General features: G+C 38.2%; 1 long non-coding RNA gene across 1 annotated transcript; it reads left to right on the top strand.

Moving 5' to 3' along the window:
- The first annotated feature begins 10,042 nt into the window (after positions 1-10,042).
- LOC132519491 (uncharacterized) lies at positions 10,043-126,902 on the top strand. Its single transcript, XR_009540174.1, has 3 exons — positions 10,043-10,157; positions 39,534-39,697; positions 126,669-126,902. It is a non-coding gene; the product is annotated as an uncharacterized LOC132519491 (long non-coding RNA).
- The last annotated feature ends 2,323 nt before the right edge of the window (positions 126,903-129,225 follow it).

The following is a 129,225-nucleotide window of genomic DNA, read 5'->3' as shown; positions in this document are numbered from 1 at the left end:
GTTCTGTAGTTCAAAGCTCTTCCTATTTGGCCCCCAACCATCTTTCCAGTCCTGGATCCCATGTTCTCCTTACATAGATCATCCACTCCAGTCAGATTGCTGTTCATAGCCTCCTAATCACAGCCTCTGCTCTCCTACTTTGCCCTTATCAGCTTGCATGGTTGGCCTTTGGCTGGCATCTGGGAACTTGGGTTTTGAGAAGGTTCTCATCATGGCTACAACTGATAAAAGCAGCTCACTGGATTTGGCTTGTGCTGAACCCCTGCTTTCCTTCTGGGAGTCTGGAATTTGGGTATGTGCTAGGCAGAGAATGCCTGCGTGACCAGCCCCCAAGGAAAACTTCGGGCAGTGAGTCTCTGATGAGCTTCCCTGGCACACAACTTTTCACATGTGTTGTTACAACTTACCGCTGGGATAATTGAGTGCATCCTGTGGGACTCCACTGGGAGTGGGCTCTTGGAAGCTTGTGCCTGGTTTTTTCCAGACTTCTCTGCATACAGCTTTTCCTGTGCTGACTTTGCTTTGTACCTTTTCACCGTAATACATCTTAGCTGTGAGTATGAGTATATGCTGAGACCTGTGAGTTCTAGAGAAAGATGGAACCAGGGGGTGGTCTTGGGAACCCCTGCAATAACATGACTAGTGGTTTCCATTGTCCCTTTGGTTCTCAGCCAATCCTTCATGAAACGAGAGTGATAGGAGTCTTGTTGCCCAAAGATGTACAATGAGGCTTAATAGCTTTGGAAGGAAAGTAACGGGCAGGACATACGTCCATGGCCTGTGGTGGATTGTATTAGGTTAATTTAGCTAAGCTGAAACTGTGTTTTCCAGAATTCCCTTTCCGGTATGGTTCTGGGTTAGCATAGGTCATGAGAGAGATTTTGCACAGGATTCAGAAGGCAGAAGTGGAACAGCAGTCAGCTTGCTTTTTATTCTCTAAAGCTTAGTGAGGCGCTGTTACAGATCGTGAGTGCTGTCGTTTATCCACTGGCTCGTCTGGTTGGCATGGGACAGCAGCTGGGCTTGTATCAACTGCAGCTCCTGCCTCATCCTCCTTCAGGCGCCCCCTACCCCCAACTCCTGGGCTTAGGTGTGTGTTTAGCTTTAAGGTGAAGGGCACTGGGTCTCTTGCAGGACACACCCATCATCAAAGTTGGAGACTTGGAGGTGGTGAGAGACAGAGGCAGGTTCCAGCCCATCCATATGGGTTCAAGCTCAGCCTCCCAGGAGCGAGGGAGGCAATCCACCATGGGCTAGGAGTGTCCACTGACGTTCTTGTTGGGAGAGCCAAGAGAGCAAGTCTCCTCCTACTTGGACATTTCTCAGGGCTGTGTTTACAGCAAGCCCACCTTGAGGGTGAGATAATATCTTACTTACAGATAAGAACACGTTTGCTTACTGCTTACTACACTTACTTATTTTGGTGAATTTTCCAAACTCAGAGTGTCTCAGCTGGGATGCAAATTCACTATATGTGCAGCATTCATGTGGGACCCTCTGCATTGCCCCCATGGGACTTGGGGGACAAGGGGACCCCAGACAAACCTCATGGTCATGCTGCTTGTTGTACTGTGAGTAAATAGTAAAAGGCTAACTTAGGAGCTTGTTAGTAGGTTAAACTCCTAGACTCTGACAGCAGGTTCTGGTTTGTCCTTGCTTCTTCCATTGTGTTTCCATCTTCCCTTCCTAACTGTCGGCTCTGTGGACTACAGGCACCAGACACAGAAACACAGACTCACATAGATTATTTAATCAGATCCCACAATTGTGTAGGGATAAATCCCCCAAATAAATACCTATTACATATATTCCTCAGTGGATCTGCTTCTCTGATCAAAACCTGATTATGACAGTCCTCACAATCAGGCTAATCAGTTTCCTGAAGTTTCATATTGTTTCAGGTTCTGTGTAAATATAATATTTAATATAAATATCAATATTTAATTAAATATTATTTAATGGCAGCAGAATATTTCACATTGGGTATGTTAGACATAATTTATAGACCTGAATTTTGGGCACAAAAAATATTTGGGCAGTCTAATTATTCTAAAAAGAAGAGGGATTTGTGAAATTGAATTAGATTTTTGAAAATAACCTTTATCTTTCTGCATTATTAATTTTGTGTAAGTATTGGAATGCTCTGTTGTGTACTATTCTGGTATTTGTTTTTCATTTGTTTAGATCTGTACCACCTGCAATGTAACCTTGGGAGAGAAAAAGACACTAAATTACAATATTCCAGGCTTTGGGACTAAGTTCTTGTTTGATAGGGGGAAAGGTTGCTAAAGGAGAGGGTAATGAAACCCAGGTCAGTTAAGGCCCTCTATAAACTCCATGAACATTTTCATGTACTTACTTGCTATAAGAGTTAATTTTAAGGTATAGTCAACACAAAAACCAACCTGACTCTTGGATGTAAGGCAGTATGAAAATGTGTTTTGTGACAAACAATATCTGCATTTTTTTCCAGTTAAAAAGTTCAAATGACTCTGTTCATTAAATATGATCTTTAAAGAGGGAGAAATCATTATTTGCATTTCCTGGCAATGAAAATGACTGTTATTTTGCTCTGTGCAGTTCTGCTTCTGCGGAGGGGAAACCAAAGATCTTTCGTAGAATAATTCTTCTGGCAGTGTCCCAAGTATAAAATAGCTTAACTATCCTAACATTGCTGGTACATGATAACACCTATTTTTATTTTAAGTGGACAGCAGATATGAGAAGAGATTCTTGCTTAATGTAGTAGGAAGAATGTGACCCAAGAATGATCTTTTCAACTGAGAATGGAACAGACGTGAAACACTAGACTGCAGGTTTTTTTAAGGAACTGATTACAACTATCTGATTTACTGCTATATCCTTAGAGCCCAGCACAGTGTCTGGCACAAAGGAGGTGCTTACAGATTATTTGTTGAATAAATGAATGAAGAGGAACTCAGAGAGAGATTCATCAAGCTTTACCCCTAGAGGGCAGAACCCTCCTGAGTACAGATAATCCAACTAAATTCCTGAATTTGGAATTTAATTCCAGAAAGGACTTATCAGTCTTACTATATATGATTTCCTGATATTAGTGTTTGTTATTTTGACTTATTCTTGGCCAGTATATATTCTATGAGTTTTTTGAGCAAGGATGTTTGTGAAATATTTTTAATATCTGTGCATATCTGTGAATGTCATTTTGTTGTCTTCTGCATGAAAAGCAACTTGGTTGGTTGTAAAATTTGTTCTTGTTCAAAAGCTATAGATGTTTCTTTTTTTCATTTAGCACTGTAGAAGAAATTTTTTAAAATGAGACCAATCTGTGTTACTTTTCCTTCTCCCTTTACCTCCATCAGACCGGAAGTTTATAAGATTTTTTTTTTCTTTCTTGTTTTAATTTAAAAATTTTACCAGGCTGTGTCTAATGATGAATTTCTTTTAGTTGGCTTTCCCTGGAATGAGGTGAACTGTTTTAATCTGAGACCCCAAGACTCTTTTTAAAATTTAGAGGATTGCTTAATTATAGGTTTGATTTTTTCCAATTGTTTTAGTTGCTTCCTGAGAGAAAAATATAATTCTTCGGTTAGATCTCTCTTCTCTCCTTTCCTTGGTTTTCATTTCTTTATCATTTTTCTCTATGCTTTGAGACCATGTCTCAAATTTGTCCTTTCCCTCATGGTCTCAAGTTTTTATAATGTGAATTCTGATCTTTTCTTCTCCCGAAGTTAATTATAAGTGTTATTGAATATTTACTTTCTCTGCAACCCTCTTATCTGGTTTCTTTCCTGTCTTGCCATTTTATTTCAGGATCTTATTTCTTTATGCCAGCTGTACCTTTTCCATGGAGGTCCTGAAATCTGACTTCTTATAGAAGATGCCAAAATGTTCATCACTTTATAAAAAAAAAAAAGGGTATTATTTTCAGAATACTGCTAAGTCTTATTCCTATTGACATAGGCAGTTGCCTCAAGAAGAAATTAATAAAACAAATGGCAGCTTCACAAAAATTATTCCTTGCTGGCATTAATCCTGCTACCACTAAAACGTGCTGAATAAATATTGGTGAAATATAGTTTTATAGGGGTGCCATGTTATTAGTCTCTCTAGAAGATGCGTATGTTTTATAATAGCCTGATCCTAAAATTATGTGTGGCAGGAAGCAGAACAGGACATCACGGTACTTATGTAATTATTTATATCTATAGGTTGTTGAGGTTACATTCTGGAACTTGAGAAGAGGTTTATCGTTTGGAAAAGCTTGAGGAGTCCCTGTGAGCGAGACAGGCCCCAATCATTTACTGGAGATAGAGGGCTGAGCCTTCTCTGATAGTCAGTCTTGGGCAGAATAGAGAAGCTCCGGATATACAGAAGGCATTGGCAGAGTGGAGGTAGGCGTAGGAACTGGGCAACTTACAGGGGACTGGATGCCTGTTCTAGTTAATTGAGGTGGGTCGAAGACTAGGGGGGAAAGAATGAATACATAAGTGATTTTTGATAAAGGTGGGTCCAGGTGAATGTCAATCTCCTGAAAATTCTGAGTAAGGCTTTTGAGGTCTTTATTATTTCTTTCAACAAAAATACTGTGCCCTTACTCTGTGCAGAGCCATCAGTGGTCCCCAATTGTCTAAGATGTGGTCCCCACAGCCATCAAGTGGTTTACAGTTGAGTTGCCTTTACTATCAAGTCTTTTACTGTGAGTCAGTTAATGGCGTGTAACTGAGAACCCTGCAGGAAAAGGGCAGGCTGGGAAGCTCCTTGTCCCAGGCAAGCATTTTTAGAATTTATGCTAAATGTTTATGCTAGCATTTTTAGAATTCCATGGAATAATGGCACATTATAATACTAATAACATTTCATTTGTCTTCTGCTTTTAAAAACCTTTTAAGGGTAGCATATTTTGAAAAATAAGAAAGGGAAGCAAAGAAAAAAGTCCTTCAAAATAATAACAACCAGAACAAACCACTCTTAACATTTTAGTGTACAACACTCTCCTTCTGAAATAGCCATTTACCATATTTTCCAATGTGAATAGTTTTACGAAATATGGTATATATTTAACTTGTCTCTTTTTTCCCTAAATATGTGAGTCCTTAATTTTGAAGTCAATGCAACTAAATTATAAGTAAGGATGGGACTAGAATTAAAAATACAAACTATTACAGTCCACAGATGACATGAAAACACTATCATTTGTTGGTTCACCGGTTCAGAGAAGAGTTAAAAATATTGTTACATGATTAAACATGTTCATAGTAGAGATATGAGAAAATATGGATATGACAGAAGATATAAAAGTCATTAGTAATCTCAGTGGTAACTGCAATTAATATTTTGTGTTGTGTTCAAAGAGAATGTCTTTCTTGAATTTTTTATGAGTGCAGAAGCATTTTTTTACCAAAATGGGAATCGTAGTTTTACCAAAATGTTTCATAACTATTTTTTTTTCACTTTTCAAGTTCCTTGCAGTCAATACATATACTTTGACTATGTTTTCTTCAACAACTGCATGGTAATTCCATCATATGACTATATCATAATTTAACTATATAGGACAATTAAATTTTTTCCAATATTTCATTAAGAATGCTGAAAGACATATTCTCTACATACATTTGCCTCTCATTTTTATTTCCTTGATAATAAAATAGGCTTTTAAGGTGATGGAATATATCTGTCAGAATACAGAAAAAATATGATTGATGATTTTATGTCAAGATGTTATCACTCACTGTGTACTGAAGATTGAAAGCTATTTATCAAGTGGTGTAAGAAAAAATGACAGAATAATCATCTATACACAAGGCTGATACATAACTTGGGAAGTGAGACAATGTGGAAGGACTTCTCCCAGACAACTATATAATCTGTTCTTACATAACATCAGTTAACTGACTCTCCGACCTTGGTTTTGAGTCTGGTTACTCCTTAGTTGTTAGAGTTTGTTTGGTCAAAGGTTATATAGGGTTTGCAATATTTAGACCAGCTACCAGATTTCAACATATAAGTCATATAAGCAAGAAAGAAAAGGAAGCACAGTAACTGAATAGAGGGCTGTACTGACTGAACTAAGTGTATGATATAAATCTTGTTCAGGATGGGAAGAAATAGCTACAGTTGGGGATAAATATCTGATGAACATAATAGAACATTATGTTTTTGAGGCAGTAAGTTAAGACTATAAAAACAGTAGTGAACAGTATTACATCTTAGAATTTTACCAGTAAATGATGCAGAAATGAGCTGACTCAAGGACCCAGAACCTGGATCCAGACCTCCAATGCTGGAGGTGGGCTACAGTGTGCAGCTGTGCAGTACACGGACTCTGATATAGGAGCTGGGACTAAGTTCACCCCAGGAGGATGAGAATGTTTACAAAGCATTTGGTAAGAGACAAACAGGTAGTACAACAGAGAGACTGTATTATTTTTTCCCCAAATTTTATTGAGATATAATTGACATACAGCACTGTATAAGTTTAAGGTGTATAGCATAATGATTTGACTTAGGTATATTGTGAAATGACTACCACGATAAGTTTAGTTAACATCCACTATCTCATATAGATACAAAAAAAGAGAAAAAGAAAAAAATGTTTTTTTCCTTGTGATGAGAACTCTTAGGATTTACTTTCTTAATAGCTTTCATATATACTGTACAGCAGGGTTAGCTGTGGCCATGTTGTTGTACATTACATCCCTAGTAGTCATTTTCCTTTAACTAAAAGTTTGTACCTATTGGCCACGTTCATCCAATTTTTCCTTCCCCACCTCCACCTCTGCTCTGGTAACTACAAATCTGTTTTTCTTCTATGAGTTTTCTTATTTTTTTTAAGATTCCACATATAAGTGAGATCATACAGTGAGATCATCATACAGTGAGATCATACAGATCTCATCATACAGTGAGATCATACATGGTCTTTCCTTGTCTGACTTATTTCACTTAGCATTATGCACACAGAGTCCATCCATGCTGTTGCGAATGGTAGGATTTCCTTCTTTTTTATTGCTGAATAATATCATATATACCACAATTTCTATATCCACCCATCCATTGATGGAAACTTAGGTTGTTTCCATGTCTTGGCTATTGTAAATAATGTTGCTATGTACATGGTTGTGCAGATGTCTTTTTGAGTTAGTGCTATTGTTTCCTTTAAAGATATTCCCAGAAGTAGAATTGCTGGATCATATAGTAGCTCTATTTTTAATTTTTTGAGGAACTTCCATACTGGAAGTTTTGCATAGTGGCTATACCAATTTACATTCCTACCAACACTGCACAAGTGTTCCCTTTTTTCCACATCCTTGCCAGCATTCATTATCGCTTGTCTTTTTGATGATAGCCATTCTAACAGGCATGCAGTGATACCTTACTGTGGTTTTGATTTGCATTTCCTTAATGATTAGTGATGTTGAGCACATTTCCATGTACCTGTTGGCCTTTTGTGTATCTTCTTTAGAAAAATGTCTATTCAGGTCCTTTGCCCAATTTTAACTGGATGATGATGATGATTATTTTGTGCTGTTGAGTTGTATGAGTTCTCTATATATTTTGGTTATTAACCCCTTTTCAGATATATGGTTTGCAAATATTTCTTCCCATTCTGCAGGTTGTCTTTTCATTTTGTTGATTGTTTCCTTATGCAGGAGACTTTCAGTTTGGTGTAGTCCCACTTGTTCATTTTCGATTTTGTGGCTTGTGCTTTAGGTGTTGTGTCCAAAAAGATCATTGCCAAGACCCATGTCAAGGATCTTTTTTTCTGTTTTCTTCTAGGAACTTTATGTGATGAAAATGACATTTATATCTATGGTCTTGCTCCTAAAAATCTGTAACTCCAGTCATGAGAAAAAACATCAGATAGATTGCAGTGGATGGGTATCCTATAAAATACCTGACCAACACTCCTCACATTTGTCAAGAAAGTTTGAGAAACTATCACAGTCAAGAGGACCCTGGGGAGACAAGGCAACTAAAGGTGCTGTAGTATCCTGGTGGAAAGTTAGTAGGTAAATACTAAGGAGATCTGAATAAACAATTGACACCGTTTAATAATATATCGAGGGGCTTCCCTGGTGGCACAGTGGTTGAGAGTCCGCCTGCCGATGCAGGGGACACGGGTTCGTGTCCCGGCCCGGGAAGATCCCACATGCCGCGGAGTGGCTGGGCCCGTGAGCCATGGCCGCTGGGCCTGTGCGTCCAAAGCCTGTGCTCTGCAACGGGAGAGGCCACAACAGTGAGAGGCCCGCATACCGCAAAAAAAAAAAAAAAAAAAATATATATATATATCGATATTGGTTCATTAATTGTGCCATGTACCAAACCAATAGAAGATATTAATTAAAGGGGAAACTGCGTGCAGGATATATGAGAACACTATACTATCTTAGCAGTTTTTTGGTAATTCTAGAATTATTCTAAGATAAAGAGTTATTAAATATAATAAACAGATTTAAAAAATTTTTTAAGTACCAGAGTCAGGAATGGAAGAAGAGCAAGTTTGGTTGAGATGAAACTAGTAATAGGCAGAGGACTGGAGATAGAGCAGATGTTGTACTAGCACATGACCTGGTTAGGAGGCCTATCTGGCTGGTGGTTGTAATTGTCAAAAACAGTGGCCATTTGAATGCAATAGCATCAGTGACAAAGTAGATTTTCTGATGCCATTTACGAAATTACTATATTTATATTTTATTAAGCTCTTATCTAGAGGAGGACAGTGGTCCATTTTAACAACTTATTCCTTGAGGGGACTGGCTCTGCATTCTTTTAGAAGCTTTAAACACTTAAAAGTTATCACTTTAGGAGTAGATAAATGTATGAGAAAAAGTTTCAATCAAAAAGAATTCACCTGTGTTCACACACACATGCAAAATATATACCTATTTAGTCTACAATAGTGCTTACTTCTCCTTCTACCAAAAACCCCACAAAATATCCCAGACTGAATAATGGGTTAAAGAATTATGTATAAAAGATGGAAGATGTAGTAGATGCATGGATTCTTGCCAAATACAGTCGACCCTTGAACAGCACCGGCTGGGGCGCCGACCCTCTGCAAAATCGAAAATCTGCAGATACTTTATAATTGGCTCCACAGGAGCCTTGTGGGCAGCTTCAACCAACCAGATCATGAAGTACTGTAGTATTTACTCTTAAAAAAATCTGCATGGAAGTGGACCTGCACAGTTTAAACTTGCGTTGTTCAAGGGCCAACTGTAATGTAGTTATGCCTTTGCAGCAGCTTGGTTTCCATAAGTGCATTATAGACCAGAGTCCTGGATCTTATGGTGTCTCCTCCCCTCCCCTCCCCTCCCCTCCCATCTTCTCTTCCCTCTTCCCCTTCCCCCCTCTCCCCTCCCCTCTCCTCTCCCCTTTCCTCCCTCCATCTCTCTTTCTTTCCTTTCTCTTTTTTTTTTGTCATGGTGCTATGACCATATATAGAAACCTTTAGACACCCAATCAGAACAAGAAAAGTGGACATGCATAGAGTCTCTAATTCATCCTTGCAGTGATGAGAAAGGCCCCGAGCCTCCACCCTCCTAGCTTATCTCATGTAGTCTCATTACATAAATACTCTCCAGGTGCTGGTTGTATCTCTCGCTCTGACCTTCCCACTGAGATTGAAAGCATAGATCCACCTGCCTACTCGTCATTCCCACTAGACCACTTCCCTCCAACCTACCCCTCTCTCTTACCCAATCCAGTAAACAACATTCCTACCCCATCTGTATCCATTTGCAACAGATCAGCCAGGGTAAGCTTTTAAAACACAATCCCATCATGCCACTTCACTATTTAAAAACCTCCCAGTGGCTTCCCCTACCATTAAAATAAAATACAGTCAGTTCAACTGTAATGCTTTTTTGAAGAAGTGACTGCTATGTGTAAGGAACAATTTTAAGCGTAATGCAAGTTTTGCATTTGCTTATGTGTGAAAAATACCAGGTAAATGCAGGAACTGCCCCTGGTGAATGAGGCACACGTGCCCGCACCTCACACACCCAGCAGCTACCGCGGTTCACTGAGGGTTGTGAGCCACACCTGTGCACAGCAGGTGTTACAGCTCTTCCTGGGTTTCAGATAACCCTCCTTCCGCCACTCCAGAAGAACTCGGAGCTGCAACCCTTCAGACTCCCGCTTCCACCAGCAAACTTCAGGTCTTTTTAAAGGTAAAGTGCCGTGGTTTTTGTAGTATCTATGTACTTAATTGTTAAAAAATATGCTGCTATGTTAGGTTTCTATCATTTTTTAAAGTGTCGCAAAGTTTTTGAGTCTTTTACCTTTAGCCCTTTGTTTTCCCATGAGCCCTGTGTTTTCACTGTAGGATTTTGCATAGCTCTGTGGTTTTCAGAAATGTGTATGTTGTAGTATAGCAGAACTTACTGTACAAATTCCTTACTTATAAAGACCTGCGTGTTGGCCTCAACTTGTCTCTCCAAGCTCGTCTCGTACCACCCTTCCTTTGGCTCATACCGCCTCAGGCTCTCCTCCAGACTTGTTCTTTCTGCCTGGGAAGTTATCCTACCAGCTTGTCATGGCTGGTTTCATTGTTTTCTTCAGGTTTTAACTTCAGTTTCACATTTTTAGAGTAGCCTTTGTCAACCACTTTTTCTGATGTGTCACCCCCCAAATCTCCATCTCTGTCGTATCACCTTGTTTATTCCTTTTGTTGAATTTGTCACAATCTGAAGTTATATGAAATATAAGATTATTTCCTTTTTCTGTTTACTAAATTGTAAGATCCTTAGGGTTACTTCTTTATATCTGTCAGCTTTAACAAGTTCTGGTACACTTAATTTTTTTTTTTTTAAACCCCACATTTGTTTATTTATTTATTTTTGGCTGTGCTGCGTCTTCGTTTCTGTGCGAGGGCTTTCTCTAGTTGCGGCGAGTGGGGGCCACTCTTCATCGCGGTGCGCGGGCCTCTCACTATCGCGGCCTCTCTTGTTGCGGAGCACAAGCTCCAGACGCGCAGGCTCAGTAGTTGTGGCTCACGGGCCTAGTTGCTCCACGGCATGTGGGATCTTCCCAGACCAGGGCTCGAACCCGTGTCCCCTGCATTAGCAGGCAGATTCTCAACCACTGCGTCACCAGGGAAGCCCCACTTAATATTTTTTGAATGAATGGACGGAAACAAATATTTCGTCATCTTTTTGCTCTACCATAAATGCTTTCACGAAAAACCCTTATTTTTCTGAAGTATAAGATCATGTCAGAAAATTTTTCATGTACTGAAAATCTTTCTCCAAAGGGAACTGTAGCATTTTACTAGAGTGAATAAACACTGGGAAAAAGGAAATACCCAGACTTTTGAAGGATTACTGCAAGGCTCTGAATTGATGCTAAATCCAGGGGAACCAAAATGCCACTGTTGTCCACTAGTCAAAGTAGCGTGTATGGTGGTCAAGTGATACATAGGGAGTTTTTGGCCTAAATTTGAATCACTGTGGGCTCAATAGATCTGCAGATTCCTGTTGTTATTTCCTAAGTTACTGACTGCTTAATTTGAATAGACATACTTGTCAGAAGGATCATCACACAGCTTTCCTGACTTATGAAGTAGAGACATTAGATACGAACGACCACGTGGATGCCCCTAGAACTTCCCCTTCCTGCCAGGATGGTAAACAAAAGCAATACTGCATCTCTGGAGAAATTGCAGGGATTGTTGCCACCATCAAAGACTTGGAAGATGCAGGTATAATGATATGAGTTGCATCTCTATTTAATTTGCTTGTTTGGACTCTGTAGAAGTAGAATGGATCTTGGAGAATGACCGTGGAATAGTGTACATTTAATCAGGTGTTGAGTTTAATTGCAGCTGCTGCTCAAGATGTGGCACCTTTACTGAAGCAGATAGTAAAGCAAATCACAACCTGGCATCTGGTGTGCAGCTATTGACCTGGAAAATGCTTTTTCCCCCTCCATATTAATTTGCAAGAACCACAAAGGTAGTTTGTTTTGCATGGTAGGACCTATAATAAACTTTCGTGGTCCTTCCTCAGCACTACATTAATTTTCTTGTTTTCTGTCATAATATCTTCCACAGAGAATACCTTGACATTTTAAACAACATCACATTTCCCCACTGATGGTAGAAGTGATGTATTGATGATGATATGCTTATTGTCTCTGATGAACAGGAAATAGCAAGTTATTTAGATGCCTTAGTAAGACATATGAGAAACAAAGAATGGGTTATAAACCCATGAAAATTTAGAGACCCGCCAAACCAACTCAGCGAAATTTCTGAGGTACCACGACAAGGGTGAAAGACAAGTTGCTGCACCTTGCACTACCAAATAACAAAAAGAGGCACAATGCTAGGTGGGCCTTTTTGGATTTTGGAGGCAACGTGTATCATATCTGAGTGTTTGATACCTCCTACTGAGTAACTGTAGGCTGCCACTTTTGAATGAGAACAGCAAGAGAAGGCTGTGTAGCAAGTCCAAGTTGCAATGAAAGCTTCTTTTTCACTTAGGGTTTATGATCTGATGGTACTGAAAAGCCTGTGGAATCTAGTGATGCACTATGAGGGCTTTGACAAGCACTAATAGGAGAATTATAGGGCAGATAATCTAGAGCTTTTGAGCAAACCCATGCTCTCTTTTACAGATAGCTATTCTTTTGAGAAATAGCTCCAGATTTGCTACTAGGCCTCGGGAGAGACTGAATGTTTAACCATTAGACATTAAGTGACTAGATGACCTAAGATTTCTGTCATAAATCAGGTGTTCTCTGAGCCACTGAGCCCTAAATTTAGGTATGAGCAATAGCAACCAATTATCAAATGGAAAATGACAAATAAGAAATTCAGCTGAGCTTGTGCTAAACAACACAACAAGGGAGTTGCATGAGCAGGTACCTCAGGCTCCTTCAGCACTAACTGCTGGTGTATTGTCTTTTTCTTTCTTCCATACCTATGGGTTCATGGAGAATTCCTTATGAACTTATGACTGAGAAGGAACAAACCTTGGGTAGGCCTGGTTTACAGATGGTTTGGTGGTCTTGGTTCCCAAGGGGGACACCACAGTGGTTCTGTTGAACTAAGTGTTGAGACTGCCACTTGAGTCCTCATGTCATTGAACTAACAGGTCAAGAAGGAGGTTATTCTACTGCTTGATTCTAATTTCCAGTGGGGAACTGGATTCCTGCTATACAATCATGGCAATGAGGATGTCTTAGTCTTTTTGGTAACAAAATACCATATACTGTTTAGTTTAAAAAGAACAGAAATTTATTTCTCACAGTTCTAGACGCTGAAAGTCTGAGATCAGACAAGGATGGTCTCAGACATGGTCAGGTGAGGGCCCTCTTCAGGGCTTCAGACTTCTTGTTGTATGTAGTCTCACATGGTAGAAGGACAAAAGATCTCTCTGGGGTCTCTTTTATAAAGGCACTAATCCCATTTGTGAGGGCTCCATCCTCATGACCTAATCACCTTTCAAAGGCCCCACTTCCCAATACCGTTACCATGGGCATTAGGTTTTCAACGTATGAATTTTGGAGGGACATGAACATTCAAACTACATCAGAGGAATATGTTTGGAACCCAGGAAATTTTTTGGAGATTTCTTGGTACTTCCTGTTCAAGAGCAAAAGTTAATAGGAAACTACAGACACTAAAAAAAGATAGGACAACTAGAGATTTAGAGCCTTCAGAAATAAAGTTTTGGTCTGCATGTAGGGTAGAGAATCCTGACCACCTGAGGCCCTGCCTGAGGACAAAGAAAACATGAATGGGATGAAGAAGAAAGGGGTTATAAATATCAGCAAAGGCTGAAATGAGGTCTGCAGCAGCTATTTATATATCTTCTTTCTTGTCGGTGTATGTGTGTACATACACATATACATTTTCCTTTTCTTTAGAAACTTATGCAAGTTTTGTTGGAGGTAAACTTTACAACATCATCTTTAGATAACAGAACATTTACATATGGCTGTGACTGAATTTGAGGTGTCATTAACATAGCTCAAAGAGGGATACAATGATAGTTGGGACTTCGCATCTCCACATTTTGGGGAGAGTGAGAATGCCTTCACTTGTCTAAAGGATAGTTCCATTATGTTAGGTGCAAATACGGAGTTCTTTTTGTTGCTGTATGAAAGTTCAAATACATGTAGAATAAGTGTGAATGGATGCTGAGTACCAAAGGGGTAGATTGCATCAGTTATGCAGCTTGTGAGATTGAGCCTGAAATTGTGTCTCAGGTCCAAATCCACCCTTTATACTCTGCTTTGTGATGTTAGGGCTGGATTCTGCAAGTAAGATTTTCTTGTCAGTTAGCTTACTGTTAGACTCTGACAAAGGGGGCATCAGCGAGAACTACAAATCTGGAGGAGAAAGAAGAAAGGAGGTTCTTCCCATTCTTCCGGTCAGCTTGGTTTCTCATCAGTATCACTCTCTGACAGTGGCACTTAATTCGCATAGAAGCAATTGAATTCAGTTTGCAGATTTTCTAACCTTTGCAGAATTAAGTTTCATTGTGTCACTCTGGGACACCAGCAGCTGTCATTAAGCATCCCCTCTGAGAAGTCTGAATCCCTGCCCCATGGGGTCCCTCCTCCAAACTCAGAGACACCTGCTACAGCTGAGGAACATCTTTTCTTCAGAGATCTGAATATCAGCTCCATGGGGCTCCTTGTTCAAAGTTCTAATTTTAATAGTTCCAACGTCTTCCCTTTGTTGTCCTAACCCTAGAGGTGGTAGCTGCTTCCTATGGTTGTTACTTTCATGACACTTTATTGTTCTTTAATTTTTTTTGAATTCTTAGTTTTTCAGTTTTTCATTCTTTTACTTAGTTTAATTCTCTTTTTTTAGACATCTTTATTGGAGTGTAACTGCTTTACAATGTTGTGTTAGTTTCTGCTGTATAACAAAGTGAATCAGCTATACATATACATATAACCCCATATCTCCTCCCTCTTGCGTCTCCCTCCCACCCTCCCTATCCCACCCCTCTAGGTGGTCACAAAGCACCAAGCTGATCTCCTCGTGCAATGCAGCTGCTCCCCACTAGCTATCTGTTTTACATTTGGTAGTGTATATGTCAATGCTACTCTCTCACTTCGTCCCAGCTTACCCTTCCCCCTCCCTGTGTCCTCAAGTCCATTCTCTACATCTGTGTCTTTATTCCTGTCCTGCCCCTAGGTTCTTCAGAACCTTTTTTTTTTTTTGATTCCATATATATGTGTTAGCATACGGTATTTGTTTTTCTCTTTCTGACTTACTTCACTCTATATGACAGACTCTAGGTCCATCCACCTCACTACAAATAACTCAGTAGAAAGCCCAGAGTTTAATTCTTTATACTAAATTCTCTCTGCTAAAATAATTTATGTGATTTTTGTCTCCTAACAAGGATCCATCAGTATATAAAAACCAATACTGTATTCACTGATTTTAACACTGAGTAGAATTCTTAAAAAATTCAGAAACCTTAATTGAACAGTTCTTGTGAATTTACATTACTCATAAACCATTTGTTATTCTTTGTACATGCATCTTCCCATTGTTGTCCCTTTGGAGATTACATGCTATTCATTATCACCTGGTTTCCAAGCAAAAGAGAATTTTAATTGATATCGTTGTTCTAAGCTCTTTCTTTTAAATCTTTTAGATTTTCCAAGGGTAATCATTCAAAATGAACTGAATTAGAGTTGGGCATATGCTGACTTAGGTCAAGCAAGAAACACACTAATCTAATGTATTGCTGAACTTCGTTTTTGATCTTTTAGAACAAATAGAATAACACCACATAAAAGTTGCTTCTGAGAAATCAGGCTAATAGAATAATGTTGTTTGAAACCCAAGAACAAAGTGTTCCTATATTTACTTCATCTTGATCAGCATTATTAAAGCAAGAGACCCAAAGCATGCACGATGTTAAGTACACAGACCAAGCCAACATGATGGCGGGTAGGGGAGCCTTTCAGTCACTGATGGGCTGAGGATTTAGACATTCTCTTCTTGTGTTTATGAGTAGGAGCATTTAGAGATGTCATCTGCAAGGGTCTAGGAAAGGCAGGAGCTGACACTCTTCAAGGAATTAACTAACAGACAAGGTCAGAAGCCCCAAAGCTGTGCTATTTGAGGAAATTTCTTTGCTAGCCTCCAAATTGCTCTAATTGTCTTATCAGCTAGTGTGTCTCTATTTTATAGCTCCTATATGTCAGGCCTTCTAGATGCTATGGCTGCTGGAGCACAAAGACAAGACATGAATGCTACTTCCATGAAAATTGCACTAAAATGTACCTAAATACGTGGGTAGCAATTAACGTCAAATTTGGTCTGTCAGTTTCTGACTCATCTTTAAAATTATAACTGAAAATTGAATGCGTGATAGGTAGATGATTTATTAATTTGTGCTTCTAGCCTGCATTCCTCCTTACCTTTTCCTGCCATCTCTCCAGAAGAGTTTAGTCTGTACCATCCAGACCCTGGACTTGTGAAGCAGAATCATGAAAATTGGGGGGAAAAGGATTGGAGTATCTGAAAGGACCAAGGAAGGTAGCAGAGATTTTTAAAGAGACACAGGGGCAGAGATTAGAGAATGTGGTGGAGTTTGGCTATGAGAGGTTGTGGAGCATTTGTGGAATGAGAAAGACTTGGGGAGGGGAGGGAATGGGCATTTGAGAAGTGTTATTGTGAGTTATCAATTCAACCTCACTCTACATTCTTAGAGAGATGCATGTAAAGATGTGAATTCCTTTTAATACGCTTTTGGTTTCTGAACTGTGCTTCTCTGAATGTGATTTCATGCAAGAACTGGACTATATGGGTACTGACTTATTTCTGGGCTTCATATAAGTTACAGTTAACTCAACTTGTCCTCCTACAGTATCACGTTAAATCAGGCAACACCAGCATATGCAATTTCTATTATTTAGGGAACATTATTCAGTTGTGGTTTAGGTTTCAGTTGTGGCTCAGTGTCTCTTTCTCTTCCTGCTTCCAGTTCACAGTAATACAGATAGGTTCTCTGAGAACATTTGGTCAAGTTAGGACAAGGGTTTTGTATACACAGTAAGCAGGGATTTTTAGGCTTTTTGAAATCTACAAACCAATATTAAGTGGCTTGTAAACCACTGTTCAGGAGAGTCCATGGACTCGGTCCTAGAACTTCACATGGTAGCAAGGCTCTTTTGCCAACCTCTGATATTCCCAATGATTTTGTCATTTTCTGGCAAATGGTCTCTTTAAAATGATCCCCTGTGTTAATGAATATCCAGATTCTGCCTTGTCCTCAGTTTAAATTATCTGGCACTTTTATGGCTGTAGCTGCTATTACTGCTGCTGCTGATTCTATTACCTAATCTGGTTGACTAACTCTTTTTTTTTAAACATCTTTATTGGAGTATAATTGCTTTACAATGTTGTGTTAGTTTCTGCTGTATAGCAAAGTGAATCAGCTATATGTATGCATATATCCCCATATCCCCTCCCTCTTGCGTCTGCCTCCCACCCTCCCTATCCCACCCCTCTAGGTGGTCACAAAGCACCGAGCTGATCTCCCTGTGCTATGCGGCTGCTTCCCACTAGCTATCTATTTTACATTTGGTAGTATATGTAAGTCTATGCCATTCTCTCACTTGTCCCAGCTTATCCTTCCCCCTCCCCGTGTCCTCAAGTCATTCTCTATGTCTGCATCTTTAGTCCTGTCCTTCCCCTAAGTGTGTGTGTATTTTTTGTTCATGTCCACAGATTTTTAACCTAATAGTCTCAGTGTTTTTCTAAATTATTTGGATGATATCAGGAGTAACCATTGTTTGTTGTAAATTTTCCCAGTTCAAAAGCCTTTTACATAATTTTTATGCAGTTTTAAAATTTCATGTCAAATTTTCTTCCTTTTTCTTTTAATTTTTAAATTGCTTTTAAACTTAGAAAGTCTTTTCTAGACATGCATGAGATACTAGTTTGTATTTCCATTGAGCTGTGTTATGGATTTTTTTTAACATATTTCATTCTATCTACCTTTTAATGTGGTGAATGATTTGGATTGAGATGCCAAATGAACTTTTTCCCAAATAGTTAACCAATGGCCCCAGCAATATTTATTGACTAATCCTGCCCTCCCAACTAAACTGAGATACTCTTTTTATCATGTATTAAATTCTTGCATAGACCTGGGTCTGTTCCTGAGTCTCCATTCAGTTCCGCTGGTCTCTTTTTGTTGTCAGCATCACACTTTGTAATTTTCTTTTTCAAAAAAGCTGAAAACCATTTTAAACTATTTGTTGTAACAGAGGAATTTTAGAATAAGTTTTCCAAGTTCCAAAGAAAACCTATCGGTGTTTTTGTTGAAATGCTTAAACCTATACATGAATCCAGCCTTCTTCAAGATTCCAAGTTAATTTTTATTTCATCAGTTCATGTTATGATCAGAATTATTGATTCATAAATAAAACAGTAATATAAATTTTCGGATCACTTGGTGCGTCCCCGTTGTTTGGAAAGAACTCTAAAATGGAGTGTTTCAAGTTCCCTAGAATTTCAGTTATTAATTGATCATTAATGACAAAGTCTGTCTCTGGGTCTATATTAGACAGAACGTAGAAACTGGTTGAATGTAAGTCAGTGGATGAATGAATGAGATTGCAGATGGGCCATGAAAAACAAAAGATCTGGCTTACCAGAGGCCTTCAGTGCCATCTGGGCAGAGTGACTGTTACTTGTAAATCCCTGATACTATCTACCCGTGGTTCCCCATGTATGATACAGAGATTGGAAACTAAATATTTATTGAACTATGCTAGGCATTTTGCTAGGTGCTTTTCATCTGTTATCTAGAAGAATATAAGGTAGAAGAAAGTAAGAGACTTTCAAGAAGTCATGGAGTTTATAAGAGGTAGAGCCAGACACAGATTCGCCTCTCTCGGTCTCTAGAGTCTTTGCAATCTGTTTCTGTTGCTATAGCCTATGCATGGGCAGGTCAAATGAATCAGTTCTTAAAGAAGGTTATTTCATCTCTTCTAATTTTAATGTGTCAAAAACAGCACAGGAAGTAACATCTTAGAAATAGAGTCCCAGGGCTTCCCTGGTGGCGCAGTGGTTGAGAGTCCGCCTGCCGATGCAGGGGACACGGGTTCGTGCCCCGGTCTGGGAAGATCCCACGTGCCGCGGAGCGGCTGGGCCCGTGAGCCATGGCCGCTGAGCCTGCGCGTCCGGAGCCTGTGCTCCGCAACGGGAGAGGCCACAACAGTGAGAGGCCCGCGTACTGAAAAACAAAAAAACAAAAACAACAACAACAAAAAGAAATAGAGTCCCACTGATGATTATTTATTCTTGGAAAAGGCCCAGAGATTAATCGTCTGTCCCTATTACATGGAAGTAGACCCACAAAGACGCGGGTCACGAGTCTACCGGAGGTGTGCTTGGGGACCAGAGGACTTAGCATAGATTAAAGTCCAGTCCGTATCAATTGTGATTGCATAGACATGTCTCATGAAGCCTTGACCTGGCATCTAGTCTTAACAAGAGCAGACCTTCTTTTATCTACTTTCCACGCTGCCACTCTCCACCCAGGCAAGATAGTCTACTTATGGCATATGCGAGTTTATGAACTGTGGTTTACTCTCCCTAAAAAAAAAAATGCATTAATGTTGCTGTAATCATTCTTTAGATGCATGTATTAGAGATTCCTTCCCCAGAGCCCCAAACACTTTGCAAATACGATCTCATGAACCTACATGCCAGCCCACCGTGGTAGGTCAACCGTCTTGGCAGCATTCGGGAATTGAACTATCCAAAGAGAAAGTGGTCTTTTCAGAGCTGCCTGTCATCTGGGGATGGGATCAAAATTAGCAAGGAATCTTAGAATTGTACAGGGCTCTAGGTATCACCTGGTCCAAAATTCTTGTTAAATAAAGAAACTGAGGCTCAGAGGGACCATATCACTAAAAGCCAGGATTCTCAATCATGGCTGTTTGTTATCATCACCTGGGAAGTTTTAAAAATAGGTACCCTTGTCCAGGTTCCCATCCAGACCAGTTTAATCAGTGTCTTTGGGACCTTCCTGCATGAATGGTTTTAAAAGCTTTGTAGATGATTCTAATGAGTAGCCAGAGTTGAGATTTAGGTGGACAAAAGCAAACCCAGGGCCAAAAAAATGCAAAACCAAAACCAAAAAACCAAAAAAAAACAACACCAGGCACAAAAGCAAACCCAGTCTAGGGATCTGTCCATGGGGTCCCTTTTTCACTACGTCATACAGTTTGGCTTATGGCAAAAGTTCCTGAGGTTTTAACAATCCAGGCTAGCATCTTTGAAATGGGAAATATCTGTAGTAATTTCATCGCCTTTCACTTCATTTCATCAGCAGAGACACATTGCAAAGCTGTGGCAACATGATGCTGAAGTAACTGTGTTATTCCACCAAGCCAGTCAGTCAGTCAGTTCACTGGACAAAATCAGTCAGATCAGTTGGTTGGCTGACTCAGCCATTTCAGGTAGAAGGGTCCGGCTAGTTGTCTAAGTGTAGACATTACTTTTCTAGACCTTGCCTAGGTGTGATGATATTATATTCATGTATTATATTATTTTCTATCATAAACTCTGTTCTGGGGGGCACTGGAGAGGCTCAGCATTAGCCTTGTAAAGGAATAAATGAAATCCTATCCTCTGGCATTATAGGGATTAGAGATTCAAGAGTTCCTCACTGTGCCCATAGTAAGTGCTTGATAAATGGTAACAATTTTTATGCTCACATTGCCTTGGGATATTGTAGCGACCTAGACCTAGTTCCAGATAGGCAGACGTGCACGTGAGCTTGCACGCGCACACACACACACGCACACACACGGTGCACCAGTATGGAGCATGTTTTTAGATTTAGCTATTTGCAAACTGGGCTAAAGTTGAAGGTGGGAGGAAGAAACAACAATCTATTCACACTTTCACCTCCAGGAAAAAAGCAGCCCTACAGAAAGTAGCACCGAAGGGGGAACTGGAAACGCAAACAACCTAAAGCTATGTCTGAATCAGTGCAGTTCCTCTTACTTTTTAGCCTTGTGTGAGGTACAGCTCTTGTGGGTCCCTCAGCTCCAGCTCCTTAGCTCGCTGGCTCCTGAAGCCGAAGTCCCTTGACCTCGGAACCTGGGATCACTGTTGTCCCTCAGCTCTGTAGTCCTGCATGTCCTTTTCAGTTTTATTATTTTTGACAATAAGCCAGTCTCATTGAGGTCCTGCCCAGTCCTTCCGTGACCTGAGTCTCACTATGTTGCCTGTGAACCATCTCCTCTCTCTTATTCAGAAACTGAGCCTTGGTCTACTTCTCTCCCTTTTCCTTTCTTATGAGTCCCCGAGTCCCCGTACAACCTCAGTTCTCCCCAGCCTCTGCATCACACAAGCAACAAAAATACTCCCAGTTCCTAAGGCAGGCTGCTGGGGATCTGTCTAGACCTCTCTGGTTTCAGCAGCTAGACCTCTTCCTTCCTTCCCTGATGAAGTCTGTAACGTTCACTTGTCCACTGGCACATCCCCTCACTGCCTCCCACACACTCTAGCCCTTCTTGTCTCGAAACCTGTCATGACAGGTGCTGTGGCACATGGCCAGGTCATGAGCCATGTCCCTGAGGCACTCAGCAGGTTATCACTAGCCTCCTTAATCTAAACAGCTGTTTCACTGTCAGATGGTTGGAAGAACTGGGACGACTGAATTCGCGGTCCTTGAAGACAGGTCACAGCCTAAAGACCAGGCAGAGGCTCTGGAGCACGTCTCTTATTGACTGTAATCACTGCCCGCTTTCCAGAAACTCTCTTACCTTCATAGAAGTCCTTAATGTCTGCAGCAAATGATGATGTGTTTCCATTCCTACAACTATGTTTACATGCCATGCCTAACCAATACTTTCATATACCAACACTTTCAATAAAGGCATGGACTTTAGTCTCAGTTTAGTGAGATTAATGTTTACAGAAGAGTACCAAAGAGGATCCTTGGTGACTTTGATCCCATTCTTTGGTATAGGGCGAGTTGGTTATGTAGTCCCAGACACCTTTGCACCATCATTTCCTGCCTCTTCTTCAGAGAACTGAAGATGTTCCCCCTTATGGAATTCACCCTACTCTCTCACAGCTCCATATCTTTACACTTGTTGCTTCTTTTCTCTTGAATGTCCTTTTCGCATTCTCTTCCTGGTTAATTTTTACTCAGCCTTCAAACCTCAACCCTAATGTCAACTCCTTCCCCATGTCTGAGTGCCTTTTGTATACATCCCACGGATCATATTTCTTTGAGCTCTTCAAGCAGAGCTTTGAGATCCCACGGATCATATTTCTTTGAGCTCTTCAAGGAGAAGCCTGAGCATCATTTAGTTTCACATACATGATGTGCACAGTATGAGTGAAATAGGTGTTTTGGCACAAATGAATAAATTTATGTGCAAAGTAACAAACACAGGGCCTTGGATGGCCATCTGTTACTTCTGGATCAGTTGTTAAGTGGCTTGAGGAATGGAGCCCTGATTAATTCATCTTTGTATCCTTCACCCAGCACCTAGAACTGTGTCTAGTACATAGTAGGTCCATAATATATATTTTCTAGATGAACAAACCATTACCAGATGGCTCTCTGTTGTGCCAATATGCCTTACCTAAAAATGATACTTGCTTGGGTTAGATTGAGCCTGACATGAAACATGCAGGAAACTGGACTCCAGGAAACTTTTTTTTGTTGAGTGAGTTTTGATCCCTTTTTGAAGGCTCCCAGGGAAATCCTAGGGACATTTGTCTCTGCAAACTCAAGAAGCAGAGGGAGGAAAGGAAGACTTTACATTTCCATTTATTTTTCACCTGGATTTTGGCCTCCCACCACCTAGACTCTGAGCTCCTCCAGTCTGGGGACTGTGCGTTATTTCCCTTGAACTCTAATTTCCTAGCCCAGGGCCTAGTACACAGTCAGTGTTTTGTAATTATTTATTGAATGACCATGCAGTGATCTCTGCATTACTCAGCAAGCCCTCTAGCACCATCTCTCCTAACATACTTTTTGGTTCAACATCAGTCGTTATGGATGCCATTTCCTCTCTAGGTGAAGTTATTTGTTCAGCTGCAACTTGCTTGCCTTTGGACTGTCCTCGAAAAAGAATCTCTGATGGTTGTGCTGATGTTTAGTTAAATGGAATGAGGTGTTTCCATTTTCATAATGTTGGGAACTGCCGCTTGCGTTGGCTCATGGGTAATGGTGAGGACCAGGGAGCAGCCCTTGTCCTTTTAGGGCTCTATAGAAGTTTCAGATAATGCAAGGGAAAGAAATAAAAGATTGGATGGAAGAAGGGGAAAAACTACGTTAGGCAAAGAAAACGAATATGAAAAAACTTCTCCAAAGGACACATTCATCACTAAAAAGAGGAACATCAATCATTCTCAGTTTCATTTTTATATTTATTTATTGTTTTGCGGTACGCGGGCCTCTCACTGTTGGGGCCTCTCGCGTTGCGGCGCACAGGCTCCGCATGCGCGGGCCCAGCGGCCATGGTTCATGGGCCCAGCCGCTCCGCGGCATGTGGTATCTTCCCGGACCAGGGCACGAACCCGTGTCCCCTGCATCGGCAGGCGGACTCTCAACCACTGTGCCACCAGGGAAGCCCCTCTCAGTTTCATTTTTATTGTGTGTGTGGAAATGCACACACAATAGCACAAGTGGAAATGACAACATAAATAACTTTTAAAAGCCACTTTATCCAGGAACAGTGAATAAGGAAGATATTTAGTTCCAACCTTGCATATAGGGTAAAAAAGAAATCTATCAAATCTAAAATGTTCCTGGGTGGATGAAATTCCTCTGAACGTTTCCTGTACTTCCTAATATAAAGGGAATGGAAGATAAGGAGTAGTCAGAACCCATAGGGACGTGGTGATGTGGAAACCAGAGTAGGGGCCAGTGGTGGTTCATGGCTGCCATTCATACTAAACTGTTTTTCCTGCTGCAGGATTCATTTTTAGTCTCATCTGCTTTCTCTCTGGGTCTTAGCCTCGTGGCCTGCACAAATTCGTTTGCTTTGCTTCTTCTTTTACACGTTTTCCCATATCACATGGACTCATACCCGTGTAACTCTTCTTTGTTAATGCAAGGCTGTGTGAAAGGGTGTGGACAAATGGAACTTTTGTAAATCTAACCATCTTTCAGATGTACTCAGGAGCTTTCTATTTAACAGGAGTCAGGCTTGAGTCTTGCACAAAATGGTAAAGACTTTAGCAATCCCACTCACATACTAGTTTGTCTTCACTGAAAGGTTCTTTTTTTTAATCATGAATTTTCTTAAGGCTCTGCCTGACTTTCCTGAAGCAATGAATAGGTGTCTGCAGTTTGTAGGACCTTGGTGTACTCTGCAGAAAGATCTCTGATCTCCCCACTCCCCTCACTTACAACCCTTGCTTGTATCCCACACCTTTTACCTAACAGCACAGGTGGACCCAGGTATTCTGCAGTACTTGGAGGGAGGTAAGGCAGGTCGGGCTCATGCACAGCCATTCAAGAAATTTGTGGCAAGAATCTAGACCCTGCTTTCCTGATTTCTAAGCAAGTGCTTGTCTCTCTCTTTGCTACACCATCTCCCTATAGTAGGATTCACCCTACAATGTGATACTTCTTTTTTTTTTTTTTTTTTTTTTGCGGTACGCGGGCCTCTCACCACCGTGGCCTCTCCCGCTGCAGAGCACAGGCTCTGGATGCGCAGGCCCAGCGGCCATGGCTCACGGGCCCAGTCGCTCGGCGGCATGTGGGATTCTCCCAGACCGGGGCATGAACCCGTGTCCCCTGCATCGGCAGGCGGACTCTCAACCACTGCGCCACCAGGGAAGCCCAACGTGATACTTCTTGTCAATGATTTAGAGCATATTCACCTTGATCCCTCCTTTCTCCATCAGAAGCACATTCAAAACTGCTTTTGGTTGAAGATGCTGCCTTCTTGGACTCTTCAAGGATCCTCTACTTGAACTACACTTTATAAACTAAAGCAGAAGAGAACACTGGATCTGTTGCTAAACAATTGGGAGAATGGTTTAGGAGGCAGTATAATGTGGTGGGAAGGCGGGCTTGGGTTCTTGGGTTCAATCACGGTCTAATTAATTATTAGCAGTGCGAACTTAGACCAGGTTCTAAACCTCTCTGAACCTCAGTTGCCTCATCTGTAAGATGGATATATTAATACAACCTCAGAAAGTTGTGAATATTAGAGAAAATGTATATACAGCACGGTAGGTGCTGAATAAATAGAAACCATCATTATCCTTAGTGTTTACTAGAACTAAAGTTGCGTTGACCTCATCTTTGTTTTGTCCTTACCTCCCCACTTCGTCTACCCTTCTGTTTCCTGTTACACGGCTCTTCTGGTTTTCTGTTTTCTGTCTCCTCACTCCCTAATTTCTTCCCCCCTCTCTTGCTCTCTCTTACCTCTAACGTTATGCTTATTCCCTTTCTCTCTTCCATCTAAGGGTCATCAAATTTCAAATCTAAAACAGCTCTTGGATATTCTTGCATCCAGCTCCTGTGTGTCAGATGAGAAAACTGAAGCCCAAGGAAATTGACATTTATACAAGGCCACCAGGTAGTGGAATCCTGGAGAACTTGGGTGCATGCTTAGCCTACCTGCTCCTTTATGACTCTGTCTCTGGGGGTGAACACGTGAGGGGTGACCATCCCCAAGGAGCCTAGTGGGGACAGGGATGTTACAGTGCTAAGTCTCCCTAGAGGACAGTGTTCTTCTTCTTTCCTTTCCTACCCGTCAGGAGCATTTTATATTTCAAAGTTCTTTGATAAAACAGCTATAAACCAGTTCATCTCCCAGGGTAGCAAAACTCAGATGAGATTTCTCCTGAAACTTCCTTGTTGTTGAACTGGGAGTATTTAAAAACTTTTTTAGTCATTAAAAAAATCTACAGTTTCTCATCAGGGATAGTACATCATGAATGAAAAGTAGTGGGCCTTTGATCTAATTTTGTGCATGTCTGTTTTCTCAATAATAAATGGGCTTTTGTTATGAGACAAGTTGACACTGAGTTTGCTTTTCATTGGTCTGTGGTGAATTGGGAGCAGCTGAGGCTGTGTTCTCTTTTCTTAGTCCTATAGCAAGACTGTGACTTGACACCTAATTGGACATTGTTGCTTAGGCCCTTTCAATATTCCAGGCATTGAAGAGAGAGAAAATTGTTTCCATCCAGGAGAATAACATCCAAACTAAATGTCAGGTGACAGTGTAGCATAGTGGTGCCTCATATGATCCATTACAAAGGAGAGGTGAACTATTGATTATGATGCTGAAAAGAGAAAAGCACATCCCCGAGAAAAAAGGAAAAAATGGGGAGCCTAGAATGTAGCAGCTACCTTTAAGTCAGTGCCCTTGAGGAATGATAGATGTCTTGCACTGGCTCAGATTTCTTTGAATCAGCCTGGAAATGGAGCCCAATGCCTCTACCATCAAAGGCAGCAGGAGTGATGATGTTAAAGCTGTTTTGAGTAATGTTAATGTTGAGGAGAATGGCTTACACAACAGGGCATCCGTCTAGAATGTGGTCATAGGACATTGTGCAAAAGGGTCTGAGAGTAAGGACTCGGGGATCAGAACTGGCATGAACACATCAAGAAGGCTTATTATTTTTTTACATCTTTATTGGAGTATAAGTGCTTTACAGTGGTGTGTTAATTTCTGCTTTATAACAAAGTGAATCAGTTATACATATACATATGTTCCCATATCTCTTCCCTCTTGTGTCTCCCTCCCTCCCTGCCTCCCTATCCCACCCCTCCAGGCAGTCACAAAGTACCGAGCTGATCTCCCTGTGCTATGCGGCTGCTTCCCACTAGCTATCTATTTTATGTTTGGTAGTGTACATATGTCCATGCCACTCTCTCACTTCGTCCCAGCTTACCCTTTCCCCTCCCCATATCCTCAAATCCATTCTCTAGTAGGTCTGTGGCTTTATTCCTGTCTTACCCCTAGGTTCTTCATGACCATTTTTTTCCCTTAGATTCCATATATATGTGTTAGCATATGGTATTTGTCTTTCTCTTTCTGACTTACTTCACTCTGTATGACAGACTCTAGGTCCATCCACCTCACTACAAATAACTCCATTTCTTTTTATGGCTGAGTAATATTCCATTGTATATATGTGCCACATATTCTTTATTCATTCATCTGATGATGGACACTGAGGTTGCTTCCATCTCCTGGCTATTGTAAATAGAGCTGCAATGAACATTTTGGTACATGACTCTTTTTGAATTTTGGTTTTCTCAGGGTATATGCCCAGTAGTGGGATTGCTGGGTCGTATGGTAGTTCTATTTGTAGTTTTTTAAGGAACCTCCACACTGTTCTCCATAGTGGCTGCACCAATTCACATTCCCACCAGCAGTGCAAGAGTGTTCCCTTTTCTCCACACCCTCTCCAGCATTTATTGTTCCTAGATTTTTTGATGATGGCCATTCTGACTGGTGTGAGATGATGTCTCATTGTAGTTTTGACTTGCATTTCTCACAAAGCTACAGTCATCAAGACGGTATGGTACTGGCACAAAAACAGAAACATAGATCAGTGGAACAGGATAGAAAGCCCAGAGAGAAACCCACGCACCTATGGGCACCTTATCTTTGATAAAGGAGGCAGGAATGTACAGTGGAGGAAGGACAACTTTTCAATAAGTGGCGCTGGGAAAACTGGACAGGTACATGTAAAAGTATGAGATTAGATCACTCCCTAACACCATACACAAAAATAAGCTCAAAATGGATTAAAGACCTAAATGTAAGGCCAGAAACTATCAAACTCTTAGAGGAAAACATAGGAAGAACACTCTACTACATAAATCACAGCAAGATCCTTTTTGACCCACCTCCTAGAGAAATGGAAATAAAAACAAAAATAAACAAATGGGACCTAATGAAACTTCAAAGCTTTTGCACTGCAAAGGAAACCATAAACAAGACCAAAAGACAACCCTCAGAATGGGAGAAAGTATTTGCAAATGAAGCAACTGACAAAGGATTAATCTCCAAAATTTACAAGCAGCTCATGCAGCTCAATAACAAAAAAACAAACAACCCAATACAAAAGTGGGCAGAAGACATAAATAGACATTTCTCCAAAGGAGAAGGCTTATTTGTTTGTGTTCTCAAACAGGCGAGGTGAGCGGCAAAGGCACATGGAAGGCTACTCTGGGGAGCGATAATTGTGTTTGGAGACTTTCACTCCGGTGCAGGTCACTGGTTCAGTTCAAACCCAAACTGCAGGAATCATTACGACTTGATGGGTGATGGGAAATCAGGTCCTGGCTTTCAGTTCGCTTCCTAAAAGTAGTCCCTGTAATTGGTCTCCTTTCCTAGAAGACTGCCGAAGGCTGCGAAGGGCGACAGACACAGTACTGTTCTGAGGCCAGGAGGGGGTTCTGCTGGGATGGGGAGGGGAGTACATGCTGGGCGGGCACAGAGAGGAAAGGCAGTGCAGTGGAGGCAGGAAAATGCTTTACTCCTCTGGTCCCTGAAAATGCAAGTGTTGCTGGGATCCTGAGGCCAGGCTGTAGGCAGACCAGCTTGGGGACATTGGACAGAGAGTTGGACTGAGTCCCATGAAGAAACTATGTCTGACCCACAGGCCTCTTTGTCTCTCTCTAGTTCACCTCTAGCACAATTCCAGAGAATCCTAATCTAATTTCAGGGCACGAGAGTATAACTTGTGAGCTAGCTTCCGAATCCCTTGTTTAAACCTCCAGCCTTTCAGGTTTTAGGCTGTTGCAAAGCCTAGGCTCTTGCAAAGCAAAAGTTTTTGTTCTTAGATTTCAACTGCTTTTCTTGGTTTTTCTACTACTGTCACCCCTTTCCTGATGCAGTGAATGGGGAAAGGTGGGTATCAATAGGTAAGAGGAAATATATGGAATAAAAAGCCCATCAGTTATTATCTCAAACTGTCATCCTGCTGCACTTCATTATGTGTTTCTTTCACGAATAACCCTATTCCTGGGCTTTTGAAGCCCGCACCCAGGTCAATCGGTGGACCCGCCTATGGGTCCGTCGGCTTCTTGTCAAGGAGAAATTCGCCCTGTGGGCCATTCACAAATCCAAAAAGCCCTGCAAAGGTCTATTTTGTAGAGTGAAATAGGGGACAGAGGAAAGAGCCCATGAGAAACCTGGCTGGGTCTAATATTCTATGGCTTACAACCTTTTGGTCACAGGATAGGAGATGAGGGAAAAAACTCAATACAGCTCATCACCCATCATAATAAGTAGGCAGTGTCATTTTTGTATAGATGAGAAAGTTTATTTGTTTGCTTTGCATATTGTAATGATTTCATGTCACTTTGCAGACGATCTGTTTCTAAAAAGTGTGCCTAGCGTGTCAAGTGCGTGATCTTGGGCACATTCTCTCTCCTCCCTGGAGATGGGAGCCCGGCCCATGGGAGAGTGGGGAGGCTGGTGTGCTCTAGCTATTGGTAAGCTTGGAAGAAGCCTAGAGAGTGGTTTCCACCTGTCTCTGCAACACAGGATTTGTGCAAAAGCTTCCATGCTGGGGTATATTTCTTTGGCCCTGCCAAGGCAGAAGGTGGGATGGAAAACAAGGGTCGTGTTCTCCAGAACAAGTTGCCACATTTGTGCTCAGTCCCAGAAGGAGGTGGATGTGTTTTAAGTATTTGTGTGTATGTTTGTCCTTCATTACACCTTGGACTCCCTGGGGGTAGTATCAGAATCATCTCTGTTTCCTTCATCCCTGGTGGCTGCCAGACACATAGTAGATACACAGAAACTGCTCTTGTTTTAAGAGTGAGTAAAGGGGGAAAACAGAGCGTGGGGTAGTTCTATCTTTTCTGAACGTGATGCTTGGCTGCCTTGACGTATTTTTAGTCAGTTCCTACCTGGCCTGCTCTTCAAACTACACTTAAGCATCTAGAAAGTCATCAAAAAACATTTTGCTGAGTACACAAGAAACAGATTTTAAAAATTAGAACTTAGGTTTCCATGTGATGATAATGGAAAGGATGTTGGATGTATTTGGAGAATCTCTCGCCATCATCACCTTCCTTCTTCCTTGTGGCATCTGTTCCCACTGCAGTCCTTGGGTTGTGCTAACGTGAACCATTCACTTCAGCCGAGGGTGGTGCTCAGATCTCCCCTGGGTGTCCAAGGATTATCTTTCCACACCTGGCTCCCTCCTGCATGCTCCTGACCCCACGTGAGCCTGTCATGTTGCAGTTGGGCCCAATCAATAGACTTTTAAAATAAGCTTTGCCCTTTGAAAACCATTCCTAAGCACTTTGCATTCCTTTCCTGTTTGAAAAGTTCAGTTTTGTTCTATGCTTAGTTCTAAAAATACCCAAGTGTGTGGGAGGCCCAAGCCATGCAGTTCAAAGCTGTTCTAGTGGGTGAGGGTCTTGAGGGCTTGACAATGAACTCATTGAGGTGAACCCATCCCCTTCACAGCTTCAGGAAATGAGTTGTGTGAAGGACAAAGTAGGAAGGTGAGCATTCCGTCACCTGGCAATCTCAACTCAGTGGAAGACAGGAGGCGCCGAACAACATCCTGAACATTGTTGAGATGCCTGAGTTGAAAAGGGCTGTCACGTGGCTTGAAGTTGTTTTTCAAGATTGATGCAGTGTTTAGACAGTATTGACTGCAAGTCAACTGATAATCTTCAGTCTGTGTTTCTGAGTGTGCATGTGGAAATCAGGAGTCGATACCCATTGTCTTCAGGGCTGGGATTCTTGATCCACAATTGATGCTGGTTATTAGTTTCTCAGCATTCCCAAGATCAAGGAGTCTTATCCAAAAGCCCCATAAATGAAAGACCGTTTCTGGGTGTGAGTGAAGTGCTATACTTGTCCCCTTTACTTAGAGTTGTGTCAGAGTGGGTAGCAGAGGCCTGATCTCTGTTTTGACTCCACGCCCTTGGAGAATAAAGGCACGGTGAGATACATGCTGTTCAAACACTAAGCTTTTTACGCTCTCTTTATCTGATTCTTCTGTCTAATTAAAGTTACCTCTACACTTGATTGGTTTTTAAAGCCCAATATTTGGCAATTAAACCTTCTTTGTTCTAACAACCGGGTGGTACTTCCCTGAGTGATTTAGCACGTAATGGATTATCTGCTAAACCAAGAACTGGCTTCCTTGGAGAGCTTCTCTTGCAGAATTTAATGTTTGGGTGGCCGCTAGGAACACCCACTGAAGAATCTGTAGACAGAATTGTGTGGATTCACTCAGGAGTCCATGGAGCAGGTGTGGGGGGATCCTTGACTTGGATTAGGAATCGGGAGACCTGATTTAATCCCCAATGAGACCACTTTTCTAGGGCTCCCTCAAGGTCTTCGAAGGTGTGCTTTATCCATGTCTACGAGTCATACCCAGAGAAGCAGGGCGGGTGTTGGTAGGGAAGCTGGCCTGCCCCCACCATCATAGAGGGAACTTAGCCCTGCCAGCCCGGCCCTGAGCTAAGCCTCCCTGGTGTGCAGAGTGCTTGATGGGAGGATGCTGGCAGATCATCTCCACTTGGTCCTTCCTGAGAGCCCACCGCCAGTCAGACCACCACAAGGCTTTCCTTTATTCCAAGTCCTCTCAGACAGGAAGACCTGCGATAGGACATGCAGGGAGTGGAGGGGTGCCAACGTCGTAATCATAACCTCTCCCTTCACCTCACAAGAGTGGACTCTATTTCCTAGTCACATTTGTTAGGTTTTTGAAGGACAGAGTTTGAGTGTCATCTTTGCCAGGGAAACAGAGAGGAGGCTGTTAAGGAGCTGGCAGCCGTTATAAAGAGAAAGGATCAGCGTGTTTATCTCTTCCTCCCGGCCTTGCTCCTGCTGCCCTCCCAGCAGACACACACACACACACGTGTGCTCATACCCCAGTGGAAACACCTGCACATGCACACATGCAGGCACACGTGCACATACATACAACCTTGCGTCTTCAAAGCCAGTGAATCTGAGCTGTCCGGAAAGGCACACGTGCTGTCATTCTGGCCTGTTCTCACTCTGGTGGGAGCAGGTCTTCTCCAAGTCTAGCATTTGTGCCGAAGTTTATTCAGTGATCGTGGCCCTTCCTGGGAAGCCCGTCCAACCACAAAAGGCGTTCTTTATTTGTTTGGGAGTGATTTCAGTCTTTTATCCTCACATATGAGTCCACAGTGATGCTTAAGGGAGGCTAAATTACTGCCACCAAGCTGATCTGATTCACTGGACACCAAGGACTATGGGGCACATCTTAATGTATTTGTATTTCCTGTACTGTGAATGCAAATGATTTAGGGTTTTTTCCTAGACTTTTTATCCTTTGCTGAGGACTCCCCTGGGGAGGATAACTGGAACTATTGAAGACCCAGTGTAGTCATTCTGGCATGTTTGTAAGCTTCCTCTGTGACACCTCTGTGTACTGGAGCCCTTCTGTACCTGAGTTCACTGTTTCCACCAGGTGGAAGACCGGGCTGGTGTGCGGCAATGGCATGGAAAGCAAGGGGCCTGTAGGAATGACCCCTGAGATTCTGTTGTTCTGGGAACTTCTGGCTGGGTTGGTTCTGGGTGAGCTCACAAGCTCAGGGCAGTCAGAACTGGAAGGATGTCTAGTCCCTCCCTACTCAAAGTGTGGCCTGAGGACCAGAGAAACGAACATGATCCAGGAGCTTGGTAGCCTGCAGTATCGCAGCCCCCAGCCTAGGCATGTCGAATCAGAATCTGCATTTTCACAGGAGCCCCCAGTGATCTGTAGGCATGTGAAAGAGAACGGCCAGTCAGCTCCCTCATCTTATGGGCTATTCTAATAACTGTCCCTCTGAGATATATTGTACTGAGAAAATGTCTACATGGGGAATGGAAAGGAAGCAAGGCAGCAGAAATTTACAGCATGGAACTCTGACTCTGGGGTCTCTGGGTGGCAGAAGGACCAAGGAACCCAGACGTAGGCAAAGAGATAGACAGTGGCATGAGAGGGCGCAAAGGGAAGGTCTGAGTGGACACAGACTTCCTTGACAGCCCTTTCTCCTCTCCTCTTCTCCTTCCCCATAAAGTCACTGCCACTAACCTCATGGGTGCCCACTTCTAGGCTGGGTGATGATTTTAAGAGACCTTGGTCTCTAAGAGTTTTATGGTGTGTTCATTTATCCACTCCTGCCAGAGAACTAAAAGTAAAATAACAGTAAGCTGTAAAACAGGTATAAAAAGTCTAATGAGCGGCTTCCCTGGTGGCACAGTGGTTAAGAATCCGCCCGCCAAGGCAGGGGACATGGGTTCAAGCCCTGGTCCGGGAAGATCCCACGTGCTGCGGAGCAGCTAAGCCCGTGCCCCACAACTACTGAAGCCCGCGAGCCTAGAGCCCGTGCTCCACAACAAAAGAGAAGCCACCACAATGAGAAGCCCGAGCACCACAACGAAGAGTAGCCCCCGCTCGCCGCAACTAGAGAAAGCCCATGCGCAGCAATGAAGACCCAACACAGCCAAAAATAAATTAAAAAAAAAGTCTAATGAAATTCTTGTTCTCCCACCGATGAATACTTTGATCTGTGCTTTAAAATAGCAAATGCAAGTTGCATGTGTGAGCCCCAGCTTTGCTGGTGCCCTAGGCACATCAATGGGGAGTCAGACCCTGCCCAGTGCACCCTCGTCCTGCCCTTGTAGTGGTTTGAGGAGACTCATTCCTGACACTTGATGAGGAAAGGTCCCAGCTCTGTGGCTCCCTCCCAGTGACAGAGCCACTTACCAGTAGATTGGGGACCAGAACATGGTTTCTGGGTTCCACCTGTTGAGGCGTTTCTACTCAGGTCACCAGTAATCCTAGGTCCACCTCAGCACAGCTGGTGCCCTGAAGAAATAATGAAAATAATGTTAGCTTCCAAGGCTTGGCACAAACTGGGATCTGATTTGAGTTTATCCACATCATGGTGTCTGGGAGTTCTCTAGTCTTTGAAAATCATGTGACTTTCAAAATGATCTAGAATTTGTGAAACACCCTATGAGGCCAACGCTTTTCTTGCTGTAACCTTTATGGTTCTCCTTCAAGGCAACACTTTCTCACTAAAACTTTGAATTACAGCAATTGCTCATTCTCATATTCATTGGATTGTTACTATATTCCAGCCAGGAGGCTAAGCAGCTCTACTTAATTAATTTAATCCTACAATAGCCTATGGGTCAGTACTATTATTATCCCCATTTTACAGATTTAGTAACTGTCTCAAGGTCACTCAGTAAGTGGGGAAGCAGAGATTTGAACACAAAGAAATCTATCTAGATGAGCCTAAGCTATTAATCACTGTGTTATCATCCATTAAAGGTGTATGCAGCCCTTCTCTCTGTTTTTTTTTTTTTTTTTTTACCTCTGCTTTGGCTTTTTTGCAAGGGAGGGAGACTACTCATATCCTGCATGGTGGAACTGGTTTCCAACTATGAGCAAGAGGTTTGGGATATAACATTTCAGTCCTCCACCTCATTCTTCCATGTGGTATTCCGCTACTTGGGAGAGGTTTCCTTCTCTCCTAGTGGCGTGACTATCTCCAGTTTCTTTGGTTAGCAAAATACCAAGACTATATCACCTTACTAGGTCAAGTGTTTTGGTAACAGAAATAGTCAGCTTCAGTGAAACATTTCCCCGACCTCCAAGTTAGAGAATGGTTTTGCTCAGATTTCAGCAAGACCTGAGGGTTAGAAAGGATTTTAAAAGCCCTGTTGTCCAAATTCCTATCTAATTTATGACTCCCCTTTATAATCTTCCACAAAGCATCATGTTGTGTTTTGGTTTGTCTTTTAATCAGTCAAAGGTGGCCTTGTGCTTATTGACACTTCCAATGATTAAAATAAAAAATCTTTTCTTTTGCCTTGTTCTGAATCTTCAACCTGGCTTTCTTTTCTTGTCTCCATCTTGTTTCTTCTTCAAACCTAGTTGTCTGCTTGATGTGAACATCCAAGTTAATTACATCTGGAAATAAATCCCTTCTTTCAGTTATAGAATGATTAACTGTGTAAATTTAAATTAACCCAGCACCAAGTCAGAATTTTGAAATCATCTTTTTGGCAACTCTTTGGTGAAGCTCGTTTCATCTACTGATTTTTCTTGGGGATACAATTAATACCGTCCATTTTCAACGAGAGGCCATATACACACAATGGAAGTCATTTAATTGTTGTCTCTGGTTTTTATATTTCTCTTCTGGCCTGAAGAGCTGTACCTTTTGTATTTTATTGGAAGAAATTTATCAGACACGTGGCATTCTATTTTTATCTCTTAGGCTCACCTCAGAGTCCAAATGTCAGCATTTTTGGAAAAAACACTGGGCTAGAAGCCAAAACAACCAAGTGAATCCTAGGTTGGACTCTTCCCTTAGTCAAGGCATTAACCTTTGGGAATCCTGGTTTTATCCTCAGGAAAATCGGCGTTCTGCCAGCTCTGCCCTTGTCATAGGAATGTTGAGAGGCTTGAAATAGGGAACGTATGTAAGAGCACTCAGTAAACTGTAAAACAGGATGGAAGATATAAGGCCAAAGCCCTGGGTTCACAGAATGGTTATGAAGTAGATAAGTATGGAGATGGGGAGCCAGAGAGCATAAGAACCCCAAACTCTCAACTTGACAGTTGATTTTTATCTATCTGGAGTGTGTGTCTGCAGATGTCAGGGAGGGGTTGAGATTAAGTTGCCTCAGAGCTGAGCATTCCTTTCAGTGAGAAATGTGTCTGTCAGGGCATTTCAAAGCAACACAGAGAGAGTGAGTTGACAGTCACTTGTACCAACTTAATGAACACTAATTAAGCACCCTGTTTGTAAACAGCACTGAAGATAGTATAAGGTGAACCTTACCTGGCCATTTCAGGAGGTGTCATTAACCAGAGGTGTGTTGCTCCGACCACCACTGTGCATGGCTCTCAATGGCTCTGAGCATCGTCAGGCACCTGATTTACATCTTTCAGACATTTTCATCAACAGGATTAGCTCTCAGTTGGATATTATCCCATCAAATTGTATTTTTCCCAAGATTTTTAAAACTCCAGTGCCGTCCTAGTTCTAAGACCTTCTCTTTAAAGAAGTCTTCACATTAAAGAAGTCTTCACAGATCCTCTTCCTTCCCCTGTTCCTTTTGAGATTCTAAATTAATTTCTTTCTCCTTTAAATTCTTATTTTTTATGATGCTTTTTGAAAATAATATAATTTTATGGGAAATCCATGAAACAAAATTCAGCCCAAAATGCACGTAGTGAATGCTTAATGCAATAAATAATTCAGCTGTCATTTCCACCATCCATCCCAACGGATAAATGTTTTACTTGTATTTCTTTGAAAAATAATGAGTTTCAGTTATCAATAATTCTTAATTTTATACCAAAGAAACCCATCATTATGTAGTGAGTTTTGCCTTCTATGGGCATCAATGGCAATGCCTTTTGAGGGAATCTACCAAGGTAGTAACCAGTGAACTCAGAGCTAAACCCTGCCAAAGGGCAGAGGCTTCCCCTCCCAAGTCATAAAGAACAAAGGGGACTGGAGGAGATGTCGGTGGCAGGGGGAAGCTTTGGAGCCGTAGAGGAGAGCGCAGCAGCAGGGGTACAGAGGGCAAATCGGAGATTCCCGCACAGAGGATCGGTGCCAACCAGCACTCACCAGCCCAAGAGGCTTGTCTGCTCATCCGCTGGGGTGGGCGGGGGCTGGGAGCTGAGGCTCGGGCTTCCGTAGGATCCCAGGAAGAGGACTGGGGTTGGCTGCGTGAACACAGCCTGAAGGGAACACAGCCTGAAGGGGTTAGTGCACCACGGCTAGCTGGGAGGGAGTCCGGGAAAAAGTCTGGAGCTGCCGAAGAGGCATGAGACCATTGTTTTGGGGTGCGTGAGGAGAGGGGATTCTCTCAACCACTGTGCCACCAGGGAAGCCCCACATGACTCTTTTTGAATTATGGTTTTCTCAGGGTATATGCCCAATAGTGGGATTGCTGGGTTGTATGGTAGTCCTATTTGTAGTTTTTTAAGGAACTTCCATACTGTTCTCCATATTGACTGTATCAATTTACTTTCCTACCAAAAGTGCAAGAGTGTTCCCTTTTCTCCACAACCTCTCCAGCATTTATTGTTTCTAGATTTTTTGATGATGGCCATTCTGACTGGTGTGAGATGCTATCTCATTGTAGTTTTGATTTGCAGTTTTGATTCTCTAATGATTAATGATGTTGAGCATTCTTTCATGTGTTTGTTGGCAATCTGTACATCTTCTTTGGAGAAATGTCTGTTTATGTCTTCTGCCCATTTTTGGATTGGGTTGTTTGTTTTTTTGTTATTGAGCACAGCATGAGCTGCTTGTAAATTTTGGATGATAATCCTTTGTCAGTTGCTTCATTTGCAAATATTTTCTCCCATTCTGAGGGTTGTCTTTTGGTCTTAGTTATGATTTCCTTTGCTGTGCAAAAGCTTTTAAGTTTCGTTAGGTCCCATTTGTTTATTTTTGTTTTTATTTCCATTTCTCTAGGAGGTGGGTCAAAAAGGATCTTGCTGTGATTTATTTCATAGAGTGATCTGCCTATGTTTTCCTCTAAGAGTTTGATAGTTTCTGGCCTTACATTTAGGTCTTTAATCCATTTTGAGTTTATTTTTGTGTATGGTGTTAGGGAGTGATCTAATCTCATACTTTTACATGTACCTGTCCAGTTTTCCCAGCACCACTTATTGAAGAGGCTGTCCTTTTTCCATTGTACATTACTGCCACCTTTATCAAAGATAAGGTGTCCATATGTGCGTGGGTTTATCTCTGGGCTTTCTATCCTGTTCCATTGATCTATATTTCTGTTTTTGTGCCAGTACCATACTGTCTTGACTACTGTAGCTTTGTAGTATAGTCTGAAGTCAAGGAGCCTGATTCCTCCAGCTCCAGTTTTCGTTCTCAAGATTGCTTTGGCTATTCAAGGTCTTTTGTGTTTCCATACAAATTGTGAAATTTTTTGTTCTAGTTCTGTGAAAAATGCCATTGGTAGTTTGATAGGGATTGCATTGAATCTGTAGATTGCTTTGGGTAGTAGAGTCATTTTCACAATGTTGATTTTTCCAATCCAAGAACATGGTATATCTCTCCATCTATTTGTATCATCTTTAATTTCTTTCATCAGTGTCTTATAATTTTCTGCATACAGGTCTTTTGTCTCCTTAGGTAGGTTTATTCCTAGATATTTTATTCTTTTTGTTACAATGGTAAATGGGAGTGTTTTCTTAATTTCATTTTCAGATTTTTCATCATTAGTGTATAAGAATGCCAGAGATTTCTGTGCATTAATTTTGTATCCTGCTACTTTACCAAATTCATTGATTAGCTCTAGTAGTTTTCTGGTAGTGTCTTTAGGATTCTCTATGTATAGTATCACGTCATCTGCAAACAGTGGTAGCTTTACTTCTTCTTTTCTGATTTGGATTACATTTATTTATTTTTCTTCTGTGATTGCTGTGGCTAGAACTTGCAAAACTATGTTGAATAAGAGTGGTGAGAGTGGGCAACCTTGTCTTGTTCCTGATCTTAGTGGAAATGCTTTCAGTTTTTCACCATTGAGGATAATGTTGCCTGTGGGTTTGTCATATATGGCCTTTATTATGTTGTGATAAGTTCCCTCTATGCTTACTTTCTGCAGGGTTTTTATCATAAATGGGTGTTGAATTTTGTTAAAAGCTTCCTCTGCATCTATTGAGATGATCATATGGTTTTTCTTCTTCAGTTTGTTAATATGGTGTATCACATTGATTGATTTGCGTATATTGAAGAATCCTTGCATTCCTGGAATAAACCCCACTTGATCATGGTGTATGATCCTTTTAATGTGCTGTTGGATTCTGTTTGCTAGTATTTTGTTGAGGATTTTTGCATCTATGTTCATCAGTGATATTGGCCTGTATTTGTCTTTCTTTATGACATCTTTGTCTGGTTTTGGTATCAAGGTGATGGTGGCCTCGTAGAATGAGTTTGGGAGTGTTCCTCCCTCTGCTATATTTTGGAAGAGTTTCAGAAGGATAGGTGTTATCTCTTCTCTAAATGTTGGATAGAATTCTCCTGTGAAGCCATCTGGTCCTGGGCTTTTGTTTTGCTGGAAGATTTTTAATCAGTTTCAATTTCAGGTCTTGTGATTGGTCTGTTCATATTTTCTAATTCTTCCTGGTTTAGTCTCAGCATGTTGTGCATTTCTAAGAATTTGTCCATTTCTTCCAGGTTGTCCATTTTATTGGCATAGAGTTGCTTGTAGTAATCTCTCATGATCTTTTGTATGTCTGCAGTGTCAGTTGTTACTTCTCCTTTTTCATTTCTAATTCTATTGATTTGAGTCTTCTCCCTTTTTTTCTTGATGAGTCTGGCTAATGGTTTATCAATTTTGTTTCTCTCCTCAAAGAACCAGCTTTAGTTTTATTGATCTTTGCTATCGTTTCTTTCATTTCTTTTTCATTTATTTCTGATCTGATCTTTATGATTTCTTTCCTTCTGCTAACTTTGGGGTTTTTTGTTCTTCTTTCTCTAATTGCTTTAGGTGCAAGTTTGGTTGTTTATTTGAGATCTTTTCTGCTTTTTTTTTTTGCGGTACGCGGGTCTCTCACTTTGTGGCCTCTCCCATTGCAGAGCACAAGCTCCGGACGCGCAGGCTCAGCAGCCATGGCTCACAGACCCAGCCGCTCCGTGGCATGTGGGATCCTCCCGGACCGAGGCACGAACCCGTGTCCCCTGCATCGGCAGGCGGACTCTCAACCACCGCGCCACCAGGGAAGCCCATCCTGCTTCTTAAGGTAAGATTGTATTGCTATAAGCTTCCCTCTTAGATTTACTTTTGCTGCATCCCATAGGTTTTGGTTCATCGTGTGTCCATTGTCATTTGTTTCTAGGTATTTTTTGATTTCCTCTTTGATTTCTTCAGTGATCACTTCGTTATTAAGTAGTGCATTGTTTAGCCTCTATCTGTTTGTATTTTTTACAGATCTTTTCCTGTAATTGATATCTAGTCTCATAGCATTGTGGTTGGAAAACATACTTGATACAATTTCAGTTTTCTTAAATTTACCAAGGCTAGGTTTGTGACCCAAGATATGATCTATGCTGGAGAATGTTCCATGAGCACTTGAGAAAAATGTGTATTCTGTTGTTGTTGGGTGGAATGTCCTATAAATATCAGTTAAGTCCATCTTGTTTAATGTATCATTTAACGCTTATGTTTCCTTATTTATTTTCATTTTGGATGATCTGTCCATTGGTGAAAGTGGGGTGTTAAAGTCCCCTACTATGATTGTGTTACTGTTGATTTCCCCTTTTATGGCTGTTAGTATTTGCCTTATGTATTGAGGTGCTCCTATGTTGGGTGCATAAATATTTACAATTGTTATATCTTCTTGGATCGACCCCTTGATCATTATGTAGTGTCCTTCTTTGTCTCTTGTAATAGTCTTTATTTTAAAGTCTATTTTGTCTGATATGAGAATTACTACTCCAGTTTTCTTCTGATTTCCATTTGCATGGAAAGACTTTCTGTCTGTATGTGTCTCTAGGTCTGAAGTGGGTCTCTTGTAGACAGCATATATATGGGTCTTGTTTTTGTATCCATTCAGCCAGTCTCTGTCTTTTGGTGGGAGCATTTAGTCCATTTTCATTTAAGGTAATTATTGATATGTATGTTCCTATTCCCATTTTGTTAATTGTTTTGGGTTTGTTATTTTAGGTCTTTTCCTTCTCTTGTGTTTCTTGCCTAGAGAAGTTCCTTTAGCATTTGTTGTAAAGCTGGTTTGGTGGTGCTGAACTCTCTCAGCTTTGCTTGTCTGTAAAGGTTTTAATTTCTCCATCAAATCTGAATGAGATCCTTGCTGGGTAGAGTAATCTTGGTTGTAGGTTTTTCTCCTTCATTACTTTAAATATGTCCTGCCAGTCCCTTCTGGCTTGCAGAGTTTCTGCTGAAAGATCAGCTGTTAACCTTATGGGGATTCCCTTGTGTGTTATTTGTTGTTTTTCCCTTGCTGCTTTTAATATGTTTTCTTTGTATTTAATTTTTAATAGTTTGATTAATATGTGTCTTTGCATGTTTCTCTTTGGATGTATTCTGTATGGGACTCTCTGTGCTTCCTGGACTTGATTAACTATTTCTTTTCCCATATTAGGGAAGTTTTCAACTATAATCTCTTAAAATATTTTCTCAGTCCCTTTCTTTTCCTCTTCTTCTTCTGGGACCCCTATAATTAGAATGTTGGTGTGGTTAATGTTGTCCCAGAGGTCTCTGAGACTGTCCTCAGTTCTTTTCATTCTTTTTTCTTTATTCTGCTCTGCAGTAGTTATTTCCACTATTTTATCTTCCAGGTCACTTATCCGTTCTTCTGCCTCAGTTATTCTGCTATTGATCCCTTCTAGAGTATTTTTAATTTCATTTATTATGTTGTTCATCATTGCTTGTTTCCTCTTTAGTTCTTCTAGGTCCTTGTTAAATGTTTCTTGCATTTTCTCTATTCTATTTCCAAGATTTTGGATCATCTTTACTCTCATTATTCTGAATTCTCTTTCAGGTAGACTGCCTATTTCCTCTTCATTTGTTAGGTCTGGTGGATTTTTACCTTGCTCCTTCATCTGCTGTGTGTTTTTCTGTCTTTTCATTTTGCTTATCTTACTGTGTTTGGGGTCTCCTTTTCACAGCCTGCAGGTTCGTGGTTCCTGTTGTTTTAGGTGTCTGTCCCCAGTGGCTAAGGTTTGTTCAGTGGGATGTCTAGGTTTCCTGGTGTAGGGGACTAGTGCCTGCGTTCTGGTGGATGAGGCTGGATCTTGTCTTTCTGGTGGGCAGGTCCACGTCTAGTGGTGTGTTTTGGGGTGTCTGTGACCTTATTATGATTTTAGGCAGCCTCTCTGCTAATGGGTGGGGTTGTGTTCCTGTCTTGCTAGTTGTTTGGCATAGGGTGTCCAGCACTGTAGCTTGCTGGTCGTTGAGTGAAGCTGGGTGTTGGTGTTGAGATGGAGATCTCTGGGAGATTTTCACCGTTTGATATTACGTGGAGCTGGGAGGTCTCTTGTGGACCACTGTCCTGAACTTGGCTCTCCCACCTCTGTGGCACAGCCCTGACACCTGGCTGGAGCACCAAAAGCCTGTCCTCCACATGGCTCAGAATAAAAGGGAGACAAAATAGAAAGAAAGAAAGAGGATAAAATAAAATAAAGTAAGATAAAATAAAATAAATTTATTAAAATAAAAAAATAAATATTAAGAAATAATGTTTTAAAGTAAAAGAAAAAAACGGACAGTCAGAATCCTAGGACAAATGGTGAAAGTAAAGCTATACAGACAGAATCTCACACAGAAGCATACACATAAACATTCACAAAAGGAGGAAAAGGGGATAAAATATTAAATCTTGCTCTCAAAGTCCACCTCCTCAATTTGGGATGATTCCTTGTCTATTCAGGTATTCCACAGATGCAGAGTACATCAAGTTGATTGTGGAGCTTTAATCCGCTGCTCCTGATGCTGTTGGGAGAGATTTCCCTTTCTCTTCTTTGTTCGCACAGCTCCCGGGTTTCAGCTTTGGATTTGGCCCCGCCTCTGCATGTAGGTCGCCTGAGGGCGTCTGTTCTTCGCTCAGACTGGACAGGAGCAGCTGATTCCGGGGCTCTGGCTCTCCCAGGCCGGGGGGAGGGAGGGGTACGAATGCGGGGTGAGCCTGCTATGGCAGAGGCCCGCGTGACGTTGCACCAGCCTGAGGCGCGCCGTGCGTTCTCCTGGGGAAGTTGTCCCTGGATCCCGGGACCCTGGCAGTGGCGGGCTGCACAGTCTCCCCGGAAGGGAGGTGTGGATAGTGACCTGTGCTCGCACACAGGCTTCTTGGTGGCGGCAGCAGCAGCCTTAGCATCTCATGCCTGTTTCTGGGGTCCGCGCTGATAGCCGCGACTCGCGCCCATGTCTGGAGCTCCTTTAAGCAGCACTCTTAATCCTCTCTCCTCGCGCACCAGTAAACAAAGAGGGAAGAAAAAATCTCTTGCCCCTTCGGTAGCTCCAGACCTTTTCCTGGACTCCCTTCCGGCTAGCTGTGGTGCACTAGCCTCGTCCAGGCTGTGTTCACGCAGCCAACCCCAGTCCTCTCCCTGGGATCCGACCTCCGAAGTCTGAGCCTTAGCTCCCAGCCCCGCCCCCCCGGCGGGTGAGCAGACAGGCCTCTCAGACTGGTGAGTGCTGGTCAGCACTTGTCCTCTGTGTGGGAATCTCTCCGCTTTGCCCTCTGCACCCCTGTGGCTGCGCTGTCAGCGTGGCTCCAAAGCTTCCCCTCCGCCACCCGCAGCCTCCGCCTGCGGAGGGCCTTCCTAGTGTCTGGAAACATTTCCTCCTTCACAGCTCCCTCCCACTGGTGCAGGTCCCATCCCTATTCTTTTGTCTCTGTTTATTCTTTTTTCTTTTTCCCTACCCAGGTACGTGGGGAGTTTCTTGCCTTTTGGGAGGTCTGAGGTCTTCTGCCAGCGTTCAGTAGGAGTTTTTCCACATGTAGATATATTTCTGGTGTATCTGTGGGAAGGAAGGTGATCTCCACGTCTTACTCTTCCACTATCTTCTCCACCAAGATTTCTTTCTTTTTTATGGCTCAGTAATATTCCATTGTTATATAGTTTATTTATATATATATATAATATATCCAACGTCTTCTTTATCTTCATTTATCTATCGGTGCTTGTCTTACTTCTGTATCTTGGCTATTGTAAATAATTCTGCAATGAATATAGGCGTGCATGTACCTTTTGGAATTAGTGTCTTTGTTTTCTTTGGAAAAATACCCAGAAATGCAATTACTGTATCATATGGTAGTTCTATTTTTTTTTTCTTTTTGAGGAACCTCCCTACTGTTTTCCGTAGCGGCTGCACCAATTTTACATTCCCATCAACTGTACATGAGGGTTCCCTTTTCTCCACATCCTTACCAATACTCGTTATTTGTTATCTTTTTGATATTAGCCATTCTGACAGGTGTGAGGTGATACCTCATTGTTGTGTTTGCATTTGCTATTTGCATTTTCCTCTTCGGTTAAATGTCTGTTCAGGTCTTCTGCCCATTTGAACTTGGGTTGTTTGTCTTTTTGATGTTGAGTGTATGAGTTCTTTATATATTTTGTATATCAACCTCTTATTAGATATGTCATTTGCAGATATTGATATTTTCTCCCATTCAGTACGTGGATTTTTTGCTTTATTGATAGTTTCCTTTGCTGTACGAAAGCTTTATTGTTTGATGTACCCATTTATTTATTTTTGCTTTTGTTTCCCTTGCCTGAGGAGACATATCAAAAAAGACATATTGCTAAGGTCAAGATCAAAGAATATACTGCCTATGTTTTCCTCTGGGTGTTTTGTGGTTTTGGGTCTTCCATTTAAATCTTTAATCCATTTTAAATTTATATTTGTGCATGGTGTGAAAAAGGAGTCCACTTTCATTCTTTTGCATGTAACTGTCCAATTTTCCCAACACCGTTTATTGAAGAGAATTTTTTGCCATGTATATTCTTGCTTCCATTGTCGTAAATTAATTGACCATATACACATGGGTTTATTTATGGGCTCTCTGTTCTGTTCCATTGATCTGTGTGTCTGTTTTTGTGCCAGTACTATACTCTTTTGATTATTGTGGCTTTGTAGTGTAGTTTGAAATCAGGGAGCATGAAACCTTCAGCTTTGTTCTTTCTCAAGCTTGTTTTGGCTATTTGCTGTCTTTTGTGTTCCATATACATTTTAGAATTATTTGTTCTAATTCTGTGAAAAATGTCATTGTTGTTTTGATATAACTTGTATTGAATCTGTAGATTGTCTTGGGTAGTATGGTCATTTTAACAATATTAATTATTCCAATACATGAGCCCAGTGTATATCTCCATTTGTTTGTCATCTTCAGTTTCTTTCATTAGTATCTTATAGTTTTTTTAGTTTTTTGAATACAAATCTTTTACTTCCTTGGTTAGAGTTATTCCTAGATATTTTATTCTTCTTGATGCAATTTGTAAATAGGACTGTTTTCTTAATTTTTCTTTATAATAGTTCATTGTTAGTATACAGAAATCTGTTGCATTTTTTTTTTTTTGAGCCTCTTACTGTGTGGCCTCTCCCATTGTGGAGCACAGGCTCCAGACGTGCAGGCTCAGCAGCCATGGCTCATGGACCTAGCCGCTCCACGGCATGTGGGATCTTCCCAGACCGGGGCATGAACCCGTGTCCCCTGCATCGGCAGGCGGACTCTCAACCACTGCACCACCAGGGAAGCCCTGTTGCATTTTTATACACTAATTTTGTGTTCCGCAAACTTACTGAGTTCAGTGATCAGTTCTAATCATTTTTTGGTGTTGTCTTTAGGATTTTCTATCTATAGTATCATGTCATTTGTAAAATGTGACAGTTTACCTTCTTTCCAGTTTGGATTCCTTTTATTTTTATTGTCTGATTGTTGTGCCTAGGACTTCCAATATTATGTTGAATTAAAGTGTCAAGAGTGGGCATCCTTGTCTTATTCCTGATTTTAGAGGAAATGCTTTCATTGTTGGTTACAGTGTTAACTGTGGGCTTGCCATATATAGCCTTTGTTATGTTGAGGTACGTTCCCTCTGTATCCACTTTATTGAGAGGTTATTTTTTTAATCATAAATGGATGTTGAATTTTGTTAAAAGCATTTTCTGTATCGGGATGATCATGCAATTTTTATTCTTCACTTTGTTAATGTGGCATATCACATTGATTTGTAGATATTGATTTGCATCCCTGGAATAAATCCCACTTGATTATGGTGTATGATCCTTTTATTGTATTGTTGGATTCAGCTTGCCAATATTTTGTTGAGGATTTTTGCATCTATATGTTCATCTGTGATATTGGCCTGTAATTTTCTTTTTTTGTGATTATCTATCTTGTTTTGGTATCAGGGTGATGCTTGCCTCATAGAATGAGTTTGGAAGCATTCCTTTCACTGCAATTTCTTGGAATTATTTGAGAAAGATAGGTATTAACTCTTCTCTAAATGTTTGGTAGAGTCACTTGTGAATCTACCTGGTCCAGGAATTTTGGTTTTTGGGAATTTTAAAAATTACTGCTTCAATTTCATTACTGGTAATTGGTCTGTTCATATTTTCTATGTCTTCCTGATTCATTCTTAGGATATTATATATTTTTAGGAATTTGTCCATTTTATTGGTGCATAATTGTCCATAGTATTTTCTTATGACCCTTTTTACACCTGTGGTTTTGGTTGTAACTTCTCATTTTTCATTTGTGATTTTATTTGGGCTCTCCTTTTATAGATGAGTATAGTTAAAGGTTTACGAATTTTGTTTATCTTTTTAAAGAACCAGCTTTAGTTTCATTGATATTTTCTGTTGTTTTTTAGTTTTTTTGCATTTATTTCTGCTCTGAACTTTATGATTTCTTTCCTTTTACTAATGATGAGTCTGGCTAAGGTTTATCAATTTTGTTTATCTTTTTAAAGAACTAGCTCTTAGTTTCATTGAGCTCTTGTTTTTTCTAGTCTCTGTTTCATTATTTCTGCTCTGATCTTTATGATTTCTTTCCTTATACTAATTTTGGATTTTGTTCTTTTTCTAGGTTTTTTTTTTTTAGGTGTATGGGTAGGTTGTTTATTTGATTTTTTTGTTGTTGTTTTCTCCCAAGATAGGCTTTTATCACCATAAAATTCCTTCTTAGACCTGTTTTTGCTGCATTCCATAGATTTTATATTGTTGTGTTTTTCTATTTTCATTTGTCTCCAGGTATTTTTTAATTTCTTCTTTGATTCCTTCAGTTATCTATTGGTTGTTTAGTGGCATATTGTTTAGCCACATGTTTGTGTTTTTTGCAGTATTTTCTTGTAGTCTCATAACATTGTGGTTGGAAAAGATGCTTGGTATTATTTCAGTTTTCTTAAATTTGCTGAAACTTGTTGTGTGGCCTAGCATCTGATCTATCCTGGAGAATGTTCTATGTGCACTTGAAAAAAATGTGTATTTTGCTGCTTCTGGGATGAAATATTCCAGGTATATCTGTTAAATCCATCAAATGTAAGTGTTGTTTAAGACCAGTGTTTTCTTATTGATTTTCTGTCTGGATGATCTGTCCATTCATGTAAGTGGGATGTTAAAGACCCTTATTATTATTGTTATTGTCAGTTTCTCCATTTATATGTTTTAATATTTGCTTTATGTATGTAGGTGCTCCTGTGTTGGGTGCATATATATTTATAATTGTCATATCTTCTTCTTGGATTGATCCCTTGATCATTATGTAATGAAATTCTTTGTCTCTCATAACAGTCTTTTTTTTTTAATCAATGCTACCTATTCTTTTTTTTAAAGATAAATTTATTTATTTTATTTATTCTTGGCTGTGTTGGGTCTTCATTGCTACAGGCAGGCTTTCTCTAGTTGCGACAAGTGGGGGCTACTCTTTGTTGCAGTGCACAGGCTTCTTATTCCGGTGGTTTCTCTTGTTGTGGAGCAGCGGCTCTACTTCAGTAGTTGCAGCACATGGGCTCGGTAGTTGTGGCTCGTGGGCTCTAGAGTGTAGGCTCAGTATTTGTGGCACGTGGATCTAGTTGCTCCACGGCATGTGAGATCTTCCTGGACAAGGGCTTGAACCCACGTCCCCGGTACTTGCAGGGGACACCAAACCACTGCGCCACCAGGGAAGTCCCAAGTCTTTGTTTTAAAGTCTATTTTGTCTCATATAAATATTGCTACCCTAGCTCTTTTTTCATTTCCATTTGCATGGAATACCTTTATCCATGCCCTCATTTTTAGTCTGTGTGTGTCTTTAGATCTGAAGTGAGACTCTTGTTAGTGAGCTTATACATGGATCTTTTTTTTAATCCATTCAGCCACTTTTTGTCTTTTTTTTTCAGGTGACTTTGGGTCATTTATTTTTTATTTAAAATAACAATTTTTTTCACACTTATTTTATTTTTATTGGAATAAAATTGCTTTACAGTGTTGTGTTAATTTCTGCTGTACAATGAAGTGAATCAGCTATATGTATACCTATATCCCTCCCTCTTGGACCTCCCTCCCACCCCACCAATCCCACACATCTAGGTCATCACAGAGCACCAAGCTGAGCTCCCTGTGCTATACAGCAGGTTCCTACTAGCTACCTATTTTACACATGGTAGTGTATTTATGTCAAACCTAATCTCCCAATTTGTTCCACCCTCCTGTGTCCACATGTCCTTTATCTATGTCTACATCTCTATTCCTGCCCTACAAATAGGTTCATCTGTACCATTTTTTCTAGATTCCTCATATATGCGTTAATATATGGTATTTGTTTTCTCTTTCTGACTTACTTCACTCTGTATGACAGACCCTAGGTCCATCTGCATCTTTATGAATGATCCAATTTCGTTCCTTTTCATGGCTGAGTAATATTCCATTGTATATATGTACCACATCTTCTTTCTCCATTCATCTATCATTGGACACTTAGGCTGTTTCCATGTCCTGGCTATTGTAAATAGGGCTGCCATTAACATTGGGGTAAATGTGTTCTTTTGATTTATGGTTTTTTCAGGGTAAATGCCCAGTAACGGATTGCTGGGTCATATGCTAGTTCTATTTTTAGTTTTTTAAGGAACTTCCATACTGTTCTCCATAGTGGCAATTTACAATCCCACCAACAGTGCAAAAGGGTTCCCTTTTCTCCACACCCTCTCCAGCATTTATTGTTTGTATATTGTTTGATGATGGCCATTGTGATCAATGTGAGGTGATACCTCACTGCAGTTTTGATTTGCATTTCTCTAATAATTAGTGACGTTGTGCACCTTTTCATGTGCCTCTTGGCCATCTGTATGTCTTCTTTGGGGAAATGTATGTTTAGGTTTTCTGCCCATTTTTTAATTGGGTTGTTTGTTTTTTTGATATTGAGCTGCATGAGCTGCTTTTATATTTTGGAGATTAATCCTTTGTCCATTTCTTCATCTGCAAATATTTTCTCCCATTCTGATGGTTGTCTTTTTGTCTTGTTTATGGTTTCCTTTGCTGTGCAGAAACTTTTAAGTTTTATTAGGTCCCATTTGTTTATTTTTGTTTTTATTTTCATTACTCTAAAACGTGGCTCAAAAAAGACCTTGTTGTGGTTTATGTCAAAGAGTGTTTTTCTTGTATTTTTCTCTAAGAGTTTTATAGTATCTGGTCTTACATTTAGGTCTTTAATCCATTTTGAGCTTATTTTTGTGTATGGTATTAGGCAGTGTTGTAATTTCATTCGTTTACATGTAGCTGCCCAGTTTTCCCAGCACCACTTATTGAAGAAGCTGTCTTTTTTCCATTGTATACTCTTGCCTCCTTTATCAAAGATAAGGTGACCATAGGTGCATAGGTTTATCTCTGGGCTTTCTATCCTGTACCATTGATCTATATTTCTGTTTTTATGCCAGTACCATACTGTCTTGATTACTGTAGCTTTTTAGTATAGTTTGAAGTCAGGGAGCCTGATTGCTCCAGGTCCATTTTTCTTTCTCAAGATTGCTTTGGGTATTTGGGGTCTTTTGTGTTTCGGTATAAATTGTGAAATTTTTTGTTCTAGTTCCATGAAGAATGCCATTGGTGGTTTGATAGGAATTGCATTGAATCTGTAGATTGCTTTGGGTAGTAGAGTCATTTTCACAATATTGACCTTCCAATGCAAGAACATGGTATATTTCTCCATCTGTTTATGTCATCTTTGATTTCTTTATCAGTGTTTTATAGTTTTCTGAGTACAAGTCTTTTGCCTCCTTAGGCAGGTTTATTCCTAGGTATTTTATTCTTTATGTTGCAGTGGTAAATGGGAGTGTTTCCTTAATTTCCTTTTTCCAATTTTTTGTTGTTAGTGTATAGGAATGCCAGAGATTTCTGTGCATTAATTCTGTATCCTGCAACCTTACCAAATTCATTGATTAGTTCTCGTATTAGTTTTCTGGTGGCATGTTTAGGAATTTCTAGGTATAGTATCATGTCATCTGCACACAGTGACAGTTTTACTTCTTCTTTTCCAATTTGTATTCCTTTCCTTTCTTTTTCTTCTCTGATTGCCATGGCTAGGACTTCCAAAACTATGTTGAATAAGGGTGGTGAGAGTGGACATCCTTGTCTTGTTCCTGATCTTAGTGGAAATGCTTTCAGTTTTTCACCATTGAGTATGATGTTTGCTGTGGGGTTTGTCATATATGACATTTATTATGTTGAGGTAGGTTCCCTCTATGCCCATTTTCTGGAGAGTTTTTATCATAAATGGGTGCTGAATTTTTTCAGAAGCTTTTTCTGCATCTACTGAGATGATCATATGGTTTTTATTCTTCAGCTTGTTAATATGGTGTAGCATATTGATTGATTTGCATATAATGCATAATTCTTGCATTCCTGGGTTAAATGTCCCTTGATCATGGTGTATGATCCTTTTAATGTGTTGTTGGATTCTGTTTGCTAGTATTTTGTTCAGGATTTTTGCATCTATGTTCATCAGTGATATTGGTCTGTAATTTTCTTTTTTTGGCATATATTTGTCTGGTTTTGGTATTCAGGGTGATGGCCACTTTGTAAAACCTATTTGGGAGTGTTCCTCCCTCTGCAGTTTTTTGGAGGAGTTTGAGGAGGATGGGTGTTAACTCTCCTCTATATGTTTGATAGAATTCACCTGTGAAGCCATCTGGTCCTTGACTTTTGTTTGTTGGAAGATTTTTAATCACAGTTTCAGTTTTGTTACTTGTGATATGTCTGTTTATATTTCCTAATTCTTCCTATTTCAGTCTGGGAAAATTTTACCTTTCCAAGAATTTGTGCATTTCTTCATAGTTGTCCATTTTATTGGCATATAGTTGTTTGTAGTAGTCTCTTATAATCCTTTGTATTTCTGTGGTTTCATTTTGATTTCACCTTTTTCATTTCTAATTTTATTAATTTGTGTCCTCTCCCTTTTTTTCATGATGAGTCTGGCTAAAGGTTTATCAGTTTTGTTTATCATCTCAAAGAACCAGGTTTTAGTTTTATTGATCTTTGCTATTGTTTTCTTTGTTTCTATTTCATTTATTTCTGCTCTGATATGTATGATTACTTTCCTTCTACTGACTTTGGGTTTCCTTTGTTTTTCTTTCTCTAGTTGCTTTAGGTGTAAGGTTAAATTGTTAATTTGAGATTTTTCTTGTTTCTTGAGGTGACATTTAATTGCTATAAAGTTTCCTCTTAGAACTGCTTCTGCTGTGTCCCATAGGTTTTAGGTCATTGTGTTTTCATTGTCATTTGTTTCTATGTATTTTTTTTATTTCTTCTTTGATTTTTTCAGTGATCCCTTGGTTATTTAGTAGCACACTGTTTAACCTCATGTATTTGTGTTTTTTACAGGTTTTTTTTTTCCTGTAATTGATTTCCAACCTCATAACATTGTGGTCAGAAAAGATGCTTGACATGATTTCAATTTTCTTAAATTTTCTGAGTCTTGATTTGTGACACAAGATGTGATCTATCCTGGGGAATGTTCCATGTGCACTTGAGAAGAAAGTGTATTCTGCCACTTTTGGGTGGAATGTTGTATAAATATCAATTAAATCTGTCTGGTCTATTTTGGCATTTAAAGCTTGTGTTTCCTTATTTTCTGTTTGAATGATCTGTTCATTAGTGTAAGTGGGGTGTTAAATTCCCCTACTATTATTGTGTTACTATTAATTTCCCCTTTAATGGTTGTTAGCATTTGCCTTATGTATTGAGGTGCTCTTATGTTGGGTGCATAAATATTTATAATTGTTATATCTTCTTCTTGGATTGATCCCTTGATCATTATGTAGTGTCCTTTGTTATCTCTTGTAACAGTCTTTATTTTAAAGTCTATTGTATTTGATATGAGTATTGCTATTCCAGCTTTCTTTTGATTTCCACTTGCATGGAATATCTTTTTCCATTCCTTCACTTTCAGTCTGTATGTGTCCCTAGGTCTGAAGTGGATCTCTTGTAGACAATGTAAATATGGGTCTTGTTTTTGTATCCATTCAGCCAGTTTATGTCTTTTGGTTGGAACATTTATTACATTTACATTCAAGGTTATTATTGATATGCATGTTCCTATTCCTATTTTCTTAATTGTTTTGGGTCTGTTTTTGCAGGTCTTTTTCTTCTCTTGTGTTTCCCCCCTAGAGAAGTTCCTCTGGCATTTGCTGTAAAGCTGGTTTGGTGGTGCTGAATTCTCTTAGCTTTTGCTTGTCTGAAAAGCTTTTGCTTTCTCCATCAAATCTGAATGAGATCCTTGCTGGGTAGAGTAATCTTTGTTGTAGGTTTTTCTTTTTCATCACTTTAAGTATATACTGCCACTCCCTTCTGGCCTGCGGAGTTTCTGCTGAAAAATCAGCTGATAACCTTATGGTGATTCCTTTGTATGTTGGTTTTTGCTTTTTCCTTGCTGCTTTTAATATTTTTTCTTTGTATTTAATTTTTGTTAGTATGATTAATATGTGTCTTGGTGTGTTTCTCCTAGGGTTTATCTTGTATGGGACTCTCTGTGCTTCATGGACTTGGGTCACTATTTCCTTTCCCATGTTAGGGTAGTTTTTGTCTATAATCTCTTCAAATATTTTCTCAGACCCTTTCTTTTTCTCTTCTTCTGGGACCTCTATAATTGGAATGTTGGTGAGTTTAGTGTTGTCCCAGTTGTCTCTGGGATTGTCTTCAATTCTTTTCATTCTTTTTTCATTATTCTTCTCCTCCGCAGTTATTTCCACCATTCTGTCTTCTAGTTCACTTATTCGTTCTTCTGCCTAATTTATTCTGTTATTGAGTGTATTTTTCATTCCAGTTATTGTGTTGTTCATCTCTTTTTGTTTGTTCTTTAGTTCTTCTAGATCTTTGTTAAACATTTCTTGTATTTTCTCAATCCTTGCCTCCATTCTATCTGAGATTCTGGATCATCTTTTATTACTCCGAATTTTTTGGGGGGTAGATTGCCTATTTCCTCTTCATTTATTTGGTTTTGTGGGGTTTTACCTTGCTACTTCATCTTTCACATAATTTTTTGTCATCTCATTTTCTTTTTTGATGGGTGGGATTATGTTCCTGTCTTACTGGTTGTTTAGCCTGAAGTTTCCAACACTGGAATTTTGTAGGCTGTTGGGTAGAGATGGGTCTTGGTGCTGAGATGGGGACCTCCATGAGACCTCACTCTGATGAATATTCCCTGGGGTCTGAGGTTCTCTGTTAGTCCAGTGGTTTGAGCTTGGGGATCCCACCGCAGGAGCTTTGGCCTGACCTCCAGCTCATGAACCAAGATCCTGCAAGCCACGTGGGACAGAAAAACAAAAAAGAGAGAGAACAATAACAAAGTAAAAAATAAAATTAGACTAGGAAACTAACAGACATGTTAGAAAGAATATAAAAATAAAATTATAGATGAATCAACAATCAGAAGGTAAAACAGTGTGACAATAGTAAAAAAAGAGGGAAAAGAAAAAAAAGGTGGGGGGAGGCCTTGGTTATGGCATGTGAGACCTAAGCAAGGGTGAGATTTGGGTGGTGGGTGGGGCCTAAGCTTAGAACCCACAGGGCTGGAAAAGGCCATCAGGACTGTGGGGGGTGAGGCTTAGGCTCAAGAAACAGAAGGAGGCCAGGCATGCCCCCCACCCCTGGTCTCAGAGGGTGGGGGACCTCACCTGGGAGCCCAGCAGGCTTCCTGGGCTTGAGTGGGTGCGGCAAATGCCCTCCGCTCCTCTCCCTCTCTTCCCTGTTGTCTCCTCCTTCTTGCCTCTCTTGATCTCCCTGGCCTCCCTCCTATGCCCTCAAGAACCCATGTGGCCTGAAGAGGGCTTTGGAGGGCAGGGGACCAGCCTGGGAACTCAGCAGACTCCCCAGGCCCAAGTGTGTGGGGCAGTTGCCCTCCACTCTTCTCCCACACTTTCCAGAGGGCCCCTCCTGCCTGCCTGCCTCTCCTGATCTCTCTGACCTCCCTCCTATACCCGCAGGACCAATGTGGCCAGGGTGGCCTTGGAGGGCAGGGGACTGGCCTGGGAGTCCAGCAGGCTTCCTGGGCTCGAGTGGGCAGCACAGATGCCCTCTACTCCTCTCCTGCTCCTCCCAGAGGACCCCTTCCACCTGCCTCTCCTGATTTTCCCAGCCTCCCTCCTATGTCCCCAAGGATCCACGTGGCCTGGAGGGGACTTTGGAGGGCAGGGGACCAGCCTGGGAGCTCAGCAGGCTCCCTGTACTCGAGTGGGCGGGGAAAATGCCCTCTTCTCTTCTCTGGCTCCTCCTAGTGTGCCCGTCCCACCTGCCTTTCCTGATCTCCCCGGCCTCAGGGACACCAATCCTGTCTGGCCTCCAGTTCTCCTCCTCCCTCAGTCCTCCCACATCCTACCGGTTCATTTGGGGCTTCATCCCATCTCCTTGGGCATCAGGGCCCCCCACCAGCAGCCAGCAGGCACCCTAGTTGTGGGGAGATGCTAACTCAGCGTCTTCCCACACTGCCATCTTCTGTGTGCTCCTATTCTTTTTAATTTTTATATTCAAATTTCAGCTGGCTCTGTGTTCAGGAGAGAGGAGGGTTGTGTGGAGAGAAAACCAGGGGTAAAGCATAATCTTACATGGCTTTCTCCCAAAGCTTAAATCCCACTATGGAAGAAGAATCTCAGGTGCAGACAAAATCTCTTGGCTGAGAACAAAAAACGAAGGCTTTCCCAGAGTTTAGAAAATATTCCCTTCCAGCTGGGAGGAGGAAGATGAAGGCAATGGTGGGACCTGTAGGTCTGGAGGGGCCAGGATATGTGCCCTGCTCCCCTGGCAGAGCCCTGGAGGGGAAAACCCTGGGCAGAATGGCCAGATTTTGAGTCCAGGGACTGTTGGTATGAAAGGAGTTTTGGCATAAAAAATTGAGATCTGGAACCACCCTTCTTAGACTGCAAAAGAACTCTCTGCAGCTGGTATGGAGGTTCCTCTCATAAGCTAGGACCATGGAGGATTTAAAGCCTCATTGGCAGGACCGGGCTAACTACAGGTCAGACTGTGCTGTCTCCAAGAAAGAACGAATGCTTTTCTTGGCAGGTGTATTATGCTAGGGCTGCTGTAGTAGAGGATCACTAGCTGGGTGGTTTAAGTAACAGAACTTTGTCTTATAGTTCTGGAGGATAAGGGACTGAGATCAAAGTATTCCCAAGGTTGGTTCTTTCTGAGGGTGGGGAAGAAATCTGTTCTGTGCCTCTCAGCTTTTGGTATTTAGCTGGCAATCTTTGGCATTCCTTGCCTTCTGGATACATCTCCCTGGTCTCTGCCTCCACCTTCATGTGGCATTCTCCCTGTATGTGTGTCCTTGTGTCTAAATATCCCCCCCTTTTTTTAAATGAAGACACCAGTCAAATTGGATTAGGGGCACCCTCGTGACCTCATGCTAACTTGGTTACTTCTGTGAAGACACTGTCTCTAAATATAGTCCAAATAATTCTACAAATAATTCAACCTATAACAGCAGGTGAACTTGCTAGTGAGGAAACCAGTTGAAGTTCTCTTTGCTAGTTGAAGAACCATTTCACTTTCAGCTAAGGATGTAGGTCATCAATGAAAAGCGGAGAACATGCATTGCATCTTACTACCGGACAGAATAATGTCTTCAAGGTTCAGGGAGGAACTGAGGTAAAGGATTGGAACAGAAAATTTTCTTCCTGTGGTAAGGTGAGGGTTTCCCTGGATAGAGAGAGGGGATTGGTCAAAGGATTTGAAAAACTAGGCTATGTGGAAAGAAGAAGAAGTTAAAGATAGAAGGGGGAAGAGACAGGGGTTGGAAAGAGAGGAAATAGCCACCTGAGACACCCCCTCTGAGTCTTTGTATGCTATAAAAGAAATGCTAAGTTAGATAAAAGTATAACTTCTCTTCATCCTAACTTTGTGTGATTTTGCTTTTCTGAGATTCACGGGTCCTTTGGTAAAGTGCTTTGTGTGCCTCCTTCATAGTCCTTGGTGTCCTGCTCTGGGGGAGACTAAAAGCAGGACGTGTCCAGGGACTTCTTTCATCATCTTGCAGGGACTCCACAGGATGTAGCCTTCCTCCTTCCCTGTTCCTCCCTGGAATCACCAGGGCTTGTTGGCATAGTAGAGAAAACCACAGGCCACCAGTGCAAAGCAGAGACCATAAGTCTGAGCTCCTTCAGGAGATCACAGACCACCTTTCAAGACAGAAAAGGGGGTGTCCTGTCCAGTGTGATAAGTCTTAAAAAAAAACTATCCACAGGTGAATCTTCAAACATTCTGTCGATTCTACTGAGGAACAAAGAATATCCTTTCACCAAAGAGAGACAACTTCTGACCTTGATTTTTTTACTTCAAATGAAATTTGAACCTTTTGAAATTTGTCACTCTTTCTCTAGGGAAAGGAAATGAGGTGAGGAAGTTCTTAAAACATTTATGACAAAAAAATTCTCGACATTAAAAATCTTTCATGAAACAATATTTGATGACTTAAATGTAAGTGAATTGCAAGCTTTTAGTTTGAAAAATTTTAATTTCAAAAACTAAATAGAAAAGGAAATTTGGAATGTCGGAGAAGGTAATACAGTTAGAGGAGATGGAAAATGATTTAGATATACTTTCCGTTTGTATATCTTGTAATTTTCCACATGTTTTCAATATATTTTCCAAGACTCACTATTTGCTTTATTCCTTTTTTCTTCAATTTAAAATAAAAACCTTGTGCTTGGTATGTGTAATGTATGCATGTATATATGCGTTTATATGCATTTTTAAGCTAGAGCTCATCAACAACTTTAAAAATAGTAATTTACTTTCTGCATTTGGCCACAGTATGGACATGTGTTTACAATCAACACCTTTATTTTCAAGATTGAGACAGTTACAATGTGCAAAACCCATAGAAACACAATATGATATTAAAAATAAAGCCTGAAAAGGAAATTTTAAACATGTTCTATCCCCTTCTCTGGCCTGTAGGTCGATTGCTCAGGAGAGGAGACTTTCTTGAGAGCAGCAACATGTTTACTCATTTTTGCATCCCTGGACCTTAGCACAGTGCTTGGAATGAGTAGCCCCTCAGAATATAATTGCTGAATGAATCAAACTTGGTAGCTTCTCCCAAGCTGAGTATCAGAGATAGTTTGTGTTTAGCTGTTCTTCTTTCTGATCAGAGCTTGAGTTGGGACACCTAGCTCCATTAATACTGTATTCATAATTTGGAATGAGGAATGAAGAAATGTCTCCACTTTTTTTTCTTTGTAAATATTTTTTTCTTTTGTACAGAGCAGGAGAAATTAGCACATTCATATTAAGAGTAATAAGTGCAACCTCCAGGCAAGGTACCATGGTAATGAGTGAATAAAGAGAAGGGACCCAGTAAAGAGTGCCTTCATCAAGAACAGTGGAAGAGGAACTTTTGTACCTTTGTAAAGTTAATTACTATTTATCAAACTCTTCATAGTGGCAGACAAATGAATTTAATAAATGTGAACTAATTTTTATTAATCAAATACATCACACCATATAATCTTTTCTACTCTATCTTATGGTATCCTATTTTTTTAAATACAACTTCTGCATTAAAAAAAAATTACAACATAGCAGGATTCATGGAGAAGCCATTTTATATCTCTGTTTTAAAAAGGCTTATGATGTTCTATTGATGTACTGCTTTAAAATAAACTTAGATTATACCTGCAAGTTCTTACACTAAAGCAGAATGGAGGAGTGATTAAGAGCTTTGGCAACAGATCTGGGTTCCAGTGCTATCATTAACTAGCTCTGTGACCTTGAGCAAATTACTTTACCTCTCTGATCTTCAGTCCTCTAACTTATTAAATGGAAAAGATAATAATAGCAATTCATAAGATTACAGATTAAAAGAGTTTATGCATATACAAACACTTATTCACATCCATGGCATATAGTAAATGATCAATAAATTATTATTTATTCCTAAGTATTTCATTGTTTTTGATGCTTTTGCTAATGGGATTATTTCTTTTTCAGTTATTTCATTTTTAGTGTATAGAAATGCAACTGATTTCTATATTTTGATTGTATATCTTGCAACTTTACTGAATTTGTTGATTAGTTCCAACAGTTTTTTTCACTGAATCTTTAATTTTCTATATATAAGATCATATCTCTGCAAATAGTGATAACCTTCTTCCCTTCTGACTTGGATGCCTTTTATTTTTTTTCTTGCCTAATTGCTCTAGTTGGACTTCTGGTAATATGTTGAATAAGAATGGTGAGAGTGGGAATCCTTGTCTTATTCCTGATCTTAGAGGAAAAACTTTCAGTCTTTCACCTTTGAGTATGATGTTAGCTGTGGGTTTATTTCATATGACCTTATACTGATGTATAGGATGTATATTCTATATCCAATTTGTTGAGGGTTTTTATCATGACATGGTGTTGTATTTTGTCAAATGCTTTTTTTCTTCATCTATTGAGATGATCATGTGAGTTTTATCTTTCATTCTATTATTGTTGTGTATCACATTTATTGATTCATGTATGTGGAAAAATCCTTGCATCCCAGGTATAAACTCCACCTGATTATGGTGTATGATACTTTTAATGTACTGTTGGATTCAGTTTGCTAATATTTTGTTGACTAAAAATCTTCTGCTCAGTAAAATAATCAACAAAATGAAAAAGCAACGTACGGAATGGGAGAAAATATTTGCGAACTATATATTGAATAAGAGGTTAATATCCATAATATATAAAGAACTCATAAAACTCAGTGGCAAAAAACAAAACAATCCAGTTAAAAATGAGCAGAAGATCTGAAGAGACATTTTCCAAAGAAGACACATATGACCAACAGGTACATGAAAATGTGCTCAACCTCACTAATCATCAGAGAAATGCATGTCAAAACCACTATGAGATATCACCTCACACCTGTTAGAATGACTGTCATCAAAAATACAAGAAATAACAAGTATTGGTGAAAATATGTAGGAAGGGGAACCCTTGCACACTATTGATGGAAATGTAAATTGATCAGTATGGAAATAGTATAAAGTTCTTCAAATATTAAAAATAGAGCTACCATATGATCCAGAAATCCCATTTCAGGATATATATATTCAAGGGAAATGAAACTGGGATGTCAAAAATATGTACATATACTCCATGTTTATTGCAGCATTATTCATAATAGTCAAAACTTAGAAACAACCTAAGTGTCCATTGCTAGATGAATGGATAAAGAAGATGTGGTATATATACACAATGGAATGTTATTCAGCCACAAGAAAGAAGGATATCCTGCCATTTGCAACTACATGCACGGATCTTGAAGGCATGATGCTAAGTGAGATAAGTCAGACAGAGAAAGACACTGTACAATGTCACTTATATGTGGAATCTAAAAATGCTGAATTTATAGAAACAGAGTAGAATGGTGGCTACTAGGGGATTGGGTGGTGGGGGAATTGGGGAGATATTTAAGGGTACAAACTTGTAACTAGTAGGTAAACCAGTTCTGGAGACCTAATGCACAGCATAGTGATTATAGTCAATGATACTGTATTGTAGACTTCAAAGTTGCTAAGAGACTGGATCTTAATTGTTCTCACCACAAAAAAGAAACAATTATGTGACATGATAGAGATGTTAGCTAATGCTACAGTTGTAATCATATTGCAAGATATAAATATATCAAATCAATACATTGTACACCCTAAACTTAACCAATGTTATATTTCAATTATATCTCAATTTTTAAAATAAAATAAACTCTTTTTTAAAAAGGGGAAAGGAGGAAAGACAGCCCAGGCTCTACACTGAAGGCTTCAATGAATAAAAGCTAGGCCTTATGTGAGGCTGGACATAGTAGATGAATAGTGACTAATTTAAGATAATGTTGGAGAAGAAAGGAACTGATGTTGCCAACAATAAAAATAACAAATTTAATTGGAAAAGGAAGTCCATACTGAATGTGTCAGCTTTGAGAAACTGGTGGGACACTCACTTAACAATATCTTTAAAAAATTTGGAAATATGCATCTGTGGCATAGGTGAGAGATTTGGGCTAGAAATAAAGATTTAGAAAATATTTACCATAAAATGGAGAATGGAGAGACTCACAATAGTAAAGCTAGCATGGGCTTAAGATTTACCCAGTTGAAGGAAAGGTGATAAAGAGGAGCAACAAAGAAGAGAGAAACAGACCAGATGGAGCAGTTACCAAAATATAGAGAGGGAGATTTCAATGCATTACGGCTGTAGTAAGAGGTACAGCTGTTGAAGACAAGGGAGTTTTCATTATCATAATCAGTAAACAGTTTATATAGGAAACCCAAGAGACTCAACTGAAAATCTCATAGGACTAATAGAGGCACCAGTAAACTAGTTATATATAAAGAGAATATATCACAATTATTTTTTTTTCTGGCTTAAGGGCCATGTAGGAAGATCTTGAACTTACCTCCTTCCATGGACACACTGAATCTACAGCTACATATGGAAGAATTTCTTCTTAAAACCCCTAAAATCTGGTTAAGCAATGACTGCACATCTGACCAATGAGATGAAAACCACATTGAAGTGGGTAGGAGAGGCAAGGACACAATCTCATCATAAATCCTACCCCAAGCATGGCGACCCAAAACTGGGCAAAAATTCAAAACCCAGAGCTTCTCTTTGAGGAGAGAAGGGCTTAAACCCCAGGTAGGACACCTCAACATTTTGGGCCTTCACCTGAAGTTGAGCCTTCAAAATATCTAACTTTGAAAGCCATCAGGGCTCGCATCCCAAGACCCACAAGAATGTGGTGATCTGAGAGATAGTTCTTAAAGGGCCTGTATACTTGTACTCTTTATTGCTCCTTCAATTCTGAATGATAACCTTGCTAGGTAGATTATCCTTGGTTGGAAGTTCTTTCCTTCAGCACTTTGAATATATAGTGCCACTCCCTTCTTGCTTGCAAATTTTCTGCTGAAAAATCCTTTGATAGTGTTCTGGAGGTTCCCTTGTGCACAAGAGTTGTTTCTCTCTTGCTGCTTTTAAGATTATCTCCATGCCTTTAACTTTTGTCATTTTAATTATTATATGTCTTGGTGTGGGCCTCTTTGGGTTCCTCTTATTTGGAACTCTCTGGCCTTCCTGGATCTTGGATTTCTTTCTTCAGGTTAGGGAAGTTTTTAGCCATTATGTCTTCACACTAGATTTTTGCCTTTTTCTCTCTCTCTTTTACTTCTGGGACCTCTGTAATGTGAATGTTAGTTTGTTTGATGTTGTCCCATAAGCCTCTTATACTATCTTTGTTTTTTCCTTTCTTCTCTCTTTTTGCTGCTCTGATTGGGTAAAATCATCTGCCTTGTCCTTCAGTAGACTGATCCTTTCTTCTGCTTAATCTAGTTAACTGTTGAACCCCTCTAGTGTATTTTTCAGTTCAGTTATTATATTTTTGGCTCTGTGACTTCTATTTGGTACTTTCTTATATTTCTTATCTCTTTATTGAAGTTCTCACTGTGTTCATCCATTCTTTTCCCCAGTTTGGTGAACATCTAAATGACTATTACTTGGAAATCTTTGTCAGATAAATTATGTATCTTTGTTTCATTAAGGGTTTTTTTTTCCTGAGCTTTTATCTGTTCTTTTAATTGAACATATTCATTTGTTTCTTCATTTAACTTGACTCTCTTTGTTGGCTTCTACACAGTAGATGAAACAACCACATCTCCCAGTCCTGCACAAGGAATGCCCTTGTACAGGAGGTGAACCTTGTCATTCAACCCTGCCCTAGCTCTTTGTTGTCTCTCAAACTTTTGTGCTTATCCAAGCAGCCTATTATATTTTTAATAGCCCCTGGTATTTGAGGATGTGCCAAGACATGTCAGTGTCTCTAAGGGGAATATCCTAGCACCTAGATTCAGGGTATTTGGAAGCCAGACCCTCAGGCAGCAGCTTTTAAAAGTATGAAAATATATACAGTCTTGTGGGACTGCAAGAGTAAGCCTCACTGGCCAGAGGATCTGGCTGTGTTCTCTGGGTGGCAGTCACAAAACCTGGGGTCTCCAGACAAGGGTATAAGCTCTTTACTGAGAGATACCAGTGAGCTGGAGCAAGAAAGAGGGAGAGGACCAAATGGTGTCCACAGCCTCTGTTTCTTAAAAGAAGCTCCTTAGTCCATTAGATGCATGCTAAACCTGAAGCCTGTCCCTCAGGCTGAAGCTCCAGGACAAGCAAAGAGATCTCCTTCACAGAAATACTGGGTGATGTACCTCTGTCTTCTGTCTGTGTAGTGTGCTGGGGATGGCAGCAAAAACTATCTCTCCAATTGCCACAGTTCCATGGTCCCCAGGAATTCAAGCCCCACTGACCACTTGAGCCAGGGGATCAAAGGGTGTCCCCTGGGCAGCAGCTGCAAAAACCAGGGCACCAGACATAAAAACCAGGCACCAGCCATGTGTAAAGCTCCTCTCCAGTAGATACTGGCACTCTGGAGCATGGAAGTGGGAAAATACAAAGATAGTGCTTGCTCTTCAGGGACTCTGGAAAGAATTATGTTTAGCCCCTCCAGATGCAGCCATGACAATTGGCTAATAGGCTTCCTTCACAGAAAGATCAAGCTCCTAGCTCTGTGTCTTTTGCTGTGTCCTGAGGGTGCTAATTGTTTAAGAACTCTTTATCTATTAGTGACAGGATCCTGTGGGACCCATGAGCATAAGCCCCACTAGCCAACAGAGCCAGGCAATGTAGAGGTGTTCTCTGGCAGCCACCACAAAAATTGGGGTTCTAGATAGGGAATGAGATCCTTTCTGGATGACACAGATTATTACAGTCCCATAGGACCAGGAATGCAAGCTCACCTGGCCCCTAGAATCAGGCAGCCAAGAGATGTCCCATGGGTGGCAGCCACAATATCAGGGCACCAGACACGTGCAAAAACTCCTGTATAGGAGATATTGGTGCTCTGGAGAACAGGAAAGGGAAAGCATGAATTTGGTGCCTGCCAGTTTCTATCCCCTGAGAGTGTTCCAGGAGGCTCCTAGATGTGTGTGTTAAGTTAGATGCTTGGCCCTCAGGCCAATGCTTTAATATAAGTAGGTTAATCTCCTTTACTTTAAGTCTGAGCACAATCGGCTGCCTCTACACAGCCTTACAAGAAATATTAAAGGGAATTCTTTAAGTTGAAAAGAAAGGTCACCAATTAGTAAAAAGAAAACATATGAAAGAATAAACCTCACTGGAAAGGTAAATATATAGTAAAGGTAGTAGATTAATCACTTATAAAGCTTGTATGAAGGTTAGAAGTCAAAAGTACTGAAAATAACTATGTTTACAATAATTAAGGGATACACAAGGTAAAAAGATGTAAAATGTGGTATCAAAAACAGAAAACGGGACATAGGGAGGATAAAATTTGAGCTTTATAATGGAATCAAACTTAAGTTGTTACCAGCAATAAAATAGACTTATAAATATGAGTTGTTATAAGTAAGCCTCATGGTAACCACAAAGTAAAAAACTATAGTGAATACATAAAAGATAAAGAGAAAGGAATATAAGTATACCACTAAAAAAAGGCATCAAACCACAGAGGAAGAGAGCACAAGAAGAAGAAAGGAACAGAGAAGACGTACAAAACAGACAGTAAACAATGAACAAAATGGCAATAAGCAAATACCTACCAATAATTACTTTAAATGTAAATGTACTAAATGCTCCTATCAAAAGACATAGAGTGACTAAATGGATTAAAAAACAAGACTCATTTACATGTTGCCTACAAGAGACACACTTTAGAAGTAAGTACACCCACAGAGTAGAAGTAAAGGGATGGAAAAGATATTTCATGTAAATGGAAACCAAAAGAAAGCTGGGGTAGCTATAATATATCAAACAAAAATAGACTTTAAAACAAAGACCATAATAAGAGATAAAAGTAGGTGTTACATAATGATAAAAGGGTCAATCCAACAAGAGGATATAATATTTATAAATATTTATGCACCCAACATAGGAGTACCTAAATATATAAAGCAAATATTAACAGACTTAAAGGTAGAAGATGGCAGTAATACAATAATAAGGCAGATTTTGTTATTTTTTTAATTAAAAAAATTTTTTTTGGCCACACTGTGCAGCATGTGGGATCTTAGTTCCCCAACAAGTGATTGAACCTGCATTAGAAGCATGGAGTCTTAACCACTGGACCACCACGAAAGTCTCAATAGGGGGGACTTTAATATCCCACTATGTCAATGGATAGATCAACCAGACAAAAAATCAATCAGGAGACTGCCTTAAATGACACATTAGACCGGATGGACTTACTAGATATATACAGAACATCTATCCAAAAAGCAGCAGAATACACATTCTTCTCAAGTGCACAAGGAACATTTTTCAGGATAGATACTATGTTAGGCCACAAAACAAGTCTTTTTTCTTTTAATCAGGTTGTTTTTTGTTTTCTTTTTTAACGTCTTTATTGGAGTACAATTGCTTTACAATGGTGTGTTAGTTTCTGCTTTATAACAAAGTGAATCACTTATACATATACATATGTTCCCATATCTCTTGCATCTCCCTCCCTCCCACCCTCCCTGTCCCACCCCTCTAGGTGGTCACAAACCACCTAGCTGATCTCCCTGTGTTATGTGGCTGCTTCCCACTAGCTATCTATTTTACGTTTGGTAGTGTATATATGTCCATGCCACTCTCTCACTTTGTCACAGCTTACCCTTCCCCCTCCCCATATCCTCAAGTCCATGCTCTAGTAGGTCTGTGTCTTTATTCCTGTCTTACCCCTAGGTACTTCATAACCTTTTTCTTTTTTTCTTAGATTCCATATATATGTGTTAGCATACGGTATTTGTTTTTCTCTTTCTGACTTACTTAACTCTGTATGACAGACTCTAGGTCCATCCACCTCACTACAAATAACTCAATTTCATTTCTTTTTATGGCTGAGTAATATTCCATTGTATATATGTGCCACATCTTCTTTATCCATTCATCTGTTGATGGACACTTAAGAAATTTAAGAGTATTGAAGTTACATCAAGCATCTTTTTATACCACAATGGTATAAAACTAGAAATTAATTACAAGAAGAAAACTGGAAAACTTACAAAAATGTGGAGATTAAACTACATGCTACTAAGCAACCAGTAGGTCAAATAAGAAAAAGAGAAATAAAAAAAAAAAACTTGAGATAAACAAAAGTGGGAATACAACATGTCAAAAATTGTGGGATGCAGCAAAAACAGTCTACTGTTTATCATACTGATAAATGCCGACCTCAAGAAACTAGAAAAGTCTCAAATAAACAACCTAAATTTAACCTCAAGGAACTAGAAAAGGAGAAACAAACAAAGCCAAAAGTTAGTAGAAGAAAGGAAATAATAAAGACTAGAGGAGAAATAAATGAAACAGAGACTAAAAAGACAATAGAGAAGATCAATAAAACTAAGAGTTGTGTTTTTGAAAAAATAAACTAAATTGACAGGCTGTTAGCTAGACTCACCAAGACCAAGAAAAAAAGAGACAGAACTTAAAAAAAATCAGAAATGAAAGAGTGGATGTTACAAGTGATACCACCTAATTACAAAGGATCATAAAAGACTATGAACTATGAACAATATGCACCAACATATTGAGCAATCTGGAAGAAATGGATAAATTCCTAGAAACATACAACCTCCCAAGGCTAAATCATGATGAAATAGAAAATATAACAGACTTATTACAGGTAAAGAGATTAAATCAGTAATCAAAACCTCCCAGTGAACAGAAGCCCAGGACCAGAAGCCTTCACTGGTGAATTATAGCAAATACTCAAAGAATACCAAACCTTCCTACATTGTTCCAAAAAATTAAAGAGGAGAGAAATCTTCCAAGCTTCTTTTATGAGGCCAGGATTACCCTGATACCAAAACCAGACAAGGATACCAAGAGAAAAAAAAAATGACAGGCCAATAAACCTGATGAACATAGATGTAAAAATCCATAACAAAATATTAGCAAATCAAATTCAACAATACATTAAAAGGGTCATACACTATGATCAAATAGGATTTATTCCACATCTAAAGATCAGTCAATGTGATACACCATATTAACAAAATGAAGGATAAAAATCATATTATCACACAAACAGATAGAGAAAAAGCATATGGCAAACTTCATCCATTTATGATAAAAACTCATGACAAAGTGGGCATAGAGGAAACATACCTCAACATAATAAAGGCCATATATGACAATCCCACAACTAACATCATACTCAACTGTGACAAGCTGAAATCCTTTAAGATCAGGAACAAGACAAGGATGCCCACTCTTGCCACTTTTCTTCAATATAGTATTGGAAATCCTAGCCAGAGCAATTAGGCAAGAAAAATAAATAAAATTCATTCAAATTGAAAAGGAATAAGTGAAACTGTCACTATTTGCAAACTACATGATATTATACATAAAAACCCCTACAGACTCCATCAAAAAACTGTTAGAATAAACAAATTCAGGAAAGTTTCAGGATACAAACCAATACACAAAAAAATCTGTTGCATTTTTATATACCAATACTGATTTAATAGAGAGAATAAAGAAAACAATCTATTTACAATTGCATAAAAAGAATAAAATACCTAGGAATAAAATTTAACAAAGGAATGGAAGCTACATGTAAAAGAATGAAATTAGAATACACCCTAACACCATACATAAAAATAAGCTCAAAATGGATTAAAGACCTAAATGTAAGGTCAGATACCATAAACCTTTAGTGGAAAACATAGGGAGAACACTCTTTGACATAAATCACAGCAAGATCTTTTTCAATCCACCTCCTAGAGTAATGAAAATAAAAACAAAAATAAACAAGTGGGACCTAATTAAACTTAAATGCTTTTGCACAGCAAAGGAAACCATAAACAAAATGAAAAGACAACCCACAGAATGGAGAAAATATTTGTAAATGAAGTAACCAACAAGGGATTAATCTCCAAAATATACAAACAGCTCATGCAGCTCTATGTCAAAAAAACAAACAACCCAATCAAAAAATGGGCAGAAGATCTAAATAGCCATTTCTCCAAAGAAGACATACAGATGGTTAAAAAACACATGGAAAGATGCTCGACATCACTAATTATTAGAGAAACACAAATCAGAACTACAATGAGGTATCACCTCACACTGGTCAGAATGGCCATCATCAAAAACTACAAATAATAAATGCTGGAGAGGGTGTGGAGAAAAGGGAACCCTCCTACACTGTTGGTGGGAATGCAAACTGGTAGAGCCACTATGGAGAATAGCATGGAGGTTCCTTAAAAAACTGAAAATAGAGCTACCATATGATCTAACAATCCCACTCCTGGACATATATCCAGAGAAGACCATAATTCGAAAAGATACATGCACCCCAATGTTCATTGCAGCACTATTTACAATAGCCAGGACATAGAAGCAGCCTAAATGTCCATCAACGGAGGAATGGATAAAGAAGATATGTTGCATATATACAATGGAATATTACTCAGCCATAAAAAAGAACAAAATAATGCCATTTGCAGCAGCATGGATGGAACTAGAGGTTGTCATACTGAGTGAAACAGAGAAAGACAAATATCATATGATATTGCTTATATGTGGAATCTAAAAAAAGGCTACAAATGAACTTATCTACAAAACCGAAATAGAGTTACAGATGTAGAAAATAAACTTATGGTTACTGGGGGGTAAGGGGTGGTGGAAGGATAAATTGGAAGATTGGGATTGACACAAACACACTACTCTATATAAAATAGATAACTAATAAGGACTTACCATATAGCACAGGGAACTCTACTCAATACTCTGTAATGGCCTATATGGGAAAATAATCTAAAAAAGAGTGGATATATGTATCTGTATAACAGATTCACTTTTGCTGTACACCTGAAACTAACAAACATTGTAAATCAGTTATACACCAATAAAAATTTTTTAAAAATTTAACTGACGCGGTGGAAGACTCATATATTGAAAACTATAATACATTACAGAAAAAATAAGAAAAAAATAAGAAGATACAAATAAATGGAAAGATGGTCCATGCTCATAGATTAGATGAATTAATAATTAATATTGTTAAAATACCCATACTACTGATAGCAACCTGCAGATTTGGTGTAATTCCTCTCACATTTCAAATGGCATTTTTCAAGGAAATAGAACAAATAATGCTATAATTTGTATGTAGCCACCAAAAAAACCCCCAAATAGCTATAGCAGTCTTGAAAGAGAAGAACAAAGCTGGAGGCATCAGGCTCCCTGATTTCAAACTATATTACCATGCTATAGTAATCAGAACATTAGGGTATTGGCATAAAAACAGGCACATAGATCAATGGAACAGAATAGAGAGTCCAGAAATAAGCCCATGCCTATATGTTTAATTGAGCAAAGGAGCCAAGAATATACAATGGGGAAAGGATAGTCTCTTCAATCAATGGTGTCGGAAAAACTGGGCAGCCACATGCAAAAGAATGGAATTCAAGTACTATCTTACATCATATTAAAAAATTAACTTAAAATGAATCAAAGACTTGAATGTAAGACCTGAAACCATAAAACTCCTAGAAGAAAACATAGGCTGTAAACTCCTTGACATAGTGTTGGAGATGAGTTTTTGAATTTGACACCAAAAGCAAAAGAAACGAAAATAAGTGGGACTACATCATTATAAAAAGCTTTTGCACAAAAATAGTGATCAACAAAATGAGAAGACAACCCACTGAATGATAAAAAATCTTTGCAAATCACATATCTGATAAGGGACTAATATTCAAAAAATATAAAGAATTCATACAACTCAATAGCAAAAACAAACAAATAAGCAAACAAATGAGAAAACTCCAACAATCCAATTAAAAAATGAATAGATCTAAACAGACCTTTTCCAAAGAAGACATGATACATGGCCAAGAAGTACGTGAAAAAATGCTCAATGTTATTAATCATCGTGGAAATGCAAATCAAAACCACAATGAGATATAATCTCATACCTTTTAGAATGGCTAATATCAAAAAGACAAGAAATGACACATTTTGGTGAAGATACAGAGAAAAGTGGACCTTTGTACACTATTGGTGGGGTTGTAAATTGGTATAGCCACTATGAAAAACAGTATGAAGTTTACACACAAAAATATTTAGAAATATAACTACCATATGATCCAGCAATTCCACTTCTGGATATTTATCCAAAGAAAACAAAAACACTAACTCGAAAAGATACATGTACCCCCATGTTTACTGCAGCATTATTTATAATAGCTAAACTATGGAAATAATCTTGAGTGTCCATTGATAGGTGAATGGATAAAGAGGATGTGGTGTTTATGTAGATTCACACACACACACACACACACACACACACACAATGGAATGTTATTCAGCAATAAAAAGAATGAAATACTGCCATTTGTGACAACATCAGTGGACCCTGAGGGTTCATTATACTAAGCGAAATAAGTCAGACAAAGAAAGACAAATACTGTATGAATGATCTTTCTTATAAGTAAAATCTAAAATAACCCCAAAAAAAAAGGTCATAGTTATAGAGAACAGATGGGAGGTTGCCAGAGGCATGGGTTGGAGGGTGGGAGAAATGGGTGAAGAGGGTCAAAAGTTAAAAAGAAAAAAATAAATAAATTTTAAAAAATTAATTGTGTCTATTTAAATTTGCTAAAACCAATTAGAAAGTGAAATGAAAAATTTGCTTCTACTCAGAAATCAATAGGAATTAAATATCAAGAAACGACTTTAGTGAGAATTATGAAAAAAAGCAACACTTCAGTGAAAGACATGAGATAAGATTTAAATTAAAAGAAAGACTATTTGAACATATCAGTTTCTCCCAAGCTGGTAAGTTGAATGCTATTCCAAGTAAAATCCCAGTAGAAATTTTTTGGGGAAAATGGATGAAGAGTCCCATTTCTATTGGGAGAGGAATCTTTAAAGGGCTTATAAAGGGGTCTCTCCCCAGCCTTCATTTAGTCTAAACGTCATTGAAAAGTTGAATAAAAATACCCAAGAAATTCAAGAAATAGAAGAATAATAAGAGAGAGACTATTAATAATAAGACGTCCTATAACCCTATAATAATGAAATAGTTTGGTGCTGGCATTAGTATTGACAGATGAATCAATATATTTATACAAAATTTGCCCTGCTGTTGAATTCTTTGAGCACATACATCTTTTCACCACAGCCACTCTGAAAATAATCAAGGCCAGTGGCTTATCAAAATGACAGATCCTGCAAATTGTCAAGGATGTCTTACAGTTTCTTAGAAGGCAGTGCTGTTTTTGGAGTTTTTCTACTCCTCAGCTGGTGGGGCCTCTGGCCTCTGCCTTTTGTGGGGTTTTTTGGTGTTTTTTTAAGTCTTTGCTTTTCTTCTTACACAACCTGTTCCCTCTGGTGACTAGAGAATCTTACTGCCCAGTCTTAGCCATGTGTCTGACGCCTGCTTCCCCAGCTTGCCAGGTCTTTTAGAAGAACCCTTGTGGCCTTGCCCAGTCCTCCTTACTCTATCTTAGATAACAGACTACATCTTTCAACACCACCCCTCTCACCCCTGTGCCCCAACATATTTCTCTGGCTCATTCCCAGGCCATGATCCCGTTCTGTCCAGGCAGGCTGCAAAGGGGGCACGACATGGACTAATCCGTGGAATAAGGTCTTTGAGAATGGGAAATTACTCTAGTCATCTTCAACCTACCTCCTCCAGACTAAACAATCTGTGTGATAAGAATTGTCACATAGATAGCCTAAATTCTTTATTGTTTAAACAAACTGAACATAACCACAAGCACTCGTTTCTGCACACACACCACTTATGGCCTATTTTCCAAGTATGTCAGTCGGGCCTTGGCACACATGGTTTAATTGATCTCTTCTCATGTAACTGTTCCATATCTTGACTTCAGTTATTCTTTTGCTGCAGGAAGATTTTAAATAATTTGGGTTGGAGCTTTTCTTTGTTTTTATGGTTGTTTCTTTTTTCTTTATATAATTGAAAAAGAATTGTAGACTTAACCCTTCTGAAGTATTTCAGTTTTGGGAACTCGATAAATGGAGACTGTTTTTAGTGCAACATCATATCTAATGGGAGAGTAATCTTTATTTTTTTATTTTATGGAATTTATTTTATTTTTCAAAAAGTTTTTATTGAAGTATAGTTGATTACATTATTATATAAGTTACAGGTGTACAGTATAGTGAGTCACAATTTTTAAAGTTTATACTCCATTTATAGTTATTATAAAATATTGGCTATATTCCCCATGTTGTACAATATATCCTTGCAGTTTATTTTATACATAATAGTTTGTTCCTCTTAATCCCTTACCCCTATGTTGCCCCTCCCTCCTTCCCTCTCCCCTTGGGAGAGTAATCTTTAAAAGTCCTATAAAGCAGTCACTCCTTGGCTTTGATTTAGTCTATCAGCATACCACTGTAAGTAATACGTAGAAAGGACCAGAACTGTATAAATTAGGAAGGACTTACGTCAAGAATGGCACATGTAAATGATCATTTGTCAAAACATTTGAGAAGCCAACTGAAAATCTCTATCTGCTCCTTCTTATGATTCATGCCTTTTCTTATCACTCTATTTTTTTCTGAAGATGTGGAAATAACAAAGGTGGCCATAAAGTAATATTAGCAATTCAGTATGAATAAGTTGAGATTCCTGGGCTAACGTCCCAGTGCAAGTTATTTCTAATGAACTTGGGGGTTACTCTCTTTAGCAGCCACACCTGCTATGAAGGGATTTTGAGATCCTGATTCCCAAGGTGGTTTCCTCAGGAGCAGGTTAGCCACAAGATGATTTTTCAGGGGACCTTTTCTTCCAAAGAGACTCATTTTAAAAGGGTTAAGTGAGGAGGAAATCCCATTCATCAGTGGTAAACATTTGTGGAGAGCAGTGTTTCAATGCAGAGAGAATCTTCAGTTGACAAAACCAGTGCTGTTCAATACCTCAAAAATATTATAACTTTCAGGAACTAAAAACAGAGGGTTTTTTTTTCTATCTGAAGATTTCTCTTTCCCTTAATTTTTGACCTGAGCCTTTAGTTCTGTTTCTAATTTCTCAGGGGAAAAGGAAATGATGAAGAAAAGGAGGAACCAAGTAAAGAGCATGTAAATTTTAACTGAGACTTTTTCCGTGGGTGTCTGTGAGTTAATGCAGTGATGTAAAGGGCATTTTATTTTATTATTTTTTTAATAGATCTTTATTGGTGTATAATTGCTTCACAATACTGTGTTAGTTTCTGTTACACAACAAAGTGAATCAATCATATGCATACATATATCCCCATCCCTCTTGAGTCTCCCTCCCACCCTCCCTATCCCATGTCTCTGGGTCATCGCAAAGCACCAAGCTGATCTCCCTGTGCTATGCTGCTGTTTCCCACTAGCTAACTGTTTTACACTCGATAGTGTACATGTGTCAATGCTCCTCTCACTTCGCCCCGACTTTCCCCTCCCCTGCTGGGTCCTCAAGTCCATTCTCTATGTCTACGTCTTTATAAAGGGCATTTTAGAGTTATCCATTTTTCTTATTGAACTTATTTTAAAAACGATAAAATAAATACACAAGGGCATTTATTGTGAACCCAAATTTGCAGCCATTTAGGTTACAAAAACAGCCAAGTTACTCTCTGTGCCCTTTCCTTTACCTCAAAGTGTTAGACAGCTGTTCTGAACAGTGAGAGAAGAAAGCTGAAGGATCACATCCTCTGGGTTACAGATGGCAAGCTGATAGTTTCATTAATGAGATTCTCCTGGACAACAGCACTAGGAATTTATCTTAATGTACACCCTCATACTTATATCTTCTCTGTATTCACACAACATTCACCCCTGTGTGTCTGTCTGTTTCTAAATTTCCCTTTTCTTGTAAGGACAGTTATAAGGATGAGGGCTCACCTTAATCCAGTATCACCTAATCTCCACTTGATTACATCTACAAAATACCTAGTTCCAAATAAGGTCAGAGGTATTGGGGGTTAGGACTTGAACATATATTTTTGGGGGACCCAATTCAGCCCACAAAAGGCAGGTAGAGGGCATGATGGTGGTACAGAAAAAGGAGCAACTAGTAGCCTGGGGGAGGAGGGAAGATCTTTCAGGGAAAGTGATGCAGGAGCCAGATCTTGAAAGATAGGTAGGTATTTGCCACATAAAAAGCAAGGGGAGGTCATTTTAGACAGATATCACAGCATATGCTAAAATACAGGCACATTATGGGAATGACAAGTTTTGTGTAGTGAAGCATGAGGCATGTAGTGTCAGAGTTTTGGGGAAAGAGACTGGACATGCAGGTTGACACCAGCTTTTAAAGGTCTCTTACAGGCTTGCCCAGGAATTGGTCTTCATCTTAAAGAAAGTGGGAATCTGCCTAGGCTTCAGTGCAGGGAAGGGGTGCAATCAGATTTGGGTTCTAGAAAGATGTCTTCGTGCTGCTTTGAGGATGGCAGGAGGCAGGAAGAAGTTTAGGGATCTTACTTGGTTTCATGGCTATTGTAATAGTCCTAGTAAGAGGGGATGAGGGCTAAGGATGTGGACAAGGAAGAGGGCAGAAATGAGGGAGACTTTGGAGGCAGAGTTGATGAGACTTAATGAGGAAGGAGTAATTTGCTGGATTTTCTAGATTAGGAAACAGTAGATGGTGAGATTACTATCTATGACTGAAGCAGGGAAAGAAGGGATTTTGGTGAAAAGATGATGGGTCAGTTTTGATCATGTTGACTTGGAGAGGTAGGTGGACATCCAGGTGGAGTTGTCAGGTATGAATTTGTATCAGTATCAGGGTCTGGAGCTCCTAGTCTGGAAATAATTGTGAATTATCCTGAGGGGATTAAACTGGTGTTGAAGACCTTGGGCCTGTCTGTCTAGGGGAAATGCATGATGTCTATAGGATTCCTTCTAGCTTTCCCATCTGATGTTTTGCCTGGGTGCAAATTTTGCTAATAGAAGTGAGAAGGTAGTAATTAGTTTATAAGTTTGGCACATACTTACCAAGTGTCTTCTATGGAACCAAATGCAGTTTTAAAATGTGGGGTCACCAGTGGCCCTAGAACTCAGTGGAGAATCTGACTTTGGCTTCTGTAACTTATGAAGGGTGTTTTGTCAAAAAAAATTCCTGGGCCTTTGTTATACTCCCTTGATTATAGAAATATTGAGGAACCACCCCGGGGGGAGTGCTAAGGCAAGGGACCTGCTTAAAAATTTCCTAAGTGACATACAGTAGTACAACAACACTTCACATGAGATTTGATCTGCACACTTTTCTAAAAATATCATTATCATGAATTTCCAATACGTAACGAAACTTCATTAGTTTGGCATATAAAGGATTGTTCTCTGCTCTTGAGATCACACATGTGGAGGAGGCCGTGAGAGCTCAGCTAGATGTAAGGTTTTCAAACTGTGCAGCTTTGATAAAAGTAGAGCTTTGAAAAGAAAATGGGCAGCTGAGGGCTTCCATGTCTGCTAGAAGATGTACAATGCATTTATGTTGAATGAATCGTGACTATCAGAAGTACTGGCAGGCTTGTCTAGTTCTCAAGGTGTTTAGACATGCAAGTTTTAGAATGTGAAACATAGCTTGTCCTCATAAGGTTTGGGTTTTGATAAAAGTAGTTTTCTAGGCAACACGCCCCTGGGTGTGACTATATGAGATGCAGGTGATGCACATGAGAAAGGGCATCCATGCATGTTTCCATATTAAATCCATTTCTTTTTAAACTAAATATATTATCCCCCAATCACTGATTTTATAGTTTTCTAAATTACTTTTCCTGTCTGGTATGCATGTTTCAGATCAATTACTTCTGGTTGAGAACATTTGACAGTGAACTTCCTTTCTACTATTCCCGCCATTCCCTTCTTCAAGTAAGATTGCCAGGCTAGGGAGAGCAACATTCTGATTTGGTTCTGGCTGTGGTTATTTTTGACTCTTTCCTTGAGATGGAAGAGATCATTACCTCCTCTTAGGCATTTTCACATATTCTCCCCTATGTCTAGGATCTCACCTTTGAAATAAAGCCTGTGCTATAGTAGAAAGAACATGGGTGTTGGAGACGTGGTTTGGTTGAATCCTGGCTCTGTTATTATCTAATGGGCAGGAAAGCAAATTTTCCCAAGCCTCTATTTCTGTCTGTAACATGGGATATAACAACCCTGAGCCCAACAGGGTGATATTTACCTCCTAGCACAGTGCCTGTCGCTTCATAGGTAGATTCTCAACAAATGGTAGTTTTTCCTCCCTACCCACCAAGAATTGGTATTGGCTGTGACATGTGTGGCGCAGAATCTTTGAAGGTTATTTTTAAGGCTGAGTCTTAAAACACCCACAATATGCTTCCGTTTGTACCTGAAAATTGCATTAGTGCTTCATTCCTGAAAGGATATGTTCATCTCTTGATGGAACTCAGGAACCTTCCTTTCTCCAGCTTTTACCATTTCCACAAAAAAAAAGTCAGAAGCAAAGAAAGGAAATAAGCTTCATTCCACAAGGAGGAGAGGAGTTATTCAAGTTCAGGAACTCTGATGGAGCCACATTTTCTAAGGCCGAGATGTCAAAGGGGCTGAAAGTCATGTGTGGGTATAATGTTGATCCTCTCTTCCGGTCCTTCAATCTGGAAGAATAAGGAACAAATGGGAGGGGGTTTCTCCTTCTCTCTGCTTAAACTCCCTGCTCCACCTCTTACTTTGACCTGAGAAGGCCTGGAATAGGTGGGGTTATGAATGCCATTACTCTCTTTTAGTCTTTTTTCTCATCTGCTATTTTCTGGTTTGGAGGTAGATTTTCCATGTGATACCACACCATGTATTAGTTGGAGTCAGCAGGGGAAATCGGCAAAGCATGGCTTCACACTGTTCATTTTCATCCATGCCAGCCATCTTTGCTTGGGTAGCAGAGATCTCCATGTAGTCCAGTCTAGTTTATTGGACTTGTGCACTGGGCTTTGGGACAAAAGCCCCCAACTCTGTAACTGGGAACTTCTTTGCGTCATCTGTGCATTTTTCTAAGTTGCACTTTCGAAGACTTTGTGAGTTGGTCATATGCTTCTCCCACCACAATTTCTACTAAGTATACACTTTACTGTGCTTTGTTAGCAAGGAGGATAGGTTGGCAATAATCATCCACATTTTCTTTTTATTTCTCCTTATTTATTGCCTGAAGCACACATTTGCTAGATTTGAGATGAATTCTGTAGAGCAGAGTGAAGTTAACACACCCACAAGGGGCTGGAAGACAGAACTGGGAGTATATTAATATTATTTTCTGAGTGAGTTAACTAGTTATAGATGATCTGGATACAAGTAACTATGTGCAGGGTGGGTGTCCTGGGGAAGGGGAGGATCACTTAGCCATCAACTTAATAACCTATCAGGTTATTTTGGCTGTTAATACAACAGAAGTGTGTTTTAGTAAATGTACTTATGGGAACAGAATATCATAGGTTGGCTTATATTCTGTAGGTACACTGTCATATCTCCTAAACTTTTGCCTAACCAGTATGCACACACACATTCACAGACCTTTAGACCTTTAGGTTAAGTTGGTAAACTGTCCTCATTGTTTGAGAAAATTCACCCTGCACTGGGTCCCTGATCTCTGCCTGCCTGTCTCTGGAGTGCAGTTGTAACAGTCTTTCTCCATATGTCTGCTCTCCTGATTGATAAACAGTTACCTTCACCAAAAAGGAATCCTAAATTCCTTAAATCCATGTATAAAATTCTAGCAATGCGTAACTCAGTATGCTGAGCATATCTGGCTACATTAAGACCCCAGAAACATGAAAACATGACCTGTAGGAACCCCCAAATTTCTTAGACGTAAGACTTACATTTTGAGAGAAACACCAGGTATGGGATGTTAGCATTGCAGACTGTCTGAAGTAGACAGAATAAATCTACTCCCGCTTTAACGTGACAGCTCTGCCAACGTTGTTCCCCAGTTTAGCCATTTCTTTCTCTAGGGATCAGTACTCATTTGATGCCTCTCTTGTGGGATCATCGAATCTCGGTTGTATTCCTCTAAAGCAGTAGTTTGCAACCTTGCATACAAGTGTTATCACCTGGAGAGATTTATGAACTTCTGGTACCCAGGCTACACCTCAGACCCATTACATCATATTTCCAGTGGTGGGAAGCTGACATCAGTGTTTTTTAAAGCTCCCAGATGATTTCAATGTACAATCAAGGTTGAGAAGCACTTCTATAAAGACCCTATAGCTTGACAATATTCTCCTTAAACTTTATTACCTGAAGTGGGTACAGCACATATGTTGATCATACATAAAGTAGAAAAGCTATTAATAGTTTATTTTCTTTTATTTGAATCTCATGCTTTTTTTAATGCAACCTAAGTCACATAGGTTTAAAAATTTTTTAGCATATAACTGTATAATACATAAACATGGAATGTAACCTGTTTTGAAGTATAGTAATAAAATGAGTACCCACAGCCAACCTATCAACTAGACTATTACCAGCTCCATTGAAATATTTCTTCTCAATTCTAATCTCTTTCTTCCCTCATGAATTTGATGGTGATACTTTCCTTGCTTTTTCAAGTATAGTTATACTACTTATGCATGTATCCTTAAACAATATAGTTTGTTTGCTTTGGAGCTTTATGAAGATCATATCATGCTGTGTATAGTAGTTTTGACTTGCTTTATTCTCTCAACATTATGTTGCTAAGAATCATCCATGTAGCTATAATTCACTCATTTCCTACTGTGTGAGAGTTTGTTTTTCCTGTCTATGTATACAACTGGACATAGACCTAGGTACAATCCTCCTGTTTCCACATTTTTTTGAAATTGCTAACAACAGTGCTGTGAACTTTTTGAACATATAGCCTAGTACAGTTTTCCCTCCTAAAGTGTTGGGGTAGATCATATGGATTGGCTTGTTTTTCATTCATCTTTCTTTTATTTATTCATCTGCCTTCTTATTTAGCAGAGCTTGGAAAGCAAACAACTGTTATTTCCTAGATTTCCTTGTAGCCAGAGTTCTGGGATGGGTTTCTCAGTCAGATATACTCACAGGAGACTTCAATGAGAACTGAAGTCAGTGGACAGATCTATTTTACTGATGGCTCTTAGCAGAGGTCAGACAGTTCTTCTGGAGGTGGCAGCTTCTCATCTTGGCATGTGGGTTTCTTGTGGTAGAGAGGTGGCACGGTTCTTGGAGATGGCAGCTCTAGGGAAAGCCTCCTGATGTACTTGCCAAATGGTTTCCTGCTGTGTCAGTTGAGTTTTGTGTTATCACTTTCCATTCCTGGAAGCTGAGCCAATAGTCTGATTTTTCTGATAGCTCAATGATTATATAAGCCATTTATTAGCCAGTAATCAATTCTTGGTGCTTAAGCAATATCAGTGTGAACTTAACTCTTTCTGTTGGAACCCTCACAATGCAAAAATCAATACCAAGAATGGTACAGGCCACAAACTCTCAAGGAATTGTGAATACATAACTGGTCATGTTTGAAGGCTTTAAAGATATCACTAGGACCAGAGGATGGAACACCAAAACTATAGTATATCGTGGTAAGACATGTACTTGAACACAATGGAGGTGTATTGGGAAAAAAACTGGTTTTGTCAGACAAAATTGTGATATCTTTAAAGATATCACTAGGACCAGAGGATGGAACACCCAAACTATAGTATATCATGGTAAAGCATGTACTTGAACACATAGAATGAAGTGTGTATTGGAAAAAAATTGGTTTTGTCAGACTAAATTGTTTCTAAAATGAACCACTATGACAAGAAAGAGGAATACATGGACTGTAGGTGGGCTACATCTAACTGCACTAGAGAGCTTAAAAAATAGCAAAACTAAGGTTTTAAATTCAAGACATGATCTCAAGTGCTAGGGAGCCTCCACTGGTGCACTGAAGGCATCTCTTGTCCCTTTTAGATCCAGAGCCAACATATCTATAAGTCAGATGCAGAATCTAATCTTAGTTTGTTGAATTAAGACATAGATTGAATTCATAATTTACCAGTTCTTTTAAGGGAAAGTTAAGATAACAGTTGGGAAAGTGAGAGCCCAAGAATTGGAAGATGAATGTTTTGGAAATTCAGATGTACTTGAGTGGCCCCAAACTTTCCAACCCACCGAGTCTCCCTTAGGAGCACATGCAAATCATCCTTTGTTGGCTAAATTATTCTTCTTCCTGAAGAATTTTAAGGACCTCGTCTGAGCCAGCTGCCTCCCAGCGAGATGCAGTTCTATGTCATAGCCCACCTCTAGTCATTGCCAACTGACCTGTAACTGGAGTCCAGGTCTAGCGTGCCTCAGGGGGCAAGGACAGAGTAAGCCGTATGAGTAGAGGCTTAGACTCAATTTTATATATATATATATATATATATATATATATATATATATATATATATATATATATATATTCTTTTTATTAATGTTTGTGGGCAGAAACCTGGATGGTATGCGTGAGAATGTATTCTAAAAGTACTAGACCCATTTTGTTGAACCAAAGTCTGCTTGAGTCACCAGTATATAAAAGTCATGGCCTCTCATTGAGTGATTCATGTATTCAGGGATCCTTGAATAAAGGGAAAGTGGGATAAAAAGGTTCTGTGATGATACTTCAGGTACATAATGTACTCTTAGCCTTTCCCAAAGAGACCTGAAGCCACTGATTTATATAACTACACACTGGGGAAAGGAAAATAGCTACAACTTTTAGGGGCTTATTGGGGACCCAGAATACCACTGTGGTCCATTGGTGGTAGGGACTTCAGTGGGTCAGGTGATTAAAACATTTTGGTTTAGTTGTTTTTCATGAAAGACTGAGTAGATTTGTGATGCTCTCATAATTTCCCATTTCCAGGGTGTATCACTGGTTTAGGCATATGCAACCACCACAGAATTCCTCCCATTTACTTCCTGACCCATGGAGTAAGGGTTATTTTGATAGAGCCCATTGAAAGCCTCTGAAATTACCCTCACCTACCAAAATAGTAAGATAAAACAATCCCCTAACCCAGGGAGATTCACAGAAAATTAGTGTCACTGTAAAGTCTACAGAAATGGTTATTTCTATAATATCTACATTTAGTTTGTCTTTTTGCCTTGTGAAGAATAAGTTTGGATCCTGGAAAAATATAGTAGATTATTATAAATTTAATCTTGTGGTGACTATGACGGTGTCTGTTATTTCAGTTGAGATCATTTACCAGAACAAATCAATATGACTCCTGACACTTATAGACCACTGTTAATCAGGCAGAACCTTTTTTTCTCTTTTTCATCTATTTTAATAAGTAGAGAACACCAGAGGCATTTTGTTTTTCCTTGGCAAGGGCTGAAGCATATCTTCACAGTCTTCCTCAGGGATATGTCAATTCTCAATTCTCAGTTACTATTTGGTTTGCAAGAGCCTTGTTATCTCAGTATCTCAAAGAACATAATGCTCATCCACAATCTCGATGAAATCATGTTGACTAGACTTGATGATTGGGAAGTAGCAAGAATATTCTATGCTTCAATAAGACACTTGCCAGAGTGGGGATAGATTCTTGAAAATTTATCAGCCTTCCACATCTGGAATTCCACATCTGGAATCCAGTAGTCCAGAGCAAGCTGTGATATCTTCTCCAAAGTAAAAGAGAAATTGCTGCATCTCAAGTCCCCCATCACTAAGAAAGAAGTCCAGAGTTTTTTGGTTCTCTATGGATATTTTAAGCAAAGTCTGACATGTTTGGGTGTACTGCTGGACTAGCTATGACATAACCTCTGAGGTTTCCAATTTGAATGGCACTTAGAATAAGAGAAGGCTCTTTGGGTTGTTTATGGTGCTGTGGAAGAGGCTCACTGCTTAATCTTGAAGATGTAGTAGATTCCATGGTTTGGCATCTTTGTGGTAGCTCACATTGTTTTCTTGGGTCTGAGCATACCCTAAAAGAAGACTCACAGTGAAGGTCCTAGGGTTTGGGAGCAAATATATGCCATATTAGTCAAAGAATGATTTTCTTTTTAAGAAACAGCTTCTTTAAAAATTTTTTTATTTTATTATTTATTTTTGTTATGCACAAAATGATATTCAGTGAATAAGTAAGTTTATAATAGGTGACATATATTAGAAAAAATAAACACTTTGTCTCCTAGATTCATTCACGATTTTCAGTAGCTATGGACTTCAGTGCAAACTTTTAGCCCATGGGATGAAAAGAAAACCAAACTATAAGAGTAGGGTCAGCACTAGGATTCAAGCCTTCTGGCCATCACTTGAAGTTCTGAGTCATGCACTAACGATTTTCATACAGTGCCTGAGAAAACTGTACCTAACACTGTAGACAAGATAACCTCTCAGAAACAGCTTCTTTTTGAGAAACCAGAACCTCCCATCCTGAATGCTCAAATAAGCATGAGAACTAAACTGCCCATCACAAAAATAACAAAATGGGAATGATTTTATTCATAAAGCCTTGGATTTGGTGTGCCTGGCAGTGCTCTATCATCAAGTGGACGCATCAAGATGGCATCTGAGCAGGACTCTCTCAAGTTAGGTTCATGATCATGTGGTTCACACTCCCAGGGCACCAATTTCTGCTGTATTTCTAACTCTTCCTCAGCCTATACCTATAGCCTCATGTGGAATTCCATATGACCAATTGGCCGAGGGAGAACAATCTGAGCATGGTTTGTGGATGGTTTCACACACTATCCAAAAGTGAGCTGTTGGCAATGTTACAGCCCCACTCAGGAGTAGCTCTGAAAAATACTAGAGAAAAGAAACTCTTAGCTCTCATTGGGTTGAACTTCAAGGAGTACCTATGATTATTTGTTATGCCTGGAGGGAGAGCTGTGCAGAAGCATTAGTGCACACCAGTTTGGGAGCTAGGAATTATGCTCTGGTGGAAAGAATAAAATTGGAAGCTTCACAACAAAGAGAATTGGGGAAGAGTATGATGTGGATGAACCTCTCAGAATAGGCTCAGTGTGGAAGAACATTTGTGTCCCATATGAATGTTCACCAGATGTTCCCCTCTGCAGAGGGAAAAAAAAATCAGTAAAGACATAGTGCATCTGAACCACATTATCAGCCACCTTGACCTTAGTAATATTTATAAAACACTGTAGTCAATAACTGCAAAATGCACATTCTTTTCAAGTGCACATGGTACATTACACAAGAAACATTATATTCTAGGCAATAAAGTAAGTCTCAATTTAAAAGAATTGAAATTGTACAGAGAATGTTTGCTGACCATTTTGAAATCAGATAAAATATCAATAACATTAAAATACCTTGGGAAACACCACCCAGTACTTGGAAATTAAATAACACGCTTCTAAATAATCTATGAATCAAAGAAGAAATCAAAGGAAAGTTGAACATATTGATACTTTAGATAATCTATGAATATAGATAATACAAAATATCAAAATTTATGGGATGTGGCTATAGCAGTGCTTAGAAGAAAATTTACATCTCTAAATGCTTATAATAGAAATGAAAAAGAAAAAAGGGCTAAAATCCAATGACCTAAACTTCCACTTTAAGAAGCTAGGAAAAGAAGAGCAAAGTAAACCCAGAGAAGTAAAAACAAAAGAAATAATAATAAATGCAGAAATCATTGAAATATCAGTAGAAAACAAGCAACAGAAAAACTTCAAAAGCCCAAATCTTGTTCTTTTAAAAGTTCAGTAAAATTGAAAAACCCCTAGTAGACTGATTGAGAGAGAAAGTAGAAGGGAGCGGGGTAAGGAGGATGGGAGAAAGAGCCCAAATTATCAATACCTGGATGAAAGAGGAGTTTCACATTTGAATTTATAAACCAATTGGTGAAGAATTAACACTAAAACAAAATATATTCTGTGTATCAATAAATGTGGCTTTATTTAGTTCTTTAATATATCTCAATAAACATTCCAAATTTTCTCTAGATATCTTTATTATATTATTTGTAGATATCTTGTTTTTGTTTGTTGCTGATGTGTATAAATATAATTGATTTTGTATGTTGATTTTAAAGGCAGCTCTGTTGCTAAATTCTCTTATTCTAAGAATCTGGCATAGATTTAAATTTTTTCTGTGTGTTACTCAATGTAATGTGTGTGTTTCATGAGCCAGTGCTAGTTCCCAAACTGTTTGTTACTGGTCTGCAATGAGATAAGATTATAAGATATATAAGATAAATTGAGAGTAAGAGGTAAGAAACTTTCATAGTACTTTGATAGGGTAATTATATATCTGCAGAATCTAACAATAAAAATTTTGGTTTGTATTTTGTATGTCTTTATTTTTCTTTCTCTCAAGATTCTATTGTATTTTACAAAGCTCAGTCTGTGAGAGATCAGGGAAAAAAGCTGATTCTTACCATGGAAAATTTGAGAAGCACTGATGTGTAGATAATGTTATCATCTAAAAGTAATGAGATTTTTGTTCTTTCCTTTCTTAGTAGGTTTGGGCTGTTATAACAAAGTAGACTGGGTGACTAATAAATAACAGACATTTATTCCTCACAGTTCTGGAGGCTAGAAGTCTGAGATCAGGGTGCTAGCAGGTCAGGTTGCTTCTCTGGTCTGAATGGCTTGAAAGCTGTGATGACCCTATAGCCTTGGAAATAGGATACCAGTAATAATGACATACAGTGCCAAACATTTACTTTACTCATTATGTGTGGTCATCTGGAATGCAGGTCTTTGGCAAACCAGCTGGCTGGTGTGTGGTGTGTGTTAATTTTATTGGAGTAGAGTTGAATTACAATGTTGTGTTAGTTTTAGGTCTACAGCAAAGTGATTCAGTTTTATATATATACATATATTCATTCTTTTTAGATTCTTTTCTTATATAGGTTATCACAGAATATTGAGTAGAGTTCCCTGTGTTATACAGTAGCTGTACTATACATTATTATCCAGTGGCTGTTGTATTTTAATAGGAATAAAGAATACAAAACTGTGAGATGGGCTGGATATTTCTGACAGCATTTAAGATAGGTTAAGAGTTTTAAATTCTTTGCTGATGAGATAGTCAGAGGACCAGCATTACAATGATTGACCTCAAAAAAGTTTATTTTTTGTAGCTCTAGGGCTGGTATAGCCAAAAAACAGACATGAGTCTGATCTTGAGTGCTGCTAAATTACAGGCTTGTCAGGACTCTTATGTAAGAGTTAGAACATTGATACAGAAAGAGAGGGAAAATGGCAACTGGAATGGAGACATTTAGTTGGGTTCAGGTGGCTCAAGGATCTGGAACCTTTAAATTCCACTGAGCTTTTGTTGCCAAGTGGTTCTCTCCATAGTGCATCTATGTGGCAGCTTGTTTTTATTAGACCAAGCGAGAAAGAAGGCAACAGAAAATGTCAGCATGAGAGAGCATTAGCCAGTTGTAAGTCACAGTCTTTTGCATCCTTATCATGGAAGTGATGTTCCATCACTATTGCTATATTCTGTTCTTTAGAGGTAAGTCACTAGGTTCAGCCCAGTTTCACAGGGAAGGTGTTTCACAAGGATGTGAATATCAACACGTGGGGGTCACTGGGAGTCACATTGGAAGTTGCCTACTGCAAGTGTCTATACAAAATTTACAAGAATTTCATACAAAATTTTATAAAATTATATGCAAAATCCGAAAGTAAACTATGTATTAAGGCTTATTAAGTTACTTGATGAGACTATGAAGGTAGGCACAAAATTCAGGATAGTCATTACTTTTAAGGAGGAAGGAAGGGTGATGCCTTTGTAAAAGGTAAAAAGGGACTCCAACTCTATCTGTGACTTTATTTGTCACATTTCATTTCTTTACCGGTGAGGTAAATACATTCGTAATTTATTATATTATTTTTATACTTTTATGTATATATAAGATATTTCAAAATTTAAGGAGAAATAAAATTCTCTTTCTTTGCCCCACATGATCATATTGTGGGGATGCAGGCACTTAGGATAGAAGCGAAAGTTCTGTTGAAGGTGCTAAGGTGCTCAGTCTCTCCTGATAATTTTCCCTCCCTTATCCTCATCTCTTGTGCCTTCCTGCCATTAGTCCATGTGGATGTTATTGAAATAAAACTAGCAAAATTCGATTTATAGAACTGTTGAGAATTTTTGTGCTTCTGAATTGAGCTGGAGAATTTGGCTCAGGAACTTGCTTAGTGCATGGGTACCATATCATCAAGAGATTCTCCTAAGATTTACCAGCCAGCTAATAGTTTGTGCCTTAATGTATATTTCCTAAGAAAACTAGGGCAAAGTAGAGATGCCTTCTGGAAGTCATAACACCATTATTATATTGGCCATCCATGTGCTGAAGAACAAAGAATGTAGATCTTGGGTCAAACAGATATGGGCTTGAAATTTTGCTAAATCACTACTCGCTATGTGATCTTGCACATTTTGCTTAATCCCTCAAAACTTCTGTTTTCTTTTATGTGAAATGAGGAAAACGGTAACAATTTTATAGGTGTGCTGTGAAGATTAAATTATTTATGTAGAGTACCTAGTACAATACAGATATCTAATAATTGTTGGTCATATGTTATACTATTTGATTCTCCAGTTTTTTTCAGATCAACATGAAATGTAGAAATTATTATAAAGATTAGCTTATGACTCTTTATAAAGAAATAATTTCTACAGCTTCATGAGGTGCTTGCTCGGAAAGTTGTTTACATCCAAGGACTCAGTGTTTTTTTTTTTAAATAAATTTATCTATTTATTTATTTTTGGCTACATTGGGTCTTTGTTGCTGCTCACGGGCTTTCTTTAGCTGCAGCGAGTGGGGGCTACTCTTTGTTGCGGTGCACGGGCTTATCATTGCAGTGGCTTCTCTTGTTGCGGAACACGGGCTCTAGGAGCACAGGCTTCAGTAGTTGTGGCATGCAGGCTCAGTAGTTGTGGCTCATGGGCTCTAGAGCGCAGGCTCAGTAGTTATGGCGCCAGGGCTTAGCTGCTCCACGGCATGTGGGATCTTCCCAGACCAGGGCTTGAGCCCATGTCCCCTGCATTGGCAGGCAGATTCTCAACCACTGTGCCACCAGGAAAGCCTGGGAATCAGTGTTTTAAGGAATTTGATTCCTGTGGGAAACATTTTAAGGAATTTAAACTACTTTTAATTCTCTAATTATAGAAGGAAATTTTTAAAATTCTCTTACAACATTTGTCACCATCTTAACTAATAGAATTTTCTAATTGAATTTTGCTATTCTTTCAAAATGTGTATATGTTTTGGTGGTAGGGGCAGGCAAACAGGTAGAAAGTGGCAGAATAGAAAATGAAAGAGAACATCTGTTTCTATTTTCATAATAGCTTATATCAATATCTTTTCTAAAAAAAAAGTTATTCCATTCATTTCTGATGTACTGACCTGGAGGCTTCTTCATAAAATTTACAATTCATTATGAGTATAATACATTCTCAGTGTGTATGTTTATATCTCATGTTGTAACAAAACAAGATTTAAGAAGGCTTATCAAAGACATAAAGTGCTACCAAGAAAATATAGTGAAATGGGGGTACAAGCTTAAAGCAAGAGGAGGCCATAAGTGAGTACAGTTCCAAAGGCACATAGTAAGTTACTAAGAGGGATTCAATAGGCCGAGGCACATGCATGGTTCTTGTTTCTTGCCTTTTATTGCCTTATATTTGTTCTTTTTAAAGAGAGAAATATGAGTTATATAATTCATGATGTACATAAAATAATAGTAATAATCACTGTGGCCCTTCGCAGTGAAAATTACAGCTCTTCTAAATGTGGACAGCCATGGAATAATTTCCTACTAGATCAAGAAATTATCTCTGTGGTGACCCACCTAATAAAAATATCTTCTAAGTTTGGCACCTGTCCCAGTCCTTTGAAAGACCAACATTGTTTTCTAGATTTTTAAATACTATGTTTTATCAATTTTAACATAGACTTTACAAAATATATATTTTAACATCCTTGAAGTTGGAATGTATCTCACAATCCATGGGATTTTATGTTCAATGAAGCATGCTATTTCATTTGAACTGTTTCACTCAAATACCCAGGAAGTGTTTTGTTATGTACAAACCTGGTCTTTCATTATGTGCAAGCCTCAGTGTTTAAAAATGTTTAATTAAGCCAAAGAAATCATCTGATATACATTCTTCAAAGGCATGTCATGTTAAATTTAAGTTTCACAAATTTCCCTAGACTATAATGTCCATTTGGTCTCTGAATGCATAATATGTATTTATCTGTGCTCACCATTTCCTTAGGATAATATTAAATTTATTTGGTATTTTGAAGGCCACAGAACTGTCTGGAACAGTACTGGGTAGAAGCCTTGTTTGGATTTTAAAATAATACATGCAGGTAATTGAACGTAGTTATGAAGAGATAAACAAAATTTCAGTTATTGTACCAGAGTGTTTAATTTCCCTCTCTAGAGATGAATAAACAGTAATTTTTCTGTGAATGGCACTACACTATTATGTGATTTATTTGAAGAAATTTGTTAGTAAGTTTACTAAAATATTTATCTGAAACAGTGGAAGCAGTAAGCTAGATTTAGAAGACTAGGGTGGAAGTGGGGCCAGAATGTTCTGGTCTTATTAAACTTCTAGTGCTACTTTCAAAGATCTCTTTTGATTGAAAAATGGTGCAGGCTAGGAGATGTGTACTCTAAACATGATTTGAAATTTTATTGACAGGTGACTTCTTTCTCTGAGTTACCAGTGCCATTTATTAAAAGCAAAATAAATACACTTTACTTTCCTGCGGCACAGAATAGCTACAAAGCAAAGTGAAGCTATTTCAAAATGAATTGCATTACATGTTAAATTATTGCTTGAGGGAGTGTAAATAGGAATTTAGAGATACTAATGTTTTCTTTCGTTAGTTCTTTATTACAATTAGATTTAGAAGCCATACATATGTATAGCCATGTGTATATCCATATATATATGCACACACACAAAATGAGTCTTAAGTATACATTTGTTAAATTATTCAGATATTTAAAGGTTGAAAATATACAAAATAATAAACCTCATGAATGTATGATGGTAATGGACAATAACGATTCTGATTTTTCTGGAAGATAGCTGGGAACAACCAATGAAAAGACTCAACAGGAAGAAATTCTAAAATAAAAGTCTATATTGTTGTAGGGAATAGAGAATAGTTAAGCACTATTCTCTATTTCTATAGTTTATTTTAACCAAAATCTGGCTCTGAATCAAGACAGTCTGGCTTAAGTCCTGGTTTCAGTAATTATTACCTGTGTGCTTTTGGGGCAAGTTTCTTAACTTATCTATGCCTGCATTTCTTCATAAACAAGATAGGAATAATAATAATAGTTCCTTGTTGAGGTTTTTTATGATAATCAAATGAGTAAATACATATAAAGTATTTAATTAGAACAGTGCTTGACATGTAAGTACTCAATATATGTAAGCTATTGCTGCTGCTTTGAGATGTCAATTATTGACATATGTTGATGTTAAGATATCTGAAATCGGCCTTTATAAACATGTAGGAGTAGAGAAAAATAATCAAGTCATGTTGGGCTTTACAAGAAGCAGAACATGCAATATTTAAGTTAAAGGAAGATAAGGGTCATCTAGTTGATCCCCTTATTTTTACAGATAAAGAAACAGATGCTTGTGGGAGAAAGAGCTTCATCTAACATCATATACCAAACTACTGGCACGGTAAAATCTAGAACCAAATTTAACACTTTTTCCAAGGCTCTAGGTGCCATAACAAAAGTGTCACTGTGGAGCATTTCAAAGGAAGACTGAATCGGTGAGGCCACCACTCAAAATATGCAATGAAAGTAAAAGATAAAAGATTCATTCAATTATGAAGAGAATTACGAATAGAGGGAGGGCATATACGTATAGCTGATTCACTTTGTTTTACAGCAGCAACTAACATAACAATGTAAAGCAATTCTACTCTAATAAAGATAGTAAAAAATATCTGAAATGAAAACTAAAGCTGAATTTACTGATTACTTAAGTAAGGAAGAACTAGACTGAATAGGCAAAGGCTCATTAAGTGAAGTGGTGATTTTATATAGGGTTTGGGGGGAAGAATTTCTTCAAGTGTGTATCTGTTTCAGGGGCAGGAGTGGGTAGATATCAGTCTGAGAGAAACGGTTGTGTTGCTTCCACAGGAGAATGTGTTGATAGTGTGTTGACCTCAGCCTTAGAAGCATGTTTTCTAGAGTAAGTTGTCTGCTGACTGGCTGACTTTCAAAGTTGCAAGCGTGCCCCTGGTTGGTTGGCTTTCAGAGGCGTGTTCATTGAAGCAAGTTGTCATTGATCTAATATACAGGTTTAACTAGCTTTGCTGGTTATTGCCATGGCTATAGAACAACCAATGTTTTCCTAGGAGTGCAAGACTACTTTTTGTTTTTAAAACAATACTCTGGTGGAAAATTGTTCAGGATGATGAATAAGTAATTATGAAGATGATTTGTTTGTTTCATATCATATAGAAGCATCATGTTAAAACACCAAGATAAATACACAAAAAAGAGGGAAACTTACAGTAAGGAAGACACATTGTTTCCTCACAAGAGCCAGAGCTTAGGGAAGGCCACTTTTCTTCCCCTTCCATGTATCCGTTAAGCAGAAGGGAGCAAATGGAAAATCTTTTCTTCCCAGTTGGAGAGCTTGAAAACCATAATTACTCCATGAAAGAGCCTTTCCAACCTTGGCATTGAGCACACACTCCTCTCCTGGCCTCTCTTACTGTGTCTCCTCCAGAATTGGGTATCTTACCTCCACTTTGAGGGCTCCATCACTGTCTCCAGATCCTTTTCTTTATTATACAATCCTGAGCCACAATATCTGCTTGATGAATCAAACCACATTCTATGAGCAGGGGACACACAATTATATCTATCTACTCCTGCATTTTCCCTCTTGTCCTGACCCACCTAACATATTTAATAAGATATTAAACCAAATGTGTCACCACCATTAAAAATAAGCAATGGGAAGGGATTTCTGCTCCTCTTTCTTTCACAGCTATATCATCTGAAGGGTAAGCCCAACAAATAAGTGACTTCTTGAATCAAGAAATATACCTAGTGATTGATGCTCCTTGGTCAATATATTTAATCTGTTATTAAACTCTGTTGTGATTGTAACTGCACTATGTCTCCTCCTCATAACAAGAGCCTTAAATTGGACTTATGACAGATCTCACTGGAATTAATGCCACCTGTTTCTCACCGGACTGCCTGCCTTATCTGGGATACTATCAATACAAATAATGCTATCTTTATTGCTGGAACTTTGAACTGGCTACTCCTCTGCACAGGGATTAATATAAAGATCAGAAGATTTAACCTATAGTTTAAAGGCTTAAAGTAGTTAAAGTATTTTAAGCTTCTGGTAGCAAGAGACTCTCCTCCCTACTTTAAGGCACAAACCAAGGGGCAAGACATGGGCCAAACACATTAGTGATTGCAGGCACATGGTAGATGATCAAGCATCTCAGAATTACCATCTCAATCTTTGTCTGGGTTTCCCTAGGAAAATAATGGCTGCAGGGCAAACTCAATAGGCTCAAGAACTCTCTCCAGTCCACAGCTACCAAGAGATCCACCAAGAGAGTCTAATAGCATACAACTTTTTCATATAAAAGAAGCATTGGAAGTCATTTCTAGGAAGCTAATTTAAGTTGTATAATAATTGCTGTAGTCAGTGTTTACCTGCCCAAACTGTGAGAACACCATGTCTAAAACATAGATTGGAATGAAACTAATCTTTATTGAACACTTGCAATGTACAGGATTCTTTACATGTATTATTTAAGTTAATCACATAAGTCCCACAAGACAGGTATTATTACTCTATTAGTCAGAGGAGGACATTGAGGCTCAGAGAAGTTAAATTACTTGCTTTAAGTCAGTCAGAAAGGGAGAGCTGGCATTACACTCTCCAGTTTATTAATTTCTAAAACCCAGAGTCTTTCTACACCATGTTGACTCCTGAAAAAAGAAATGACATTTTAAATAACTTTAGTAAGTTTTTCTTTGCTCTATGGTAGATGATGCAAAACAGAAATGTAAAAGGTAGAATATTTAAAATAAAAATTTATTTTTAAAAATAGCTGTGTGGAAACAAATGCTTGGGTGGCTGCGAATGAACTTAAGAGAAGCTATCTGTTGGGGTGAAAAACATACAGGATGGAAGTGAGAACACATAGGATGCTGGGTGAAAGCACTGGAGGAATGTCACCTGAGGATGAACAACACAGAAGTTGTGAGGGCTTAGTCTGATGGTTTCCTACTTTACTAACTTTTGTGTTCCTCAGCATCTATCATAGAGTAGATTCTTAGTAAATGCTTTTTGAATTCATGAATTAAGTGTGACAAGATTAGAGATTGTCTCCTTTATTAGAGCCTTTCACCCCAGGATTGTAAGGAAGACTTGGAAGATTTTGACTTGTCTATTCTTTGTGTCAGGCATAGCTGAACATCCTGGTCTTTCAGCTCTGAAAGATATTGGCTGTATCTGACCTGTTGTGGAGATGTGATAGAATGAGAACAGAGCACCCTGGAGTAGAGCAGCCCCAGAGGCATATCATGGCTGCTTCCAGGGCTCTCTAGAAAGGCAGCCCCAAATATATTATCAAAGGTGGAGCCATTTTCTGAAGACACTGTCAGCACAGGGTGCTATAAGATTATTTATTATCTCATTTATCTAGATATTTAGGTTATGTATGTCATAGTGATATGTAGCACATTGGTTTGTCAGGCTGTGGATAAAGAAGAGAATGAAGCATTGTTCTATTGTAACAAATCTATCTTTCATCTTAAATAATTATGTTTAGTGTTTCTTTGCAGACAGAAGTTTAAAATCCTTACATTATGCTTCCACCAGGGATTAACAATAATCAGAGATTTGGAAGGAAAGTAGAAGTATATAATTGTCATTTGGATTCCAAGCCTCTTTTAAAAATGTCTACCCAGAGAGAGCCAGCTGTTTCTTCTAACAGGGTTTTATGAGGTAATACAGTTGACCCTTGAATAACACAGGTTTGAACAGTGTGGGTCCACTTTTATGCAGATTTTAAAAAATACATACTATAGTACTACAAAATTGGCAGTTGGTTAAATTGTAGATGTGGCACCACTGACACAGAGGGCCAACTGTAAAGTTACATTTGGATTTTCGATTGCACATGGGTTTGGTGCCCCAACCCCTGAGTTGTTTAAGGGTCAACTATTCTTTTAGTGGAAAGGGGCAAATGACATAGATGGGCTTATAGAGACATTTGTAGGATCCTGTTATGTGGTGAATGGGCAGCATTGTGCTTCTTTAAATGTCTAACCCATTGACTGTAGATAATTATTAAAATTGATACTTGTCAGAAAAGATTCCATACAGAATCAATGATTCTTTAATGAACAATTGTTAGAAAATCTAACCAGAAAATTGTAAATCTAGTCAGAAAATAACAAAAATTAGAGCAGAAATAAAATAAAGACTAAAAAGACAATAGAGAAGATCAATGAACGTAGGGGCTATCCTTTGAAAATATTTTTAAAAAAAATTGTTAAGCTGTTAGCTAGACTCACCAAGGAAAAAAGAGACAGAACTCTGATTAAATAAAAAATGAAAGTGGAGATGTTATAACTGATTACAGAACACAAAGGATCATAAGAGACTACTATGAATAATTATATTTCAACAAATTGGACAATGTTGAAGAAATGAATACATTTCCTGAAACATACAACCTACCAAGACCAAATCATGATGAAACAGAAAATCTGAACAGACCAATTACAGGTAAGGAGATTAAATCAGTAATCAAAAAGCTCCCAACAAACAATTAGTACCTTAACTAATAAAGGACATATACGACAAGCCTGTAGCTAAAACCACACTCAAAAGAAAGCCTTTTTTCTGAGATCAGGAACAAGACAAGAATGCCAACTTTCACCACTTGTATTAAACATAATTTCAGAAGTTCTAGCCAGAGCAATTAGATGACATATTATATATAGAAAACTCTAAAGACTTCATCAAAAAACTATTAGAACTAATACATGAATTTACTAAAGTTGCAGGATAAAAAAAAATCAATACAGTAAGTCCCCAACATATGAACGAGTTCTGTTTGGAGAGCACATTCATAAGTCCAATTTGTTCATAAGCCCAATAAAGTTAGCCTAGGTACCCAAATAACACAATCGGCTATATAGTACTGTACTGTAATAGGTTTATAATACTTTCCACACAAATAATACATAAAAAACAAACAAAAATAAAGAAAACATTTTTAATCTTACAGTACAGTACCTTGAAAAGTACAGTAGTAGCAGCTACATCACTGCTGCTTTTATGCTTGCTTCTGGACATCCTGGGCTTGAAATAAAGACAATGTATTATTGTACTATGTACAGTACTGTACAGTAAAGTACACAAACGTACAACCACTTGTAGAAGATGCATGCATGTGACAATGTATGCCAGACATGTGAACTAACTTATGTGATTGGACATGCAAACACATGTTCGCATCTTTGAAAGTCAGCAACTTGGAGGTTTGTATGTAGGAGACTACTGTACACAAAAATCTGTTGCATTTCTATACACTGATAACAGACTATCAAAAAGAAAAATTAATACAAGAATCCCATTTATAATTGCATCAAAAGGAATAAAACATATAGGAATAATTTTAACCAAGGAGGTGAAAAACCTATATATTGAAAAATACAAGACATTAATGGAAGAAATTGAAGAAGACACAAATAAATGGAAGAACATTCTGTGATCATGGATTGGAAGAATCAATATTGTTAAAATGTCTCTACTACCCAAGGTAATCTGTAGATTCAATACAATCCCTATCTAAATTTCAATGGCATTTTTCAAAGAAATAGAACAAAAATTGTAAAGCATGTGTGGAAGTTAAAAGAACCCCATATAGCCAAAGCAATCTTGAGAAAGAACAGAGCTGGAGGCATCATGCACCCTAATTTTAAACAATATTACAAAGCTACAGTAATTAAAACAGTATGAAATTGGCATAAAAGCAGACACATAGATCAATAGAACAGAATAGAGTGCCCAGAAATAAACCCATACATATATGGTCAATCAACTTATGAAAAAGAAACCAAGAATATACAATGGGGAAAGGACAGTCTCCTCACTAAGGGGTACTGGGAAAACTGGACAGCCAAATGCAAAAGAATAAAGCTTGATCACCTTCTTACACCACACACCAAAATTAACTCAAAATGGATTAAAGACTTGAATGTAAACAAATAAAAAACAAGGTCATAGATGCAGTGAACATATTGGTAGTTGCCAGAGATAGAAGGTGAAGGGTGGGAGAAATGGGTGAAGAGAGTATAAATTTACTAATAAATGTTTTTAAAAAGAATAAGACATTTTCCTTGATAACTACCTTACAATTACTGCCCTTAAATCACTAACAATAGTTTCATGATATCATCTAGTATCCAGTTCATATTCAAAAAAAAAAAAAAAAAACCTTGTGTGTAGTCAATCACAGTTCAGCTTACTGTGTGGTTATAGGCAGAGTAATTGCCTTCTCTGTGTCTCCTTTCCTAATATGTAAATTTAGAGCGTTAACTGGAATGTGTGGTACTTTCTGGCCTTATGATTCCATGACATTACCTGAGGTTAGGAGGGTTTAAACAAACAATAGAGCAAAACAAATCAAATTTCCTTGACTTAATGGCTCCCTGGCTCCCTGAAGCCCCTGAGGCATTTCTGTATTACCCTCCATGGCAGTGCTTCTAACAAGAGTGGTCTGTAGGGCAGTCTCCATTCCACTGAAGGTGCTCATGGTTTCCAATGACTGCCATGCTGATACGTGCAGTAGTCACTTGGCTGCTTCCTGGCAGCATCTGATCATGCTCACCTTGAAACACTCTCTTCTCTTGGCCTCCATGGAACCATCTTCTCCTGCCTCACTAGATGATTCTTCTCTGTCTCTTTTATTCTTTTTGGATCTTCTTTTTCTGCTCAACCTTTGAAAGTTAGAGGATCCCAGAGTCCTGGTTCTATCCTTCACTAACTACATTCTATTTTTAAGTGGGTCTTTTTATTTTTATTGGCTTTAAATGTTATTTATATGTTGATGGCCTTCAAAATTATAACCATTGTTGACTCCTCCACTTAACTCCAAATGCATGGCTAACAGACATTTCCAAACTCAGCACAGCCAAAACAGAACTTGTAATTTTACACCTCTAAACCCTTCCTCCCTCAGCATTCCCCAGTTCAGCAAGTAGCACTATTTTTTAACCAATTGTTGAAGTTGAGCATTTAAGACCTATCCATAATTCCTCTATGTTCCCTGTTTCAGCTATGTACTGCTACATAAAAAACTACCACAAACATAGTGGCTTAAAAACAGCAATTTATTGATATTCTTTCTCACAATTCTATGGGTTAGTTGGGAGATTCTCCTGCTAGTTTCACCTGCACTCATTTGGCTCATTCAGCTGACTAGTTGGCTGAACTGTAAGGAGACTTTATTCACATGTCTGGCAGTTGATGTTGGCTGTTAGTTGGAGTGCTTTGGCTCTTTTCCACGAGTCTTCATCAATAATAAGCTAAATATGCTTTCCTGTAAAATGGTCTCACGGCAACATTTCAGGAGAGCAAAACCTGAAGCTGTAATATCTCTCAAGGCCTAGCTTTAAGATTTGCATAAAGTCACTTCTTCCCTAACTTACTGGTCAATCAAGTCATAAGGCAACCAGATTCAAGAGGGTGGATAGATTCCATCTCTGGATTGGAGGAGAAGAAATTCACCTTGCAAGAGGTCATGTATGTTGGGATGGAAGAAATTTATGGAAACTAATTTATCACATAACCCATAGATTCCACCTCTGGATGGGAGGAGAAGAAATTTACCTTGCAACAGGTCATGTATGTTGGGATGGAAGAAATTTGTGGCAGCTAATTTATCACATAACCCATCTACATATCCTATGAGTTCCAGTTCCAAAATATATCTTGAATATAACTACAGTTGATCCTTGAACAACACTGGTTTGAACTGCATGGGTCCACTTATAACACAAAATTTTTTTCAATAGTAAAAATACTATAGTACTACATGATTGGTTGTTGATTGAATCAGCAAATGCAGAGGAACCATGTATAATTCACAAAATTATGTGCGAATTTTTGACTGTGTGGAGTGTTGGCACCCCTAACACCCACTTTGCTCAAGGGTCAACTGTACTACTTCTGAACTACTGCAGCCTGTCCATGACAGTAATATCTTAATAGCTTTTCACTATTATTAGGACAAGATTTAAAGTCTGAAGACAACCCAGGAGGTGCTCCACAATTCAGCTCCCACTTAACACTCTGACTTTATCCCCTAAAGTCACTCTCCTTGATTACAATGCTCCTGGATAATTCAGCTGATATTCAGTGAAAAAGGTACATTGTCTTTTTTTCCTGTTTTTTGAATTTTTAAACATGTTGAGGTTTTTTGTTTTTTTGTTTTCTTTTAATCTTTGGGTCTTTGCCTTGAATGTCTGCAACCAAACATTCACTTGGCTCACTCTTCTCATTGAGATCTCACCCAGCTCAAACAGCTCTACAGAGAGGCCCTTCTTTGACCTTCTTAACTGTATCTAACAATTATTTTCTCTAGCTAGCCACTCTTTTTTAAAAATTGTATTTTATTGTGATAAGAACACTTAACAAGAGATCTTAGCAAACTTTTAAATGTACAATATGTTATTGTGGACTATAGGTACAATGCTGTGCATCAAATCTCTAGAGCTTATTCATCTGATTAAATGAAATTTTATGCCCCTTAATTCATAACTCCCATTTCCTTCTCCCCACTACCCCCTGGAAGTCACCATTCCACTCTTTGATTATGTAAACTTCACTATTTTACACTCCTTATATAAGATGAATCATGCATATTTGTTTTTATGTGATTGGCTTATCTCATTTAGTATAGTGTGCTCAGGTTCATCCATGTTTTCACACATGACATAATTTCATTCTGACTTTCCTTCAGAATTAAGGCTGAATAGTATTCCATTGAATGTATATACCATATTTTCTTTACATATTCATCTGTTGATGGACATTTAGGTTGTTTCCACATCTTGGCTATTGTGAATAGTGCTGCAATGAACATGAAATGCTAATATATCTTTGAGATCCTGATTTCATTCTTTTGGCTAAATACCCAGAAAAAGGATTATTGGATCAAATGGTAGTTCTATTTTAAGTTTTTTGAGGAACCTCCATACCGTTTTCATAGTGGCTACACTATTTATCATTCTCACCAACAGTGTGCTAACGTTCCAATTCATCCACATTCCTGCCAACACTTGTTGCCTATTTTTTTTATAATAGCCATCTAAATAGGTGTGAAGCGACATCTCATTGTGGGTTTGATTTTTATTTCCCTGATGATTAGTGATGTTGAGTACTTTTTAATATATCTGTTGGCCATTTGTATGTTTTCTTTGGAGAAATGCCTATTTAAGTCTTTGACCCATTTTTTAATTGGGTTATTGATTTTTTCCTTTTGAGTTGTAGGAGTTCCTTATACATTTTGAAGATTAATCCACTGTTGGATATACGGTTTGCAAATATTTTCTCCCATTCCATAGGTTAACTTTTCCATCTGTTGGTTGTTTCCTTTGCTGTATAGAAGCTTTTTAGTTTGATGTAGTCCAGCTTGTTTATTTTTGTTTTTGTTGCCTGAGCTTTCAGTGCCATATCCAAGAAATTATTGCCAAGACCAGTGTCATGAAGTCTTTCCCCTATGTTTTCTTCTAGACATTTTTATAGTTTCAGGTCTTATATTTAAGTATTTAATCCATTTTGAGTTGAGTTTTGCATATGACATAATTTAAAGGTCCAATTTCATTGTTTTCCACATGGATATCCAGTTTTCCCAACACCATTTGTTGAAGAGACTGTCCTTTCTCCACTGTGTATTGTTAGAGCCCTGGTCAAAGATCTGTTGACTGTATATATGTGGATTTATTTCTGGGCTCTCTGTTCTGTTCCATTGGTCTATATGTCTGTCTTACACAAGTGCCATAATGTTTTGATTACTGAATCTGAGTAATATATTTGAAATCATGAAGTGTGATGCCTCCAGCTTTGCTCTTCTTTCTCAAGATTGATTCAGCTATTAGTGGTCTTTTGTGGTTCCATACAAATTTTAGAAATTAAAAAAAATTTCTGTAAAACATGCCATTGATTTTGATTTAGATAATTTTGGGTAGTTTGGACATTTTAATAATATTAAATCTTTCAACCCATGACCACAGAATATCATTCCATTTGTTTGTGTCTTCTTTAACTTCTTTCATCAATATTTTATAGTTTTCAGCATACAATTCTGTCACTGCCTCAGTCAAGTTTATTCCTAAGAGTTTTATTCTTTTTGGTGCCATTGTAAGTGGGATTGTTTTCCTAATTTATTTTTCAGATAGTTTGTTTCTAGTATATAGAAAAGCAACTGGTTTTTGTATGTTGATTTTGTGTCCTGCAATGTTACTTAATTCACTTATTAGTTCTAAGAGTTTTTTGATGTAGTCTTTAGGGTTTTACATATAAGATTATTTCATCTGCAAACAGAGAAGATTTTACTTCTTCCTTTCTGATTTGGGTGCCTTTTATTGATTTTCCTTGCCTACTTGATCTGGCTAGGCCTTCCAGTACTATGTTGAATAGAAACGCTGAGAGTAGGCATACTAGCCTGGTTTCTAACCTTAGAGGAAAAGCTTTCAGTTTTCACTGTTGAATATGATGTTACCTATGGAATTTTCATATATGTACTTTATTTTGTTCAGGCACTTTCCTTCTATTTTTAGTTGTTGAGAGTTTTTATCTTTAAAGGGTGTCAAATTTTGTCAAATGCTTTTTCTGCATCTATTGAGATATCCATGTGATTTTAATCCTTTATTCTGTTAATGTAACATATCATGTTAACTGATTTTCATATGTTGAACCATCCTTGCATCCCAGGGATAAATTTCATTTGGTCATGGTATATGATCCTTCTAATATACTGTTGGACTCAGTTTGTTAGTATTTTGTTAAGGATATTTGCATCTATGTTCATCAGGGGTATTGGGATGTATTTATCTTTTCTGGTGGTGTCTTTGTCTGGCTTTGGTATCAGCATAATGTGGGCCTCATAAAATGATTTTGGAAGTATTCCGTTCTTTTCAATTTTTGAGAAGAGTTTGAAAATGATTGACATTAATTCATCTTTAAATGTTTGATTAAAATTGCCAGCAAAGTCATCTGGTCCTGGATTTTTTTTTATTTGTTTGGAAGTTTGTGATTACTGATCTGATCTCTATACTAGTAATAGATCTATTCAGATTTTCTGTTTCTTCATAATTTAGTGTGGGCAGGTTATATGTTTTTAATAATTTGTCCATTTCTTCTAGGTTATACAGTTTGTAAGCCTGTAATTTGCTGCATCACATACGTTTTGGTATATTGTGTTTTTCTTTTAGTTTGTCTTGAGATATTTTCTAATTTTCTCCTTTGACTTTATGGTTATTTAAGAATGTGTTGTTTAATTTCCATCTATTTGTGAGTTTTCCAGTTTTCCTTCTGTAAAGGAAAGTTATTGATTTCTAGTCTCATCTATTGCAGTCATAAAAGATACTTGACGTGATTTCAATCTTCTTAAATTTGTTAAGATGTGTTTTGTACCTAAATTGTGATATATCCTACAGAAAGATCTATACACACTTAAGAAGAATATGTACTCTGCTACTGTTGGGTGCAATGTTCTGTGTATATCTGTTGGGTCCATTGGTCAACAGTGTTGTTCAAGTCCTCTGTTTCCTTATGATCTTATGTCTGGTTGGTCTATCTACTATTGAAAGTGGGATATTGAAGTCTCCTACTATTTTTGTATTGATGTATATTTCCCCCTTTAGTTCTGTCAGTGTTTGCTTTATATATTTAGGTGCTCTGATGTTGGATGCATATATAATTGTAACTGTTACAGCTTCCTGGGATTGACACTTTTATCATTATATAATGTCCTCCTTTGTTTACTGTGGCAGTTTTTGACAGTCTGAACTTAAGGTCAAACTTATTTTGTCTGACATAAGTATAGCTACAGCTGCTGACTTTCAGTTACTATTTGCATAGAATATCTTTTTTTTTTTTTACCCCTTCACTTTCAGCCTGTGTGTGTTCTTAAATCTAAAGTGAGTTTCTTGTTGACATAAGCTGGGTCTTTAAAAAAATTTTTTTTTAATTTAATTTTTTTGTGGGGTGTCTTATTTTTTAAATCAATCATCCAATCTATGCCTTTTGATTTTAATCTATTTACTATTACTAAAGTAACTATTGATAGAAAGGATTTACTATTGCCATTGTGTTGTTTTCTGTTAATCTTATACTTTTCTTTTTCTCTCTTGCATCCCTTTATATTTTGTCAATTTTTTGTATTGCTATGCTTTGATTCTTTAATTTCTATAGGTATTTTTTTATGGTTATCTTGGGACTTACACAAAATATTTCATGGTTATTGTATTCTATTTTAAGCTGATAATAAATTAAGGTTAATTACATTAAAAACTATAACTCCTCCCTCCCACTTTGTTACTATTATCACAATTTACATGTTTTCATATGGTATATCTTTAACATATTTTATAGTTATTTTTAATACTTTTGTCTTTTAACTTCTATACTAGAGTTAAAAGTGACTTACCCACTACCACTACAGTAATATAGTATTTTGTATTTGTATATTTTACCTTTACCAATGAGTTTCATACTTTCTTATGTTATCATATTTCTATTTAGTGTCCTTTCATTTCAATTTAAAGAACTCTCTTTAACATTTCTTGTAGAGTAGGTCTAGTGGTGATGAACTTTCTCAGCTTTTGTTTGTCTGGGAAAGTCTTTATCTCTCTTTCATTTTTGAAGGACAGTTTTGCTGCCTATAGCATTCTTAGTTAGCAGTTTTTTTTCTTTCAGCACTTTGAATATATCATTCCACTCTCTTCTAACCTGCAAAGTTTCTGCTGAAAAATCCAATGATAGTCTTATGGGGATGGGGTTCCTTTGTATGTGACAAGTCTCTTTTCTCTTACTGTTTTCAAAATTCTCTCTTCATCTGACTTTTGACAATTTGAATATAATGTGTCTCAGTGTGGATTTCTTTGGTGTCTTATTTGTGTCTTTTGGGATTCTTGAATCTGGATGTCTATTTCCTTTCCCAGATTTAGAGAGTTTTCAGCTATTATTTCTTTGAATAAGCTTTCTGGTTCTTTCTCTCTTTCTTTCTGGGAATCCCATATGTGTATATTGCTATGCATGATGGTATCCTGTAAATCCCTTATGCTTTACCTTTGATCATTCTTTTTTTTAATTTTTGTTCCTCTGAAGATTTCCAATTATCCATCTTTGAGTCCACAGATTCTTTCTTCTGCTTTACCTACTCTGATGTTGAATTGTTCTAGAGACTTTTTCAGTTTGGTTATTGTAATCTTCAGCTTTATGATTTCTGTTTGGTACTTTTTAATGTTTTCTACCTCTTTGTGGAAATTCTCCCTTTGTTCATGTATTGTTCTCTTGACCTCAGTTAGCAATTTTATGACAGTAATTCTGAAGTCTCTCTTAGGTAAATCATATAACTACATTTCATTAGGGTCAGTTTCTGGAGATTTTTATCTTTGCCTGATTCTTTATTTTCTTTGACTCTGTTTTGGTGTGTCTTAAAGACAGAAGCCAGCCCTCAGGGGAGGCTGCTCAATAAAGTTGGAGTACTGGTTGCATGAACCAACCTTTTCCCTCCTCTGGGAGAAGTTGGGACCTAAGGGATCTCTTCCTGATCATATGAGATTGCACCAGGGCCAACAAGTCTGGCTACAGAGTTTGAATCTCCCTACCGGTTTCAGTCTGGTTTCATGTTTGCCCAGTGTGCAGAAATCTTCTGATTAATTCCTGGACTCTGCACAAAGAAAATTTGCCCATGAACTGTTTCAGAATCAGTGTGTTTGTGGGAGGAAGGAAGATCTAGAGCTTCCTACTCTGCCATCTTGGTGTCTTGGTGACATTGCTTCTTTGCCAGCCACTCTTTTTTTTTTTTTGTATTTATTTATTTATTTGGCCACACCATGCATCATGCAGGATCTTATTCTCTGACCAGGGATCAAACCTGTGTCCCCTGCAATGGAAGCATGGAGTCTTAACCACTGGACCACCAGGGAAGTCCCACGATTTTTTTTTTTACACACACACTGTATTTTATTTTTACAAGCGATAAATAAACTGACACCAAGCATTGTAAATGGATGACCACAAAAAAAGCAACAATGATTGAAATTACCAAACACGAAACACACTCATACTATGTCATAATATTGACATTCAGTCCAGTAAGCCTCCACTGTAACAGGTCGTTTACTTTGCAGTGAAAATTCATTTGTATATTTTTTGCCTCTCAGTCCTTGTGGGATTTTTTTATTCAAACAGAAAGTCACAAAAATTATAATCATCCTCATCAGTTCACTCACCCATGTAATTAATTTTTTTTCATCTTGATCTTTTGTTAGCACTTTTATGAATTCATCAGTTTTCCATTAGAGTTCTGAAAATGCTTATTCATTCAGTTCAGCAGTATAGTCAGTTATCAGAAACCTGTACTGGTCAGAGTCTTTTCCATGAATTCCTTGAAGATGAAACCATTTTATAGGAACATTTTTGCAAAAGCATCAGAGTACACCCAGAACTGTCTTAAAAGAAAAAAGACTTAAAAATGACCATGGTTAAAGATTGGATGAAAGTTCATAATAATGCAATTGACAAGGAAATTTAGTTATTTCTGAGATATACATTTTAAAGTAATAACTAGAATTATGACTTATAACATTATATCAGAACATATAAGATTTTTAGAAATTTCATATAATGTCTGAAACATTTATATTAACATATTACCATACAAATAACCCAAAGAAAGTTTAGTATCGTTTGTTTCTTTTTTTATACTGCAGGTTCTCATTAGTCAACAATTTTATACACATCGGTGTATACATGTCAATCCCAATCGCCCAATTCAGCACACCACCATCCCCACCCCACCGTGGTTTTCCCCCCTTGGTGTCCATATGTTTGTTCTCTACATCTGTGTCTCAACTTCTGCTCTGCAAACGAGTTCATCTGAACTATATTTCTAGGTTCCACATACATGTGTTAATATACGATATTTGTTTTTCTCTTTCTGACTGACTTCACTCTGTATGACAATCTCTAGATCCATCCACGTCTCTAAAAATGACCAATTTTAATCCTTTCTATGGCTGAGTAATATTCCATTGTATATATGTACCACATCTTCTTTATCCATTCGTCTGTTGATGGGCATTTAGGCTGCTTCCATGACCTGGCTATTGTAAATAGTGCTGCAATAAACATTGGGGTGCATGTGTCTTTTTGAATTATGGTTTTCTCAGGTTATATGCCCAGTAGTGGGATTGCTGGATGATATGGTAATTATATTTTTAGATTTTTAAGGAACCTCCATACTGTTCTCCATAGTGGCTGTATCAATTTACATTCCCACCAACAGTGCAAGAGGGTTCCCTTTTCTCCACACCCTCTCCAGCGTTTGTTGTTTGTAGGTTTTCTGATGATGCCCATTCTAACTGGTGTGAGGTGATACTTCATTGTAGTTTTGATTTGCATTTCTCTAATAATTAGTGATGTTGAGCAACTTTTCATGTGCTTCTTGGCCATCTGTATGTCTTCTCTGGAGAAATGTCTATTTAGGTCTTCTGCCCATTTTTGGATTGGGTTGTTTGTTTCTTTAATATTGAGCTGCATGAGTTATTTATATATAATTTGGAGATTAATCCTTTGTCCATTGATTCATTTGTCAATATTTTCTCCCATTCTCAGGGTTGTCTTTTTGTCTTGTTTATGGTTTCCTTTGCTGTGCAAAAGTTCTGAAGTTTCACTAGGTCCCATTTGTTTATTTTTGTTTTTATTTCCATTACTCTAGGAGATGGATCAAAAAAGATCTTGCTGTGATTTATGTCAAAGAGTGTTCTTTCTATGTTCTCCTCTAAGAATTTTATAGTGTCCAGTCTTACATTTGGGTCTCGAATCCATTTTGAGTTTATTTTTGTGTATGGTGTTAGGGAGTGTTCTAATTTCATTCTTTTACATGTAGCTGTTCAGTTTTCCCAGCACCATGTATTGAAGAGACAGTCTTTTCTTTGTTGTATATCCTTGCCTCCTTTGTCATAGATTAGTTGACCATAGGTGCGTGGGTTTATCTCTGGGCTTTCTATCTTGTTCCATTGATCTATATTTCTGTTTTTGTGCCAGTACAATATTGTCTTGATTACTGTAGCTTTGTAGTATAGTCTGAAGTCAGGGAGTCTGATTCCTCAAGCTCTGTTTTTTTCCCTCAAGACTGCTTTGGCTATTCAGGGTCTTTTGTGTCTCCATACAAATTTTAAGATGATTTGTTGTAGTTCCATAAAAACTGCCATTGGTAATTTGATAGGGATTGCATTGAATCTGTAGATTGCTTTGGGTAGTATAGTCATTTTCACAATATTGATTCTTCCAATCCAAGAACATGGTATGTCTCTCCATCTGCTGGTATCATCTTTAATTTCTTTCATCAGTGTCTTATAGTTTTCTGCATACAGGTCTTTTGTCTCCCTAGGTAGGTTTATTCCTAGGTATTTTATTCTTTTTGTTGCAGTGGTAAATGGGAGTGTTTACATAATTTATCTTTCAGATTTTTCATCATTAGTGTATAGGAAAGCAAGAGATTTATGTGCATTAATTTTGTATCCTGCAACCTTACCAAATTCATTAATTAGCTCTAGTAGTTTGCTGGTGGCATTTTTAGGTTTCTCTATGTATAGTATCATGTCATCTGCAAACAGTGACAGTTTTACTCCTTCTTTTACAATTTGTATTCCTTTTATTTCTTTTTCTTCTCTGATTGCCGTGGCTAGGACTTCCAAAACTATGTTGAATAATAGTGGTGGGAGTGGACATCCTTGTCTCGTTCCTGATCTTAGAGGAAATGCTGTTAGGTTTTTACCATTGAGAATGATGTTTGCTGTGGGTTTGTCGTATATGGCCTTTATTATGTTGAGGTAGGTTCCCTGTATGTCCACTTTCTGGAGAGTTTTTTTTATCATAAATGGGTGTTGAATTTTGTCAAAAGATTTTTCTGCATCTATTGAGATGATCATATGGTTTTTCTTCTTCAGTTTGTTAATATGGTGTATCACATTGATTGCTTTGTGTATATTGAGGAATCCTTGCATCCCTGGGATAAATCCCACTTAATCATGGTGAATGAGCCTTTTAATGAGTTGTTGGATTCTGTTTGCTAGTATTTTGTTGAGGATTTTTGCATCTATATTCATCAGTGATATTGGTCTGTAATTTTCTTTTTTTGTAGTATCTTTGTCTGGTTTTGATATCAGGGTGATGGTGACCTCGTAGAATGAGTTTGGGAGTGTTCCTTCCTCTGCAATTTTTTGGAAGAGTTTGAGAAGGATGGGTGTTAGCTCTTCTCTAAATGTTTGATAAAATTCACCTGTGAAGCCATCGGGTCCTGGACTTTTGTTTGTTGGAAGATTTTTAATCACAGTTTCAATTTCATTACTTGTGATTGGTCTGTTCATAATTTCTGTTTCTTCCTGGTTCAGTCTTGGAATGTTATACCTTTCTAAGAATTTGTCCATTTCTTCCAGGTTGTCCATTTTATTGGCATAGAGTTGCTTGTAGTAGTCTCTTAGAATGCTTTGTATTTCTGTGGTGTCTGTTGTAACTTCTCCTTTTCATTTCTAATTTTATTGATTTGAGTCCTCTCTGTCTTTTCTTGATGAGTCTGGCTAATGGTTTATCAATTTTGTTTATCTTCTCAAAGAAGCTTTTAGTTTTATTTATCTTTGCTATTATTTTCTTTGTTTCTATTTCATTTATTTCTGCTCTGATCTTTATGATTTCTTTCCTTCTGCTAACTTTGGGTTTTGTTTGTTTTTTCTCTAGTTCCTTTAGGTGTAAGGTTAGATTGTTTATTTGAGATTTTTCTTGTTTCTTAAGGTAGGCTTGTATAGCTATAAACTTCCCTCTTAGAACTGCTTTTGCTGCATCCCATAGGTTTTCGATCATCATGTTTTCATTGTCATTTGTCTCCAGGTATTTTTTGATTTCCTTTGATTTCTTCCGTGATCTCTTGGTTGTTTAGTAACGTGTTGTTTAGCCTCCATGCGTTTGTGTATTTTATGGTTTTTTCCCTGTAATTCATTTCTAATCTCATAACGTTCTGGTCAGAAAAGAAGCTTGATATGATTTTAATTTTCTTAAATTTACTGAGGCTTGATTTGTGACCCAAGATGTGATCTATCTTGGAGAATGTTCCGTGCGCACTTGAGAAGAAAGTGTAATCTGCTGTTTTTGGATGGAATATCCTATAAATATCAATTAAATCTATCTGGTCTATTGTGTCATTTAAAGCTTCTGTTTACTTATTTATTTTCATTTTGGATTACCTGTCCATTGGTGTAAGTGAGGTGTTAAAGTCCCCCACTGTTATTGTGTTACTGTCTATTTCCTCTTTTATAGCTGTTATCAGTTGCCTTATGTATTGTGGTGCTCCTATGTTGGGTGCATATATATTTATAATTGATATATCTTCTTTTAGGATTGATTCCTTGATCATTATGTAGTGTCCTTCCTTGTCTCTTGTAACATTCTTTATTTTAAAGTCTATTTTATCTGATATGAGTATTGCTACTCCAGCTTTTTTTTTTTTTTTTTTTGCTGTACGCGGGCCTCTCACTGTTGTGGCCTGTCCTGCTGTGGAGCACAGGCTCTGGACACACACGCTCAGTCGCCATGGCTCACGGGCCCAGCCGCTCCATGGCATGTGGGATCTTCCTGGAATGGGGCATGAACCCATGTCCCCTGCATCAGCAGGCAGACTCTCAACCACTGCGCCACCAGGGAAGCCCTCCAGCTTTCTTTTAATTTACATTTGCATGGAATATCTTTTTCCATCCCTTCACTTTCAGTCTGTATGTGTCCCTAGGTCTGAAGTGGGTCTCTTGTAGACAGCATACAGATGGGTCTTGTTTTTGTATCCATTCAGCAAGCCTGTGTCTTTTGGTTGGAGCATTTAATCCATTCACATTTAAGGTAATTATGGATATGTATGTTCCTATTACCATTTTCTTAATTGTTTTGGGTTTGGTTTTGTAGGTCTTTTTCTTCTTTTGTGTTTCCCACTTAGAGAAGTTCCTTTAGCAGCTCTAGTTGTAGAGCTGGTTTGGTGGTGCTGAATTCTCTTAGCTTGTGCTTGTCTGTAAAGCTTTTGATTTCTCCATCAAATCTTAATGAGATCCTTGCCATGTAGAGTAATCTTGGTTGTAAGTTCTTCCCTTTTCATCACTTTAAGTATATCATGCCACTCCCTTCTGGCTTGTAGAGTTTCTGCTGAGAAATCAGCTGTTAACCTTATGGGAGTTCCCTTGTATGTTATTTTTCATTTTTCCCTTGCTGCTTTCAATAATTTTTCCTTGTCTTTAATTTTTGCCAATTTGATTACTATGTGTCTTGGTGTGTTTCTCCTTGGGTTTTTCCTGTATGGACTCTCTGTGCTTCCTGGACTTGGATGGCTATTTTCCCATGTTAGGGAAGTTTTTGACTATAATCTCTTCAAATATTTCCTCTGGTCCTTTCTCTCTCTCTTTTTCTTCTGGGACCCCTATAATGTGAATGTTCTTACCTTTAATGTTGTCCCAGAGGTCTCTTAGGCTGTCTTCATTTCTTTTCATTCTTTTTTCTTTATTCTATTCCACAGCAGTGAATTCCACCATTCTGTCTTCCAGGTCACTTATCCGTTCTTCTGCCTCAGTTATTCTGCTATTGATTCCTTCTAGTGTAGTTTTCATTTCAGTTATTGTATTGTTCATCTCTGTTTGTTCTTTAATTCTTCTAGGTCTTTGTTAAACATTTCTTGCATCTTCTCGATATTTGCCTCCATTCTTTTTCCGAGGTCCTGGATCATCTTCACTATCATTATTCTGAATTCTTTTTCTGGAAGGATGCCTATCTCCACTTCATTTAGTTTTTTTTCTGGAGTTTTATCATGTCCCTTCATCTGGTTCATAGCCCTCTGCCTTTTCACCTTGTCTATCTTTCTATGAACATCGTTTTTCTTTCACAGGCTCTAGGATTATAGTTCTTCTTTCTTCTGCTGTCTGCCCTCTGGTGGATCAGTCTATCTAATAGGCTTGTGTAAGTTTCCTGATGGGAGGGACTGTTGGTGGGTAGAGCTGACTGTTGCTTTGGTGAGCAGAGCTCAGTAAAACTTTAATCCATTTGACTGTTGCTGGGTGGGGCTTGGTTCCCTCCCTGTTGGTTGTTTGGCCTGAGGCAACCCAACACTGGAGCCTACCTGGGCTCTTTGGTGGGGCTAATGCCAGACTCTGGGAGGGCTCATGCCAAGGAGTACTTCCCAGAACTTCTGCTGCCCGTTTCTTTGTCCCCACAGTGAGCTACAGCATCACCCCCCAACCTCTTCAGGAGACCCTCCAACACTAGCAGGTAGGTCTGGTTCAGTCTCCCATGGGGTCACTGCTCCTCCCCTGGGTCCCGATGCACACACGACTTTATGTGTGTCCTCCGAGAGTGGAGTCTCTGTTTCCCCCAGTCCTGTTGAAGTCCTGCAATCAATTCCCAGTAGGCTTCAAAGTCTGATTCTCTAGGAATTGCTCCTCCTATTGCTGGATCACCAGGTTGGGAAGCCTGACATGGGGGTCAGAACCTTCACTCCAATGGGTGGACTTCTGGGTATAAGTGTTCTCCAGTCTGTGAGTCACACACCCAGCAGTTATGGGATTTGATTTTAAAGTGTTTGCGCCCCTCCTACCTTCTCATTGTGGCTTCTCCTTTGTCTTTGGATGTGGGGTATCTTGTTTGGTGAGTTCCAGTGTCTTCCTGTAGATGAGTGTCTAGCAGCTAGTTGTGATTCTGTTGTTCTCACAAGAGGGAGTGAGAGCACGTCCTTCTACTCTGCCATCTTGGTTCCAATCCTCTTGAAAGATTTTTTTTTTTTTTTTTGCGGTACGTGGGCCTCTCACTGTTGTGGCCTTTCCCATTGTGGAGCACAGGCTCTGGACGCACAGGCTCAGTAGCCATGGCTCACGGGCCCAGCCGCTCTGCAGCATGTGGGATCTTCCCAGACCGGGACACGAACCTGTGTCCCCTGCATCAGCAGGTGGATTCTCAACCACTGCGCCACCAGGGAAGCCCCCCTAGGTTCTTCATGACCTTTTTTTTTTTTCTTAGATTCCATATCTATGTATTAGCATATGGTACTTGTTTTTCTCTTTCTGACTTACTTCACTCTGTATGACAGACTCTAGGTCCATCCACCTCACTAAAAATAATTCAATTTCGTTTCTTTTTATGGCTCAGTAACATTCCATTGTATATATGTGCCATATCTTCTTTATCCATTTATCTGTTGATGGACACTTAGGTTGCTTCCATGTCCTGGCTATTGTAAATAGAGCTGCAATGAACATTTTGGTACATGACTCTTTTTGAATTATGGTTTTCTCAGGGTATATGCCCAGTAGTGGGATTGCTGGGTCGTTTGGTAGTTCTATTTTTAGTTTTTTAAGGAACCTCCATACTGTTTTCCATAGTGGCTGTATCAATTTACATTCCCACCAACAGTGCAAGAGGGTTCCCTTTTCTCCACACCCTCTCCAGCATTTATTGTTTCTAGATTTTTTGATGATGGCCATTCTGACTGGTGTGAGATGATATCTCATTGTAGTTTTGATTTGCATTTCTCTAATGATTAATGATGTTGAGCATTCTTTCATGTGTTTGTTGGCAGTCTGTATATCTTCTTTGGAGAAATGTCTATTTAGATCTTCTGCCCATTTTTGGATTGGCCTGTTTGATTTTTGTTATTGAGCTGCATGAGCTGCTTGTAAATTTTGGAGATTAATCCTTTGTCAGGTGCTTCATTTGCAAATATTTTCTCCCATTCTGAGGGTTGTCTTTTGGTCTTGTTTATGGCTTCCTTGGCTGTGTAAAAGCTTTGAAGTTTCATTAGGTCCCATTTTTTTATTTTTGTTTTTAGTAATCAAGACAGTATGGTACTGGCACAAAAACAGAAATATAGATCAATGGAACAGGATAGAAAGCCCAGAGATAAACCCACAGACATATGGTCACCTTATCTTTGATAAAGGAGGCAAGAATATACAGTGGAGAAAAGACAACCTCTTCAATAAGGGGTGCTGGGAAAACTGGACAGGTACATGTAAAAGGATGAAATTAGAACACTCCCTAACACCATACACAAAAATAAACTCAAAATGGATTAGAGACCTAAATGTAAGGCCAGACACTATCAAACTCTTAGAGGAAAACATAGGCAGAACACTCTATGACATAAATCACAGCAAGATGCTTTTTGACCCACCTCCTAGAGTAATGTGTTTTCTTTTTGCTCTCAAGTTGCTCGGAGGTCCCACTTCACTCCTCAGCTTTCCCTAAATGAGAATCTGAAGTGCGGGCTCCACAGCAGCTGAGTGATTTTGAAAGTTTCACCTGATAACTCAGTTTCTATTCTCATTAGCTTCCAGTGTGGCTTCATTTACTGCAGGGCATGGAAAGCTAGAATCCATACCTTATATAGACTTTAAAATGTGCTTAAGTGTGATTTGGGAGGCAGAAACCATCTTTTTTCTTCTTTTTATTTGGCCTTTCTCTGTTGGCAAGCACAGAAATGGGATGTGGGATTTTTCTGCAGTAATATTAGAGTGCCCATACAGCAGTTTTGTGGTTGTCAAGAGACAGTTGCCATTGGAGCAGCCATAGCTTACTGCTTCTGCTTTATCACTGGATTGCAGCTTCGTGATACACTTTTCTCTCAAATGTCCCACTGGCAGCCTCTGATCTTTGTAAGCACCTAATTCCCATTATTAAATCTCTTTCCTTAAAATACCTAGTGGGATTTTTTAGTTGCTGCACTAAGCACAAATACACTGACAAAAAGAAGTCATTAATTGTATAGATGAGGCAGTGTCAGTAATTGCCCAACTTCACCCTACTATAACTTAGGGCAGAACAGAAATCCAGGTTTTCTGTCTCTAAGCCTAATTCACATGGTCTGTTAATAACATAGGATCTCAACATAATTTTAAAGAGCTCTGAAATATGAAGTAATTTTTCCCAGTGCTCAGTGAAACAGATGATTATTGCTTGAATGAGGTATTATGTTTTTTGGAAAACAAAAAATTCAAATTCACGAAGGCAGAAAACATGTATGGATATAAGAAGGAAATTACAGCCAGAGAAAGTAAGATGGATTTTGTATGACTTAATGTATATATAATACCTCCTAATTTGCATACAAATCTCTCAAATGTGTGGAATTAATTTGAAACTTTTCTAAACATTGTCCTAGTTTTCATCAGTCTTAATAGAGACTTGAACCTTGGATTGATGATTCTGCTGAATATAATCTAAAGGTAAAACCCTTTAGAATTCATGCATGTAGATGTGAAAATAATAGGAAACATGTCGTATTTCTTCTAATTTTCAAAAAAGGGCAAAGAAGAATACTACAGATCAATGTTTAATGTACATCATGTTAAATTCTAGGAATGATTATTAAATAGATATTTGGGGCTTTTAGAAACAAATGAGTAAACATTTTACTTATTAAGAAAACGTTTAAGAAAACATAATGACAACTGAACCTTGAATAATCTTTCTTACAGCTGTTAAATTGATAAATAAGGGCAAAACCATAGGCATATGTGAAGACGTGTTTTATAATAGAAATAACTTTTACCAAATAGTGAGAAAATTGCTAAGATTCAGCTTATGATAAAATTGCTTTCTGAATACAAATGTTGCTGTAAATGTACATAATACAATGCTTGGGGAACTAGAGAGTCATGAAAGAGTTGTCACCTTGCTACCATTGATTATATTGAATACTATGTATACATTTAACACTTATATAAACACTGAATGTTATACATTGAATACATGTATAAGTAGGTTTAAAGTATTATTTATTGTAGCACTATTAAAAGTGTTCAAAAATGCAGATAGAGTTTTACCCAAACGATATTTAAAATAATTTTTTTTAATGCTGTGGATAATTTCACTATAATTTAAGATTTTAATATCTAACATATAAAGAGCTTAACATACCTCCCCACTACCTCTATTCTTCACTCCTGTTTATTCCTCTCTCCACTACTAGTTGGCCCTCTGGCCTCCCTTCCATAGAAAATTTTCTCATCCACGTCATCATGACCTTCTTATTACTAAATATGGAGAATACCTTTAGATAATTATTTTAATTCACTTACTTCTTGACAGGATTTTATACTTCTGAAAATTCCATTCCTTCTTATCTGCTGCTGCTCTTCCACCTCCTTTTTACACTCATGATTCTATTATTTTATTAAAATGATTTTACAAATGATCAATAAGAAGAAAAGGAGTTTAGAAAGAGGGAATACAGAAAAAGTATGGCGATGAAAGTAAAATAATAATTTCCATATCTAACCAACTTAATATACCCATTATTAACATTCAATAATCATTATTGTAGACAACTATGAGGGGACTTATATGAGCACACACATAGTAGTTAACTCAAGAAAAATTTATAATTCCTATTATATTTCCACTAAAACGTATTAAATTTTACTTGCAATTAACAGAAAAAATAAAACTCAAAGAACTGATAAACTTTATATAGTAACTACAGTCACTTATGGTCAGAAACTAAGATAGTTATCTTGTTAAGGAAAAATGATTAATTGAAAACTTAGAGGCTTGAGTAATTTTTTAAACTATACTATTCACTTTAGTTTGTATTTGTTGATTCTGTTATAAAAGTTGAAGAAATTAGTACATCTCTACTTCCTCCTAATTCCTAACTCATCTGTCTGATCTGTATTACATTATTATGTTTATACTATCAAAGTTCACAACATTTATAGGCTGTCCTGTATCCATAATTATCATAATTGTCATAATTGTCATTGTATCTATAATTGTTCATTTGTATAATTTTTGTTCTATATTTGAGTCCATCAAATGCTTACCATCAGTCCTTTACCATAATTTCTTAATTTCTGACCTGTATATTTCTCTTGTTTGGCTGGACTTTGTCTACAATTCTTGATTGCTTGAGAATGTCAATGGCAACTCAGAAGAACAAATTGGCTGGGTTAAATTACAGTCCTCATAGTCTTCCTTAAAACTCTGTAATGGTTGCACTGCCATCTTCTGTTATGGAGAAAACTGAGGCAAATATAATTCCCATCCAACCTGCACTTGACTTCCCTTCTTGTCTAGATGGCCATACAAGTCTTTCTTTACCCTTTATTTATATTTTGTGGGGTATAGTTGATTTACAATGTTGTGTTAGTTTCAGGTGTAGAGCAAAGTGAATCTGTTATGCATATACATATATCCACTCTCTTTTAGATTCTTTTCCCATATAGGCCATTACAGAGTATTGAGTAGAGTTCCCTGTGCTATACAGTAGGTCCTTATTAGTTACCTATCTTATATATAGTAGTGTGTATGTGTCAATCCCAATCTTGCAATTTATCCCTCCCCTCCCTTACCCTCCAATAACCATAAGGTTATTTTCTACATATGTAACTCTATTTCTGTTTTGTACATAAATTCATTCGGAGCCTTTTTTTTACATTCTTCATATAAGCAATATCATATGATATTTGTCTTTCTCTGTCTGGCTTACTTCGCTCAGTATGACAACCTCCCATCTCTAGGTCCAACATGTTGCTTCAAATGGCATTATTTTGTTCTTTTTATGGCTGAGTGATGTTCCTTTCTATATATGTACCACATCTTCTTTATCCATTCATCTCTTGATGGACTTTTAGGTTGCTTCCATGTCCTGGCTATTGTAAATAGTGCTGCTATGAACACTGGGATGCATGTATATTTTTCAATTATGGTTTTCTCTGGATATATGCCCAGGACTGTGATTACTGGATCATATGGTAGTTCTGTTTTTAGTATTATAAGGAACCTCCATACTGTTCTCCATAGTGGCTGTACCAGTTTACATTCCCACCAACTATGTAGGAGGGTTCCCTTTTCTCCACACCATTGTTTGTAGGTTTTTTGATGATGGCCAATCTGATCAGTATTAGGTGATACCTCATTGTATTTTTGACTTGCATTCCTTTAGTAATTAGTGATGTTCAGCATCTTTTCATGTGTTTTTAGCCATCTGTATGTCATCCTTGGAGAATTGTCTATTTAGATCTTCTGCCCATTTTTTGATTGGGTTGTTTGTTTGATATTCAGCTGCATGAGCTGTTTGTATATTTTGGAGATTAATCCCTTTTTGGTTGCTTCATTTGCAAATATTTTCTCCCATTCTTAGTGTTGTCTTTTTGTTTTGTTGATGGTTTCCTTTTCTGTGCAAAAGTTTTTACCTTTAATTAGGTCCCATTTGTTTATTTTTATAATAATTTTCATTACTCTAGAAAGTAGATTGAAAAAGATCTTACTGTGATTTATATCAGAGAATGTTCTACCGAAGTTTCCATCTAAGAGTTTTATAGTATCCAGCCTTACATTTAGGTTTTTAACCCCTTTTGAGTTTTTTTTGTGTATAGTGTTAAAGAATGTTCTAGTGTCATTCTTTTACATATATCTGTCCAGTTTTCCCAGCATCACTTATTGAAGAGACTGTCTTTTTCCATTGTATATTCTTGCTGCATTGTCATAGATTAGGTGACCATAGGTGTTTGAGTTGATCTCTCTCTTAAGTTGATCTGGACTTTCTATCCCATTCCATTGATCTACATTTCTGTTTTTGGGTCTGTAGCATACTGTTTTGATGACTGTGGCTTTGTAATATAGTCTGAAGTCAGGGAGCCTGATTCCTCCAGCTCCTTTTTTCTTTCTCAAGATTGCTTTGGCTATTTGTGGTATTTTGTGATTACATACAAATTGTAAAATTGTTTGTTCTAATTCTGTGAAAAATGCCATTGGTTATTTGATAGGGATTGCATTCAATCTGTAGATTGCTTTGGGTAGTATAGTAATTTACACAATATTGATTCTTCCAATCCAAGAACATGGTATATCTCTCCATCTGTTGGTGTCATCTTTTGTTTATTTCATCAGTATCTTACAGTTTTAGTACAGGTCTTTTGCCTCCTTAGGTAGGTTTATTCCTAGGTATATTATTATATTTGATGTGATGGTAAATGGGATTATTTCCTTTATTTCTCTTTCTGATCTTTCATTGTTAGTGTATAGGAGTGCAAGAGATTTCTGTGTATTAATCTTGTATCCTGCAACTTTACCAAATTCATTGATGAGCTCTAATAGTTTTCTGTTAGCATCATTCGAGTTTTCTATGTATAGTATCATGTCATCAGCAAACAGTGACATTTTCACTTCTTTTCCAATTTGGATTCCTTTTATTTCTTTTTCTTCTCTGATTGCCATGGCTAGGACTTCCAAAACTACGTTGAATAACAGTGGTGAGATTGGACATCCTTGTCTTGCTCCTGATCTTAGAGGAAATGCTTTCAGTTTTTCACCATTGAGAATGATATTTGCTGTGGGTTTGTCATACATGGGCTTTATTATGTTGAGGTAGGTTGCTTCTGTGCCCAATTTCTGGAGAGGTTTTATCATAAATGGGTGTTGAATTTTGTCAAAAGCTTTCTCTGCATCTATTGAGATGATCATACTGTTATCGCTCTCAATTTGTCAATGTGGTATATCACATTGATTGATTGATTTGTGGATATTGACAAATCCTTGCATCCCTGGAATAAATCCCACTTGATCATGGTGTATGATCCTTTTAATGTGTTGTTGGATTCAGTTTACTAGTATTTTGTTTAGGATTTTTGCATCTATGTTAATCAATGAACAGTAATTCATCAGTGAAGAAAAAAAATTTTTTTTGTGATATCTTTGTCTGGTTTTTGTATCAGGGTGATGGTGGCCTCATAGAATGAGTTTGGGAGTGTTCCTCCCTCTGTTGTATTTTGTAAGGGTTTGAGAAGGATAAGTGTTAGCTCTTCTCTAAATGTTTGATAGAATTTTCCTGTGAAGGCTTCTGGTCCTGTACTTTTGTTTGTTGAAAGATTTTTAACCACAGTTTCAATTTCAGTACTTGTGATCAGTCTGTTCATTTTCTATTTCTTCCCGGTTCAGTCTTGGAAGATTGTACCTTTCTAAGAATTTGTCCATTTCTTCTAGGTTGTCCATTTTATTAGCCTATAGTTTGCTTATAGTAGTATCTTATAATCCTTTGTATTTCTGTGGTGTCCATTGTAACTTCTCTTTTTCATTTCTAATTTTATTGATTTGAGTCCTCTCCCTTTTTTTCTTGATGAGTCTGTCTAAAGTTTATCAATTGTTTTTAATCTTTAAGAACAAGCTTTTAGTTTCATTGATATTTGCTATTGTTTTCTTCATCTCTATTTCATTTATTTCTGCTCTGATCTTTATGATGTAGTTCCTTCTACTCACATTGGGTTTTGTTTGTTCTTCTTTCTCTAGTTGCTTTAGGTGTAAGGTTATGTTGGGTTTTTTTGAGATTTCTTGTTTCTTGAGGTAAGATTTTATTGCTATAAAGTTCCCTGTTAGAACAGCTTTTGCTGCGTCCCATAGGTTTTGGATCATCGTGTTTCCATTGTCATTTTTCTCTAGGTATTTTTTGATTTCCTCTTTGATATCTTCAGTGATCTATTGGTTATTTTGTAACATATTGTTTAGCCTCCATGTGTTTGTGTTTTTTAACAGTTTTTTTTTCTTGTAGTGATTTCTAATCTCATAGGCTTGTGTTTCAAGAGGTTGCTTGATATGATTTCAATTTTCTTAACTTTACTGATGCTTGATTTGTGACCCAAGATGTGATCTATTCTGGAGAATGTTCCATGTGCACTTGAAAGTGTATTCTGCTGTTTTGGGATGGAAATATCCTATAAATATCAATTAAGTCTATCTAGTCTAATGTGTCATTTAAGGCTTGTGTTTCCATATTAATTTACTGTCTGGATGATCTATCCATTGGTATAAGTGGGATGCTAAAGTCCCTATTATTATGTTACTGTTGCTTTTCCTTTTTATGGCTGTTAGCATTTGCCTTATATATTGAGGTGCTCCTATGTTGGGTACATATATATTTATAATTGTTATATCTTCTTCTTGGATTGATCCCTTGACCATTATGTAGTGTCCTTCTTTGTCTCTCTTAACAGTGTTTATTTTAAAGTCTATTTTGTCTGATATGAGAATTGCTACTCTAGCTTTCTTTTGACCTCCATTTGCATGGACTATCTTTTTCCATCCCCTCACTTTCAGTCTGTATGTATCCCTAGGTCTGAGATGGGTGTCTTGTAGACAGCATATATATGGGTCTTGTTTTTGTAGCCATTCAGCCAGTCTATGTCTTTTGGTTGGACCATTTAATCCATTTACATTTAAGGTAGTTAGCAATATGTATGTTCCTATTACTATTTTCTTAATCTTTTTGGGTTTGCTTTTGTAGGTCTTTTTCTTCTCTTGTGTTTCCTGCCTAGAGAATGTCTTTTAGCATTTGTTGTAAAGCTGGTTTGGTGGTGCTGAATTCTCTTAACTTTTGCTTGTCTGTAAAGATTTTAATTTCTCTTTCAAATCTGAATGAGATCCTTGCTGGGTACAGTAATCTTGGCAGTAGGTTTTTCCCTTTCATCACTTTAAATATGTCCTGCCACTCCCTTCTGGCTTGCAGAGTTTCTGCTGATGAATCAGCTTAACCTTATGGAGATTCCCTTATATGTTATTTGTTGCTTTTCCCTTGCTGCTTTTAATATTTTTTCTTTGTACTTAATTTTTATTGGTTTGATTAATATGTGTTTCTCCTTGGGTTTATCCTGTATGGGACTCTGCACTTCCTTGACTTGGTGACTATTTCCTTTCCCATGTTAGGGAAGTTGTCAACTATATTCTCTTCAAATATTTTCCCTAGACCGTTTCTCTTTCTCTTCTTCTGGGACCACTATAATTCAAATGTTGGTGTGTTTAATGTTGTCTTAGAGTCCGCTGAGACTGTCCTCATTTCTTTTCATTCTTTTTATTCTTTTCCACATCAGTGATTTCCATCATTCTATTTTCCAGCTCACTGATCTGTTCTTCTGCCCGTTATTCTGCTATTGATTCCTTCTAGTGTATTTTTCACTTCACTTATTGTGTTGTTCATCACTCTTTGTTTAGTTCTTCTAGGTCCTTGTTAAAAATTCCTTGTATTTTCTCAGCCCGTACCTGCATTCTTTTTCCAAGATCTTGGATCATCTTAACTGTCATTACTCTGAATTATTTTTCCAGTAGATTGACTATCTCCACTTCTTTGTTCTTCTGGGGTTTTATCTTGTTACTTCTTCTGGGACATATTCCTCTGCTGTGTCATTCTGTCTAACATTCTGTGATTTCAGCTTCCATTCTGAAGGCTGCAAGGTTGTAGTTCTTCTTGCATCTGCTGTCTATACTCTGGTGGATGAGGCTGTCTACGAGGGAAAAGCAACAAGTAACATACAACGGAATCCCTGTAAGGCTATCAGCTAATTTTTCAGAAGAAATTCTGCAGGCCAGAAATGAGTGGCAGGATATGAAAGGAAAAAACCTAAAACCAATAATACTCCACTCAGCAAGGCTGTCATTCAGATTCAACAGAGAAATCAATAGCTTTAAGCAAAAGCTAAAAAGAATTCAGCAGAACCAAACCAGCTTTATAACAAATGCTAAAGGAACTTCTCTAGACAAGAAACACAAGAAAAAAGAAAAAAAGAGGAAGGGGAAAAAAAAAGGCCTACATACACAGACTGAAAACAAACAATTAAGAAAATGGTAATGGGAACATACATATTGATAATTACCTTAAAAGAAAATGGATTAAATGCTTGAACCAAAAGACATATATACTGGCTGAATGGATACAAAAACAAGACCAGTATATATTGTCTACAAGAGACCCACTTCATATCTATGGACACATACAGACTGAAAGTGAGGGAATGAAAAAAGGTACTCCATGCAAATGGAGATCAAAAGAAAGCTGGAGTAGCAATACTCATATCAGACAAAATAGACTTTACAATAAAGACTGTTACAAGAGACAAAGAAGAACACCACATAATGATCAAGGGATCAATCCAAGAAGAAGATATAACAACAATTGTAAAATATATATGCACCCAACATAGGAGCAGCAGAATACATGTTCTTCTCAAGTGCACATGGAAAATTCTCCAGGATAGAGGACATGCTGGACCACAAAGAACCCCTTGGTAAATTTAGGAATATTGAAATCATATCAAGCTACTTTTCCAACCACAATGCTGTGAGATTAGAAATCAACTACAAGAAGGAAAACTGTAAAAACACAAACACCTGGTGGTTAAACAATATGCTACTAAACAATCAATGGATCACCAAAGAAATAATACCCAGAGACAAATGAAAACAAAAACACAACAATCAGAAACCTATGGGATGCAGGAAAAGCAGATATAAGAGGGAAGTCTATAGCAATACAATCTTACATCAAGAAACAAGAAAAAATGCTGGAACCTACCAAAAAAGTTACCTTATACCCAAAAACAAAGAAGAAGACACAAAAAGATGGTAGGAGGAGCACAATCACTATAAAATCAAATCCCATACCTATCAGGTGGGTGACCCACAAACTGAAAATTATACCACAGAAGTTCTCCCACAGGAGTGAAAGTCTTGAGCCACACATGAGCCTTCCCAGCCTGGGGGTATGGCAAATGGAGGAGGAGCCTGCAGAGAATATGGCTTTGAAGGCCAGCGGGGTTTGATCATTGGAACTCCACAGGACTGGGGGAAACATGAACTCCACTCTTGGAGGGTGCACATAAGATCTTGTGTGCTCAGAACCCAGGGAAAAAGCAGTGACCTCATAAGAGAATGAGCCAGACTTAGCTGCTAGTATTGGAGGATCTCCCGTGGAGGCAAGGGGCAGCTGTGGCTCACTGCGGGGACAAGGACACTGGCAGCAGCAGCTCTGGTGAGTACTCATTGGTGTGAGCCCTCCTGGAGGCCACCATTTCCACCACAAGACTTAGCCCCACCCAAGAGCCTGGAGACTCCAGTACTGAGATGCCTCAGGCCAAACAAACAACAGGGCAGGAACACAGACTCACCATCAGCACACAGGCTGCTTAAAGTCTTCCTGAGCATGGCCCTGCCAAACAGAGTTGCAAGACCCAGCACCACCCATCAACAAGCAGGAACCAGGCTTTCCCAAGAGTAAGACTGTACAAACCTTGTAAACAGTTTCATCCACCAGAGTGCAGACAGAAGAAGCAAGAAGAACTACAACCCTGCATCCTCTGGAATGGAAACTGCAATCACAGAATGTTAGACAAAATGACACAACAGAGCAATATGTCCCAGAAGAAGAAACAAGATAAAACCTCAGAAGAACAAATAAGTGAAGTGGAGATAGGCAATCTACTGGAAAAAATAATTCAGAGATTCAGAGTAATAACAGTTAAGATGATCCAAGATCTTGGAAAAAGAATGCAGGTACAGATTGAGAAGATACAAGAAGTTTTAAACAAAGACCTAGAAGAACTATAGAACAAAAAAATAGAGATGAACATACAATACCGGAAATAAAAAATACACTAGAAGTAACTGAGATAGAAGAAAGAACAAGTGACCTGGAAAACAGAATGGTGGCAATCACTGCCACAGAACAGAATAAAGAAAAAAGAACTAAAAGAAATGAAGAGAGTATAAGAGATATCTGGGACAACATTAAATGCATCAACATTCACATTATAGGGGTCCCAGAAGGAGAAGAAAGGACCTCAGAAAATGTTTGAAGAGATAATAGCCAAAAACTCCCCTAACATGTGAAGGGAAACAGTCACCCTAGTCTAGGAAGCACAGAGTCCCAGGTAGGATAAACCCAAGGATGAACACACTGAGACACATAGTAATCAAACTGACAAAAATTAAATACAAAGAAAAAATGTTAAAAGCAACAAGGGAAAAGCAACAAATAATATACAAGGGAAATCCAGTAAGGTTATCAGCTGAATTCTCAGAAGAAACTCTGCAGACCAAAAGGGATGGGCACAGTATATTTAAAGTAATAAAATGGAAGAATCTACATCCAAGCATACTCTACCCAGCAAGGCTCTTATTCAGATTTGATGGAGAAATCAAAAGTTTTACAGACAAGCAAAAGCGAAGAGAATTTAGCACCACCAGTAGCTTTGCAACAAATGTTAAAGGAACTTCTCTAAGCAGAAAAGAAAAGGCCACTACTAGAAACAGGAAAATTATGAATGGAAAAGCTCACTGGTAAAGGCAAACATGAAGTAAATGTAGGAAATCATCTGTACACAAATATAATATCAAAATCAGCAACTGTGGGGCTTCCCTGGTGGCACAGTGGTTGAGAGTCTGCCTGCCAATGCAGGGGACATGGGTTCGTGCCCTGGTCCAGGAAGATCCCACATGCTGTGGAGTGGCTGGGCCCATGAGCCATGGCCGCTGAGCCTGCACGTCTGGAGCCTGTGCTCCACAACAGGAGAGGCCACAACAGTGAGAGGCCTGCGTACCAAAAAAACAAAACAAAAACAAAAAACCAAAAACAAGCAATTGTGAGAAGAGGAGAGCACAAGTGCAGGATATTGGAAATTCATTCGACATTAAAAGACCAGCAACTTAAAATAATCTTGCTTATATATAGAGTGTTATATCAAATCCTCATGTTAACCACAACTGAAAATCTACAAGAGATACACACACAGAAAAGAAAAAAGGAATCCAAACACAACACTAAAGTTAGTCATCAAATCACAAGACAAGAGAACAAAAGAGGAAGGGAAGAAAAAAGACCTACAAAAATAAATCCAAAACAATTGAGAAAATAGCAATAGGAATATACATATCAATAATTACCTTAAATGAAAATGGATTAAATGCTCCAACCAAAAGACATAGACTGGCTGAATGGATATGAAAACAAGATGCATATATATGCTGTCTACAAGAGACCCACTTCAGATCTAGGGACACATACAGACTGAAAGTGAGAGGATGGAAAAAGGTACTCAATGTGAATGAAATTAAAAGAAAACTGGAGTAGCAGTACTCAAATCAGACAAAATAGACTTTAAAATAAAGACCGTTACAAGAGTCAAAGAAGGACACTACATAATGATCAAGGGATCAATCCAAGAAGATACACCAACTGTAAATATATATGCACCCAACATAGGAACACCCCGATATATAAGGCAAATATTAACAGCCATACACGGAGAAATCAACAGTAACACAATAATTGTGGGAGTTTTTAATACCCCACTTTCATCAATGGACAGATCTTCGAGATAGAAAATCAGTAAGGAAACACAGGCCTTAAATGACACATTAGACCAGATAGACTTAATTGATATTTATAGAGCCTTCCATCCAAAAGCAGCAGAATACACATTCTTCTCAAGTGCACATAGAACATTCTCCAGGATTGACCACATACTGGACCACAAAGTGAGACTCAGTAAATTTAAGATAGCAAGAAAAAAACTGTAAAACTGGGGACTTCCCTGGTGGTGCAGTGGTTGAGAGCCCGCCTGCCGATGCAGGGGACACGGGTTCATGCCCCGGTCCAGGAAGATCCCACATGCTACAGAGCAGCTGGGCCCGTGAGCCATGGCTGCTGAGCCTGCGTGTCCGGAGCCTGTGCTCCGCAAAGGGAGAGGCTACAACAGTGAGAGGGCTGCATACTGCTAAAAAAAAAAAAACAAAACTAAACTAAAACTCACAAACACAAGGAGGCTAAAAAATATGCTACTAAAAAACCAGTGGATCACTGAAGAAATCAAAGAGGAAATGAAAAATACCTAGAGAAAAATGAAAATGAAAACCTGATCCAAAACCTATGGGGTGCAGCAAAAGCAGTCCTAAGAGAGAAGTTTATAGTAATAAAATCTTAGCCCAGAAAACAAGAAAAAATAAATAACCTAGACTTAGACCTAAAGGAACTAGAGAAAGAAAAACAAATAAAACCTAAAGTCAGTAGAAGGAAAGAAATCCAAAAATTTAGAGCAGAAATAAATGAAACAGAGATGAAGAAAGAAATAAAAAAGGTCAATGAAACTAAAAGCTGGTTCTTTGAAAAGATAAACAAAATGAGTAAACCTTTAGTCAGACTCATCAAGAAAAAAATGGGAGAAAAGATGTTAAAAAAAGAAAAGAAAAAAATGGGAGAGGGATCAAATCAATAAAAGTAGAAATGAAAAAGGAGATGTTACAATGGACACCACAGAAATACAAAGGATCTTAAGAGACTACTACAAGCAACCATACGCCAATAAAATAGACAGCCTCAAAGAGACGGACAAATTCTTAGAAAGGAACAATCTCCCAAGACTGAACTAGGAAGAAATAGAAAATATGAACAAACCAATCACAAGTACTGTAATTGAACCTGTGATTTTAAAAATTCCAACAAACAAAAGTCCAGGACCAGATGTCTTCACACAGACACAGGTGAATTCTATCAAACATTTAGAGGTGAGTTAATACTTACCCTTCTGAAACCATTTCAAAAAATTGCAGAGGCTGCAAAACTCCCAGTCTCATTCTGTGAGCCCACCATGATGCCAAAACCATCACCCTGATGCCAAAACCAGACAAAGATACCACACACACAAAAATTACAGGTCAATATCACTGATGAATACAAACGCAAAAATCCTAAACAAAATATTAGTAAACTGACTCCAACAATACATTAAAAGGGTCAAGTAGGATTTATCCCAGGGATGCAAGGATTTTTTAATATCAGCAAATCAATCAGTGTGTTACACCATATTAACAAAGTGAAGAATAGAAAGCATATGATCATCTCAATAGATGCAGAAAAAGATTTTGACAAAATTCAATGCTCAATTATAATAAAAACTCTCCAGAAAGTGGGCACAGAGTGAACCTACCTCAGCATAATAAAGGCATATATAACAAATCCACAGCTAACATCACGCTCAATGGTGAAAAGCTGAAAGCATTTCCTTTAAGATCAGGAACAAGATAAGAGGTTCACTCTTGCCACTTTTATTCAACATAGTTTTGGAAGTCCTAGCCATGGCAAGCAGAGGTGAAAAAGAAATAAAAGGAATCCAAATTGGAAGAGAAGATGTAAAACTGTCACTGTTTGCAGATGACACGATACTATACATAGAGAATCTTCAAGATGCTATCAGAAAACTACTAGAGCTCATCAATGAATTCTGTAAAGTTGTAAGATACAGAATTAACACACAGAAATCTCTTGCATTTCCAAACAGTCACAACAAAATATCAAAATGAGACATTACAGAAACAATCTCATTTACCATCACATCAAAAAGAATAAAATGTCTAGGAATAAACCTACGTAAGGAAGCAAAAGGCCTGTACACTGAAAAGTATAAGATGCTGATGAAACAAATCAAAGATGACACAAACAGATGGAGATATACCATATTCTTGGATTACAAGAATCAATATTGTCAAAATGACTCTACTACCCAGGGAAATCTACAGATTCAATGCAATCCCTATCAAATTACCAATGACATTTTCCACAGAACTAGAACAAACAATCTTAAAATTTGTATGAAGACATAAAAGACCCCCAATAGTCAAAGCAATCTTGAGGAAGAAAAACAGAGCTGGAGGAATCAGGCTCCCTGACTTCAGACTATACTACAAATCCACAGTCATCAAAAGAGTATGGTACTGGCATAAAAAGAGAAATATAGTTCAGTGGAACAGGATAGAAATCCCAGAAATAAACCCATGCTCCTATGCTCAATTAATCTATGACAAAGGATGCAAGACTATACAATGGAGGAAAGAGAAGTCTCTTTGATAAATGGTACTGGGAAAACTGGACAGCTACAAGTAAAATGAAATAATAACATTCTTTAACACCATACACAAAAATAAACTCAAAATGTATTAAAGACAGTGTAAGACGACACTATAAAACTCTTAGAGGAAGAGATAAGCACAACACTCTTTGACATAAATTGCAGGAATATCTTTTTCAAGCCACCTTCTAGAGTAATGGAAATAAAAACAAAAATAAGCAAATGGGACATAATTAAACTCAAAAACTTTTGCACAGCAAAGGAAACCATAAAAAAAATGAAAATACAACACACAGAATTGGAGAAAATATTTGCAAACTATGTTACCGACAAAGGATTAGTCTCCAAAATTTACAAACAGCTCATGTGGCTCAATATCAAAACAAACAAACAAACAACCCAATCAAAAAATGGGCAGAAGACCTAGATAGACATTTCTCCAAAGAAGACATACAGATGGCCAACAGGCACCTGAAAAGGTGCTCAACATCACTAATTATTAGAGAAATGCACATCAAAACTACCATGAGGTATCACCTCATACCAGTCAGAATAGCCATCATCAAAAAATCGTCAAACAATAAATGCTGGAGAGGGTGTGGAGAAAAGGGAACCCTTCCACACTTGGTAGGAATGTAAATTGGTACAGCCACAATGGAGAACAGGAAGGAAAGTTCCTTAAAAAAGTAAATAAAGAGCTAACATACAATCCAGCAATGCCACTCCTGGGCATATATCCAGAGAAAAAGATGCTTTGAAAGGATATATGCACCCCAATGTTCATTGCAGCACTGTTTACAATAGCCAAGACATGGAAGCAACCTAAATGTCCATCAACAGAGGAATGGATAAAGAAGATGTGGTACATAATCAGCCATAAAAAGAATGAAATATTGCCATTTGCAGCAACATGGATGGACCTACAGAATACTAAGTGAAGTGAGTCCAACAGAGAAAGACAAATATTATATCACTAATATAAAAACAATACAAATGAAATTTATATATAAAACAGGAACAGACTCACAGACATAGAAAACAAACTTATGGTTACCTAAGGGGAAAGGGTGGGCGAAAGGGGTAAATTAGGGGTATGAGGTTTACAGATACAAACTACTATACATAAAATAGATAAGCAACAAGGATTTACTGTATAGCAGAGAGAACTATATTCAACATCTTGTAATAACATACAATGGAAAATAATCTGAAAAAAATATATATAACTGAATTACATTGCAGTACATCTGAAAATAACCAAATATCATATGTAAATCAACTATACTTCAATTAGTAAAAGGAATACTCTCACCAGCAAAGTTGTCCTTCAGAATTGAAGTAGAGATAAAGAGTTTTCCAGACAAGCAAAGCTAAAGGAGTTTATCACCACTAAACTAGCCATACAACAAAGGTTAAAAGGACTTCTTTAAGCTGAAATGAAAGGGTGCTGATCAGTAACAGGAAAACATATGAAAGCATAAATCTCACTGGTTAAGATAATCATATAGTAAAATTCAAAATAATCTTATATTGTAAAGGTGGTGAGTTAATCACCTATAGAACTAGTATGAAGGTTAATAAACAATAGTAGTAAAAATAACTAAATAATTGTTAACACAGAAGAAGATGTAAATTGTGACATCAAAAAAATAAAATGTGGAGGACAGGAGTAAAAATGTAGAGCTTTAGAATGACTTAAATTTAAGTTATCATCAACTTAAAATACACTGTTATACGATGTTTTAAGTAAGCCTCCTCTAAGATCAGGAACAAGACAAGGATGCTCATTCTCACAACTTTTTTTTTTTTTTTTGCAGTATGCGGACCTCTCACCATTGTGGCCTCTCCCATTGTGGAGCACAGGCTCCGGACGTGCAGGCTCAGTGGCCATGGCTCGTGTGCCCAGCTGCTCTGCGGCATGTGGGATCTTCCCAGACCGGGGCACAAACCCGTGTCCCCTGCATCAGCAGGCGGACTCTCAACCACTGCACCACCAGGGAAGCCCTCACAACTTTTATTCATCCTGGTATTGGAAATTTTAGCTAGAGCAATTAGGCAAGAAAGAGAAATAAAAGGTATCCAAATCAGAATGGAAGAAGTAAAATTTCACTATTTGCAGATGACATATTATTTATAGAAAATCCTAAAGACTCCACCAGAAAACTGAACTAATTAATGAATTCAACAACTTTGCAGGATACAAAATCAGTATCTGAAAATTGTTGCATTTTTCTATGCTAACAACAAATATTAGAATGAGAAATTAAGAAAACCATCCATTTACAACTGAATCAGAAAAATAAAATGCCTAGGAATAAATTTCAGGTGGGTGAAAGACCTGTACCCTGAAAAATATATGACATTTATGAAAGTAACTGAAAAAGGTACAGACAAATTGAAATATATTTTGTGCTCATGGATTGGAAGAAGTAATGTTGTTAAAATACCTGTATTACTGAAGCAATCTCCAGATTCAATGCAATCCTTATCAAAATTCCAATGGCATTTTTTTTTTACAGAAGGAACAAAAAAAATTCTAAAATTTGTATGAGACCACAAAGGACCACAAATAGCCAAAGCAATCCTGAGAAAGAACAAAGCTGGATGCATCATGCTCCCTGATTTCAAACTATATTACAAAGCTATAGTAATCAATATAGTGTTGTATTGGCATAAAACAGACATATAGATCAATCGAACAAAATAAGGAGCCCAGAAATAAACCCATGTATATATGGTCAAATAGATCATGACAAAGAAACCAAGAATATACAATGGGAAAGAATGGTCTCCTCAATAAATGGTGTAGGGAAAACTGTACAGCCACATGCAAAAGAATGAAATGTACCACTACCTTACGCCATACTAACTAACAAAAAAACTACTAAGTACTAACTACAAAATAATACTACTAACTAACTACTAACACATAAAAACTCAAATGGATTAAAGAATTGAATGTAAGGCCTGAAATCATAACACCCCTAGAAGAGAAACCGTAAACAAAATGAAAAGACAACCCATGGAATCGGAGAAAATATTTGCAAATGATGTGACTGACAAGGAATTAATTTCCAAAATATACAAAACGTCAAACAGTTTAATATATAAAAAAAAAATCCAATCAAAAAATGGGCAGAAGACTCAATAGACATTTCTCCAAAGAAGACATACAGATAGCCAACAGGCACATGAAAAGATGCTCAACATGGATAATTTTTAGAGAAATGCAAATCAAAACCACAATGAGGTATCATCTCACGCCAATCAGCATGGACATCATCAAAAAGCCTACAAATAATAAACGCTGGAGAGGGTGTGGAAAAAAGGGAGCCCCCCTTCACTGTTGGTAGGAATGTAAATTGGTGTAGCCACTATGGAGAACAGTATTGAGGTTCCTTAAAAAACTAAAACTCGAACTACCATATGATCCTGCAATCCCATTCCTGGGCATATATCCAGAAAAGACAAAAACTTCTAAGTCAAAACAATATATGCATTCCAATATTCATAGCAACACTATTACAATAGCCAAAACATGGAAGCAACCTAAATGTCCATTGACAGATGAATGGATAAAGAAGATGTGGTGTGTGTATACATACACACACATATATATTTATATAATAGAATGTTATTCAGCCATAAAAAAGAATGAAATAATGCTATTTGCAGCAACATGGTGGACCTATCATACTAAGTAAAGTCAGAGGAAGAAAAATATAATATGATATCACTTATATGTGGAATCTAAAAAACATGATACAAACGAACTTATTTACAAAACAGAAATAGACTCACAAACATAGAAAACCAACTTATGGTTACCAAAGGGGAAAGCAGGGGCGGTGAGGGGAGGGATAAATTAGGCATTTGGGATTAACATATACACACTACTACATATAAAATAGATAACCAACAAGGACATACTGTATAGCACAGGGAACTATATTCAATATTTTATAATAACCTATAATGGAAATGAATCTGAAAAAAGAATACATATATTCATATACATATATATATATATATATATATATATATATATATAGCTGAATAACTTTAAAAAGAAAACTCCTAGAAGAAAACATAAGTGGTAAGCTCCTTGGCATCATTCTTGCCAAGTGGGACTATATCAAACTAAAAAACTTCTGCACTGTATCAACTAAATGAAAAGGCAATCTATTGAATGGGAGGAAATATTTGCAAATCATATGTCTCACAAGGGGCTAAATTCCAAAATATTAAAAACTCATATAACTCAATAGCAAAAAAACTCCAAACAATCTGATTAAAAAATGGGCAGAGGCTCTGGATAGACATTTTTCCAAAGATGACATACAGCTAACCAACTGGTACATGAAAAGATGCTCA

Source organism: Lagenorhynchus albirostris, chromosome 4, assembly GCF_949774975.1.
Source record: "Lagenorhynchus albirostris chromosome 4, mLagAlb1.1, whole genome shotgun sequence".
In the NCBI taxonomy this organism is placed as follows: Eukaryota; Metazoa; Chordata; class Mammalia; order Artiodactyla; family Delphinidae; genus Lagenorhynchus; species Lagenorhynchus albirostris.
This window is presented reverse-complemented; position numbering and strand designations above follow the sequence as displayed.